Genomic DNA, 144,179 nt, shown 5'->3' on the forward strand with positions numbered 1-144,179 from the left:
TGGGAAGAGGGCACTTTGAGGCTATTATTAGTTTCCTGCTCTCCCTCCTACAATGTGCATTTCACAGAGTGCTCTGGTTTGCTGTAAAGAAAGGGGAGGGGTTTGCCACCATAATAGAATTGGAAGGTGGATGTGGGAGAAAATAGAGAGAATCTGGGTTGCCTATTGGTAAGAAGATACCAGGAATCCTACTGGAAGGGGATGTAATTTGTATAAAAAATAACATTAGCTGTACCAGATGTGGGCAAAATAACAGTGGAGAAGGTTCATCCATCTTATATAGACAAATACCCAGGCAGGGAATAGCACGCATGATAGCTCCCATTCAGGTTTGAATTCAATTTCATTATATAACCAATCAGTGGCTAATAGAAATGAAGTGGATTCACATGTGTGCATTTGCTTCATAGCTTGTGGCTCTGTGCCCATAAGATAGCATGGATATTGATTTGATTATCCTGTTTGCCCACCTAAATTTGATAGTTCCAGCTGCTTTCCCCTGATCAGATGAAATATTTTCTACTGATTAATTAATTTTAATTTGTTTTCTCTCCAAGTGGAAGATTTGTTTTTATTGATAAAGTATCATATTTATGATCTGGTACAATTAACAGCCTCTCTGGCCACTAAAAGCGAAAGCTCTCCTGCTTTAATAAAAATATACCCATGGACTGCAATCTCTGTTTCCTTATTAAACTGCTTACACAGCTTCAGAAATGAAAAAGACCAAACTGCTATAAACTACTGCTGCTGTCTTTGTAGAATTCAGTATGCTGTGGTGCTTCTAGTCTCCCTTAAGGACTCCCTTGCTACATACTTACTTTCAACCCCTCCAAGAGCCCTTTCTAAATAAAACCTCCCACGCTTCCACTGCTTTGCTCCTATAAAGATAAAGAGATGTGTAACACAAAGCTCATTCCCCAGAGTCCCACAGCTACGAATCATTGGTTCCTACTTATGGAGAACCACTTTGTTCTGTTACACCCAAATGGAGATATATCTCTCTGCAGCAAAAGACAATAGAGTGGATCTAATTTGGAAAGCAGACGGTATGTAGAGTGCCAAAGGTTTCGTTCCTCTTCAATAGTAGATACTGGGTTTATTTTGATTAGTATCACAAAAGTATTCATTGTCAGCCTGAATCATTTTCAAAGCTGCATCCAATCCATGATTCAGACCAGAGAAATATGAGTAGTAAAATACCAGACTAACCATATCTAATCTAATGCTTCTCAAAATATGCATTGACACAATTAATACTAATGCCAGTCTATCAAGGCCACATGTACTGGGAAAGAATTTACAGTGTCAGCAACTGACCTTTGTTTCATACTGGTGCTTCACAAGGGAAACTTTAGGATGAGAGGAAACCTGGTGCTCATCTCTGCCTGTCCCTGAGTCAGCAATTGTACCCCATCATGGTCATTTCCCACCTCATCTTGCTAGTTTTTCTTTATAAAACCTAGGAAGAGAATAGTAACAATACTTAGCTCTTACACAGTGCTTTTTATCTGTATACCTCAAAGTGTTTTTCAAAGGAATGTCAGTATTATTATGCCCAGTTTACAGATGGAGAAACTGAGGCACAGAGAGGGGAAGTGACTTGCCTAGCATCATACAGCAGGCCAGGAGCAATGCCAGGAGCAGAACACAGACCTTGTGATTCACAATCCAGTGCTCTAGCCACTAGACCACACTACCTTACAGATCTTTCTTAGGATGCTGATTGCAAACAAGGCACCACCCAGCAGGATAAAGTTGCAAGAAATATCACTTCTCCCACCCCCGACATACACACAAATCTTCTGATTTATCCATCTCCCAGTTCACCCAGATCTTTGCAGAACCGCCTGTAACTTCCTTAAGGAAATGGGAAATCTTTGGTTGAGGTGCTGTATAAACCCACTCTCATTTCCACAGCAATTTCCCACCAGGGGCTGTGCTTTCAATCCCGTTTCACTGAAATGCTGAATTGGGGGAAGGCATAGGCAGATGCAGCACCAGAATAGAATTTGGTTGGATGTAGTGCTTTTCAGGCTTAGGGGCGCTCCCAAAATGCTTTATGTGGCCATGATGACTTAGACACTGGCACGGCACTGGAGGTAAATACAGCTGCTCTAAATAACTTACACACAGCCCTGGATATTATTAGACCCTCTTTCACTGAAATAGAGAATGCTGGCCAGAGTACTGAGCTTCTCTCTTTACCTGCAACTTTTAAATTGCCCCTGGACATCCATCACAACTCATGTGCAGAAGGGACCTCAGCTAGATGTCTCCTCTGAAGGAAAGCACTTCAAGTAGCAACCTCCCATGCTATTGTGTCATCACTGGACTCGGCCAAAGGGCCGGTGTGGTCAACTCCCCTACCAGCTCCAGACTACTAGCACCACCCCTCGCCTTCAGGAAGTACTACTGCGGCACTCATGGGTGCGGGAGAGTCGTAGAATGAATAAGTATGTTAGAGGGAGGGGTGAACAGCGGGGCAGAGAAAGAGACAGGGAGATTAATGACAGGGACACAATCAAAAACAAAAGTTAAAATGGAAATGTTAATCATTTCAAAGAGGGTCTCAGTAGAATTACTTGCTTTATGGCTCAGTATAAAAAATAGAAGAAGGGAAAGAAGGCGAAGTCTCAATAAGAATAATTTAGTGCCCTGTGTAATGAGCTTCCTTTCTTTGCAGTGCCTTATCACTTACCCTGTGATTGACTGAGTCCTCTCTTTTCCTGCTCCTGCTAAACGGTGATTCGCCATCTGGCAGTCATAATTTCTTTTTTATCCTATATTCTTTTGTAATTAGAAAATAAATTACTTTTTTTTTTAAGAAGAAAGAAACATGTCTAGCATATTACTTACAGATGACAGGCCGTGTGGGCTTGCTGCCTGTGAGACGGAAGGGATGCTCCACCCTTCAACCTTAATTGACACGTCAAGGAACGTGAGCCGCCTTTCTCAGCCATGTGGGGAAATTGGGAGATATGAAAAACGGGAGTTGTATGTAGAAGGGCAACAGGGAAGAGTGAGGGAGGGGGTGTATAAGACAGAGACATGGGGATGTGGAGAAGTTTGTGAGAGAAGTGGATGTGGGGGGGGGGGGAGAGCAGTGTGAGAGATGTCTGACTGGGGAGGGTCATGACGGATGGATAATGACAGAGAAAGTGACACGGGGAAGGATGTGAACAACAAAATATGCCATTGGCTGCTACTGGTTCATTTCAGACTTGATGCAAGCAGGAGCAACCTTATTGACACTTCACTGGCTTCCCTTTCCTCTTCCACCTATTGTCTGCCCTGTGAAGCAGAGACAGTTTGTACAGAGCCTTGCATGATGGGTCCTCACTTTGGTTGTCTCCTTGAGGTGCTCTTTTAATTCAAATAATAAGTAAAAATAGTAACACTGCAGTCGGTTGAATTGAGCTTGATTACACGATGGCTGAGGCTGGCTTCCATTGATAGGAAGGAGCACCTAATCCATCATTGTTATCCTTACATGTTTCTTCAGCACCTATTTGGGCTTGGTACCCTCAAAATGTTCATGGCTTGAGCCTGCAGTTGAAATGCACCCTGTGTAAGCCCCAGAAGGAATTGCTCCGAGATATTGTTAGAGTTTATAGTTTTGGCATGTTGTATAATGAGAGGCAAGGAAACTAGAAGAAAATAAAATTAAAAACATTTCCGTTTTTAAACGTTCAGGATGGATCAATACATTTTAATTGTCACAACAGTTTTCCCACTTGCTACTGGGAAAACAGAATCAGCTTTTTGCTGCCAAAAGATGAACTTCTTGGGATAAATTCGCAGTTTTGATCAGATGAGCCAGGGGCATTTCACAAATGTTGTATTTTTGCCTCAAAAGGCCAAATTTGCCAGAGAAAAGACCAAATGTTCTTCTGGGCTCCAACTCACACATATGCATGGGAATGACTTTTTCTATGCACAATGCTACAAGAAAATATGAATAATTTCTATGTGGTTTGTAATATGTGCAGAGCTGTATAATGTTAGGTCGTTTCAGATTAGACCTAACCTGCTGCACTGTTACAGAGTTTAATTATATAGATTATGGAAGAATCCATTTTCTTCAATGGAAGTTTTAAGAATGAAAAATGTTTATTTTTAAAAATGCACCTTATTGGAACATCATATTTTGGGGGATGAAGGGGGGAGGAATGTAATCTGTCGTGTGGTCCTTCCCAGTTGAGCTGAGACTGTGCTGTTTATGGGCCAGAAAACATTCTTCAGTAAAAGAATCAGAGCTGAGCTTAGGCAATTAACCATAACATTTGAGCTTCTGGTGGTGCCTGATGCAGAAAGGAAAGATGTACTCAGGTGCATCTAGCTACTGACTAGAATACAGTGCGCGATTCAACTGTGTAAAAAATACACAGTGGTTCCCTACGTGTGTAGCTGATGATTCCAGCGGCCTAACTTCTCCTACTTTCTGGAGAGTTTCTTGCTGTGTTTCCTTTCCCTCAGGGTCCAAAGTCACAACAAATTATCGCTACAGAAACAATCACAATAACCAACCTGTCATCGGATACTAACCATTCCAACCTCCCTCTTCATTGCCCTCAGTATTGTGTGTGGTAGGGGTCAGAAAGGACTGACAGGTCATTCTGCTTTTGGTTCTCAGTTTGCACCAATCAGCTTTGAGCACGAACTTCCAAAAACAGAAGCAGGAACTTGACAACAAAGTAGAAATAAGTCTATATAGTGTGTGCATGGCCTGAAGCTATGGAGGGTAGGGAGCTTGCTACTATCATCTGTTGCTGAACTGGGGAAAGAGCAGATAGAAATTGGGAAGGAGCTCTTTGTCAACACATATTTGGTGAACAGGGGAATGTACAGAGAGTTCATTTGCACAAGCTTTCTACCCAGAATTCCTCCAAGTGATGCGCCGGAGAGTCACCAGAACTACATACAGACTCCAAATCGGAGGGGTAGTAGGAATGAAGTGAAATAGATATGGGGGTAAGGAGTCTGTATCTTATGGTATGGAGTGCATTCTCAGCAAGGGACTCTGCCCCAGTGGCAAGAGTACAATATTCCGCTGATCTCTGCTGATGTGATGGAGGTGGCTATGTGGTGAGAGGCAGTGCAGAGGTCAGTAATAGAACTGAGGGAGCTCTGGTGAGGGCCTCTGTACCCAGCACCAACTATAGCTGGGTAAGATGGTGGAGCTGACTGGACCAGGCAGTGTTTTCTGTAGGGAGAACAAGCCTGCCCGAGTGCACCTCAGGGCTCTGGGCCTATGCTACACGCTGACCTGCACCTGAGTGGGGTGTAGCAGAGGGAGAGGCAGGGAAGTGATGAGTTAAAGGGACATTAGCTGATCAGACATTCAAACTGTTGGGTGGGGAACTGAGTTAATAAGGCTGCTGCCAAAGATACCATGGGGATATATTTTTCATCGATAGATATATTTTTGCTGTGTTTTTCCAAATTGATGCTGCATCCTCATGTCCCCTAACAAAGTCTTTCCTTATTTCATATACCAACTCAAATCTCCCACCAGTCCACTCTGACCGCCAAAAGCCCTGTCCTGGTTGAAGTGGCTCCTGTCCTGAGGGCTGGCTGGGCGTGGCTTCCCGCTCTGGGCACTGTGACCTGGCACCTGGTGCCGAGGGTTTGGCCTGCCCCCTGGCAAAGAGGAGAGGATGGCTGGGAAAAATTTGTGTGTGGCGTTGTGATTTGGTGCATGGCATTGCAGGGCTACTCACTCAGCTTTGGCCTGACTGTCCATCCCTCCCCCACAGGAGCCTTAGACCACAGTTTTGCTCATGTACGCGTCCCTATTACTATCTTTGTCTTGTATTTGTAAGGGGGATGTGTACATAAGGTATCTATGTGTGTATTTGTGAGTCTGTGTTCATAACATCTCTGTGTGTTCACTTGACAGGTTGTGTCCATATATGATACTATATATCAAGACAAGGGTAGGGGTGTGTGCATGTGAAGGAGACATATTCTGTAAGCCCTTGGATCAGGTCAGCCAAGGATCAAGAATGAGAGAGCAGTGAGAGGCAGAGGCTGTACTTTTCACTGGTCTAATAAGGATGGAATTAGAGAGAATCAGTCCTCACTTTTACCCATTCTCTAAATAGTAGCCACTGTATTGCTGTAGCCAGAAGCATCTGAAAGAGACAGAAGGAATTTGAGTAACTGGAAAACACCTAATTATAGTGACCACCCTTTTTAGAGAAAACAATATGCCTGCAAAATGAGTAAACCTTCTTGGGACTAGTTTTATCAATGAAGCATGACCATGAAATACCAGTGAAGAAGTGCAACAAGGCAGACATCAAGGTACTCACACCAACTCATGTAACACTCCCTGCTCTGCTTCCTTCCTCTTCTCAGGTGTGCAAGATAATCAAGGGAAAATGCTAGACAGTGAGGGAAAGTGGGGGCATAACTTGCTAATAATACTCCCTCCCATTCTTACACTTCATTACAATCTTGGCCAGACATGCTTATTTGGTGTGCACATAGTGTGCACAACACACCTCCCCAACCCTCCCGCATCCTTCTTGCACGTGAGAAAGAACCTTACACTAGTTACTCAGGTCCCTTCTGATGATAATAATGCTTCTAGGAGTGTTTGGGAGACACCATAATACTCCTTCAGATTCACTACTCCTTTCAAGGATACTACAGAAAATTGGTTCAGTCTTTTGTTGACAACAACTGGGGTGGGGTGGAACACAACACAAGCCACATCACTTAGTCCCATCCTCAATCGTGGCTTTTTCAGGACTGCAGTCCTGACTCTGTTGCTGAGCCTGGGTTTTATGAGCATCTGCACCCTAAAGTATTGGTGTTAATAGTAGCATAATAATGCTTTTTACTCATGAAGTACTCTACATCCAAATATCTCAAAACTAGGTAAGTATCATGATAACTTTTTTGCAGATGGAGAAATTGAGGCACAGGGCGATGACATGACTTATCCAAAGTTACAATGAATTCTTATGACTTAGTATTATCGTGATTCTTTGTCTTGTGGTAGCATAGAAATCATAGGGACTGGAAGGGACCTCAAGAGATTATCTAATCCAGCCCCCTCCTCTGAGGCAGAATTAAATATCCCTAGAGTCTAGACCATCCCTGTCAGATGTTTGTCTAGTTCTTAAAAACTTCCAATGATGGGGATTCCACAGCCTACCGAGGCAACCTGTTCCCGTGCATAACTACCCTTATAGTTAGAAAGTTTTTCCCAATTTCTAACCTAAATCTCCCTTGCTGCAGACTAAATCAATTATTTCTTTTTCTTCCATTAGTGATCACAGAGAACAGTCATCATCATCCTATTTATAACAACCTTCTCCATATCATGTTTCCTCTTTCAGCCTTCTCTTCTGAAGTCATGGACCACAGTCCCATTACGCTAGGTGCTGTACAAACAGAGACAGAACTGGGGACAGAACCCAGAAGTTCTGCTTCTTCATTTTTTAAGAACTTTAATTTATTTATATTAGAAAAAACTTTTTAAAGGCATTTGATTGACAACCCTGAAGTTTGAAGTCCTCTGAGTAGTCTCTCAACAAACAGAACTGTTCAAGTTTCCCATATAGTTTATGTCTACACTGCAAAAACAGACCCACAGCAGTGAGTCTCAGAGCTTGGTCAACTGACTTAGGCCTGCATTATGGGGTTAAAAACAGCAGTGTGGATGTTTAGTCTTGGGCTGGGGCCTGAGCTCTGAAACCCAGGAAGGGGTGTAGATTTCAAAGCCCTGGATCCGGCCTATAAGCCTGCGTCAGCTGCCTTGGGTTCTGAGACTCGCTGGCAAAGGTCTTTTTTTGCTGTGTAGATGTACTGATACTGACCCAATAGTGTATCTGAACCCTGACTTCTAGGGATGAAAGATGAAAGCACAGTTCAGTGTTCATGCCCATTCAGTCCTTGGTTTCTGAGCTGACACTGTCAACAAAAGAGTGTCCATTACAGACACTTGTGATGGCAGGTTTTGTGATGTTTACACTTGTCCTTTAGGAACTGTCCTGAAACCCCAACTCATTTAAAATAAGCCACCCTACAGTAATGGCTCTCAGCACTTTCATAACATCCTGATTAACACAGCTGATCCAGGGTCCATGTCTAATTAGTAATAACCTGAGCCATTTCTCCTGACTGGAGCTAGGCAAATAATTCACAATTAATAATGTATTGGATGAATGTTGCCTCTTTTTCTGTTTGTGAATTGTTAATGGGCAGATTGTGATTCTTCTCAAAATAATTGGTTATTTGAAATCATTTGCTGATGCAAGTAATAGTTCTGGGTCTGTAATTTTTTTTCAGGAGCATTCAGAATTCAAGGTGTTTTGGCTGGTTTTTATTGAACACATCAGTCAGAGACATGATTCTTTCCTCCTGGTAGGATGAGTATAATTTTTAGTGCAATTATTTTATCTTTTCAGCGCAATTACTGAATTTATTCATTCAAAATTTCTTTTCCACACATTTCATATGTGATGTTTCCACAGACATTCTTCCTGGTGAATATGCTCAGTAGGATATTCATGGAAAACAGACTCAAAATGGGTTCAAAGTCAATGAAAACAAATCCATTTAAAAATTCAAATGAACGTGGAGTAATTTGTGCGTGTGTGAAAAATTTGACCAATTCTGCTCCTGTCCTCATGTTATTTGAAAAGGAATGAAAATATTACATTATGTAAGGAGGAGCCTCACATGGTGTAAACAGGTGCAGCTGTGCCAAAATCCATGGAGTTGTGCCCATTTCCAGCAGGTGACAATCTGGCACAGCGAGGTTCATTTAGGTCCATATTGTGAGCCCATGTCTCACATGGGTGAGCACTTTCTCACACGAGCAGTCCCATCAACTTAAATGTAAAGCTGTAACATGATGATCCCAGTTGAAAACAAAGAAGCAAATCACACTCTGAGGCAAACATATCCCCATTGTAACTCTACTTGTCTCAGTGACTCTAGCTACTGTATCAAATTACAGGATATGTGTATGTGTGTGTGTGATGGCTATCATCTTGGCTAACATACTGGAGAAGGAACCAGGGACCCGCAGAGCTTCAAGCCCGAGTCGCAACACCATTAGCTAAAGCTCTGTAACAGAGTCAGTTCCTCTGTAGACAGGGTGCAGAGGGGATCTGTAACACACTCACCAGGGGGTTACATATGCATGTGTGTGCCAATCCACATAGTATGGTTTATGGGTCTAAGGACTTCAGTGGAACTGCAGCAGGAATAAATTCAAGTTAGCCCATACTTTCCTTTGGTAGCAGGATCTCAAAGCCATAGGTTACTTATACAGTAGCAACCACAATAGATAGGAAGCAACCAAGAAGATACACAGGAAAAAGCCTGATAATGAAAAACAAGAATCTGGCCTGGGTGTGGAGTCATGTAATTACCAACCCAGAGTGCTGGGGGAAGGGGGAAATCTAAGCTAAATTAAAAGATTAAAAAGATATTTTTTCATCAAGTGGCAAAATAAAAGGAATGGATGAGTCTGCTCAGGAGAAAATGAGCAGAAAAGAACTGTGAATGTTGTGAAAATATATCCATTAGGCCTGCCTTATTGAAACGTGCCTTTGCCAATGCATCCAGCCCTGTATTTCCATGGCAACAGGGCCTTGTCAACAGAGAATAAAGTGTTTTTATCAGGGATGGGCCCAAACACGTAAAAGCCATTTCGATTTGGGGGCAGCGTGATCTTCTCTAATCAATACTGCACAAATAATAATTACACTCGCCACTTTTTTCATAAATCTTCACTTTTTTCTTTCATTTCCTGCAGCTTGACATCACTGTGAACTGTAGCCAGGTTTAATTTCCCTGCTGTTTTTATTCCCCCCTTGTCCCTATCTGTAATACACAGGTGCTTCATGCAGTGGTATTACTATTTGTAACTCATTCAGTTCATAATGTCCTGACAGGTGGGATTAGCCCGAGTTGAGACACCTGCTGGATTTCGAGGAATCATCCAGTAAACCGGATCCACAAAGATACCATCCCAAATGCTGGTCATGGCAAGGGCTGCAGGTATGAACCAAATGGAGGATCTCTTTTGGCTATATCTTCTATGAGATGTAAGACCAAGCATCTGACAACTCTTGGCTCTGAAATAACATATGGCCCTTTTTGTGAGAGTTAGGATGTTACCGTAACTCTGCTGTCCTGGCCATATCAGGTGAAACGTTCTGCTTCCCTAAACTCCTTCTGCAGTTCCAGTTAGATCTCTCTTTCATGATTTCCTGTCCTACACTGTGTGGCATTGCAGTGCATTGATAAACAACTGCTGAGTTCCATCTGAGAAGCTGCTGCAGTTCAGTGGTCATTGAAAGGGTGTGTATGTGTATGAGTAGATATAGGAGATGTAGACATCTTGATCTTCCATTAAAAGTAAAGGAGACTAGATTTCTAAATCCCCTACATTGCTTTGAAAATCTCAACAATAAACCATAATATGCTTTGAAATGAAAGTTGCTGGGAAAATGTAGAATATCTTTATATTCTATCATTATGAAAACTAGGCTTAAACTAATGTACTCTTTGCTGCTTTGAGATCATAATGTTTTACTTTGCCATTTGTAGAAAGCTTTAAAAGCATATTTAATCTCTAAATTCCCATGGAAAAGTATGGTTTTATGAGCATAAGCAAAATCAGTTCTGCATTTGCCCTTTTTAGAGACTATAAATAGAAGAGGCAGAAGGACATTATTTTTCCTCACTGCATGTATTGTGTTTAAAAGGCACATGAGGGTCAGAGGATGCAGAACTTGGGTGCTCACTGGGGTGTTGTTATATATTCAGTCAAGTGTTTGGCACCCAAATTAATTTCCTGCAATTGTGACTGAATGAGGGGCTTGGATCACTTGTTAGCTTTTCAGCATTCAGCATCATAGTCATGGCCCAGAGGGAGGGAGCTAGAGGCGATATGTTAAAATGATATTAATGTTAATAAGTTAATGCCTTACATTTAGACAGTGCCTTTTATTAAGAAAAATCAAAAAGGTATTTACAACCTGATTTACCAACTCTGGGCCTGATTCACCCCCTCTTACACTAGTTTTGTTTCAGTGTAAGTTGATTGACTTCAGTATAGTTACTCTTGATCTACTTAAATGAAAGACTAGAACCAGGCTCTGTGCATACATACAGTACTCACTTCATCCACCTAGGATGGAATGCAGCAAACCTTTAAGAGTGAATGATGATATTATGCAACAATTTAGGACAGGGTGTAAATGAGATCCCATCTGTGGCATCTGTCTGTATCATCTGTCTGTATGTAGGTCTAATCTACCGGCCTGTCTGCCTAATCACTTGTCGTGGGTAGTTCCCTTTGGTATAAGTTATGCAGACATACTATCCTGATTGTGTCTGATCTTGCGAGCGTTTGGGATTGTGTTGATTCCCTGCTTGGATGGGAGACTTTCAATAAATGCAAAGTGTTACTGCTATTGAGTCTTCCGTTCCTAGGAAGGGCAGAGATAGGTTCAGTTTGAGTGCTGGGAGAAGGAAGGTTTAGGTCATTCCTTTTTTTATCAGAATTCAGTTGTTCTCAGTGCCTCGAGTGCTCTTTCTGAATCACTGTCTGGTACAGTGAAGCCCAAGCTAAGAGATTTGACGTTCTCCTGAGCATTTTGAGAACACCTGTCATTCTCTAGCCAAGCGCAAAATAATTAAGAAAGTGGGTCATTGGCTAGGAAGAAGGATGCTACCAGTATTTCTGGAGTGGATTCCACAGGAGTTACTCTCTTGAGTTGAACAGACTCCTTCCCCTACAAAATGAGCTGAGCCTACTGGAAACTGTTCAGGTGCCATCATTGCCTGTGCATGATCATATGACGGAGGTGACTATTTTCTGATTGGCTTCTCATTTATTTGAATGGGAAAGGTGGGTGGAGTGTTAGCATTCACCAGAGCACCTTTCCTCCTTGATGTGTCCCACTCTCTTTTTCCTGGTTTCTCTTTCCATCCTGTCTCTTTCTGTCCTCCTTTCTACTAGAATACCACCTTAAGTGTATCTGGGGTTCAGTGACATGGAATGCAGAGACAGAAGTAACTAACCTAACAAGACCCTCTCTTGCAGGTAGTCGTAACAGTTGGAGTAATGAAATGAGTGAAGAAGAGGTATTATGGAGGTTATCTCATGTATTTGTCTGCCTCCCTGCCTCTCCTCGGTTAAACTGTGCATTCAGAAGCTGTGCTAGGACTTAGCCTTCAAACTGAGGGAGTCTGGCTGAGGTTGTCAATTTCAGCCCAACTACCAGGTAAAGGTCTCAGGACTCAGCGCTGACACACGGACCTCCTGCCTTGTTGAAGTAGGCCCAACACAAATTCTGTTCCCAGCTCTGACTTCCCCTTCAGGAGCATCATTTGCTATGAGGCACGGGGGCCAGTTACCCCATCTCAGAGCTTGGTTTGCTCCTCCCCGCAGATTTTTCATAGGTCTGTATGTTCCGTTATGTCTTCCACTTTTTGCCACCCTTCCCCACCTCCTACTTTTGCAGGTTATAATATAATCACATATAATGTTCTATATGCTGACACAACTTTGCCCCACCAACCTACATTTTTCTGAAATGATGCTCCTGTTCTCCCACTTCATGATTTTTATCAGTAGCTCTAGCCCAGATTCACCCCTCCCCATTTACAGTAATTATGAGAAGAGTCTTCATGACAAGCACGGAAAATGGTTTCCTATGCAGCAGTGTGAATTGGTCATTCTGTTCCCTGAAAAAAGGTGCTGTGTTTTTAAAGGAGATGGAGCTCTGTTACTCAGCTGAGTGGGAGGGGCTAACCCCTCAGCAGCTTTGCTGTCCGGCACTTTTGCACTTTTCAGACCTTTAAAGCACTGGAAAATCCTGCAACTGTCTCTATATTTGGGTAACTCCTGGGTTTCCTCTTGCTGGGGTGAAAACAGCTGTGTGTTAGCTGCTTGCCCCCTCATCAACTGCATCTTGTTCCCCCTCACTCCATCTTGTGTCAGAGTGTTCTGGGATTTCATTGGGAAACATATTCAGCTGTATCATTATGGCTTTGGAATTTGAAGCCATTGAAGCACAGACCCCTGACTGGAATCCTCCTAAACACAGGTTTCACAGAGTAAAAAAAAATCTCCACAATTCACTGGAGTCAAGGGAGGTTTTTGTCTGCCTGTGGGTTTTTCAGTCAAGCAGGGATATTAATTAGCCGCTATGCATATGCTTGGTTCATTGGCACAAAGGTTAAAGGCAACCTGGCCCACTAAACTACTGATTACAAAGAGCAGATGCTGATCCTGGGTATGAGAGAAATAGGTGGGAGTGCAGCAAGTCTTCTGGTTGGAGCAGTGAACTGGGAACCAGGACTCCTGGGTTCTGTTTCCGCCATAGACTCCCAGTGCAACTTGGAAAAAGTCACTTAACCTGTCTGCGTCTTGGTCCTAAGGATGAGAACCACCTAGGAGTTTTTATGGGAATTAATTCATGTCTGAAAAGCACTTTGGGATCCCTGAATGAAAGGAGCTAAATAAATGCAAAATATTTTATTGTTTTATTATCTCACGTATAGGCTGGAATGAGGGTGCCTTACTACTTACACCATTATGTTTCTACAGCTGCAGCCTCTTAAGCAGTTAATATATGCTGCATCTTCACATCTAGGTATGGAGAGAGATCCTGGCCCTCCCACCCATCATTTACTTCTCTCCCCAACCCCTCACTCTCTCTTGCATTAATAGCAACGATGGCATTAAAGTAACTTTATCTCTTTGGTGCACACATATAAAAACTCAATGGCGGGTAGTATTATGAGGCTTATTGCTGAGTGCGTAATGACTGCATCTTTTTTGGATGAATGAATTCAGTGGGTGACAGGTATGTAATTCATGGCTTTGTAAAAAGCTTTGAGAGGAAGTGTATGAAATGTACTATATAAATGCCAATACACTGCACACTTTAAAGTCTGTGGGTTGAGTCATAGTCAGGGTAGGTTTGGGAGGAGGAGATCATAAATAGCAGAAGAACGGCAGGTTTCTTGGGGGTAATGATGACTGGAGATTTATGCAGTGGTAGCTTAAATGTACCCACTCTATCTAGGTACTATATGGCCCTCATTACTGGAGTATCTGAGTGCCTCACAAACGTTAATGAATTTATCCTCACAACACCCCATAAGCCAGGGAAATACATTTTCTCACTTCTATAGATGAGGAACTGAGGCAGAGAGTTTAAATGACTTCTCTTTTGTATGCACAGGAAGTGTGTAGCGAAGCTATGGCTTGAACCCAGAGTTCCTGAGTTATGTCCCAGTGCCTTCACTGCAAAACTGTCCTTCCTGTCTGCACCCATGTAGATGGAGAGAGTGGGGTAACATGGAGGCACAGGGTCTTAGCGGGTGCAACTCCTTTGGACTTCAGTGAAGTTGCACTTCTGTATACTAGTGGTTAATCTGAACCTTGGAAACGGAGGACTGAATGGACTAGCTTCAGTGAATTTGTAGGGCTGTGTTTGGCCAGTAAGGACTAATACATCACAGGGATAATGGGAGGATATTTTCTGAATCTGTGAATGTTCATGAGCGGCTGGCACTGCCATTAGTTATTTCTCTGTGGTATTTTGGAACTGCAATAACATTTATTAAGACTGGGATTTTCAAAGGTTCGAAGGGAATTAAGCACCGTTGGGATTTGGATTCCTGATTCCCTTAGGCAATTTAGAAAATGCCACCCGAAATGTTCAGCACCAAACTAGCACCAATGTTATTAAGAGGACTCAATAGTCACAAAGTGCCTTTCAGAGAGAAATGCAGAATGTTGGTACATTGTTGCATTGAAATGAGACTGAGCCAGGAAATTTGGAACCTGAGATAAACTTTCCCACAGGCCTTACTGTGTGGGGATAGGGTTAGGGACTTAGAAGTTGGTTTGGCTCATTTTAGAGATAAAATTCTCCTGTCAAACTGGTTTTAGGCTAGTGTGACTCCATTGGCTTGCTGTATGTTTGCACAGTGCCTAGCACAATGGAACAGCCAGCTAGACTGTCATATGGACCTAGCTGGAGCTGTACCTGGGTACTGCTTCGTCTGCAAGGAATCTACATCCTTTTGGATTTGCCTTGCTGCTGAAGATAGCACAATGGAGGGCCAGTACTGTAATACAAATAATAATTATAATACTTAAGCACTTGAGAAGGGATTCAATGGTGAGATCATGGCATGCAAATGACTGTAATGAAATCTTGAGAAACCATGTCCTGTCTTTTATAAACAACTCAGCGTGCAAGAAGGATGCCTCCCTGTCTCGGCAGTGTGAGTGATGGGATGGAATGGGAAGGAGCAGGATTTATTTAGTTTGTTTGAGAACTGGAGTACATTAGACGTTCGAACTTTTTAAGGCACATTGAAATAATGGCTATAAACAATGTACAATCTAGAAACTAATTAAACAAAGAGTCTAAATCACAGCAGAGTGTGCGAGAGTTTGGGGGCATTTATTTGTGAGTGCTCTTCTTCTTTACTATAAAAGGGACAAAGAAACGAGCTGTTCTGCTTTAACCCCCCCACCCCATTTTACCTGCAAAAACTGTGATGACCTCTGCTGCACAGGGGACACTAATGGCATCAGAAGGTGCAATGTACAATACTGATATGCCCCTATTACTTTAAAATGGAGCTCCTCACAATCTTTAATGTGTTTATTCTCACCAGACCCCTGTGAGGGAGGGCAGTGCTATTATCCCATTTTACAGATGGAACTGAGGTCCTGAGTGACTGGGCCATCCTTTTTCTCCTAGCTATCTAGGCAACTAATCAACTGCAAATTTCAAGCAGTTTCCCAAGAGCTCTCCTCCCCCGGGAAGCGCAATACAGAGAGCTGAGATGCAGTGAGAGATAGAAGGCAATGTGGGCTAGTGGCTAAGGCAGGGAAAGAGCATTTGCACACTTGAGTTCTATTTCTTGTTCTGTCGTCATCTCTCTGTGGCCCAGACTCAGCAGAGTGCTTAAGCACTTGCCTGCTTTTAAGCATATGCTTAAAATTAGGCACATGCTTATATACCTAGCTTCATCAGTGCCTATGTGACCTCAGACACATCACTTAATCTCTCTGTGCCTCAGTTTCCTCAATCTGTAAAGTAGGGGTAATGATACTGACCTACCTCATTCTAAGGTTGTTCTCAGATGACAGGCACTTTATTATAGGCAGGGCTGTTATTAAGGATACTCAACAAGTCCCATTATAAACCCTGTTATCAGTTGCTTATAACTTTGCCAAACTCTGGGGCCTGGGATTTTCCATGCCAGGTGTCAGCCTCAGCCTTCTTCTTTTTTCTTTTTTTTTTATCAATTCATTTATTATTATTAGAAAATTTCAGCCCAAAGTGTTTGCCTGTTTCTGAGAACAAAGCTAGGAAATAATACTTTATTTTGCCCAGGTTAAAAAATTCTTTTCTTTGAGAAGCTCTAGCACCCCCCACGCTTTGGAGCAGGAACTTAAAATTTGGCAGGTTGCCTTTGTGTCAGAGATGTGCCTTTTGCCACCCCAGTGAAGTTATAAATCTTTGAAAAATAACAGTTGGTACATGCTCAGTAAAGACTTGCTAGAGATTAACAATTAAAATCTTCAAAGATTGCAACCTCACTGAACCCATTCCATCCCCTCACAACTCCTAGTCCCAACCACATTGTGCATGCTACATCTTCACAGAAATATTCAGCTTGCAACATCCCTCACAGCTCCTGTGTGTGACTAGACTGCACATGTGCCATCCCCACAGACCGAGTAAACCTGCTCCAGGCCAGGGCTACAGGTGGGAAGCTGGATTTTCCCTGCTGCTTCTAGACACTCTGGGCTGGGATGAGGCCAAGCACCAGAACTGAAAACAGGGAACTATCTCTCCTGTGCTCTCAGTGACATCCCTGCTGATGAATCCTGTGGGTGTCAGTCTGATGCCTCATGATGAAATCCTGTTTTTTCAATCTTCTTTTTTTAAAAACCTAGGAAATTACACACAAAAACCTCCATTAAAAGAACATTATTTAGGCTGCAAAGTCAAGCACTTAAAAGTTATAAATGTCAGAATTGGAAATACCTGTGCAATCTTAATTCAGCCTCCTTTTGTGTTTGCATTATGATATAGCCTTTTAGTACATGATTTTAAACCATCTTTTACACGGGACCCCAGCTTCATTCAGTACACAGGATGGACAGAGCTCACTTAGTGAGAAGCTAATAAATATTTTCTTTTCTCCTCGTTTCTTAGTATGTGTGGTCCCTGGCCTTATTTACTGCACACAGTTCAAATCCTGCTCTGAAGACAGAATTATTAATTTCATCATGGGCTTTTCTATGATGCTCATCATTAGAGTGCCTGAGTGCTTCACAAACATTAATCTTATCTTATCACACAAACTGGGGAGAGGGGCAGTATGGGCTCCACCCAGTGAGGTGCTGAGCACCTTCTTCTCCCATTGACTTCAGAGGACATGGGTGTACATGCTCAGTAACTCTCAGGACCAGGCTGTATGAGAACAACTGCATTATCTGCTCTCCCTGCACAGTCTAGGCCTATGAATGAGCATATCCTTTAGGGGACAAATGACTGAAATCTATTTTAACTTGGGCATGAATCTTTATTCTGCCTTTTCCCCTCCCCCTTTCTTTTTGTAATTCCATTTCCTTTTTCTCCTTCTCTTCCTCTTTTTCTACTTCTTTTGTCTTTATCTTTCTTTTCTTTTTCTGCCCTCCCAGATTTTCATTAATGTCATCTTTTTTTCCAGCCACTGAACCCTTGATGTTGCTCTAATTGACAGACAGGGTTTAAAAGCACATTTGAAGGAGCCTGTCTTTTTACATAGACTCCTGTCTCGTCAAAAGATGTACAGCAACATTCCATTAGAGCACATCATTTGAAAATAGATTGGGCTTTTAGCAACTGCAGTTGCATTTTTATAGTTAAGTTGTTCTATTGCCCCTACCCCTTCTCCCTTCACCCCCCTTTTGTTTTTGTTTGTTTTTTTTAAAGAAATATTAAGGATAATTTTTGTGTGTTTGGGTTTTTCTTCTTTAAACCTCTCAGATGCTTATTCATTCAGTTCAGTTTTCACGGATAAGGCATGGCAGTTTTGAAATGAACATGATGATGCAAAATACACAAGCACTGAAAACAATGAGGTAATGACTAGAAAAAAAAATTGGACTTCCTCCATGTCCCCTTTGCTGGTTGGAAGGAACGTCCTCATGGACTTATTTCATGTTATTTATTTAGTACTAAATTGTGGCTTTGGCACAGGCCTATGTATAGGGCAAGCCCTTGCTGCACTGCCCCAGGAGTGGGCCAGGAAGGAGACAGTGACTCAGAGTTTCCCTCTCCTCCACATGGAACGAACCTTGCACCAGCCCTATACCTGGTGCAGTGTACTTCTCCCAGTAGCACTTCCTTAAGCATATGGAGTCAGAGTCAAGGATCCACCCATTCTCTGCTCCTTCTCTGCCCACATGTGTAGTGGGGAGACAGAGGCCCTGTGCTGTCTGCTCTGTCCCCCAAATTGCGACTCATGTTTAAGATAGCTGGCCCAGGGGATTCAGTGTGCACCTTAACCTCCCTTACTCCCTTGTGCAGGCACCTAGGACAGCCATGATCTGGTCCTTCTTTATTAATCAGTGCAATTACTTAATCTCTGTATCCACGCCACGAGCAGGGCACAGCTGCTGGCATTGCCAAAGTATAAAGGAGGTTCTGTTGATATTTTCTTTCCAGCAGCTGGAATGATGGAGATTCTGGGTCAGAAGGGACGAGCTGGTTTCTGGCAACTGGTCGGGGGTTGGGTAGGTGTTTTGGTCAGGGAGATGAGATTCTCAGTTGTTGGGAGAGTAAGTGTTTTCAGTCAAGGGAACTAGGCCAGTTTCTGGCAGCTGGAAGAGCAGTGGGCATTCTGACTGGGTGAGTTTCTGGCAGTGGGGCAGAGGGATCCAGCAGGTGTCTGTGTCAGGAAGGATTAACGAGGAAGATTTCTAGCAGGTGTCAGGTTGAGATGGCATTTTGGTTAGGAAGACTGGGAGGGTTTCCAGCAGTTGGAGAGGAGCTGGAGCCATCAGCTCAGCCCGTCCTAGGGTGAGGCAAACCTTGCAATCACCGTGGACGCTCTTTTGCCTGTGGAATATTCTCAGCAGCGACATTGGGGGCTTACGGCAGGGCGTGGCAGCAGTAGACTTGTAGTTTTTCGACAGGAGATATCGAAGGGAGGGAGCATCAGTGGGAGTCTCTTGGTTGGGGAGAACTGAGGAGAGTCATTAAAGAACCCAAAGCTCCCTTCAGTAATACCTCCTCCCATCTTCTCCTTGGCAACTCTTAAATTTCCTCTGAAATGTACATATTAACCATTATACATCTATAAATACTTATTGAGTATTTGCATACCATCATGGCATTTTGGCAATCTGAACTTAATGCAAGTTAGGGATGGAAAATCCAAATTAGGATATCCCAGCCCTTCCATTCCAAACTTTCCTCAAAGAATTCAAAGGTGCTCAGAGCTGAGGTTTTTGTCTGGGCCCCATTACAGAGAAGTGGTCAGATGCAAAGTTGGGATTCAGATCTGAATTTTCCCCAAGTTGAGGGGTATTTACAGCAGACTTCTGGTGTGCACTTATCTCTACAAACAGGGCCCTCAGCCCTTCCTCTAGATGCTGGAAATCACTTGAAACCCTCCACCAAGACTCCTCGCCCTGGTGCCAAAAACCACCCAGTTCCCCTCTGATTAGTTCACTTTGCAGAATGGGTGGGCCTTCCAGGATAATCCCTTATTTGTCCTTCCTCCTTCAATGCCCCAAACACCCACATTACAATAATCCCTTCTTCTGACTGTGGACATGGTTCCTCCAAGATCTGTTTACTGCTCCTCAGAGCTTCAGCCAGAGGGGTAAGTAGAGAGTGGCACGGGTACTCCCTCCAGCCTGGGGGTTGAGCAAGCTTCCTCTGAAGCTCTTCTATTCCCCTCTATTTTATGGGGCTAAAGAAATCATTCCCTTTCTATATCCACCATTGATCAGTAGCTGGAACTTAATCATACACCTCCATTCTGCTATTCACCGTAGCTGCTATTTTTAAGTCCAAGAAAGAGGCACATTCCAGCCCTTGCTTGGGAAGAACTCGATGCTCCTTCCTGGCGATCCAACTTCAGGTTTCTTGAGTAATAGCGATAATCTCTGTCGCTTTGTTGCATACTCACCATAAATGACTTCTGAGATTGATTAAAACCCCTCAGCTCGGCTCTGGCTCTGCATCGATTTTTAGCTGCTGCTTCTTGCTTTGTGTACAACACATCAGAGAAATCAGAGATGGAAAAGACCTATTAGCTCCCATCTAGTTCACACCCCAGTAGAGGATTGTTCCCTGCACTACATTCTCCATTGATCTCTCAGGTCCAGTTTTAAATGGCTCAGGAGATACTGCTGCTAACACTTCCCTTGAGAGACCCCTCCATAGCCAACTAAAGATCTCAGCGTTAAAAAGGGGACTGGCTTCCCAAAACTCAGCCTTTGCTCTTTACCCTTAGCTGCCATATAACAACTTTAAATTCACACTCTCCCTTATTCCAGATTAACTTTCACGTGCAGGCAAGATCTAATACTCAGACACTTCAGTATGAGGGAGCCTTAACAGAAGACAAGGGAATCTTGAAAAGGAGAAATCTGGACATATGCATCAGCACTGAACCTGGTGTATTATACATTCCCAGGACCTGAATCTCTACTCCCTCGCACCTTGTTTCATCGCTAATACTTGGGCAAAGTGTGTGTAAAACACTACCCAATCAGAATATGTTATTCAGATAGTGGAAGCATTTTACATCTTTTTTACACCCATTTGCCCTCACCACCCTCCCTGTGGTGCAGCTTTTTATCATTACTCTAGCCCGGCAAATAGCCAGAAAGATGTCTTAGCCCTCCCCCCAGTCCCCCACCACTCAGGGAATCCATGTCTATAAGAGGAATCCACAGATGTCGTAAAGTTGGCATAACAGTTCTATCACATCCTCTCTCTCAACCGCTGGAGTAGGGGGCATGATCCAACAATCCCCCTGAGGCCATGGAGAACAAGGAGTAATTTATAGCAGCCCTGAGGTGTCTCTAAATTGCTCCGGGGAATGAATCAGAGGCAGGGAGAAGACATAATGGTGGTTTACAATCACCTTTTCACCCCGCTACTCCAAGCTATGCCAAACATAGCTGTGGCATAGCCCAGGAACTAGGCCGTTTTGCACAGATGTAAATAACTACACAAGGTGCAGGGCAGTGCAGAATCAGGCCTTTAGTTTCTGCATCCCTTTCAAGGACTAAGGCAGTTCTTTGGACTTAGACACATTGTAGGACCTGTCCCTCTTCTTCTAGACTGTAAAATGAGAGCTGACTTTGTCTCCCACCACACCCATCTCGCTTTCCTGGGGCTGGAGAAAGGTGGGGTGGGGAAGCTCATATGGTGGAAAGAGACAGAATCCATGTATGAAGGGGTAAGTGGGTCTCAGGTGAGCAATCAGTATTTGCATGGACTGGCATCATCACAGGGGAAAGGGCTGTGGCTGGGGAGAGAGCAGACAAGTCCTATCCCAAGGCTATTTATTTATCTCTTTTCTAGACTAATACTCAGACTTCCACGCTTGCTGTGCTTGCTCCCTTTCCAGAGCTGATCTATTAAAATCAGCTCCTGTGTGTGCTGAAATAGAAGAGGGGAAAGTTAAAAAGGACATGTTCCCAACATGTTAATCCTTCCTGTGATGGGTGTGATTTATGTTTCATCTGCACCCACTAACCCCACAGTTACAACAGTCCCTTCCCCTCAGATCTGCCCACACTGAATTGCTCCATGCACCATAGCAATTCCTTTGAACAGCAACTGCAGACGAGCACCAGCTTGCTCAAAGGCAGCAAATTCTTACCTTAATGAAGGAATTAATTTATGCCGTTCTTCACTTTTATAGGGACATCTGCTTAGCTGACTCCAGCCATTTTACAAGCCTGTTCACAGATGCCAGAGGTAGGGATCACTCAGGATGCAGGGTGTTTATTTAAAGGCTTCCCCCTTCCAGTTGCTTTGACTCTGTGAGGCTATCTACAAAGGCAGAGAGGACTCAGTGGAAATGCACACACCTTGACACTGATTCTGCTGTTCCACAGCTGCATCATCTGCAATCAGTTCAGTAGTGTTACTCTTGATTTACACCGCTACCACCATGAAAGCAGAAACATGCCCTGTGTAATTGTGTGTGTGTGTGTGTGTGTGTGTGTGCGCAAACCAGGACAGTTAAATTGATTTCAGTGACCCAGAAAAGGTTGTTTTAAGCAGGTTTGTGTTTTTGTCTCAACCACACAGTTCATCTGCGTATGGCTCAGTGGTTAGAACACAACTGGAAGTTAGGAGACCTGGGTTCTACTTTTGACTCTTCCAGCGGCTTGTTGTGTGACCTTAAGCAAGTCACTCAACCATACCATGACAACAGTAGCAGGTTGTAATCCTCTATTTGGAGCAGCACTAGAGAGAGATGGGACACACACTTTATTTTCACTGACATTTGTTGACAGAATAGGAATGATGAGACTGAGGAACCTTGGGGTCCATTCCAGTTTCTGGAGGAGTGTGTTCTCTAGTGGTCACAAGCGTTTCTGTCTGTTCCTCTCAAGCTTGATCCCTTTGGCCCCAGCCTCTCCCTGTCCTATCTCTTCTCCACTCCTAGCTGCTTGGCCCAGTCCCCTCCCCCTAGCCTACCCAGTCCCAGTCTCCACTTCTCAGTCCTAGTCTCCTTGTCCATTCAGTCCTAATCTCTCTCTCTGGGCTCCCTGTCCAAGTTCCAGCCTCCCCCACACTCCCAGTTTCAGTATCCTTGCTCAGTCCAGCCCAGTTCTCTTCCCTTATCCCAACTCATTGTCCCAATCTCTTTGCCCAATCAGATGAAGAACCAGGAAGGGAGAACTGGGACTGGCTGGGCAAAGAGATTGCGGATGGGGGGGTTCACCTAGAGCACAGGAGAGAAAGACTCCCTGCTCTCAGTTCCATTGCATGGCCCCACTGCAGCCCAGAGAAGCCAGGAGCAGCAATTCGAAAGGAAGAGTTCAGCTCACTCTGTGGGGATGGCATGTGTCAGTCTAATCAGAGCTCGGAGCTGTGAAAGGCTGGAGCATGCTCAGAGCCTATTGAATCTCCCAAGACTTTAGCAGCTAAATTCTAAGAACTTTCTACTCAGCGTTTGAGAACGTAGATTTTTTAAAGGCTTAAAACTCTGCCAAATTTGGGTATATTTTCACAAGACCAGCAAAAGGCACATCCATGACACAAAGGCCGCCTCCCTGCCAACTTTCAAGTCCCTTCCCGAAATCAATGGGGGTGCTAGAGCTTCTCAAAGAAAAGGTTGCCAGTTTTTTTTTTTTTTTTTTTTTAAATGGTAAAAACAACATGTTTTCCCAAGGTTCATCTTGGAAATGGCTGAACTCTTTTGGCCGAAAGTTTCCAAAAAATTCAGCCAGAGGCATGTAAAATTTCATCCCAAATGCTTGAAGTTTGGCAAAGTTAAAAGCTCCTGAAAAAATGTGGACGTGTTGGGCAACTTTTACAAGAGGTGGTGCTACTAGCCCCTCTTGCAATGATCATGGTGTCCAGAGATGCTAAAGATTTGTTAGATCATCAGATCTGTCCTCTGCAATGCTAAAATGCAGTCCGCAGAGAGACGAGGTGATTGCTCCTAGCTAGGACTACTGGAATGTTCATGGAATTCATGGGATTACAGTTTAGCTATGAACACACATTGGAGGCTCATGCTTTGCACACAATGTCTTAGCCTGACAGTAACACATTTACTATACATTTAAACAAAAGGGAAAGCCATTGCTGCTGTTTTTAGGTGTTTTTACTAGTATGAAAAATAATAATTTTGTGGGTTTGGATGAAGAATTTTCCCTCTTATTCCCATGACTCTAAATCACCTACAGTTTAAGAAATTAAATTTGACAGGTGATTAGTCCATAATGTGGTACAATCTCTTTGGGTATTGGAAAGAAAAATTGAACCTGGATGAGATATTTAACTTTGAAATGTTTGTTTCGCATGTAATGGAAAGGAGTTTTGGTGTCTTGTCATCAGGTGCTATGTAATACACAGGGCAGACTTATCTCAGTCCCCAGATAGGTATGTAACAAAACACATTCTGGAGTGGGTACAGTGAGAAATGGACTGAATGAGGAAGGTCAAATCTGGAAGCTGATCTGCATCTCATGGGCTCACATACATGGTCCATGATTGTTCCATTATAAAAATGGGCTGGAGCCATAAAGTTTGAATCTGAACTTCCCTGGCTGATCTCTAGTTTCAGATTTAAAAAGGGAAGTGACCCTGGGGGTGTATGTTGCAATATAACTGTTGCAATCTTGCTTTCTATATACATTTCAGGGGGTTGGGGTTGTGTTTGCTGTCTGCAGAGGAAACCACCCAGGGTCAATACAGCAAACCACAGGAGACACACACACTGTGCTCTCTCTTTCTCTCATGGAGACTTTTCTTGTGCACACTTTTTGGTTTATTGTTTCTCTTGATCTACGATAAAAGTCATTCAGACTGACCGTTGCTCCTTGTGTGGGGAGAAACACAAAATCCAAATATGGCATAGGGTCCATTTTGTGGTTTAGTTGAAGTAGACTAGGTCGGGCAGTGGCGTACTGTTGCTCTCTGGCGCCAGGCAGCTAATGCTGGCATTTGTGCCCTTCCTCCTTGCCGGGGCTGGGGGGTGGGGCTTCTGCTACTGAGGGGCTGGTCACGGAGCCTCCAGTGGTGCTCGGCCATGCAGGGGCAAAGCGCAGTGGCCCCTAGCGCCAGGGTGTCCCAGCCATTCTACCCCCCTGCTCCCTCGGACACACTCACAACAGCAGGCCAGGACTCGGAACTGCTCCAGTGCCGGCCCCGCCCTCAAGCAGCATGGCGGCCACTCCCCCTCCCGGCTCCGCCCCGTCCCCCCGCCCCTCTCCCATGTGTGCCCGGCACCCTGGCCCAGAGCTGCTCCTGCCCCAAGCCGCGTGGGGGCCACCCCCATCTCCCAGCCACGCCCCTCTCCCAAGTGGGCCCAGCCGGCGCTCCCTCCACAGGCCAGTGTCCATAGGCCTGGCCCCCTCCCAAGCCCCCATGGTACTCCGCTGAGGTCAAGCCTGAAGAAGAGCTCTGTGTAAGCTTGAAAGTCTGTCTCCCTCACCAGCAGAAGTTGGTCCCAGAAAAGATATTACCTCCCCCACCTTGTCTCTTTAATATCCTGGAACCAATACAGCTACAACAACACCGCACACAAAAATAAGAGAGTCTGAGAGTATTTTGCTTTTGGTATAACTATTAATGTATTGATATATCTGGGTATTCATGTTTTGTGAGCTCTCCCACATGCCACTTTCGAATCCTTAACTCCACGCAGTTGGCTGACAAGACACAAATCAAGAAAAAAGAAAATGGGCTTTGTTTACCATTAAGCTAAATTCCCTCTCCTACCTATTCTCCAAAAATCCCCTCTCAGAATTCTCCTGCTTTTATAAAGTCTCTTTTGGTATAAAAACACACAAGAAGCCATACTGTAGGGTAAGGAAAAGCTGCCTGAGCTGAGGACTTATAGCTGCCATATTCCAGAAAGACTCCAAACGGGACAGAGCAACTGCCCTGATCAGTCACCTGTAATGGGATGAGACACTCTAAGCCTTATTACCACTGGGCTTGACAATCTGAGCAGGTGTTCACTTTGCATACTGTACATTCATGGGCAGCACTGTTAGCCTGAATAACAAACAAAAGCAAAGCTGTTGCTGAAAGCCTTTGAATGACTTGGGAGAGGGGAAAAGAAATTCAGGCAGTGTTTTAACCTGCCACAAGTGTAAAATATTAGGTCTTAACATAGCTTGTGCTTCAGAGTGAGCTACAGAGGTGCCTATTTCATCTGGTAGCTTATGTTTTTCACCTGTAGATCACAAGGTACCTACTCAAATGCCCATCCACCTAAGGAGAGCAAAGGTATAAACTGGGGTCACTGAGGCAATGGTTTTCTAGGTGGTTCTTGGAATGGGTACGGTCTCTTAAGTAGGTTAATGCTCAGATTAAACAGATAGGAAGTGGAGGGATAATCTCTCATAATCTCCTGAATTTTTACTGGACCCTAACACCTCTTTCTCTACCATTACAAGTCCCCTTTCAAGACAATAAAGGAAGAACTTTATGCCTCAAAATATCCCAGGGAAGTGATTGAAATGCTATCTTTGTGTCCCCAGTGACTGTAGAGTGTAGTGGCTAGTTTAATAGTACTCTACTTGTTTTTGCCTTTTTCTCCTCTAGCAAAACAGATGGTTCCGAGTATTTTGCTATGCCTAGACATTCTTGGCTTGATTCCTCACATGAGTAATATGGTGGTAACTTAGCATCACTTGCTTGCCACTCCAGTGCTAGACTAGAAGGGAAAATCACAGGGAGCTACTAAAGAGGAGAGGAGAGGAAAACACACTCCAGAGAACTACAAGGTGGGGGGAAACATTAATAGTAGGAAAATCTAGGTAGGGTAGGGTGTTTCCTCAGGCAACCCCAACTGGTTTCATTGTAGTGGGGTGTGTGTGTGTTAAAATAACAATAAATAAACCTCACGTGCACGATTTTTTTTTCTTTTTACAAATGCCATTTAAAAAAAGATGGGAGTGCAAAGCAGCTTAGAGCTGACATTTCAAGGAGCGGGTGGAGGGTAAAAATAATGCAAGGTAAACAGGATAGTTTCTACCTTCTCCCTACCTCCAGCCTGTGTGCAGGGATAGATAATGGCAGAAGAGAAAGCAAAGTCTGCTGTGGAATTTATCTTTTTTTCTTTTCTTTCTTTTTTTTTAAAGACAGAGAACAAGCAACTGCATGTGCTTCTGAGGCATCTCTGTCTGCTTTGAACCTTATCAACAGGGACTATGCAATGTGGTTCTCTCTCTTTCTCCCTCTGTCTCCTAACTTTTGAAGCAAAACACTTACGTGCAAGGAATGTTGGAGCATCTGACAGCCGCGAAGATAGTGGAGCAAGTCAAAGAGTAGGGAGGGAGGGGGCTGCTTGCTTTTCTTTAATCAAAAAAAGAAGAAAGTGGAGGAAGAAAACAGTGGTGGGATTTTTTTCCCCTTCCCTAACAAGCCTCAAGAGCATGGCCTGTGTTGAGTCAAGTGGATAGTTAGAGGAGAAGGGCTGTCAATAGGATCTTGCTGCTGCTCTTCTTTATATATATATATATATATATATATTAAAAAAAAAAAAAAAAAAAAAGAATAAGCAAGCAGAAGAGAAGGACTGTTGTGATGGTTGCTCTCCAATCACAGAATCCTTTGCCTGAACACTCCCTGCCAGAAGACTGTATTTTGCAGGCAGTGTGTTTCAGATACCTGTATCTTCTAAAGAGGGTAGTTGTAAGGCATTGCTGTTGGGGATGGATAGTATGTGAATTTCTTGCTACCCCTGTGCCTGGTTTTACACATAAATCCTAGTAACAGGGACTCTCTTGGGTACCATGGGGTAGCGAACTTGGCAGGGGGTAGGAGTTAGGTATTCATGCAGAGATCAGAATTTCCAGAATTGTGTTAGGTGCTCATTGGGTGCTGAGCACTTTTGAAAACCAGGTGTCTAAAGCGGAGTGCTCTTGAAAATCTGGCCCCCAGCTCCTATTAACAGGAAAGGAGGCTGTGCGTTTGATTTCACACACCACATCTAACATGTGCCTTAGCAAGAGTTATGTGAGTTAGAGATGAGCCCAAAGGAAATGCTCAGCTTTGACTGTGCCTGAACTTTGAGGAAGTTTGGAAGCAGTTGGTCCCCATTTATATAATGGGTAAACCAAAAATGTGACCTAACTATCCTTAAACTTTGCAGGAGTATGGATTTGAACTCAATGGTGCAGGATCCTCTGTACTGTGTATAGGTCTCTGGCAACCCCTTTTCACTTTCTCCATACTCTTGTATGGTGCCCAGCTCCATTGCTGTGGCTGTAGTTGTGTATCTCCTTTGGAATGCATCTCAGATAGAAACATAGAATAAAAGGAGCCTCTCCAAAGACACTGATTGTTCCTCTAAAAGATTTCCTACCTGCCCTTATTAGGGGGATGGGGAAAATAAGTAATGGATGCCTTCCCGAGTAACTCATATTTTGGAGGGGAACAGGGGCCATGTCCTTTGATAACATTCCCCTTTATAAATGCCTGGTTTACTCTTTATGCTAGATTTGCCAGATTACCAAACTGCTCCCTGGAGCAGAAATTAGACAGGCAAGTGGGTATGTGTCCTTCTTGTATCCATCCCACGCTTTAAGTTCATGCAAACTCTCAGACTTTCAACTTCTTTTCTTCAACAACTCAAAAACTAGTCCACTGCAGAAACTGCTGCGTGCTGACTACAATGAGATGTGAAACACCGGAATGCTGGCCAAAAATTACTTTTCATTCCTGACCCCAGTCATCTGCATGAGTGTTCCAAAAGGTCATCTGTCACATGGCAGGGGTCACTATCCAATTTATTGTTCAATAGCCAACGTACTATCCCACCAGCCAGCTACCATAGATGAGTGAATCAGCTACTGGACTCCTACCACTATTATCAGAGAGCAATATGTGTGTAGAGTAGATAAAACAAGGTCGAAAGACACTGGCAGGGACAAACAAAGCAGCTGATGCTAAGACAATAGAACCAGCCTCTAGAAGATTCCACTCTATACTCTACTTCAGATACATGGCAGAGACATGAAATGCACGATGATGTGGTCCATAAGGAGGTCACTGTAAGAGCCTTGGAAAAAGAACAGAGAGATCTGAGGGAGCAGAGAGAAGATATTTGGAACAATGAGAGGTGGAAGGCTGCTGTTGTGATGAGGCCTCCTCATCAAGCTGTGCTTGCTATCAGCTCACAAAAGCAGGTTTTGCTCAGAAAGGAGTGAGGACATTTTTTTTCAGTCCTTTAGTGAGTAACCAGCTCCGGAGGCCTGTTGTGTCATTTGGAGTCTGTTTCTGGTATCACTTATGCAGGCAGATAACTTCGTTTTGGATCCCAGCTTTCAGTCAACCTGTATTCCCAAAATGACGTTAATGACAATAGGAATACAAGAGTGGAGGGTATACAGCGTAAAGGACAGTAAGGGCATGGCTTGTGTGTTGCACTCAATCATCATAAATGTAAAAGCAGACGGAGGAAATTAAGGAGACAAACCAGGAAATAAACCGACCCAATAAAAGAAGAGTGCTAGTAGAGTGTCTGCCCAGCATGGATGTCAGACTGAGTCCTGTTCGGAAACTCATCCTGACTCTCATCTCAATGGGTCCTGTTTTTCTGTTCTGCTTTTTCACTGGGCTCAGCCACTCTGTGAAGATGTCAAATGGTTGCTGTTGTATTCAGACTTCCAGACAAATGCCCCTGGACTTGGCCTTTATTGGTAATGATTTGCACAGCACAGATGGCTCCTGCATGAACTGGTACTAATTGAGCTTGTGTCTCATCCAGCTGCTATCCTAGCATTTCCCTACCCTGTGCTGAGTGCCTTAAGGTGTAGAATGTCTCCACTATGTCCAAAACCTAAAAACCCAGAACAATAGCTGAAATGAGAGAATTCAGCCATAACTTACATGCTCACTTGGTCAGCCCTAGATCACTTACTTCTCCAGCCAATTGGGCAAAAACGTATACTTCTTCCAGACCAAATGTTGTTGCTGCTTACATCACTCCAGCACAGATATGCCCAAATCAGATCCCAGCCTGCTGTTTTGCAGCTGACTGTAGGTTTAACTCCTTCACTGCCAGATGTTTACCACAACTGCTGTGCCACTGACATTTTATTAACATTGCTTTACATCAATGGACTGTTAGAAGGTACCTAACATCTGGCAGCACAATAGTATATGGAATGCTTGGCAGCACCCCAGGTATGCTCTACCTGTATGTACTGTGCTTTAATGGCAAGCCAATCCCCTTCCACTTGGGTGCACCTGGCTTGTTCACTAGCACAGCAGGTACATTCTACCGTACTTGTATCTAAAATAGTAAGTGTTTTCTATCTGGACATACCATGCATGGAAAATTCAGCAGTACAGCAGGTGCATTCTGCCTAGATGCACCTGGAAAGTCTGGCTAAGTGATTAAAAGAATCATTAAGATTCTGCTTGTTATAAAATTGCATGTTCTGTCACATTTTATTTTCCCAGTAAATAAAGTCTAAATAGAAATAATAATTTGCAGCTGCTAATTTTGTAACAAACAATTCTGTGTGCAATAGCAATATCCTTGACTTATTTTGTCAGTAAATGGAGGGGGAAGAGCAAGGTCACCCTTGAAATGACTTGTCTCTAGATAAGGATTTCAACACTAAATTAACATGAGCCCATGCTCTTCAGAATGGCTGTGTATCTAGTATAAATTCACCATATTAACCTGCCTGTAGGACTAGTTCAGACCAAATGTGCAAGAACTCTTATCACCCACCAGAATTGTGCGTGACACAACTAATATTTGCTTCACCACGACATGTGTAAAATCAAAGATTTTCATAAGTACTTCTGAATTTGGTCCCAGGTCAGATGGTGAAAATGATTGTTCATGCAGAGAAATATCACTATATCTGCAACAAGAAGATAGTTTTCTGTCTGCAGAAAGTGTTGAAACTAGATATGGAAGCAAACACCAGGGACATTACTCCTTGCATAAATAAACTCCCCTTCTAACACCTTTAAAATATGTAGGAGAATTAACATATAGCAAAGTGTGAATATTCTTAATGATCATATTTACCACTTACTATAGAGCTTTGCCTTTTTTTTTTTAAGGATCTTAAACGCATTTATTAATCTGTTTACACCAAATCACCTGCACATCTTGGGTGTGTTGCAATGGGAGCCAAAAGCCCCAAAGCTGCATTTGACCTCACAAAACGTGGTCAAAAGTCATCAGCTATAAATGGAAGTATCTGTTGCTTTTATGAAAAGGGTTTGGATTAGATTTGTGTTACAACTGACTGACTGGGATTCCAATCCACGGGGGTCACAGGAGATTCCTGTTTAATCCAAACCTTTGCTATGCACTTTTTCTTCATAGTGCCTGTCTCACAATCTCTGAACCTAGTTGTCTACTGCCTTGCACCATGTGTAGTCATTTATTTCTGCGTACATTGAGTGTAAAATGCCACCATTGCACCAACTTTTCACCCCTCAATATCTACATCTGTAGGGTTTTATTTTTCTGCTATCTTGTCCCTTATTAGCATGTGCATATACATACATATAGGAGGTTGAACTGGACAGGTCAAATATTTAATCAGACTAATACCTTAAAGTGATTTGAATAAAGTATTCCGCAAATACTTTTTGCACTATTTGTCCGGCTCTCTACATATCCCAATGAGGAGAAAAATGCAGGAGTTTTTTCATTGTCACCTCTTGATTTCAATGAGTGTTCATCTGATTGCTAGACAGTCAAATACTCCAGTGAGTTATAGAGACTGTCACATGCAAATAGAGCTGTGTCCTAAGCTCCTTGATATTCCTGCTCCTTCCAAAACAGACAATGCTCAGGAGGCTTCTGAGTCTAGGCACTTAACAACTAATTGAATTGCCATTGAGCGAGAGGTTGAGGCAACCAGGGTGCTTGAGTTACTTAGCGGCTAGTTGAATTAATGAAACAGCAAAAGGAAACAAATGCATTGTTTTGCATACTGTAGTTTTTTTATCAATCCTATTTATCTCAAATCATAGCATGGGTCGTGCAGGGGCAGAGAGGGGTGCTCTAATGCTTGACTCATTGGATCTGTTTATCAGCGGGATGGTAAATCCATCGTCTTCTCCATATTTTAAGTCAGCAGGACACTGGATCTCCAAGAATACCTGCACGGACACCTCTCCAGTGCAGACTTCCTTTTCAGTCTCATGTCACCTTGCATAACAAATTAGCAGGCTTCACCCATGGTTCAGTTCACCTGGTTGACCTCAGCACAGAAGATCCTAGAAACCATGCCCAAGAGTGCAAATGTACCCTCAAGATTAATGGTCTGTCTTCACTGCAAAGCTAACCTGAGCTCTTACCTAGGTGTAGCCCCTCGCCCCCCCCCCCCTCCTGTCTACACACAAAACTCTCTCACCTGAGTTTTGTAGTGCTTTCAACTAGGCTAACTGGCCCTAATGGGGGGGTGAGTTAGAGCTCAGGTGCTACTTCCCTTGGGCTGCTATCCATCCATTTAGCGGTGAAACACCGACTAAACAACTGGAGTCCTCCAGTGCCTTCCCACAATTCCCCCCATATGCCCCAAAAGACAGAAAAGTTCTCCCACAATTCATTGGGGATCATCAGCTCAACTTACAGCTGCACAAGCAAGCAATGGGATATATCCTAGCAACACTCATGGGTGTGAGTGCAGCATCAGTGAGAACATGATAACTCGAGGGTGGCTTTGCAGTGTGGCTGCTCAGACCCGGATTAACACTACACTGGGTGCTCAGACCCAGGTGTCAATCACCCAAGTCAACTCTGCAGTGAATACATACCCTAAAAAGCCCTTCGCCATCACTGCCATGCACTCCTGACAGAGTACAAGCTGTAGGGGGATAGTTTTACATTCTGAGCTATCTTACATGGCCACACTCTTCTGAGACAGAGTTTATTTTGGGCTTGATTCTGCAAAGTACTGAGTGCAATCAAACTCCCATTAAAGTCAGTGGATCAGGTCATAAATGCATGAGGAAAGATGAGCATTCAGGACATGCCAACATCCATCAGAAGAACATCCAGAATAGGCAGGATATCTGTAGATACACCACCCATCCTCCTAGCTTAGCTATCAGAGTCACAAAACAGCAACAGCCCCCATGGAAAAGTTTTGACTAGAAACAGCAGGAATATGTTCTCAGCAGTCAGAACAACTGGACAGTTAAATAGACTCCCAGAGGATGTGGCTGACAGACAGTCACCGCATAGATTCAAGAACAGGTTGCAAATAGCTTTAGTTGAGAATAACATGGTGAGCAGTTTTGCAAAAAAAATGACCGGGTCTTACTCTCCTGAATGGCCCAACTAGCCTTTTGAGGTCCTGCTGTCTCTGAATCTATGAACCTGCCATGTTGGTAATTGGCCTGCCATTCTCATTCTGGCAGCACTGCCTTTGAAAGGATGCTCTATTGGCATATGAACAGAAGCACATATTCAGAGAGGCCATTTACTTTGCATTGGTGCGCCCTCCCTCTCTACACCCCTATTCACCCGTTTCTTTTCTATTCTTCTTTTAGTTTTAAATGACTCCCTCTTCAAGAACAGATTGACTCCGGCAGTAATTTGTCATGTCACCTTCAATAAAATTTCAAACAAAAACTCGGAAGATTAATGGGGAAGCAAAAGCGCCACATCTTTTATGCATTTCAGATGGCAAAATATAAATCAAAACTGCGACCTGTTTGTAGGGTGATGCTGAAAAAATACAAAACCATGGTAATAAAGTTAGACATGTGTCCCTGTCAGATCCAGCAGTGATGTGCACCGTCCTTAACTTTTAATTGTACAGTGATGCATCTCGTTTATATCTACCAGGTAGATTAAAGGGCTTTGAGAAAGAGGCTCAGTCAGCCTGCTGTATGGAAATATCCATTCTTGCAATGTAATGGATTCAACTTCCTGCTTGTCATTATTCCGCTCACCATGGCAATGCAAGGCTTCTTAAATGGAAATGGACCTCAAGTGCTTCTGGGCTGAAAGGAACCACAGGCTTCTGTGTCTAGAACTGATAGAAATCAGCACCGGATCCTATGACTGGCTCCAAACAGGTGGATGGATCCCCATTGATTTCAAAGTAAATGGCCTCTCTCAATATGGCTTCAATGGTCTTATGCTTATGGAGCTGGACTGGGTCTTAGGTTCATGACTCAGCTCTGCCACAGACTCTCTCTCTGACCTTGACCAGCTCGCTTAATGTGGGATTTTCAAAGCTGTCTAAGAGATTTAGATGCCTAACTCCTATTAGAAATACCTTAGCCCACTTTGAAAATCTCTCCTTTAACTTGTCTGGGGCTCCGCTTGCCATCTGTAAAATTGGGATAATAATACCCGCTTTCCCCCATCCTTTCTCTTGTCTATTTAAATGGTAAACTCTTTGGGACAGGGACTCTCTCTTCCTGTGTGTATGTACAGCACTTAGCTCAATGAGGCCCTGGTCTTTGCTGGGATCTCACAGTACTAATGCAATAACAATAATGCCCAGATCTGTTAAAGGAAGACATTGTCTGTACGCCAAGTAACCCAAAAATATATTACAGGCCAGCAGAGCCCTCTCTTCACTCCTGCAAAATCAACCCGTATTACAGTAACAATATGTTTGGGGCCTTAAACGTGCAGTCAATAATTTGAAATGTGTGCACAACTATATTATCAGAGAGATTAAACAGCAGCATGGAAAAGAACTCCTAAGGGAATTTATGATTATACCCTTCTAGGTGTGCTTTTCTTGTCGAGCATCTGCCTGCATGTTCCCACACTGTACTTGAAGGTCAGCCATTGTCTTATGCTGCTTTCTATAACAAAATTGAGAGGAGTTTGATGAGATCTCCCAGTCACAAGAGAGCTCATTTGTTCAGCAAATCCAGCCGTGACCCCTTTCTAATGCTTTTTTCTGTCTTCCGCTGGCTTGTTTTTATCTGAATGCTTCAACTAAAACTCTCCTATCAATATTCAAGGCTGACTGCTGGAGTTTGGACAGCGTCTGTCAAATCCATCAGAGACCGGGAGTTGTGCATATTTGCAAACTCTAAGTGGATATAATGCTGTATAAGTACAAAGCAGTTGCTATTTGGCTTACTCTGCCTTTTCCTTTGTGACCGTGGAGATGGCCTTGTGGCTGAAGCATTGTTGCTAACTTTTTTACTTTTTCATTTGTATTTGAATGGGATATTGACTCAAGAGGCAAAGTTCAGATCTGAGTACAGATCCCAAACTTCCCACAAACTTTGGAGCTGTATTTGTTCCTGGGATTTTGCGCCAGCCCCTTACAAAGAAATACGCCAGCTGTGAATTTAAGTCCACTTTGGGCAGGGATATATACTTCTCCAGAGTTTGGAGGTGTTCAGATGGAGATGGGAGGATATTGGGTTCATACTCATCTCTATTTTGATTGTGGTGTCATTGTAGGCTTGCTTACGAGTACCTCCCTTATGTGAGAAGGAGAAATGAAGTATTTATTTAAATGAAAAATAAAAAATAAAATAAAATAAAACACAGATGGATAATAAGGAAATCACAAATAGCAGAAACAATGAGAGCCCTGTAGCACTTTAAAGACTAACAGAAATTAAATTTGTTAGTCTTTAAAGTGCTACATGATTCTCGTTTGTGCTATATACAGACTAACACGGCTACCCGTCTGGAACTTTTCACAAATAACAGGAGTGTGGGGAGGGTTGGGATAAAATGTTCCTAGTAATTACAATGAAATAATTTTAAAAAAATCTAAATCCCTCCCCTCTCTCCCCCGAATCCCCCCAAACTTGATTTGCTTCTTTTCAAAAAAGCATCAGGGAGATTATTTACCTTTGATCTTTTGGTGATCAATCCACAAATGTAGGAACGCACTTAAAATCAGCATTTGCCAACTGTTACACTCCACATGATACACCATATTCTACAAGAGCCTCAGGAAAATGCAAAAGAGAGACTAAGAGGAGATGGATGACTCTAGCTAGGAATTTAAGGAGATGTTTGAAGAGAGTATCTGCCCCTCATCCTGATTAGCTGTGTAGCTCTCTGTCAACTTGATTTCAAAGCAGGTAATAGCTGTGAGAAAAAGAACCAGGCACACAAGCGAGACCGACAGACACTAATAGCAATGCCGACACTTTGTGCCCTATTTATTCAGATAGATTGTTAAGGATTTTGTCACTGTTTCACAAGACTTTTTTTTTTTATAGCACTTTCTAATTCTACAGGTTGGGGGTGGATGTTTTCCTCCAACAGCTAATGCCTTCAAAGCTGATAATCTGGGGATTCACTGTATTTGTTATACTTACCACAACGCTGCTCAATTCACATGTTGTGCCTCAAATATTGACTTAAAAAAAAAAAAAAGAAAATTTGTTTTCTCCACAGATTTTAATTCCAAGGATTTTGACTTCACTCTTCCTGGGGAATTTCTGGGGTTATGATCATCTTTATTCATGCAGCTTCAGTCATGGTTTTGAAAGAAGGGGTGAAAGGCATTTTAGAAATTAACAAATGCACAACACAGATATGTATAGACATACATGAACATAGGCCCTTCTTGTTCTAAACTGTTGTGTGCAATGTTGTTATGTAGCTTCTGTGTTACACCCCAGAGATGGCTGTATTTTAATGGTGGAGGAAGTAACAGGTTGCATTTTGTTCGCAAGCAGATTTTCATGTCACACATCTTTCAGAGCATGTTCCCCTCCACCCCCCTGCCTTTAGAAAGGCTTTCCCTGAATAAAGGATTTAATCAAGATTTTCATAATGGCCAAGAAGATTTTTCCTTTCTCTTAGCTTTCATTGGTATGATATAACTTAGTGGGCAGAGCGGAAGAATGTGGTCAATATTTGGACTGCAATGATATATCTTTATTAATTGCTGAAAGCTCACCCCGAGACATTCTGAGCACATGCAGGTCCCTGGATTTGGTCTGTTGTTCGTTCCTTAGATAACGTTCTACAATAGGGTGCAATAAACATTAGATAGGCATGGGGAAGTGTGCCATGTCCTCTCTCTCTGGTGGTTAGTCCATACAGAGGATTGTTGGGATCCATTGAGATCCTCTTCTACTTGCTTCCCAAAAACTCAGTTTGACTTCAGAATTCGCCATTCAGGTACCTTTATTTGACACACAGCAACACTATGCCCAAACTGGCCAGGCTCAGGCACAGGGTGGATGGGGGATAGCACAAATCCACAGTTACACAGCAAAACTTTTCTTTATCTACATCTTTACTAACTCCTGCATTCCTGACTATATGGTTGCATCACGTGCTTCATGATTGGCTCAGTTACTTTTCAGGAACCAGTCCCTGTACAGCATGCTCTGTCCATGTGCTGTTCATGTATAATTTGATCTCTACTACAGTTCCTTGATCTTGTCCATTGTCCCTTTATCTTAGCTAGACTGACTCCTGCCTAATGCTTGTTATGCTCTTATTTACGACTTAATCTTCCATTCACTTACCCAATCATGGCCACTGAGAAATGAGGTCTTACTCATATCAACTTACTCATGTCAAGTTAGGCCTATATGGATAAGAGCCTACTAGTGCTACCAGCTAATGGAGTTAACTCAAGTGGGAGAAGGCTGTGTTGAAGTTCCCAGGTTCAAGCCCTGCTGATCACCCTACGATGGCTATTGTTAGACAGATACTATTTCATCTAAGTGTTCTCACTTAAATCAGGATCAACAACTTTGAAATGAGATTCAAGCTTCAAGTCTGTAAAATGCTTTTGGACCCTTCAGAAAGAAAAGCTTCTATGTTTATATAGATATTATTATTTATTATCATACTCATATACCAGGGTCACCATTAAAAAGTGAACATCTGCCAGGAGTTACATTGTAGTATCTGAGACACTGTTTCCCCTATGCTTAGAACAGGAGCCAATATCTCAGTTTACCACTTTTTGGACAGATATTGACTTTGCAGTGGTGACCATCATGCAAATATACATAAGACTCACATACACCCCCCTCAGAGACAGGCGCACAAGAATAGGATAGGGTCTGATTCTCCTCTCACATGGGTGTAAATCAGGAGTTACTCCACTGAAGGAACACAGGAGTCAAGCTAGTGTGCTGCATGAGAGGAAAATCTCAGCCTCTAGGTGTAAGAGAAAACATTTTCTCCAAGCTATAGAAGAACATCAGGACTTGTGCCAGCAGATTTTCAGTTGATCACTGTACCCTTGTTTCGGTGTTATTTCTCTCCCTCCCCATCGCCTCATTTCACTGGCACTTTTAACAACATTTCCTGCGATTTTCAAGATGTGATAGGCAGGCTCTCTGATGACCAATTGCAAGACAAAGGTGGCCTGCTTATCAGTGAAAGGTGCCTCGTCTGCTGAGAATGGAGTAGCAACACATTTAGGATGAAGCGGGAGAAAAGCACTGGGGAATACAAACTAGCACAACAATGATATTAAAACCGAAGCTCTTGTGTGAAGGGGGAGGAGGACTGGAGGTGGAGTGGGTTAACTATAGGCTTGGTCTATTTATTCTGCCTAAGACACTTCATGAAATATCCTAACAATATTCCGGGACCCATGGTAGCAGAGATATTATCACTTGGGGAGACGGCAGAAATGGCCTTATCATTCTGACAATGGTTTTTTCTCTTATTATCACTAAGTAACAATATCTCTATTTCACTGCAAACACTGAGCCATTATTTTCTTTGACAAATAGGATTCCTTTTTTTGTGTGTGTGTTTTTTTTTCTTCTCTTCATTTCTTCCTCATTTTGGGAGGTTTAAAAAAAAAAGGAGTGTTATGCACAGAGAGGCGGCATTAAAGAACGTGCGTGTTCAAAGCAAGCAGAGCAGTCAGAGAGAGGAGGTTTGCATGACTGTCTGACCCACTTGTGCTATTAAGGCACTTGTGGTGCAGCGTGGCTCATAATACACTCCGAATTAGTTGATGTTCCACATCATGACTATGGCAAGCTCAGGATCAATATACACACTTTAAGAGTCATCATCGCTGGGACTCAACAGCAGCCTGTTTGTACAAGGATCAGTCATCGCTGACAGCAGTAACTAGTCTCTGTTTCTGGAATAGATCTACCCATATTTACTCACGAAACAGCAGAAATCTAGGGAAATATTGACACCCAAGCTGTGGAAAATGACCCGTTTCATGCATAGTAGCGCGAAAACAATGAGGATTTAAGATGATTTGAGAGGGAAGCATGGTTCAGATGTCTGGACATGGGGCAGGGAGTCAGGAACTCCTGTATGTTAATCCTGGCTCTCTGACACTGGCTCTCTCAGTGGCTTTGGGCAAGTCACTTAATCTCTCTGTCGCAGTTCCCCCATCTATACAATGAGGGTAGTATTTACTTACCTATCACATAGGGTTGTTGGATTGGTTAATGTTGGTAAAGTGCTAGGTATTCTTTCTAATCATTATTTTCTTGTACTGAATGTGTTAAGGGTAAAGGGTTGGGAGAATTCTGACCTAGGGTGCACAGGGAATTTCCCTACATGTCATGGCAGTGTGTTAAGTCCAAATTGCTTGCTCAGTATGATCCACACCTAGAACTGAAGAGTGCCAACCAGGATGCCAGTTACTTCTGTCAAGTTATCTATAATGTGCACCTCTACCACTCCACACATGGAACGTAGCACAGAATAGTGCCAGTGCTGGGCGCCAGCTCTTTGGGAGAGTCTGGGTTGTCCTATTACTATCAGATGGTTGTCATATTGCTATCGTACAGAGAATATGTGTATGATGGAATAAGTATGCTTTGGAAGATGGATCGTGTGGTGTGTCATTGGCTGTGGGGGCACCGTCTCCATTACTGATCCATCTCAGAATCTGCCAGGTCTCTGTTATAAAGATGATTCCTGTTCAGCTTACTGCACTGCTGAAACTCCTTGATTGAATGTAACCACAATCTGATTTTCCAGCAACCCCGTTCCAGAGAAAGACATGTTGGGACTGAGCAGAAAGAAGATTGCATGTACAGCTCTATTAGAAATGATATGTAAAGATGTCTCAGTCACATTTGAGTTGGCTGAACATTTATTCTTGTACACCTGTGATTTCTGTTCTACTCAGGCTCTTCTATCGTGCCCATTTCCATGGTATCTGAGTTCTGCTGAGTTTACCTGGATTGTTTTGGATTGGATTGTTTTGGATTACCTGGATTGTTTTGGATTTGGATTGTTTTGGATTTTCATCTTCCTGGGATTTGGGACTGCAGTCTCATTTTCCATTCATCATCCACTGTTGTACTGTCTGAATACTTCTTTTGGCCGATACCATAAGCTGCTGCTGTCCATTCTACACACCACAGAGACCCTTCCATGCCTATTGCTATGGTTACAGGTATTCTGCTGGGTGTGGGATCAACAGAAGCCACAAAGGAAAATGTTTTTGCAGCATCTGCATAAAGAGTCCCTATTTCTTTTATGGAAAGTCCATCTTCTCTGAAACCACACTACAAGCTGCTGCTCTCATTGCAAATTTGCATGGCCTGGTTGGGACATGAGGTCACAGTTTCTTTGTTTGCATTAATACTTAGAACACTTTTTCTCTTATGTATATTTTTACTCTGAAAGGGATTATTGTAGTCACCTGGTCTCATTATTTTTAAAAAATTAAAGAAGGAGGGAGGAAGGGTTACATTTCAGCCATCCCTCAGCTCTTTACAAAGAGTGCTCCCAAAACATTTGAGCCAGTGCATCATAAGATACATCTGTTAGCTCTGGATACCCAGACAACAGGAAAGGGGACTATCTATCATATGCCTGCTCCATCACTTCCACTGCAGCAGTAAATGATGCACTCAAAAGCTGCCAGTAAGTGGAGTGAATATGTGACTTACCTAACTGCCCTCAGGAAGTTAAATGCTTAAAATGATGCCACCCGAGGATCAAAGAGGAGAGAACAGGAGGTAAAGTGGGCCATTTTCCCCTTGTTTAAGATGCTTTTTTTATTTTATTTTATTTTTTTCCTACAAACAGAAGAGATGAATAGTGAAATTTACCTCTATCATTTTTTAGAGTCTCTTCCTCTATGTCTCTCTCTCCTCCCACTCTCTTTCATTAAATTGCTAAGATAATATGATTTGGTGCTGGAGGATTTTTCATTAGTGATAGCAGTAGGACAATAGGATCTCAGTATAAAACATCTCAACAGTAGCCACTTCTCCACCTTCACTAAGCTACTGAATAAAACTATTTAATTCCCAAGCTGAACTCTGTCTCTGTTAGGGCGCGCAAGATTCTTGTAATGCGGGGTCAGCAACTAGGCCCTAGACAACAGCAGCAGGCTTTTTAGCAAGAGTTAGTCCTCTCAAGGACCAGACTTGTCTGGAAAGCCCCTAAGATAAGAGGAACCAGCCCCAAGTCTGGAAATACCCTGGAGATGAATATAGAAATCAGCTGACCCTAGTGTCAGCAAGAAATTAGTTGCTTCAGCAATAAAATAAGTAATCTCAGCAAGATAAGTGGTAGGCTTTAGTGATAAACAACTAACATCACCTTATTGCAAAAAGCCCCTCGTTTTTAACCAATAGACTAATGAAAAATAAGATTAAGGCCCAATCCCGTTGTGGATTGTGATACACGTCACCTTTAAGAAAAGGTATATAATGACCTCACAGCCCCTCCCTGCGTGAGACTTTCCGTGGAGCCGTCAAGGAGCTAGCGGATGTCTCAGGCAGGTTGGTTTCCTGGTCGCCACTCGCTTCATAAGGCAAAGAATGGGTCTCCTTGCCTTCGTATTGGTAAGCGCTTTCTTCCCTGCATGAATAGGCCGGGGCGTAAGTGTAAGACCCCCCGGTCTGCTTCCCAAGTATTAATGGGCCCCCAGGTAATTATCGTAGTAAGGGTCCTCCTGGTGGCTGTGCTCTTTGCTCTTTTAATTGCCAAGTGCTGCTGCTGTTCGGGATCTAAGAATACCAATAATTGTGGGCACTTCCCTCTACTCTAAAAATGGACTGTCCTGTCTTTCTCATAGCGGGAAGTGTGCTTTTTGGAGTGTTTGCTGCTTGGGTGATAGTGCATTGGCTCTCATGTGATATTTGTGTAGATTTGTAACCCTTTATTATTCTTAAATCAATTTTTGCTTGGGTATTGCTTTGTCCGGTTGTTTCTCTCCGCTATCAAGATCTAAATATACGAACCCCACCGCCTTCACGGTATACAGTCTCTCTTCTTTAAGGAACAACTACGGGCTGTTGTGCATTCTCCTCACTTTTTGGCTACTCGCTGCTCCATCTCGCAAGCAAGCTCTCCTGCTGTTGACCGACAGTTTCTCGCACCCAGTAATCTCTGCACTGCATTAATTGCTCATTACTCTGCATAGGATTTATGAGTCTAAAATGACTGGAAACTTTTAGTGAAATGCTTTTTATTTTGCCAGGATTTATCCTCTCCCTCACCACCACATATCCACAAAAGCAAATGTCTTTTTTCCCCCCATGCTGCCTTTTCACAGAGTAGGGTCTCCACTAATGGTCGGCATTGAAAGAAGTATTTAAGTTTGATGCTTTCTTGCTGCTATTCCTTTAACATTTCTTTGAGTCTCAAATAATATAGGAAGAAGAAAAACTGCCTTTCCCTCCTGCAAATCCTTAGTAGCTGGCCTGGTTCCAACTAGAAAGTTTGGCTTCACTTCAAGGTCTCTGATCTTATTATGGCACTGACTGCTATTGAAGTTGGCAGCATCAGTCGATATAGCAGTGCAGGAAGGTTCTTACCGATGTCTTCTTAGAGTTTACTGAGACTTTAGTAAGAGAACTTTCCACAGGCCTCCTGAGGTTAATTCTATTAGAGAAAGGAATAGTAGGCCCCTGACTAGGGTGATCAGAGAAGGAGTGTGAAAAATTGGGACGGGGGTGGGAGGTAATCGGTGTCGATATAAGACAAAGCCCCGAATATTGGGAATGTCCCTATAAAATTGGGACATCTGATCACCCTACCCCTGACCGTGGAGAGAACTGAACCTTCCGGCTATGGGTGATGGGCCATTGAATAGTTCCGGGCCATATTTAACAAGACTGTTTTATTTTTTGCAGGGACGTGAAGAGAGGAGGAGTCAATCTATAGACTTTCTTTACTTTAGTTCAGTGGTTCCCAGCCTATGGCCCGGGGGCCAAAAGTGGCGTACGGGGGCTTTCAATGTGGCCGGCCACTCCCCTCACACAGGCTACAGAAGGGAGCCGCTGCCCAAGGACCCAGGCGGAGCGTATTGTCGCGGGGCTAAAAGACCAGCACAGGTGCCTTGTTGCAGCCAAGGGGACGGGAGATTAGCACCCCCCTCCCCCTGGCTGTAGCAGGGAGCATGGCAAAGCACTCCTCCTGGGTCCATAGGTGCTGGGGTCACTGCTGGAGCCAGAGAGCGGGGAGCACTGATCTCCCATCCCCCTGGCTGCAGAAGGGAGCCACTGCCTAGGGACCCAGGTGGAGCATACAGTGCTACAGGATGCATGTGGTTTACCTGCAGCAGCCAGGGGGATGGGAGAGCCTCCTCGTTGAACTCCTTCCGTCTGGCTGTGGGGGTGCGGGGAGGGGAACTGCTGGTGGAGACGGGTGGCCCTTCAGGGTAGTAAAAATGATATCTGTGGCTCTCGAGCCAAAAAGGTTGGGAACCATTACTCTATTTCATGAGACTGTGTTAGAAATCCATCTCAAAATATTCCTTTCTGCATCTTGTAAAGAATGTGTTAGGCAAACTTCAGAATGCTGGGAAGTCACTCAGTTTTAATAAGTGACCAGCTTTTTGGAGGTTGCTCTGTACTGTCCAAATCTCTTGAGTTTGCACAATTTGGGGCTGTAAAGAACGGGTTTTGTCCTGCACTCCCTGCTACCTTTCAGTATGGCCTATTGGCTAGTGCAGCGGACTGTGAGACAGTAGAATTAGGTTCTATTTCAGGTTCTGCTGGGTGACCTTGGACAAGTCACTTCCTTATTCAATGCCTCGGTTTCCCTTCTGTAAAATGGAGATAATCATACTGATCTCCTTTGTAAAGTGCTTTGAAATGTACTACTACTAGTAGTGGTATTTTCACCACTTCTTGCCTTCATTTAGCACATCTGTTCTTGTAGAGAAACAAGGAGGTGACAAATATTTTGTACCAACTTATGCTTGTTGTACTTTATGTCAACAGAATGGGTCATTCATGAGTAAATGCCGTAATAACTGAACACGAGAGGGAGATTTAACAAGGGAATTGGGAGACAGGGAAGAAGAAGGTGAGCGTAGCTGTGAGATGGCTTAATAGAGAATCCAATTTATTCCTGCTTGTCTTCTTGCTTAGGGCCTGATCCAATGCTCACTGAAATCAATGCAAAGACTCCCACTGACTTCAGTAGTCTAGGGACTGGGCTTTACTACTATCAAAATAGTGACTTCAGACACCATAGCGGTAGGAACCATAAAAGACCATGATAGATAGCTAGAAAGATGAAAAAGTTACCTGCGCTTTTTCACATCACAGAAATAGGTTCCATTCCGGTTTGGTTTGAGCTTGGGAAGGAGGGTTCAAGCTGGGTCTTATTTTTCTCGTTTTACAATTATTCATCTCAACTTGGGACATGAGCAAATTGGCTCTAGCCAACCTCCCATACACCAAGCTCACCTTGCTCTTGCCTGCAAATTGCTGGGCTTGCAATGAGGAGCTTTACAGAAGCAATGGCAAGCTTGGTGAGCAATACAGCTGAGTCCCTAATGCATGAATGTGCAAATAAGAGGGGAACACAGAGCGACAGGAAAAGGCCATTTATTTGGGGGCCGAAAACAAAAGGGGGAAAACATCCATTTAGAACAAGGCCAGAGAAGCTCATTAATTTCAGTGCAATTGGGTAAAGGGGAAAAAGAAAAAGGACTTGAATAAACATCTTGGCTTTACTTTGTTAATCTCTTTTATATTTTTTGAAGTCTGGCTGTATCTCAAAAGGGAAACCAGATATCGTCTCTATGTAAATAGAGCTTTTATACATACAAAAGCTTAAGGGGGATGTAAAAAATATTTTAGTAGGTAACCTTTTATCCTGCAAAATATGTATTACTTTCTATTATGATAAACAGTTGGCATATTTGAGAAGAAAATGGCTATACATATACATTACAATTACATATTCATTTGACTTTATATTACATACACAACTCAATTTGGATAAATGTCTGAAGCCAAAGGAATAAATTAGGTTTGGTGCCGAGCGCTTTCTTTGCCCTGCCTCATTGTGTTTGCAAGATTTGCATTTTATAGTTGCACATTAACAAATATGCATATTTCATTATGGTTTTGGATTAAAAGGTTATCATCTTCGTTACCCATTAGTAATAAACAACCACAAGCTTTCCATGTGAATTTATCCCCGGCTCAGCTGTTTGTTGATTAGCTTGTTGTCACTGGGTTTCCTTGTTTTCTCCTTGCAGAGAATCCCTAAAGCTGTTTTGAAGTGCTGCCATCCTGGGGGAGCGGGGAATGAGAAAAGGATGCAAGAGGCATCACAGAGCAAAGAAAGAACCGAAGGGACGGAAGGCAGGGATGGGCCAACCTCAGATTGATTCAGAGTGGGTTTAGGAGCCTCAAATGTTTGGGCGCTGAGCTGAAAAGCAGCCATAAGAGAGGGGAGCAGTGGGGGCAAGAAACCAAGCTGGCTTCAAAACTGTGCTTGATAAGTTTATGGAGGGGGTGGCATGAGGGGACAGCCTCATTTGGCAATTGGCTGATCTTTGACTACCAGTGAGCGGTAAATATGCCCAGTGGCCTGTGATGGACTGTTAGATGGAGTGGGTTCTGAGTTACTACAGAGAATTCTTTCTGGGTGTCTGGCTGGTGAGTCTTGCCCATATGCTCAGGGTTTAGCTGATCTCCATATTTGGGGTCGGGAAGGAATTTTCCCCCAGGACAGATTGGCAAAGGTGCTGGGGGATTTTCTCCTTCCTCTGCAGCATGGGGCACGGCTCACTTGCTGGTTGATTCTCTGTACCTTGAAATCTTTAAATCATTATTTGAGAACTTCAATAACTCAGTCTGAGGTTAGGGGTCTATTACAGGAGTGGGTGGGTGAAGTTCTGTGAAGGTCAGACTAGATGAACATAATGCTCCCTTCTGACTTTATAGTCTATGAGTTTATGAATTGAGCTAGACATTGCACAGGCTGAGACTTCCTCAGAACATTTTTGAACCACAAGAGGCAGTGACAGGCCCAACCCAAAATCCCAGATCTGGACGTCAGTCTAGATCCCAGCTTCAGGATTGGCCCCTTTCTTTACTGTGGACCAAACCAAAACCCTGGATGTGATCTTTGGGAAAGCCTGGATCCAGAGCTGAGTTGGAACTCTGTACCTGGGGCCCATCTATAACAGAGAGGTTTGTTCTGAGAAGGTTAGGCGGGGAGTGTGGTTTGGGGGATTGTGCCTTTAAGGGCTGAACTTCCCAGACACAGTCTGGGTGGGATGTTGTGAAGTTCTTGCTGTTATGTACCACCAATTGGAACCAAACACAGAATAAAGTTGAGCTCTTGGAAGCACCTTGGGCACTGAGTAATCACTCAAGGCCACCAGGTTATTTCCACTGGTTCCCCAATCCCTAGGCAACAGGCAAACAGATATAGGAATGGGTTCGGCTGTACCTTGCAGGTGGGTGTCATGCAGCTTAAAATCTCAGCCTTTTGCTCTCTCTTTGACAGACCCACTTGAGTGCTGCTGCAGGACTCCAGGAAATGCTCGTCTTGTTTTGCAACAGAGAATCCTATTGATTTAAGTGACTGTTGCTTGCATGATTTCATTTGGGGCAGACCGGATTCCGGGTTGAAGGAGGATCCATAAGACTCAACAGGCCTCTTTCAACGCTTTGCTGCCATAGGGATGCGTGTGTGTGTTTTGACGGTGCTTTAAATATTGACTGTCCAAAGGACCAATACCAGGATGGTGCCAGGCCAGAAAGCTGTTGATTTATCTGGTGTATTGATTTGCCTTTAACTACAGGAATGCTTAAAATTCAGCAGAAAATGGCACCTTCATTTCTTTCACAGATAAAAATGCCTACACCGTGTATCAATACAAGTGAAGGGGGCCTCCTTGCTTGTGTGTAGCAGGCGTTCGGAAACAATCTGAAGCCCCAGCCGCTGCTCCAACTGAATGTCTGTAGAATCCCTCTAGGAATTGCCATGAGCAAGGGACATGGGGGGGAAGGACCATGCCTGTGTGAGACAGAAGGACATTTGTTATTTCTGTCAAGCTTAGACCCTAAGTAGGCTCTTAAGTAAATGAACACAGCAGCTGTGGGTCCCCAATTAGTCTGTTCTTTGTTACCGTTCTCTAGAGAGACAGGCTTAAGATGGCTGCTGACATCCCATAATTTTTAAGGTGGCTTGCTAGTGACATGAAGAGAAAGAGAGGTGTCTTGGATGAACACAGCTAAGAGGCATCCATCAGACCTCCACCTACTATTATGAAATAGGGCCTGATCCTGTAAGTGCTGCATGAGCCAGCTCCTGGATCCTCCTAGGACCTCTCTGCATCACTTCAATGGCCCCAAGCGGCTGTAAGTCTGTCTTAACCAGTCAGCTAAGGATCCCTCTGCTGTGGGGAAATCCCTGTTAGCATAAATCTGGCTATTTTATCACAGCAAGCCCCAGTGATGCTGGGAACATGGCTGGGGGAAAGGGCATAGCCAGAGCCCTGCTGTTCCTCTGCAATCCCTAGCTGGCTTAATGGCCCTGCTTAAGATGATCTAACTTGAGCTAGGTCCCAAACCATCTCTTGTCTAGCCCCAGGATCAAGGTGGGAGGCAGGGGCATAGAGATGTCAGAAAGCAACTTTTTCTCCTTTATCCTCCCAGATCCTGCCCCAAATCAATTTAATTTATTAGTTTCTCCCCATGCTATATAATACAATAAAAAGTGCATTATAGTATAATAAAAATGGTAGAAAGGGGAAGTTGATAGTAGTGAATAGAAATCAAAAGCTAGGAACTGTAGAAAATTGATAAGGGAAGCAAAAGGACCAAGGCGAAATCTATGGCCAGCAGACTTAAGGACAATGTAACAGGGTGGCTTGCCTTTGGGTGCTGCAGCCTGGGTCTAAACCAGCCCTGATTACAAAATGAGCCTCTCCTAAGAGGAATCAGGTGATTCCAGCTTAAAAGGCAGGAGGAAGCTGCAGTGAAGGGGGGTGACTGAGAGAAAGAGTCACTGAGACTGGCAGAGGCAGGAAGGCTGGCAGTAAGTTGCGGGATGTTAAGGAAACAGATGACTGAGAAGCTGTAGCTGGCTTGAAGAGACTGCTTCAGGGAGCAAGACTGGCTCCTACAGAGACATTCAACTGTGACCCAGCTCTGGGAAAGAGGGCTGGGAACCCCACAACTATGGGGAGAGCAACACTGAACTGGGGTTGCACTCTGAAGGGCCAGTGTGTTACCTGAGGACTGAACAAATTGGGCCCCATGTGGGGAATGTTCTGATTTTCCTTTGGCTTTGTGGAGTTTGCTAAGGAGCCCTGTGTGAGGGCACTCAGGAGGCAGCGAATGGCCACGGTGCTACAGATGATAAGAAGGACCTTTTAAAATATACAGTATTAGGAACAAAGAGAATCTTGACAATAGTATCGATCCATTACAGGATAGAAGTGGTAGAATTATCAATGCAGCATTAATGCAGAAAAGGCAGACGTGTTCAATAAATATTTCGGTTGTGTGTCTGGGGAAAAAATTCAGATGACGTGGGCTCATCAGATGAAGATGACACTGGAGGATGTTAAACAGCATATACTAAAGCTCCACATTTTAAAATCAGCATATTTAGATAATGTGCATCTCAGAATTTTTTAAAAAGCTGCAGAGGAGCTTCCTGGATCCTTAATGTTGATTTTAAATAAGTCTTGGAACACTGTGGAAGTTCCAGAAGATTAGAAGAAAGGTAGTGTTGTGCCAATATTTACAAAGGGTAAATGGAATGAACGGGGTGTTTATAGGCCTGTCAGTCTGACATCGATCCCAGGCAAGATAGTGGAGCTGCTGATACAGGACTCTATTAATAAAGAATTAAAGAGGGAGAATATAATTACTGGCAATTCACATGGGTTTATGGAAAATAGATCTTGGAATACTGTGCCCAGTTCTGGTGTCCACAATTCAAAAAGGCTAAGAGTTCAGAGAAGAGCCATGAGAGTGATTAAAGGATTAGAAACATGCCTTATCGTGATAGGAGGCTCAAACAATTTAGCTTACCAGAGATGGTTACGGGTTGACTTGATTACATTCTATAAGTACCTACATTTTAATAAGGGGCTTTTCAATCTAGTAGAGAAAGGTATAACATGATTCAATGTCTGGAATTTGAAGATAGACAATTTTAGACTGGAAATATGCCATACATTTTTAGCAGTGAAAGTAATTAACAGCTGGAATAATTTACCATGCGTCATGGTGGATTCTCCATCACTGACCATTTTTAAAGCAAGATTGGATGTTTCTGTAAAAGATCTGCTCTAGGAATTATTTTGCGGATGCTCTGTGGCCTGTGTTCTACAGGATGTCAAACTAGATGGTCACAGTGTCCCTTCCAGCTTTGGAATTTACGAATCTCTGGGTATTCCACAGTTCTGTGGGTTTAAGGTTTTTCTTGAGCACCCATCACATATACTTTGGCTCTAAATACTCAACTGTCACAAGCGCTCAGTCTGGAAGTAAATGGGATCTTTTCTTTAATTTTTACACAACTTCAGTAAAGTCAGCTGGTATGAATTTAAAAAAGAAGCTGTTTGCTTTTTCTGCAGGTGTCAGGAAAGAGAAATGAGCCTGTTCAATGGCTCTCCAGAAAAGGAAAGGGAAACCATGATTCCCATTGGGGCTACCCACATAGCTCCTGTAATACACCTCAGCCATGATTTGAAGCACCCCTGCTGTTCCAGTCCCGGACCATCTGTGTCTCACAGTTTTTCTAATGAACCCCAATTCCGATGTGCAACACATTTTGCTATTCCTGTCCAGGATTGTAAGCGGTCATTGGATAAGAGAGAAGGTCCTCTCCTGGATCAGTAACTGGTTAAGAGATAAAAACAAAGGGTAGGAATAAATAGTTTTCAGAATGGAGAGAGGTAAATAGTGGTGTCCCCCAAGCATCTGTACTGGGATACTGTTCAACATATTCATAAATGATGTGGAAAAAAGGGTAAACAGTGAGGTGGCAAAATTTGCAGATGACACAAAGCTACTCAAGATAGTTAAGTCCAGAGCAAACTGTGAGGAGTTACAAAGGGATCTCACAAAACTGGGCAACAAAATGGCAGATGAAATTCACTGTTGATAAATGCAAAGTAATGTACATTGGAAAACATAATCCAAGCTATACATATAAAATGATGGGGTCTAAATTAGCTGTTACCACTCAAGAAAGAGATCTTGGAGTCACTGTGGATAGTTCTCTGAAAATATCCACTCCATATGCAGCAACAGTCAAGAAAGCTAACAGAATGTTGGGAATCATTAGGAAAGGGATAGATAATAAGACAGAAAATATCATATTGCCTCTTTATATGCCACGTATGCCCCCATCTTGAATACTGAGTGCAGATCTGGTTGCCACATCTCAAAAAAAGATATATTGGAATTGGAAAAGGTACAGAAAAGGGCAACTAAAATGATTAGGGGTATGGAAAAGCTTCCATATGAAGAGAGAGCAATAAGACTGGGACTTTTCAGCTTGGAAAAGAGATGACTAAAGGGGGACATGATAGGGATCTATAAAATCATGATCAGTATGGAGAAAGTAAATAAAGAAGTGTTATTTACTTCTTCTCATAACACAAAAACTAGGGGTCACCAAATTAAATTAATAGGAAGCAGGTTTAAAACAAAGAAAGGGAAGTATTTCTTCACACAACACACAGGCAACCCATGGAACTCTTTGCCAGAGGATGTTGTGAAGGCCAAGACTACAACGGGGTTCAAAAAAGAACTAGAAAAGTTCATGGAGTATAGGTCCATTTATGGCTATTAGCCAGGATAGGCAGGAATTGCTGTTTGCCAGAGGCTGGGAATGGCCGACGGGATGGATCACTTGATGATGACCTGTTCTATTCATTCCCTGTGAAGCACCTGGCATTGGCCACTGTGGGAAGACAGGATACTGGGCTAGGTGGGCCATTGGTCTGACCCAGTGTGGCCATTTTTATGATTCCCTACACAGCTTTGCCAATGCATCTCAGTCCTGATTTATACAATCCCCTGTTATGTTAGTCTTCAGCCCTTCAACACATCCGATGCACCTGGCCAGCTGCAGCCCCTTCTATTCCTCTCCTGGCTGTTCTCATATCTCTACCAACATAGCTTAATCCTGACCCAGAATGGACCTTTTTAGTATTCTTCACTCTGACTTGCTGACTGCTCTTCCTATTCCATATTCTCATCTTCTCCTGGGCGTGAAGGTCAAAGCAGTAGGAGAGCATGCTAACCAAATTCTCCCAGGCAAAGACAGTCTTATAGTAATTCTGATGCTCAGCACAAAGACTGCAAGAAACACTGGAAGTACCACAGCAGAAGACAAGATTGCTCAGACAATTGGAAAGAGATACAGAGCCTTTCCGGTCCCTAAATCAAGGCTCAAACTGACAATGACCAATATTCGTTAACATCCATTGGTTGCTTGGTGTGGTCTATGTGAAATGAGTTGGTGGGTCTCAGTCCAGTTTCTAATGAGGGGTCCACAGCACAACTAGTCTTCACATTTGCTGTCTCAGCAGAGAGGTCAGTACCTAAATAGGCCATGGAGGCTGAGCTTTCCTGTTTCCCCTGCTACAACTACAAATAACAGAGCCAGTCGTGGTGGCAGGGTGTTTTGAGTGTGTGACATGGATGTCTGTGTCCTAGGACATGGTCTGAAGCTAGTAACTTATTTCTGATAGGCCATCAAACAGCCCATCAGTCACAAATGTAGGGGTATCATTAAATAAAATACCTAGAGATGAAAGGCTCCATTCCCAGATGCTAATCCCTTTAGACAATTGAGTCTCCCTCTCAGCTATTCTTTAAGTGTTTTGGATCAGATCTTCAGCTGGTGTAAATTGATGTATTTCCACTGACTTCAGTGATAATCTAACCGGGTATGATTACATAAACAACATAACTAACATTTTAGCATGTCCTGGGAATGTATGTATGTGACATTGCATAAAAATAATTTCTGATGTTACAAAACTGGCCAGTTTTCATGTTATTCAAAATCTATAGTATGTGCAAGTCAAAGGTGGGGTTTTTTTGGTAGGTGTCGTTCAAAAGTGCCATCTATCCACCAGACTAACCATTCAAAGCATCTCTGAGCTAAAGAGATGGAATATCCTCTAGAGACATTTTCCACTGGAGCAGATCATTGTTAAAGCATTTTCCATTGAATGGGTAAGAGCTGTGTCCATAAATGTCTTCTGAATAGAGCTGATCAAGTTATCCATCGCAAATAATTTACCCAACTAATTTATCCCCATTTTATTTTTCTGTTCACCAAATTATCTGCAAATGGGTCATGACTTTTATTAATTTATTCATGCCTTACAATTTTGCAGTTGTTCACAGCACTTTGTACAAACAGTGGTTGATGGTCCATTTGCAAACTACTTGCAGTGAGTATTTGCTATTTTATTCATTCCATATATTTGGTCATCTAAATCGATGTGGTATTTTTTCTTTTCGCTGATTTGTTGACCTAAGTTTTGTAAAAGGGAAGAATCCCTTTCCCATTCACATAATATCTGCATACAAGCATAATTGTTCAACTAATTCATTGTGTGAGTAATAAACAGAACTGTTCAAAATGTCCTTGAGTGCACTTCCAGCAGGAATGCTCTCACAGCTGTTTAAATTCACTAGTGTTTGTGATGCTTTTTCTTTCCATGAATATTCTTGAAATAAAAACTCACTCACCCAAATGTTCATGAATAAACATGTCCTTTCAGGACCACATCTGAGTCTAGTCGGGGCTATCAGTCCCTCGCTTTGAGTCCCGTAATTCATTCTAATTTATAAAAAGAGGAAAAAATGGACAGCAGAGTAGCAAAAATTAGTGGAAAATAGGTGTGTCAATAGGTTGCGAGCCTTTCTTGTTGCTGACCCACTAGGATGGCGGTGAGGGGACTCTGCCACTCTGGATCATTGGGGTGTTTCAAGCTCCTGGAATCTGAACAGAGTCCAGCCACTGCCCAATCTCAGGGTTCCTCGGCACACTCTCAGGGTGCTTCTATCTGGCACCCCCCCTTCCGAGTGTTGGAACCCTCTGTCCAGTTACCTAGCCCCTCTGGACTCAGCACTGATCCTTCAAGATATGTCTGCACTTCAGCTAGCTGCGAGCCTCCCAGCCAAGGTAGATAGACGCACACTAGTGGGGCGCAAGCCAGTGTGCTAAAAATAGCAGTGTGGATGTTGTAGAATGTAGATATTCAGGCCTGCCTGTAAAGGCCCATGTTCTGTAAGTATATCCTTATCATTTAGCTGGTTATAGGGGTATAAAACAAAGAATCAAAACCACAGGCCTTCTCTCACTGTGACAGTCTGAGGTCTTGTACTTTGGCTCAGATGCAGGAGTGGCGGCCATGAGCTGGGAAGCATGAAGGCACGTAGGCACATTCCAACATAACATCTGACACCAGGCTGTTAACACGGTGATCCAGTCTAACACCTCCAGATAAAGAAAAGATCCTAGAATGTTTAAAGGAAACTTGGTTTGATAGCATTCTGTCTGGCAAAAGAATTACTTGTCAACCGTTGTGGTTGTAAAATCTACACTCCTCATTGTTTTGTCTTTATGGTCCCCAATTCTTTATTATCTATTTGAATGATTTCTGTCTGGTTCTTTGATTGTTTCTGTCTGTTGCATAACTAAGTGTGATCAGTTGAGGTGGTGAGATATGATTGGTTAAGGAATTATGTTACAATATGTTAGGATTGGTTAAAGAATCATCTTGTAATATTGTTAAAGAAATGACTGGTTGAGATACATTATAAAAATTGAAATAAAACAGGAAGTGGGGGGGGGGATTTATTGGTGTAAACGACTGGGGGGTCCTAATGGATGCTTGCTTGAAAAGATCCCAATAAAGCTGTTGTATTGCCTGCTGCTGGACTCTGGACTTCTGCTTCCGTCAGCGAACTAAGAACTGAAAGGACTGGGGGGTGTCCTAACAAGACTCAGAATAACAGCAGGCTAGAATCACACCTCATGAGAAAGATTTGGCTGTGGATGAAACAACACTGATGACCAAGCATGTCATCGTGTGGGTCAAGTAGGGGGTCACCTGAACTGCAGTCTGGATCTATACTTTCCCCAGCTTTGGAGATGTTCAAAGGTGGGAATCTGGTTTGCTACCTTATAGAAATAGGAACTGGTTGTGAAGTTCATATCCCAATCTGCTAAATGTCAGGGCTGTTTGGATCCAGGATTGTAGTTCAGATCTGTACCTAGTGATGTAACAATACCAGACTGGCATATGCACCTCAGTACAAGTTCTCGTTACTGAGAGACACTCTTGGTGCCAGGGGACAGGATGTAATATGGTCCACCTTCCAACATGGCACATTTTGGGGATTGCAGGCAAAAGTTAGGTCTGCAAATAACTTGGTGTCTCCTCCCTATAAAACTTATCCACAAAGAGCTCTTCTTTTGTCTGTCATGTTGTGAGGAAGTTGGACAGAGGCGGCCAGCCAGATTTTCTGAAGAGCTCAGTGCCTGTTTAGGCATCAAAATCAGAGGGCATATTTGCAAAACAGCTCAGTATGTTGGATGCTGATTTCTTTTGGAAATCTAGCCCTTAATTAGATGCTTAAGCAGGAGATGCGCTCCTTTGCAAGCGTGGTGCTATGTACAAGGAGATTACAGACAGGGAACTCCCTGCCCTCCAGAAACCAGCAACCAAAAGATACTAGATATTTGTTGAAGACAGAAATAAGTACTTCATACCAACAAACACCATCCTGCATGATAGGAAATGCAGCCAGAGTAGGTAAGCAACAAGTATTCTCAGATAATAGAAAGAGAGGTTGGCAAACAGTGAAAGAATGGGCCATAGAGTTAATCCAAGGTGCAGCATGTGACACTGTCTGGATTGGGGTAACTATTTATAATATTATTGATACCAATATTGCAAAATTACAACAAATCTTGCAAAATATGCCATGTAAGGTATCACTGGAAAAGCTATGATTTACTGACTATGATAAGATCATCTGTATGTGTGTATCGTCTTTGTATTGTAAGCTATGAACATGTGTGAGATATTTCTGTATCTAAAACTTGTGCTGTGCTACTGGGTGACACCCCCAACAGATTAGCCTCAGCACTGGCCAGCATGATTGAAGGCCAGTCAAGGGTCAGCAACTATACAATGAGCCCAGGAAAAGAACCCAGGGGTTACACCTTATGAGTCACCAGTACATGTAGGAACATGCCTATGGACATGGGATTCTGAGGCTTTTCCATGCCATGTGCTGTGGGGCTGTGTTTGGGAAAAGGAAGTACAAGCCTCATGGCAGAAACTATAAAATGCAGCTTCACCATCTCCATCTTGTCTTCATTCCTGCTTCTTACCTACCTCTGGATCAACTGCTCTATATCTGAAGCTCTGAAACAAAGGACTGAGACCCACCTAGGTAGTGGATGTACACCAGAGGAACTGTACAAGCCTGTAAACTTCACAGTACTGCTAAGAACCTGATATATACGGACTTTGAAGTCATTTGTATGTATCTGATTGCTTTGATCATTTAACATCTCTCATCTTTGTTTCTTTCCTTTTATAATAAACCTTTAGTTTTAGCTAAAGGATTGGCTGGCAGCATGCTATTTTAGGTAAGAATCAAACCTATATTGATCTGGTAATGTGGCTGGTCTGTGGGGATCAGGAGAACATTTAGGTAAAGGGAATAGAGTTTTAAATAACTTATCTCTTTACTGATAAAGATTGGAGCCAGAGACTGAAATGCATTAAAGGGGGCTATATTTCTTTTTTGGGACTTCCTGATAACCAGTGTGGGGAATCAGGAGCACTGTTTGTGATTGGTTGGGAAATCTACTTCAGTGTTAGCCACCAGTTTCAGAGAATCAGCTCTCCTTTTTGCAGCCTGCCCGGACCTTGGCATTTTCAGGTGGGCTACCCTAGGCACATATGGGTCACATAGCAACATAGATGATTTGTCAGAAAAACTCTGAAGCCAAGAGTTCATTCCTGAGCCACATAATATCAACTGAGCAAATTGTGATTGGTTGTTACTCCCTTGACTTCAGCAGGAGTTGCACCTGTTCACCACAGTTCTGAATTTGACTCCCCAAAAATCAAACTTAAAACAAGAAAGGAATTAAAATCATGCAACCCTCTGCTATATCCATCTCTCCGTTCTTAACCCTTTAGCCACTGAATCAGTTGGACTGGTGTTGGCCATTGAACTCATTGGAATGCCTGGTAGTATCCCAGCAGCATTCTATCGGGCTGTACCTTGTAGAGTAAGCAGTACAGAGGGTGTGTTTTATCTAGATTTTACTGGGTATATTCAACAGCACAAGAAGGACATTCCACTTGGCAGTCCCTGGTACACACCGGATCTGACGTTTTCTTAAGTGCATGAGCCCTTGTGTGCATGCCTGACTTGTATGCACAAACACCAGTGCATAGGTACAAGTGCATCAAATCAGGGTGGGTATGTCAAAACACAGTTTGGAAATTCTGGTTCCCTATAAGCAAGCCGGTAAAATCTCTCTCTCTTAGGGTTTTATACTGCTGCCCATCACCATAGTATCTACGTGCCTTCTGTGTAAAATCAATAGCAATAGCAAGTTCCTCGGGAACCTCATGGAGTCTTTTCATTTCTTCATTTCAGGATCAAAGCTCTGTTTGAGGTAGGGTTTTTGTTGTTTAGATTTTATTAATTTTCTCTTTGTGCGGTTGGAGCGGGGTTCAGAGATAGAGGAGGTGTCAGTGTTTGTGTGTGTCATCCGACTGGTAGAAAAACTCTTTTGAGGAGGAATTATATTTCCTATCTATATATATATACACCCTCTGTATTGCCATTCCTTTCTGGTACATTACATGCTTTATATAAAAAAACATAGGGAGTGTTGGCTTGTAATATAAGCCACAAAATGACTTGAATGTGCCATGATGTAGCATTAGTGCTATCCCAGACTCCCCCATGTGGAACGAGATGGGAACTCTGCAACCACAACCTATAAATGTCAAACGTGTGGGGCGTGTACCTGGCTGTTCAACATGAAAAATGCTGGGAAAAAAAAAGAAAAAGCAGCAGCTGTAGACGGGCTCAGATCCCATTTTTTCTGCATTTCATTTTGGAATGTGTTGGAGAAGTCTTCCATGTTTTCTCTGTTGACACATGTTCGCTGCCCGGGTTAGCTGTAATAGGCCCCCGTGGGAGGTGTGTAATTGAGATATACAGGGATTCTGCATATTAATGGCAGGCACTTGTCCTGTCTTGAAAAACTATCCCCCTTCTCCCTCCCCTTCTCTACTGCTGACTTAGGCCTCTGGTCCTCTTTATTGATTCCTCTGCTGTAGGGAGGGTGGATGTTACAGAGTTGGCTGGTCGGCTGAAAGGAGAAAGTGTTACAGGAAAGGTTTGGAAGAGTTGTAAAGGGATGTCGTTGCTTATATGGTAATTAAATGCTGCTTGCCTATTAAAGACATATTTATGGGAGATTCAACAACTTAGTTAACAACTTAGTTAACAACTACTCCATGACAGCAGGAGCTCCCAAGGCATGAGTCCTTAGGCTGCTTTCCAGAAGGAGGTCAAGAGAAGGAGCTGTTTCCCCTTGTCTCTCTTCCTCTAGCCCCATCTTTTCTCCACTGGCCCCACAGGTCACATCTCTCTTCTTTTACCAGCACCAGTTCACCCAGTTTTTAATCAAATGACAGTCACTGCTTCCTGCCCTATACTCAGTTCTGTTCTATTTAAGTTCTTATCCTGTCCCCATCCCCACAGTATCTGAGATTCTCCACTGCTTCCTCAGGCACCAGATGAGCAATTCAAAAAGGAATGCCCAATGTAGCTGCAGCATGGAAATCACGATGAAGTCCAGCACCAAAGTGGTTAGGTCAAGAGTTATGTCAGTCAGACAGAGCTTTTCTGGGTCCCTCCACTTTTGCACATCAAATCCAAGCTCCTTGTCTCACCTGGAAGGCACTGTATGTTTTTCTCTCTCTCTCTCTCTCTCTGACCTTGCTCCTCACCCAGCCCTGAATGCCCTTTCTCCACCCCATGCTCTCTTTTTGAAGTCTTCCACTTCCTGTACACCAAGTCTCTTTCATCTCCACTTTGAGATCTCTCCCTAGTGCCAGCCTCTCCCACCTAGCCCTTCACTTCTGACTGATTACAACTCCACCTGCTTCTTCCCTCAAACCCTCTCTATAATTGTCTGTGTTATTTCCATCGAGTTTAGACTGTCAGCTCCTCAGGACATAAGCCTGGGCATATGTCCTGGACCAAATTCAGCTGGTGGAGTTACACTAGGGACGAATTTGTTCCTGTGTGTTTTGTAAAGGACTATATCTCGTGATGGGCGCAAACCAAAACCCTTGATCCAAACACTCCTCCACTTTGAAATTTGAACCGTCCGATCCAATTCTAGATTTGTTTCCAAATGGCCCCAACTTTTTTAACAGCACTGTGGATCCAATCATCCCTGAACTTTGGGATTTGGGGAATCCAGATCTGAATATTTCAGCTTGAACCCCTCTCTAGCAATACACATGCTTTCTTATACAAACTCCTGTACCTTCCAGGTATTCTAAACCTATTTTTCTCTGCAATGCTTCTCTCTGCAGCCTTTCATTTCATATCGCAGCCACCACCCTCCCTCCCACACCAGCCTGATTCATAGTTCTAATCATCTGTGAAAACATGGCCTGTGCTTTTGTGACCACGTTGTGCTTTCCAAGATCTGCCCAGGGTGTTTAAAAATAGCTCTGGCTCCCCTCATCTTCCCCAGCCCTGCGCCGAGAAAGAATGAGCACACAAACAGCAGCTGTGAAGGATACTGCACCGTGCTGGATTCCTCCTGAGAGCTGGACATTCTGGCCTGGCCTCGTAAAGCAATCTGGCTTGGCAGCGCTCTCCCTGGGATGTGATCACTTGAGGCGGGGGAGAGCAGCTCAGCATGGTCGCTTTTGCCTGGGTGCTGCCTGCTGCTATCACAGCGGCTACTGCTGCTGCTGCCAACCCAGATTCCTTTGCCTGCTCTGCTCCTGTTTCCACAGTCTGCAGAACGGAACGATGGAGGTGTGGTCATTTTCACAGTGAGCAGAGGGAGTTTGGGGCAGACCCGGAGACGCAGCTCACAAAAACCATCAAAGCACGCTGAGCACTGATCCCTGAAGACTGGCCTCCTCACGCTGGGTTCCCTACACTGGGCACGGTGGCAGTTTTGTGGGGTTGACGATGGTCCAGGGAGATGTTTGGTACCTACTACATGGGGCTGCACGAGAAGGGGGTTTTACTGATGCCCCTGCATACACACACAGCTCCTGTGCATTGGGGAAGCAGCTGGGTCATTACATACAGACAGTGCCATCTCCTTTATTGGGAAGGGGAAAGGATGCTCCAGGGCCTATTGTTTTCTCCTCCTTATGGGGCTTCTTTCTACTATTTACTCCTCCTTCTATGGCCCCCTGTAACTTATTTTCTCCCCCATTTTAGGGCCTCTCTCTTGAAATTTAAACACTGCCCCCATTTTCTGTGGTTCACACAGCCCCTGTAAAGCAGTGGGTTTTTTTGAGCAGAGCTGGATGTGGCTACCTGAGGAGACCAGCCATTCCCTCAGGAGGTGAGGAGGGGCTGCCAGAGAGTAAAACAAGGCACTCTCCAGGTGCGGAATGATTGCCTCCACAATAATCCCATTTCAGGAAGAGGAGAACCTCTCCTGGCCCCTGCATTTGCATCCTGGGTGCTGCAGCATGCTTTGCTCCCCCCAGAGAGAACGTGTGTTTGTTGCAACATGCCCTCTTGTTGGGCAGAGACTGCTTATGGCTTGGACCGGCACTACACCTTCGCAAGGCACATCTTTGACTGCAATAGCTTCCATACTAATGCCAATGGGCTTTGGGAGAGCTCAGCTTTCCCCGTCTCTGCATTCTCTACAGCCCACCGGATATCCTTCCTAGAGCCTCCCTAGGGTAGCTTCGTGACAATGCCCTGCCTTCTCTCATCCGCACCTGGAACAGGACTCATTGACCTTGATATGGAATGAGCTCACATCTTAGCGAGACCCCAAGCCCTCCCGCCTCAGTCCTTGCTCTTTGCCTCGCCTAAGTCCCCTCAGTGTCTCGCCTTTAGCTTGTATATGAGCCCATCGCTCCCCGCCCCAGGACTCTTGGTGCTAGCTTAGCCACCCTCCAGTTTACTTGGACTTCACTGGTTCGCATCCTGGTCTGAGATGAGCAAATGCCCCTGCAGATCTCTGCTGTTTTTTGATGCCACCCGATGAGCTGTCAGTGCAGGTATCCCCTTTAGGAGCGTCTCACCTTCCCTTCCAACTCAACCTTACCAGAGTACTAGGTTCCCCCTGCGTGGACTATTATTATTTGCTTTCAATCTTTCCTGCCTTAAAATGCCTGCCAATGTCTTCAGACAGCTCCTCGCATCTCCAGCCGCTCTGGCTCTGGGCCACGCTGCAGTCTGAGCCTGGCAGAACATGCTGCAAAGGGGCTTTTTATCCACCCGTGTGGATTACAATTGATAACATTGTTGCAAATAGAGCTGCTACTGGCAGGAAATACCGTGTGTGTTGAGCTGAGGCAGTGTAGTAACCTGTGCTTTGTGCTACCACAGCTTCAGCTACTTTCCTCTGCTCCTGTTCTCCTTCCCTATTTTCCTGTCATCCTGTTCTCTTGGGACCCACCTTCCACCTCCCATGGCTTCCTTCCTATTCTTGGTCACTATTGCACCTTATGCCGCACCGAATATTACATTAAAATCATGTCGCCCCCCAGTCAAGTGGTAGTGGATGTTGAAGTCTTGTAAGCCAGCTTCCCATTGGAGGAGAAATCAGTGACATGGAGTCTGGATATATTCTTAGTGTAACCGGTTTTATTTACAATCTATGCACAAGTCCTGGCACACAGGTGGTCACCCACAGCATGCAGACAATTCCTTCTTTCAGAGACATTAGCCCAAATGCTAATACACAGCTTCCAGGGAGCAGCTCTGCCTCAAGAATTGACTCCAGCTAGTGAGGTGAAGGAAGAGACTGAACTTCCATGCTGCTTGTCACAGCTCCTCCAGAGAAACAACAGCAACAAAATCTAACATCACCACGTTTCTCCCATGATTAAAAACTTTCTCATGTGCTGAGAAAGAGAACTTGCAAGAATAAGTGTAACAGTGGCATCGGCTGGCCCGTGCCATATCAATAATTTACACCTAAAAAGTGAGGACAATTGCCCATGGTGTCCTCTTTTCACAGTCCCTAGCTGTAGCACATACAGAGTATATATCGCCTAGGGCTACATCGACACTGGGAGCTGGGGGTGGGATTCCATCACGTAAAGGAACCCGCCCTTGCTCTCTTCCAGCTACTGAGAGTTGTGTAGCTGGGGCAGCGCGAGCAGCAGCAGCACAGGCTGGCTGCCCCACGTACACACCCATGGGGGCTGGCTGAGTCAAGGCTCCACGAACTCTGTGACAGGCTGGATGTAAAAGGTCCGATCTTCAGGTGGCTCTGCTTAGCGCCAACGACAGTACCGATTTACACGAGCTGCGGATCCTCTGCCAGAATATTCTGCAGCAAGGTGGCTAGATTTCTGCAGCACTCTGGTGCAGCTGACTGGAATCGCAGTGACAGCTTCATTTACATTCTAAAAACACAGGAAGGGCTTAATGAATTAGTTATAACCTTGGATAATGCAACCCAGACAGTGTTCCGTGTGCTATTCAGCATCATGTTAAATTCCATTTGTTTGACTTTGCTCCCTGTTTTTGATATGCCCCAGATTTCTGTATGGATGGTGCAGATGTGTGGGGGAGATGTTTGGGGGAGGCTGCCAGATTCATGAGGTGAGCAGAGGACAGCAGGAGCTCTTGGCACCTAGGGTAATGTGGGAGGCCATTTGGCATTGTGGGATAAGCACATTTGCTGGAGGCTTCTACTAAAGTGATCAGCAGTGAAATGGTTAATAGCACTGATAACTCCATTATCATCTTTTGGTTTCAGGATTAGCACCTCATCAAGATGAGCAGGGCAGTTGACATCTCAATGTCAGAGCTATTGTTTCACGCTGTCTGCAGATGCAGGGGACAACAATGCTATTTGGGTTATATTCAGTGGTCCTTGCAACCATGCGGCCTACCAACAGAGGCCCCGCAGAAGACCAAGGCCCCCACTGACGTTAAGAAGAGTCGCATATCCTGTGATAATTCTGCTGCAGGGGGAAGGGAGAGGATTCACAGCAAATTCCACGGCTGAAGATCCCTGACTACATGGAGTCTTGCTCCCGCTGTGATGATGAAGCTTATGTTGCTCCCTTGGCTTTTCTCAAGATTCTTTCTCCCTCTGCTCTGATTTTGACTGCTGCACTGTTCTGAGCTGCCACCTGCTCCAGTATGATCACATCCAGTTCATTTTCTTCTAGATCTCACCTCAGTGAGTGAAGATTTAGGCCAGTTCCATGAACATGAGAGTGACCCAGCCTGGTTAGCACTGAACACTTTGTGACATAGAACCAGCAGGCTGGATAAATGGAGGAGTGGAGAGTTTTTCTCTTTCTTGCTTGTGTTTCCGTGCTATGCTCATCAGTGTAGGTACTAGAGAAATACGAGCTGAAGGAAGGCAGGAGTAGATTGTGCTACGTATTGATGCCCATCATACACAATCTTGTGTAATGAATCATTCATAGGCTGCCATTGTACTACCTTATGGGCTACCACACAGAAGCTCTTGCTGAGTGTGAGCCCTTTTATAGAGCAGGAAAAGGAGCTGCTGCTAGAAGAGGTCTGCAATGGATACCTTTACAAAGTAAGTCTTCAGTGGTTCAATCCCAGGAATCTCCCAACTGAGCCCGTGGTTCTGGGCGGGCACACTCCTGTTGCTTCCTATCTTGGGCAGAGATGGTGACGGATACATGGATGTATAAGTCACATCTCTTGCTGCAGTTACTTCTGTATTAATGCAAATGTGCTTCAGAGAGCTTGGTGTTCTGCATCCCTGAATGGCTAAAGCCAACTGAATACCTTCCCTGCAGCCTCTGAGCACTGTGCTAGCACTGAGGTAGCTGCGTAGCAGAATTTCCATCCTGTGGAGAATTTAGAGATTTCAAAATTTGGTTTTGTCCTGAATCAGGATGAAAAATTGAACTCAGCATTTTTTGCAGAATAAAATATTCTGGAAATATTATCTTGTGATCTTATTGAAACAATTTTGACATTAACATTATATTATATTAATTTAAAAGAGAGAAAGTTGAAAAAAAACCCACATTTTGATAATTTCCCATTAAAACTTTGATGAAATCAGTATGTTCTTGCGAAAACTTTTGAATTACTCAAATTAGCATTTTCCAACCAAAGACTGTTTTGTCGGAAGAGTTTTGTCCAGCTCTATGTAAGAGCCTGTTACAAATTAGCAAGGAACTGCCCTCGGTAGATATCATGAACAATACCCTTCCCTGCCCTAAGCCCACCCAACCATAATAACTACCCCACTGAGGTTCCCTTGTGCAGTAGGATTGCATTTCAGTAGCTGTGAGAGGGGATAAAGGCTTGTAACACTACAAGGAAGACTGCCCAAGCAAAGGTGGCCCACAACTTGCTAGCTAACCACAGAAGGAAAACAGTGGCACGAGCCACTTCTGCTACCGGAGCATCTAATGGAAGGCAGGGTTCCAGGAGGAATTCCCTTTGGCAAGAAGCAGGCAGATCCCAGTGGTGGATGGAGCCCGCACAAACCCTGTGTCTTTCAGCCATAATTAATGCTGCACAAACTTTAATGTTATTTTGATCAAAGGCCTTTATACGTTTGCTGCTGGAATTGTCATCCTTCTGCCTGGGAAGCCATAAAGGCTCTGTCAGAGAGGTTGCTTTGATTTTCATTGCCTGCCTGGTTCATTACCGACAGGGTAATGACTGGCAGTGGACCAATCAGATCTCCAGTATCACTATGTCAGTTTCATAATTAATACCACTGCAAACTAAGCTTATTGTGATTTAATTAGCAAATGCTGTAATAATGCTACCGCCTGGGCTTAGGGTTACTAATTTATATAAATAGCTACATTAATGTTTTCAAGCACCATGTATTAATTGTATCAATCTCAGCACTAGACTCTGGTTGGCTAATAGCAACTGCAGAACTTGACAACACTGGGCGTATGAAAAAAAAATTGTTTTTGATTTCCTGCCTGTTGTTTTTAAATAGGCAAGAAGCAGCCACAGACGGGGCTGGAGGGCTTTTGATAATATGGGCCAGGGAGTGGTATTTGAGATTCAAATCCCTTTTTGCTTGGATCTGATTTTTTTTTCCACCCTCCTTCTGAAATATATAAATAAATCCAAGCTGTTTGCATCGACAGTTTCAATTTGCCACAATGGGAAGTTGCACACATGAGAGATCACCATGCAGCCAACTCGCATTTTATTTTCAAATCTGGAATTAAAAGGAGAGAAGAAAAAATAGAAAAGATCCACGGAAGCAGAGGAGGGATTTGCATACATCAGGACTCTGCACAAGCCAGGGCCTAAGCTCTTTCTCTGGGTTCGGATAAACTACAATAGGGAAAAAAATCCTTGCCCTTTTCTGCACCAATGGAGTCCAACGTCCCTGTTTGCCTGTGACAAAGAAGCTGGGAGTACATACCCCAGTTGGAAAAATTAGGAGAAATGCAGTGAGATTGAGCAAAGGGCAATTTTACATTGACACCCAGGGCAATTGGTCTTCCTCATACTGACGTCCACTGGACTGTGTAGCAAATGACAAATTCATAGAAGTTAGAGAAGGAGAAAGCCCTGTAACCAAATGAATATGTGAATCCAAATAAGTCTAGAAGGCATCTAAATTGTTCTACTTACCCCTTCTTCCAATCCTCGCAAACACTCCCTTTGACTTAGACTTTAATTACACTCACTTACCAAACACTCAGCCTTGACATGTTGCTTCTGAATTTGGCTCACTGAGCCTAGATGAGTCTAAATTGCTCTGACTTGGATGAAAGGCGAGTAGTATGAAAAACAACTAAGAGGCAAATGTACATTAAAGTAGGCCACCCTCTACGTTAATCAGAATCTTCTTCCGGCTTCTCTGGTGTGGGGCAATGGAGTAACTGTTCTCATGTATTCTTTCCATTTCTAGTCTCCATGACACTAAATGGTGTATGGTGCCAAAAATCTCACAAAATTCTATTCTCAGACAGGACCGATTTTTGTAAAGACCAAGCAGAATTCCACAGGCTATATTATAGTAACATATCCGCTGAGCTCCTTCAGTAGTTAGTGACTCAGATCCTTTGTGCAATAACCAGCAAGCAATGCATGCTAGTCCAGTGGAAATAATGTTAACAATACAGCAAAAACATGCCTTAACCCAGTTTAATTGTCCTCTAATGACTGGGTGGATTTAGCCTCCAGATTTTTTTTTTTCTAATGGAGGAAAGAGTCTTCTAAGCTATACTTCAAACCACCAAAATCTATCCCCCACCCTCCACTTCTTCTACTTCAAAATCCCCATGACACAGCAATTGTCCTTCCATTGGAGGACAGCTGGACTCTACTCAGTCTGGAACCCATCGATGCTCTTTCATGCATATGCTGGGTGGGGTGTCTCCTGAATGTGATGCAGGAGACTGAACACATGGTATCTCCTATCTCATATTGGCCTGAGAGTTTGGGATGGAGCTAGAGATGAAAAGCTAAATCCCTGAATTGTCAGGTGACCAGTGGAGCTAGACCTGGACCAACAAAACAAAACAAACCAATGGGGCCAAATGAGAAATGTCCAGTTTATTTGGGAGGACATTCTACATGAAACACGACACAATTGCACTTACACAAGGTGGACATCTTCTCTATACCATCCTGTTTCATAGGACAGCAAATGGAGTCTCATTGAAGTTAATAGTTGGTTAATGTAGAACATGTAAAAGGAAATGCCAGTCTGGGACTCCCTTCTGTAGGAGGTGAGACAGACGTGTGCTGTATCTGATTTTTTAAAAAGAGCTGGATAAATTTTATAACCAGTAATATTTGTATGTATGTAGTAAGGATAATCAAATCAACTTCATTTTCTTTGGGGCATTAGCTGATCACCTGAGGCATCAGGAATAAATTCATTGCACATGCTGCATTGCGCAATTGGCAAAGTACATTGTGCGTGTGTGTGTGTGGAGGGGGGTGGGAGGGGTTCCACCTTCCTAGATATTGGATCACCAAGCTATTCCAGGGGCTTTCATAGCTGTGTGTTCCTAAGATCCCTAGAAAATGTTAAGGCAACAAGGTCTTTGGCATACAATGGCTGAACATGGCTTACAGAATGAGCCACCTAAATCATACAGTGCTCCCTATCAGTGTCATGGATGTGTACCATGACTGAAATGAAGTCCCTCGCACGTTATCTGAGAAGGCTGTCAGTCCACCTTTCCCATGGTGGTGTAGAGAGGGGAGCAGCGTAATCCCTCCTAAGTAGATATTTTAAAAGTATTATCTTCCTATGCTGTTTCCTTTATATATATATATATATATAAAACCCCAAAATGAAGCATTTCATCCATTCATCTATTCTGCCACTCAACAACCCTCCCACCAACAAGAAAATTAGCTGTATGAAGATTTATGGTGGGGGAGGACTTTATACACCAGGCAGCATTTCAGGCTGGAGTGTTTATCACCAAGGATCATTACACCCCACTCCCTTTTTATAGAAAGAGACAGTGACTCCATTAAATCTGGAAATGGGCAGGCAAGTAGAAACTACAGCAAACAGCTGCTATGTAGTCTGAATCACTGAACTGACCACCGAACTGCTGAATGCATATATCTAGATATACAGATATCTAGATCTTAAGGTGGATATCTGCCCCATTACATCCACAGCTACACAGCTTTCTCTCTGTGTAACGGGGTTGTCTTCTCACCACTCGGCAGCACTTCTTTGTGGCTCATCTGGGGATTTAGCTTGCCACTGGCCATCCCCTGGCAATTGTTCAGCCCGTTGCCCTAGGCACTTGTTCTGCAGCCAGTCTCCTGCTAATCTGGAGTTGTAGTGCCTTTCGTTCATGGCTTAGCCCTCTGGCCAAGTCGCCATCGTCCTCCCCTTCCAAGGTCTCATCAGCGTCTCCTTCCCCAAAATCACAGGCAGTCTCCCTCTCCACTGTGCTGACTGCACCACTCCCGCAGGGGCTGGTGGGGGAACTCAGGCCTGCCCTCTGCACCGGCTTCCAATCCAGGGACCCTCAAACCTGCGGTTCAGGTCTATCCCTCTCCTACCCTGCCTTTCTCAGGCTCCTACGCTCCCCCTTGTATCAGGGAATGTGAGTGCAGGCTCACCTCAATGCAGCCTCCTTCCCTCCTCCACTCCTAGGCTTTACAGAAGCCCGGCCTGCTCCTGCCCATGTGAGCTTCATTCTCAGTCAGTCTCATTGCCCCTTAGCTCCCCAGCAGGTGTGGCCTGAGGCAACTTGACCTCTCTTGCCACCTTAACCCCATCAGTGCTGGTGTGGGGCGAACACCCCATCACACTCTCCCTCTCCATATCCAGAACTTCAACATGTACCCATGGGATCTATATACATACACACTTAATAATTTCACTTACACTATGACTTAATTAAATCTCATGCGCATTCTCCCCCATGAAGTAGGTCCAGTATCATTATCTCCACTTTACAGATTGTATAAACTGAGGCATAAAAACATATCATAAGGTAAGTCAGTAGTTCCCCATGTCTGGATGTCCATTTAATTAATGTCATCAACTGTAGGATTTTTTTAATTCCTTCATTTTTTGCCACTCATTTCTTGCAGAATTAGGTCCAGCTGGTAGGGCTGATAGAAATGAACTCCCAATGAGCTGGACTCTGATCAGCTTAGTTCAAGTGGAATGGAGCTAAGGTCTTTCTGAAACCTCAGTCACTGCAATCCTACAAGAGGATTGATCTTTCCAGTTAGTTACAGAGATGTCTGTGAAATCCACCCGATGAGCTAAATTAATAGCTCCATCTAGTGTGGCCTGAAGAAATCTCATGTTGTTGCCACTCAGTCATGACTTCCATCTTTATTGTTCCAAAATCCTGGACAAAATGACAAAGAAAAGGCATACTCTAACCAACTCTCTCTTGCCATTTGATCTTGGTCATGGTTTTGGGATCCCCATAATCCTGCGTCTATAGGTCATCCAGAGTCTTGGACAACATCACTGAAGTACACTAAATCATCAGGTTGCTGCTGATCTTCATTACACAGATCGGAAGGGAAAATGGCATGCTATATGCCAGATATAAAGATCTCAAGCAATTCCCTTTTAAACGTTACGTTTCTATGTTTGGATTCCAGCCAGACTGTGCTCATTAAACTTATAAATTGCCTTCATCTCCTGGGCAAGGTAAAATAAAATTGGTATAAGGGATATTGCATTGTTGATGAAAAACACAAGGCAGAGTTAACTTCAACAGAGTGGACTTAGCACAAGATATGAGGAATATCTTAATAGATGCAGCAGCTTCTGTGGGTGGCCTTGAGGAAACCACTGTTCCTGAAAGCTTCTGTAACATTAAAGGAGAAAAGGGTCTTTATTCACTCTTCTGTGCATCTGAATTGTGCAGCTTTTCCTAACAGGCCCATGAACAGTGAGGTGTGAATTGGGGTTGTGATTTATAGAGGGTGGTACTGCAATGAGATATGGCCGTATCTTGAAGTCCTTTCCTTTTGAAATATTTATGGCCTCTAATTTCTCTCTGCCCAAGCTCTATTTCAATCCACTGTCCATCCAAGCCTCATTTTATCAAGTTTTCTTTTCTTTGGCTGTACTAATAATTGATTGTTATAGGATCGAGAGACAAGATGGGTGAGGTAATATAGAATCATAGAACTGGAAGGGACCTCAAGAGGTTATCTAGTCCAGTCCCCTGCACTTACAGCAGGACCAAGCATTATCTACACCATCCCTGACAGGTGTTTGTCTAACCTGCTCTTAAAAATCTCCTGTGATGGAGATTCCACAACCTCCCTAGGCAATTTATTCCATTGCCTAAGTACCCTGGTAGTTAGGAAATTTTTCCTAATGTCCAACCTAAACTGCCCTTGCTGCAATTTAAACACATTGCTTCTTGTCCTATCCTCAGAGGTTAAGGAGAATAATTTTTCTCCTTTCTCCTTGTAACAAACTTTTATGTACTTGAAAACTGTTATCATGTCCCCACTCAGTCTTCTCTTCTCCAGGCTAAACAAGTCCAATTTTTTCAATCTTCCCCCATAGGTCATGTTTTCCAGAACATTTTTGTTGCTCTTCTCTGGACTTTCTCCAGTTTGTCCACATCTTTCCTGAAATGTGGCGCCCAGAACTGGACGCAATACTCCAGCTGAGGCCTGATCAGTGTGGAGTAGAGCAAAAGAATTTCTTCTCGTGTCTTGCTTACAACACTCCTGCTAATACATCTCACAATGATGTTTGCTTTTTATTGCAACAGTGTTACACTGATGACTCATATTTAACTTGTGATCCACTATGACCCCCAGATCCCTCTCTGCAGTACTCTTCCCTAAGGAGTTATTTCCCATTTTGTATGTGTGCAACTGATTGTTCCTTCCTAAGTGGAGTTCTTTGCATTTGTCCTTATTGAATTTCATCCTGTTTACTTCAGACCATTTCTCCAGGTCATTTTGAATTTTAATCCTATCCTCCAAAGTGCTTGTAATCCCTCCCAGCTTGGTATCATGCACAAACTTTATAAATGTACTCTCTATGCCATGATCTAAATCATTCAGGAAGATATTAAAGAGAACCAGACCCAGAACTGATCCCTGTGGGACCCCACTCGTTATGCCTTCCAACTTGACTGTGAAGCACTGATAACTCTTCTCTGGGAACGGTTTTCCAACCAGTTGTACACCCACCTTATAGTAGTTCCATCTAGGTTGTATTTCCCATTTGTTTATGAGAAGGTTATGCAAGATAGTATCAAAAGTACTTTTCCTAGTCCTGAAGAAGAACTCTGTGTAGCTTGAAAGTGTCTTTTCCTAGTCCTGAAGAAGAACTCTGTGTAGCTTGAAATATTGTCTCTTTCATCAACAGAAGTTGGTCCAATAAAAGATATTACCTCACCCACCTTGTGTCTGTAATATCCTGGGATTAACATGGCTACAACAGCACAGATATAAATCTGTCAGTTCTTAATTCAGCCCCTGAATTGAGCTGTTCCTTACACAGAGACAAGGTTGGGTCATTTGGGAGCAGTTGGGTTTGCTTTGCTCATTACACTGTTACCATATTGAATTATCTTCTCTGTTTCTAGTTTCTATGATTCTACATGGCTCTACACCCTCTTCTCCACTTTTGAAACTGACTTCTGCCCTTCCTGGAACACCCGCAATTGGTCCCTCATAGATCTTCATTCCCCTTGCATTCAAATATATCTGCTCCATCACTGCACCCACTATCCCTCTCCTCCGCATCCACATTCATCTTTTCCTCCTCCCCCTATGCCTTCTGTATCATGATTCGTGGGTTTCTATGTATATATGCCCCTGTAAACCTTTCTGTTCATTTGTACAGTGCTTAGGACAATGGTGGCTCTGGGTACTAGATAATAATGATGATAATAACAACTTTTTGCAACATCAACCTTCTTGTCTTATTCTTCATGGATCATCAGAATGGCCATCAGTTCACTGTTCAGTACAATGGTCTTCCTCTCTGCCCATTGAGTTAGAACTCTGCTTCTCTCTTTTCTTCCCTTACATTGGCCTCTGTAGAGAGGCTCTTTTAAACCTTGTGCCTCTCCCCTTTGCTCTTTGTTCATCCCCAGAAATCCAGGAGGCTTCACAAATGGCCAGTAGCTGAACAGAAGGAAAGATCTGCATTTTGTGTTTCAAAGAGAGAGTGGGAGAGGGCAGATGGGGGAAGGCGGATTGACCAGATGACTCCAGTTGGTTATCATATTGCTGACAGCTCTGGTGTGCCCACCCCGTTTACTCCCCACATAGCATGGAAAAAAGGCAGTGCACACCAAAGTGAATAGGCTTTCAGGATTTCAGGGATCACAACGCAGTGTCCTCCTCAGTGTTGTGCTGCTACACAAAGGCAAGGAGCACCTACGGAAAAGTGGGTCTGATTAATGGCCAAGACAAATGAGTCTATGCTGCATGTTCCCCTCTGCTGGGCTCTGTTGATCTGAGCTTCACCAACGTGGAAGGAAAAAAGCCAAAGCTTGCATTGACCTTTAACCTTGGGTCGGGGTGAAAGTGGATCCAACAAGGGCCATTGGTGCAATGGTGGGGTGATATCTATTGGCCAAATCAGGGCAACAGGTGTCCAGTGCTGTGACAAAGATTAGTCTGCCAAAGGTAGAGAGCCCTGTTTCATACAACCGCCAGAGGAGAAATGAGAGAAGCTGCAATGGACACCCCGTAACAGCTGGCTCAAAAGCACAGCCTGTATAGCCAGCTTGTGCCATAAAAGAGCAGCCCACACTGAGTGTCCCAGTGGAGAGGTGAGAATCAAAACACGCCTGTTGTGCAGGGAATGTAGTCAATGAGAGTCATTAGCCTGCGGGCAGCCAGCACAGGACAAAACCATGGTATGACAGCACCAGATGGCAGCAGTGCAGATTTGGCTCCCCATGTCCATTACAGCACAACTCAACCTATCTGGATTGCAATGCACAGTGAGAGCATCCGCGGACAGCGACTACAGGCTGCAGCATGGTGACATTGTCACTTTTCAAGGGAGCAGCAGCCTTGACCTTCCCCCTCCTGTGGCTCTCTGCTGGCTCCCTATTGGTACCTCCGTTTTAGCAGCCAGGGTAGCCATCCCATGCCATCTGTGCCTCTGCTACTGCCTCACTTTCCTCATCAAAATGAATGTCTTGCTGTGGGCAAGAGGCATCCAGGTGTTCTTTCCCCACTGGCTGCTGGGAACAGTATTGAGGAGAATCACGTGGGTTGCCTAGCCCACTTAAAAGTACTGTTTGCAGCACATTTTCTCCCCCCGCATCATCTTCTGGATGAAGGAAGATAACCAAGCCCTATAGTTCAGTGAAAGGCAGAGACGGGGAGCGGGAGGAGTACAGTGGTAGGAAGAATAAGATAGTGTGAGTGAGGGAGAGAGAAATCAGGTACAGCGAAAGGAACACTTTAAAAGCAGTACGTTCCTCTTCATATTGGCACAGCAATGTTTGCAGCATGGCTTAGCATTCCTCATCCTGTTAAATAAATATTGTGACAGTTCTAATCCTAGCGAGCGGGGACGTAACCAGAACTTGGATTTTCACTGAGGGCAAACAGTAATGGCTACACTTTAAGTATTTCAAATAAGTCTCTACTTTAGATCTACAAAGACAGCGCTATTTGTTAAATAAATAGCAAACTCATCTGGTACCAGACCAGTTGCTGTGGTTAAGTGAGATATATCTAGCTAATGGATATTTAACTCAGTGGTGGGTGAGCGAGCCCACACAGTCTGTAAAATGCTTTTTAATTAAAAAACAAAACAAAACTACAAACTCTATACCTTTTGGATAAGGCCTCTTTAGGAATTTTGAATGGTATGAAAGGAGACAGCTCCATCACGGCAAGGGAATTAGGTATCATTTAATTTCTAAAAAGAAAATGACACATGCCGGTTCGTAACTAACACGCTACAGCCAGTTTATGAAACGTTAATTGGAATACCTTGCACTCCCCTCACTCCTTTAATGAATGAATGGTGGTGCCAGTCTCTATTTATGGGCCAGTTAAATTCCAAAGCCACTCAATTTACCTCTTGTATATATTATTAAACCTCATATGTCTGTTACTTAATCAATAAACTATCCTCTCATAAATCTAAATGAAGGGCTTCCTGGAGGTCCTTATGTGAAGGCATAGCCCATCTCATGAAGGGCTTGTTACCTTCTGCCTTGCAAAACTGCTGTTTCCCTCAAGGCCTTTACAGTGCATAATAATAATGCTGGGGGGGGGGGGGGAGGGGAAGTACACTAGGAAACAAGTGCTAATATAGGGAAATGTTTGTCAGCATCTTAAAAAAAAAACATTTCCAGATGGCTGGACTGATGTAGAAACATGTAGCTTTATTGCCTGCCGTGCTCCAGATCTGGTTCCATGCAGCTTTCTTATTGCTGGTGCCCCTGGAATCAATCTCACAGTAGATATTTGGAGGAGCAAGTTAGGAGCCCTTCAGAGGGTAAAAAATCTGTGCTGCAACCTCTGCTATTGAGTGGTGTTAAGCATTAAAGGGGAGGGGTGTGAAAGAAAGATTGTATTTAAGGGAAAAGGCAGGGCTGGATGGCTGAAGAGCCTTTCACCTCTCGGTCAACAGTTAGGGCCAGAATAAGTCAGTAATGACCAAGGAACAAATTCTGCCCGGGTGTAAGTGGGCACAACTCCCTTTGCCACTGTTGATTGGCCTACGGGAAACAAAGTCCTAGTGGGAAGTTGCCCACATCGCAGTCACCACAAACGTGCTGACTGGCAGCCTACTTGGCATCGAAGTTAAGGACTGATCAGGACGTGGAGGCTGAGCTGCCCTCTGTGCTAGAGATGGTAGCTCCAGGGCAGGCTTGAGCGAGGTACAACACTGGGCAGTGAGTGGAGGAGCTGTGCACTGTCTCTGCCTCTTCTCTTCCTAGAGGGCTTCACTCTCCAGGGCTGCCAATCCTGCACCATTTGCTATACCTCGAGTGGGTCCTACAGGAGTGTGCGCTCCACCCGCCCCTACCCCTGCTTCCAGGCTAATTGCACACGTAAGTGGCAAACTGGACACACAACTGACATTTGCAAGCACCATTACTCGATTTACATCCACCGTCATGTTTTGGCAGGCAATTGCACGGGCGCATGTCCAACCTTTTAAAATATTATATATACTTCCTAATGGCCCTGAAAACCAGGACCCTCCCTAATCCGTTCAGCTCAGGTCAGAGTGAACAGCCCACCTTTTCTCGGCTCCCTGACTTACTTGCATGACTTTTAGCACACCCAGGTTGGGTGTATCCCCGTGACTCCTCGACATGCTTTGCTGTGGCTAATGGCTCAGGTTGCAGATCAGAATGGAGGGTCATGAGCAGTTACAGCACAGCCAGGGCGGAGGACTGAGAAGAGCAGAGACTGCTATATGCCAGGACTGAGGTGCACAGGCAGAGCTGTGGTTGGGACGCTTGCGTAGCGCCTGTCTTTACAATACATGGTTCAATACTCTGAGTCTTTTCACTTTAATGAGCTTACAGAGCTGATACAAAACCAGAAGTTGCTCCCTACCCGACAGAAATCCCATCCTACGTGGTACAGGTTTTTTAGGCACCCAGAGCCTTGTAGTGCACATCCATCGCCAGATCATCTCCTGATTCGAGTCCTGAATCGTATGGCCTGGCTGCAGGGTGCCCTTTTGAAAAGGCAAAGAAAATTCACCCTCCCAAACAACCCCCTTCCAAGCCTGCTGTTCTCTTGGCTACAGTGTCTGCCATCGCTTGGCTGTGGTTTACAGGTTCAGCAGCATGCTAAACAGCCAACATTATGTTCCTGCCAAGGAACAAGGCTCTCAACTACTGAAAACTCCCAGGGGCCCACCAGAGCTGTTGCTAAGCACAAGGGAAACCTGGTTAGCAAAGTCAACCCTATGCTTCTTTGACTGTGCCTCGGATTTTCTGCTCCACCAGTCCCTCTGCCCTTGGACAGCACTGTCCTGATACCAAAGGCACTTTCTAACAGGTATGCAGAAGCCAGGCCAAGTCTGTCTCCACAAACAATGGCTTTTATGAAGCTGCTGCTGCTTCCAATGAGGCAGTTGGAGTGAATCTCTAGCTGATTTAAACAATTAGGTCAGAGGTGCTCCTTCTACAGATATTAGCTATTTCAAAATCTGCTTGCGTGCTGGCAGATCCTGTTGCACTAGTGGGACACTGGTAGCCTGCCTGAATTATCTTTCTGGTTTTCAAACTTGGTATAGATTATGCATATTACCTGGTACATTGCTGCAAGGGACCTGGGGCAAAATGCACTTCCCGTGATGCCCTTCACACAGCCCCAAGTGATATTCACTTCGAAGTCCCAACGTTCAACTGGAATGCGACAGGATTGCAAAGAACTTTTGTGCACTCTGCCCCAATGCAGAAGGTACCGCACGGACCGACGGCCAAGGAGTTCAATCAAAACAAAATCAATGCTATTAAAACAATGGGATTTAGTGAAGAAATCTGATAGCATTTTGGGGGTTGCTCTCCAGTGAATGTTCTGTGTTTCTTTAATCACAGGTAGCTGAGGGCTGATGTGACTCTATAAGCAAGGAAGAGGGCTTTCCTTCTTTATCATTACTGATCGCCAATAAAAAAGCAGCACATAAAACACTTGTAGGGTGAGAGCCAACGCTATAATGGCCCTCTGTCAGAAAGCCTTAAGCAATGAGATACACCCTCTCTCAGCTGCCTTTGAGTAAATCTCTGGAAGCTGAGAAATCTACATGAAACAGCAGAGCCTAACTATCTTGATCACAGCTAATTAAAGCTCATAGGAAGGAAGATTTGATTTTCTAGAAGAGAGTCTTGAAAATTTTCCAGGTGAATGTGACCAGGAGTAGTTCCGACTTGATTCTCATGCAAACTCAACTGGAAATGATTACAGCCCAATAATAGCATTAGAGTGGAAGGAAATAACTGCATTGATTGCTTGACCTGAAGAACAATAATGGCTCTCGTCTATTACGACTGATTTTCTGTAACATTAGTGCTACACAGAAGAGTTCATTTAGATCCAGGAAGCCAGAAGTACGAACGAGAAGCAGCAGCCTCCAGAGGTGAGGTGAGGTGAGGTGAGGTGAGGTTTCCAGTCCCTCTGCACAAGAGGAATTAGACTGAGGAATGTAGTCTGGTTCTCTGCAGGAGGCTGAAATGTTAAGCACATGCCAAAAACTGTCATGTTCACAGGGGAGGCTTTTAGCCACGTTTCCTGGGCAGGAGATGGGGAAAGGTTGGGTATGCTGCAGTCATCATAGAGCTTTGATATCAATCCTTGTTGCAGAAAACAAGATACCAGGTTCAGAGAGGGAGGAACAAGCCACTGGCATCTAGAAATTTTAGGGGAAACTGCTCCACCCACTGTTGCACATTAAATTGGTTGCAATTTTGTCATGGTCTTGGCAAACTTCGAACAGAGAGAAAGCTTTCTGCAGCATCTGTCACTGATCCCCTGACCATGGCATTATTCACTGAAAACAACACTAGAGAGATGTAATATACCGTGAATGAGAGGCAGGAAATGCAAGAGAATAAATTCAGAGTGAAAGACCTGGGTTTGTTAGCTACTTTCTCTCCAGACCTTTCAGGAGATAATGGATTGTAACATTTTGTGTCTCTGCAACCAGCAGAGAGCGTTGCAAGAACTCTATGAGCCAAACAAGTTCTTTCCACAAGTGATGGCAGTGCTGTTAGCGTCCATCTCCTTCCCAGTCAGAGTGAACAGTTGGCCAGGGCAGTTCCCTTTCATTGCCAGTCACGTTCCCTCTTCCCGGCAAGCAAATTATTGTCATTGCATCTGGTACAATTTTCAGCAGTGAAATGAAAAGGTCCAATTTGAATTTGGCAGCTGATTAGAAATCACTCATGAGAAACATTGAGCAACCCAGCATAGAATATTGTACGAGAGAGGAATAGAAGGGAGTGTTGACCATATAGCAGGGGATCTAGGAAGCCCTGTTTGTTGGCTTGTGAGAAGTGAATTGCTGAATGAAGCCCAGTTCCCAGTCCACAGGTGTCTATAGCACAAGACCCATAGACGTGATAATTGGATCGTCTCCTGGGTTGGCAAGGACTCAAGGACTGAATGGCCAGAGAGATCAAACTATCCATTTATCCCTAGAAAGGATTCCTCCAGCTCATGGGAACGGCAAATTGATGGTGTGTGATGGGTATAGGAAGCTTGCACTGATGATACCTGTTATGTACCTGCTCTAGGGAGAAATGCTTGATTCAGTGTCCAAGACCAGCAGTCCAGGACCCTTACCCAGCGCTACCTGAAATCCATGTAGCTGCTTTTTTGTTTCTTTCCTGTTGCATGTGCCTCTGTGTGGAGCTGGATTTGCGCCTTTATGACTTTAGGTGTGTTCTTCGTGTTGGCCTAGCAGAGAGGGAGGATGGTCCAGCCATTAGGGAGTTAGCTGGGGTCCTGGAGACCTGGGGTCAATTTCCTACTTTGCCATGGATTTCCTGTGTGACTTTGGAATTGTGAGGATAAATATTTTAAAGATACTACAGCAAAGGGGGATATATAAATACCTAAAATAGATTATGGGCAGTCTCTGAAAAAAGTGGGAGGGGAGAGAGCCAGTATCTATCCCATTTGCACCCACAATCATAGGGTTGGCCACAAGTGCAGTTTTTGTGCTCACCTCTCTTGGCTAGCACTGGTATACACCCTGTGGATTAGTGCTTTACTAGGCACTCTGGCTGCGGTATATAGAGACAAGGTGCTCAATGCCGTGCCGGTTCCCAGCAGATTCTCACTCACACTCTCTTTTTGGAAGCCTGGCATTGAAAGGACTTGCTTGTTGCACTGAGGGGCGTGCGCTTGCAGCTGGCATGCTCTGCAGTCCGTCGCGGGCAGTGAAGATAGGGTGGGTGTCAGTAATTGCGCTGGCAGTCAGATCTGCACAAACACCATTAATAACAGGTTTTGCAACTTCGGAGAAATACAGAAAGACAGACAGAAAGAAAGAAGTCTGCTGCAGCGCCAACCGTGCCAACAGATTGTGGAGGTGGCTCCCGACAGCTGGCGTGCTTCAGATCTGATGTGGCGCCTGCACGCACCAAATCCCAGAGTGCCACACAGCCTCCCTTCCTTCCCTGTCTATCTCTTGTTCAGGTTGTTATTTGTATCCTCTATACACAGCTGGCTGATTTCAGACAGGGGTGGGAGGAAAGGATGTGAGGGGCAGTTTAGCAGCTGAACTGACGGTCTGTCACTGCTACAGGACATGGACCCCTATTGAAAAATAACAAACAAACAAACAAACTTTTAGTGTCTAGGCACCATTTGTTAGCAGAAGTATCTTCTCAGCCTCCAGGGGAGAGTTCCTTGGGCCACTAGCACAAAGCCTGCAGCCATGTGACTTTGTACCATGCTCCCCATCAGATCTCACAAACCTCAGACAGGATCAGTACCTGGATAGGAGATCTCCCAGGAGAGCTTGCACTGCTGCAGGAAATGGGGTGGGGTCTAGTGCTGGACAAATACTGCAGAACAGTTTATGTGAATGTTTGAATTCTCAACAGGGGGTGGAGATAACCGCATTCCTCTCTGGTTTTGTTCACTTTCTTGAGAACATTTACATTAAGGGAACCAAACTTAGATAATTGTGCATAAATACGGGTATTCCCTATTTTCTCCTTGCATCTGAAGTGTCCAACCCCTGTCAATAAAGTTTCTGTCATCCAGCCAGAAAAAATACCATGTGATTTTAGATGACCAATTGCACACCATGAATAATGAATTACAGACAATGCCTGCATGAATAGTATGTGAAGAACTGATAGGCTGAAATATGCTGATATAAAATGTTCATCAGACAATTACAATTAATGCATGGATTTGTAAAAGTCAAAGCTGGTTTATAAATAATTTTCAGACACACACACAAAAAGGGTTAATTCATCATGTAAATTGCTTGCTGCAAGAGCCAGTCCAAACAAAGAAAAAAAGAAAAAAAAAGAAAGAAAAAAAATCATGGAATTCTTTTGCCTTTTTGGGGGGGGAGTGTCAAAATATTGGTGTTTTCCAGCCAAAACTATTTATTCCTAATGGTTTTACCCAGCCATGACAGAGATTCACTGGGGGGATTCCTCCCTCTGAGTTGGCACTAAACCAATTCCTCAGCATGGAGAAGCTGCAAAGTTGTCATCAGGAGCTCCACTTTGCGTTTATTAAATGTCCCATGATATTGTTCACAAGAGTGAATCTCAGTGATGAGAATTTCTTCACTTCCTGTCCTAAACTATATGGAGATGAAAGGCAGCTGCATTCCACCCAGAGAGTGTAAATAGCTATTCACCAATCAACAAGGAAGTACTCCATACTCATATGAGCCTGAAGTGCCTTCTACAAAATGCCTATGGAGTGGGAGAGGTTCAAAAGCTGGATGGAGCAGCGTGGGGCAGTGATCCAAGGAACTGAAAGGCAGAAGTTTCATTTCCCCACCTGCAGTGCGAGGCTAAGCATCAGTAAAGAAAGAGACGGGGAGGGAAGATAAAAAGGAAGGAAGAGAAAAAGAAAAGGCTAATGGGTAGAAGTAATATGTGGAAGCAAAGCAGCCTAGAAAAACAAGCGAGTTAATGGGATAATAATAGGATCTGTGGCTATGGTAGGTCACTAGTTCAAATCTGGTTCAAGCTCTGACTGACAGACCTTATCATCTGACAGCTGTGTGTGGTGGTCCTTTTGAAAGCTGGTGGCATCAGTCTGCATGTCCGCTGTCCACATCACAAATGCCACTGCCGCAGCTGGCCCCGAATCTCAGCAGAGATGCCAAAGACTGATGGGGCCATAGTGACTGAACCTCACTCCGAGACAGTGTTTACCCTAGAACAGTGGTTTTCAACCTTTTTTTCATTTGCGGACCCCTAAACAATTTCAAATGGAGGTGCGGACCCTTTGGGAATCTTAGACATAGTTTGCGACCCCTGGGGTCCACGGACCACAGGTTGAAAACCATTGCACTAGAAAACTGCATCTGTTTCCCAGCACTGGTGCAGCTGCATTGGTTCAAGCCATAGCGCAGGTGCTGGCATAGAAACTGGGCTCATCTGTTCTGACTGTCATGTCATCTCTTGCATATGGCAGACTGCAGACTGGCATACTATAGATGCAGTTGTAGGTCCATGTGATTCGGTGTTCACCCCACACTCACCCTGAAGGGGTTAATGGAGGTCAGATGGGGCAATTAACCTGTTAGGCAGCAGGTTGGGAGAATTAAGGCTGAGAGGAAAGCCCTAATTAGGGGAAACTCAGCTGTGTGGAAACAGGTGGGGCTCCTATAAAGCCAGGGAGCTGATGTGGTGTGGGGCCTGCAGGGGAGTAGTCTGCAGTTGCTCCCTGAGTGAAGGGAGGTGTGTTTGGGGCTACAGCAGGTAGTCCATGTTACTCCCTGGCAGAGGGAGTTTGGTCTGGCAAACCTGAGGGGAGCCAGAAAGGTAGGAAAGGCTCAGGGGAAAAGCAGCAAGGAATGGGATAATGCAGATTAGAAGGGCCCTGGCTGGAAGCTGGACTAGAAGGCGGGCCTGGGTTCCCCCACCAGCTGCTGAGGAAGTGGCAGCGGCTGGGCAGTGAGCGAGAAGACTGCCTGAGTGCATTTGTCAGGAGGGACTTTAGTACCCCGGAAGGGGGAAACATGGATAGTGACCTGGACAGAGGCTGTGTCACAAAGAGGAGGCTGCAGTGCTGGATGTGAGAGAGAGGCCACAAAGAGAGGGGGAGAGAGAAAGCAGCAGTAGGGCATGCAGTGAAAAACAGAAGAGGGTCTCAGACCTGGAAGGAGCTAATCCTCACCGCAGCCAGTAGGAGGCGCCACCTGCAGTGAGTGGACCCTGTGACAGTCCATAACCCAGTTCAGGGCTTCCTCTGTGACGTGGTGGATATCATCTCATTCACCTTTGCATCCACATCTGGGGCACTACGTTATGATGAGTTTGGTGGTTTGGATGTTCTCACCACAGTCACACACAGGCCCCTTGTGTCACAAAAGCCTCCTGGTGAAGACGGAGGCCTGGAAGTGGAGCCTGCAGGGAATAGGGGGTAGCAGCTAAGGCAGTTTGCATAGCAGCCGCTTGTGCTGAGTGCCCATATAGGCACTGTGTGCAAAGACTCATAACTAAGAGCGGACCGCTCTCTCCTCCCCCAGGGCAGGCCCAGCTGGCAGGCAGATTGATGGCCATGTTTAGTTTACAGTTCCTTCCTCACTTCCACACACACTGCAGTAACACTCCTTATCTTTAGACTAAAAGGTTGGCAAATGCATAAATATCTCGAGTCACCAGCAAGCCATTTTGGTTTGGCCCTGCCTACAAATGTTGCTCCAGCCTGATGGCCTTGTGCAGTGTAATATTTTCATGAGTCCTAGGAGATGGGCAGGCAGTTCACACATCATAACTCCCTGTCATGTCATGCTAACATATTCACATCATTCAAAAGCTAAGTCTACTTACTCTGAAGAAATATGGGCTGTAATAGTAAAAGGAGTCCGTGGGTAAAACAATGTAAAGACCTGTAAATGTAGTGAAATTCGGGCTGGGGGTGGGCGGTCATCAGCCCCATATCAGCACCCAAAGAAGGCAATTCAGTGAGGTTTTGTGCACATGAAAAGAACACCACTCTGGAGGCCTTGGGTTCCTGAAAGCTAAAAATGTTTGCTGAGAGTGAGTACAGACAATGCATCAACCCCCGATGAGCGTGGTGGAAGCTTAATGTGCAGGATTCAGTAGTAAGTGAGGAACAAGATTTACAGCATGAGGGACAATATCCCTTTGCAGAAGGTGCATGTTATTCTTTTCTTGGAGAAGGGCCAAGATTACTGGATGTTTTCCATGGCACCCAGTTCTGTGTGTGCTTTCTAGGTTGGTTCAGGGGACCTGCTTAAATTGTTTAGTGATAAAAAAGAATAGGGTAACTGGCAAAGTCACAGAATGTAGTATCTATTCCCATTGGTTCGGCTGTGTCACAATCTGCAGAAACTGCTCAGATCTTTACCAGGGACTTTTCCTGCATCACATGCCCCTGAGAGTCCCTGTTCACCTCTCCATACTTCTCCATCCCATTCCTGTCAGACAAAATGACATTTGCATTAATAATATGCCTGATATCTCCCAGAGTCCTGAGCAGTGGAGCTGCACACGGCAGATTTGACTGGGTTCTTTGCATCCATGGTGACATCTCTGCGCAAAGGTGAACAGAGTTCAAAGGAGACCCCAGTTATTCAGAGAAGGAGCAGGGATAACAGCTATTTGGCAAACTCCTGAGGAAAATAAGGTGGACCTTGGGGTTCAGTCATTGCTAGCAATGAGAGACCGGGGCATTAGAAGTGTCACTCGGGTCTACTCATTTTCACAACTGGGAATAAATGTTCCACAGGGCAGGCTGAGCATTTCTGTGAAGCCTTTGATGCGGGTTGTGATCCTATCTCATCCTCTTCCCCCTCTCCCTCCTTTCTCTATCACTGCAGTGAGAAGAGGTCATCATGGCCATAAAATCAAATGGTATGAAGTAACTTCTGAATGTAGCCAAAAGCAATGAGTGAGCAGCTTCCTGGTGTTCAGAGGAAAGTCTCCCATATAGAATCGCCCCTTTAATTCCTTCCTCATTATGAGCCATCCTCTTCCTTGACTTTCTGAGCAGCACATACATCCACACAGTCATCATCCTGAGGCACCAATCAATGCGGGCTCACGTCTGCAGAGTGCTGAACACACAGAGGGATAGGTGAAGGGAGGGGCAAACCCCAGTCTCAGACTGCGCCAGTTCATCGCATTTTCCACAGAAGGTGTCAGGGCACCAACCTCCAGCAGAGGAAGTGTTCATGGGAAAATGCATTTGACGTAACTCCATCTCCTCAGCAGTTCCCCTTTCTCATGCTTTGACTCTGGGAGGCTGCGGACCGTGAAAAGCTGCAGCTGTCGTGGCTGTAATTTGTACTGCCTGAGTGCCTGCCTGGGGAGTCGGGGCCCCATTGTGCTAGGGGCCGTACAGACAGAATGAAAAAGACAGCTCCTGTCCCAAAGAGCTCACCTAAGCGCAAACAGTCAGAGTGGGGCGACGCAGGCAGCCAAATTGTCCTGGTGCTGTTACTATGCGGATAGTGTCTCCTCCTTCCTTCTCCCCTCACCCAAGTACTGGAGGATGATAGCATTTTAGTGGGATTAATATAAACCCAGCCTCACACATCACTTAAGCGCAGTGAACAGCGTGTCTGTCCTCACACGGCCTGCCTGTGTTCATCCACAGAACAGCAAAGTTGGGCATGACGTGCTCTCGCCTCCTCCTGTCCTCAGGAATTTCATTGCCGCTCATCACCATGCATTTTTTGAGCGGGCTCAGCTTGGACTGGCCACGTGGCACTGGCTCTAGTGATAGGCAGATAGATTGTCCCGGTGACAACGATGCATGCTCGCCCCATAAAACCAGAGGTGGTGGAAGCTCACTTTGAATGGGGGAGCAAAGGGACTGACTGAAACCTACACGTACTGAGCACCATCCTAGGCATGGGAAGCTGGGAGAGTCGGGGGCAGAGGGGGAAGTCGGGGTGGGTGCCCTGCATGGGGAGCTACTGAGACTCGGTGAGGAGTGGGTTTGGCAGCTGGTTCCAGGCTGGGAAGGGGGGTCCCAGTGGGTAAGAACATAAGAATTGCCATGGGCCAAAGCCTATCACTTCACACCAATGGTCCATCTACCCCGTATCCTGTCTTTTGACAGTGGCCAATGCCAAACGCTTCAGAGGGAATGAACAGAACAGGGCAATTTATCGAGTGATCCATCCCCTGTCGTCCAGTCCCAGTTTCTGGAAATCAGAGGTTTAGGGATGCCCAGAGCATGGGGTTTGTCCCTGAGCATCTTGGCTAATAGCCATCGAGGTACCTATCCTCCATGAACGTATCTAATTCTTTTTTTAACTCAGCTATACTTTTGGCTTTGACAATATCTCCTGGCAATGAGTTTCACAGGTTGACTGTGCATTGCGTGAAGACTTCATGTTAATTTTAAACCTGCTGCCTATGAATTTCATTGGGTTCTGGTGCTATGTAAATGACACTTCCTTATTCACTTTCTTCACACCATTCATGATTTTATAGCCCTCTTTCACACGGCCTTCTTAGTTACCTCTTCTGTAGGCTGAACAGTCCCCGTCTTTTTCACCTCTGCTAGTATGGAAGCTGTTCCATACCCATAATCATTTTTGTTGCTCTCCTCTTTACCTTTTCCAATTCTAAAACAACTCTTTTGAGAAGGGGTCACCAGAACTGGACAGAGTATTCAAGGAGTGGGCAGGCGTACCAGCGAGTTTGCATCTCTCTTGCCCAAGGTAGCTGCTCCTGGCCCTATCACCCCAGTTCCTATCTCCTCCCCAGCCTGATCCTGGGCTCTGTGGCAGCCGCTCCATCCCTTCTGGTTCCCACTCTCACCTCTGCCATCAGCAGCAGCCCCAAAGCCCTGCCTGGCCTGAGCAGCCAAGCACACATGGTATGTGGAAGATTGCTGCATGTGCCTGCAGTTTACAGAGAACATTGGTTCCCAGAATATGCAGCAAAACAGCTTACTTAAGAACGACGCGCGGGGGCAGAAATGTAGATCAGTCCCCACAATATTTCCATTGCAGCCCAGTTCTGCTGCCCTGCATAAAGCCCATCCCAGCTGATCCAGCCCAAGCTGCCATCCCTGTAGTCGCACAGGAACAATCACCGCCTGGTGTATCTCGTCACATGCTAAGACTGCCAGGTCTTTGGGGACGAGTTTCTCTTTTTTATTGCATGTGTGAACTAGTACAATGGGCATTGAGAGATGAGCACTGAAACCAAGTTTCTTGAGGCTTCATATGAGCTGTTTCAATATTAGGTAAACTGAGTCAGAGAGCGGTTGCATTGACTTACCCAAGCTCCACATAATCAGTGGGAGAGGACTGGGAATAGAACCCAGGAATTGTGATGCACCAGTTTGTTTCTTGCTTTACCTACCAGAAACACATATTGTTTTGCAGTGGCCTTTAGACATGCAGAATCTCTCATAAACACTCCCATGGTGCAGTCAAGAGAACAGTCTCTTGTATGCAGAATCTCTGCCTTGGGGGCTGGGGGGGGCGCCTTGCAGTATTTCTGCTGAGGAGAGCTAGGGGTCTGTAATCTCATTGTTTCGTTTCTGCCAGGCAGTTTAGGGAGTATTGTATAGAAAACAACATCCTCCTCTTCAATGATAGGATTTGGTCATGCGGTGCTGGCTGTCCTTGTTTTCTAAATGTATATGGTGCCCTAAGGGAGTGTCTCTGTTTTGATTATATGGGGAGTTCTTAGTTCTGGGCCACAAGACTGTGAAAGTAAGGCTGGTGGGATCTTCCATGCCCCACAAACTGCGAACAAACGATGGCACTGCACAGCCAGAAAAGAAAGGCTCTCAGGCCAGCCAGTGTGGTAAATTTATTACAAAGCAATGAAATATGAAATAGCAAAGCTACTTTAGGAAATAGCTTGTTTTATTAAGACTCTTCTTCTACCTCCCACCTTAAAATGGAACAGTTTAAAATGGGACATGCCTAGGACAGTTATTTCCCCAGGAGGAAATGCCTTCTAGAGGCAAAATAGAATATGATGATTATTTTATGTATTGTATTGTATTTATTACCTCAGAGCCCCTATGGACCAGACCCTCATTGTGCTTGGTGCTGTACAGGGTTAGGGATTGTCAGCCTGTCTGGCCTTTCATCATTTCATACTAGAAGTGTTGTTGTCTTAAGACAGGCGACTTTGCAAATATCACCCTGTTGGATTCAATCTTTATTCTCTTTCATTAGCCTCCAGAGCAAATGTGCTCAGCATACAAGTCAGACTATGATCATTGTAAAATCAAACTGTGTTCCTTCTGCCTCTGACACCATCAATATAGATTCTGCAATCTGCAAGTTAATGACATGCGAGGCAGAAGAGAATCCAGCTCAGTTTCCCTTAGCTTTATGGCCTTGGCAGTACTACGATAATAATGAATAAACAGTTGGTTTTGCCAGGAACATGAGGAAATGTGGACTCAAAGATACGCAGGGCTGAGATATATTGAGTGAGAGACCACTTTTACAGAGTCATGTTTCTGATTACAATGGCATTTTAACTGTGTTTTTAACTATATGTTTGTTTGAGTGTATACGTTGTGTACATATATATACACACACACACACAATTTCAACATTATCCATATTTATTCATTGGGTTTTAGGTTCCTAAAGTAAGTGGGGGAGTCAGAGCTGATTCAGTGAAGAACAGAACGTTTCCCCCACCTTCTTTCTTTCCTCTGTGTGGGTTTTTGTGTCTGTGTGTGTTCCTGTCAGATGAATTCACCTTGAGAAGTCTGTGTGCAGAGCAGTGGTGACGTTCATTAGCTGGCTATGTGAATCATGGAGTTATACCTCTGGGCACATCCTGAGGGGAGGGTCTCCAATGTAAAGTTCTCCTGGTTTTGAAAATGTTAATCTAAAATGTGAAGAACTGGCTGACTCTCCTAAAGAATGATGAGCAGATACTGTAGCTGAAACATTATTAATTGACCAGAGAGGAAGACCCTAATTGCACTGCTCTGATGACTGTTATGACTATGCAAATACATTTTTCCCTACCCACATTCAGTGCACTTTGATTGTCCCTAAGGGTTGTTTTTTTTGTTTTTTTTAAGTTCTATTTCTCTTCTTTTGCGGGAGTCATGACACAAGGATTCAAAAGAGCAGAGCCTGCAATGCAAAGGATGGGACCTCACTCCACTGAATTCCCACTAGTCGTTTTCAGAACCTCTCTGGAAAACTTTATAAACATTCTTGTTAGCTACAGCTCAGCTGAGCTATCATCCCCAGACAGATTGCCTTTGAACCTCTGTGAGGTTGTCTTAATTTGCACCAGAGCTAAATGGGATAAGGAAGAGAAGGCTCAGCTGGTGTAACAAGGTTTTCAAATGTTGTCACCCCATACTTTGCAGCCATCCTCTCAACCTAGCATAGGACACACAGAAAACTTTTGGTAGGGAGTAATGGAGAAAACATCACAATTCATGGGATATGAAGAAACATTCATGTCCTGGCTTAAAGCTCCATGTTTGGCTTCCTTCTTAACAGTCAGGGTGAATGGCCTAACTGAAAAATCTTTTTGAGTCCATAGAGGAGCCAGACAAGGATGCTCCTTATCTCTTTACCTGAGCAATCAAGCCCATAGTCAGCATCAAAGACTATAGTAAGGCACAAAATAATACAAGTAATAACTAGTGGGGGAATCCAGAACAAAATAGGTCTGCGCTAAATATATCTGGTTGTATATCACAAACCTGCTCACTTCAGAACCAACAAACTTCGATTTAACACAAACATCCGGCCTTATTTCTATTGTGAGTGGCTGAATCCTACTTTGTGCTGAGTACCCTCAGTTCTCACTGGAGTCAGTGACAGGTAAGCATGCTCAGTACCTGAGAGAACTCTTCAGTACCTTACGGGACAGAGCCCCAAATGAACAAATCCACAAGCAAGGCTTTAATGCTAAGAGGACAATCTGCCTCAAGAAATCCAGGCTCTTAAGTATTGTGAATGGGCAGAGAGAGCTTCACAAGCACTCTGAGTCCTTATGTGATAAATATTACCTCAAATTAGTTGGTCAGATTAAAGACGACTTAGACAGATAGCTGGTATTACCTCTGAATGTAGCAGGCAGAGCTGGAATCATTAAAATGAATGGCCTTCCAAGATTCCACCTTTATTATTATTATCAGTATTATTATTCCAGTGCTGAAAAGTATGCTGGGCTCCAGGGTACCACAGAGAATGATACCTGGACAAACATTCTCCAGGATGTCCACACAGCCAGTTTCTAATAATGCAGGGGAGAGAATTCCAATGGGAAGCAATTGCAAGTTGATTCTACACCCTAATAATCACCAGTAAAACTTGCTCGTATATGGTCAACTGGAGATATATATCAGTCTTTGTGTACACACACCTTTGAGACCTGCCCACATTTTGTTCATAGGTACGCGAAAGCTTACAAAGAACCTTTAAGGTACTTCATGATACAGACTTGACCTCTGATGCCCTCAGGGGATGTTCCCGCCAACCGTCACAGCAGAAAAAAAGAGGGATTTGTTTTAAGTATCAAACAGCTCCAAGAAAATGTCCCTACGGCTCAGGAAAGAAAATGCTACATTTGTAGTGTGGCTGAAGAAAATAAAAGAAATTAGAGGTGGAACAAATCACAGCTCAGATTTGACAGTCCCAAGAGCTGTTCAAAGAGCTTGCTGACACTCTATTTACAACATTCAAGTAACCAGGACAAATGTCACTAACTCTGCATCCAGTAAGGGCATCAACCTGTCATCCATATGTTGATGATATCTTTCCTGAATGACTCTTCTCCAGCCAGCCCCACATCCAGTTACACAATTCTACAACATCATCTTCTGTCCCTCCTCACAGATAATGATGCCACAGCAAAGACCTGTGATAGATGCTTTGGCAAAAACATGCCTTTCTACTGGGATATAATAATGTTGCAGCAATCACCTATGTGCCAAGTTGTATATAGCAATTGCCACATCAAAGGAAATGTATCCAGGTAAATGTATACCTATATTTATCTGTTTATCTTCTTCTGAGTGTGTGTGTACATATTCACCTGCGTACCTAATTAACAATTGCTTCATGTGCATCTACCTGTAAATGACTTTAAAAAAAACATAGGTAAATTAGAAAGAAAATACAATAAAAATTACATTTGGACTTATAAACTAAGCCAATTTGACCTAGAAATCATGCAGTCTAAGAATAAACATGGAACCCATGATTTTATTTTTACACTCACTTTTTTAACTTAATTGCACTTTAAGATATAAATATCCCAAACAATAAAAACTAATGAGGATATATGACAGATAAGGCAGAATTGTTTCTAACCAGACTATTTTTCACTGCTTTCCAGGAATCACTAGCTAATATTAAAGAGCATCTGTTGCTGCCTGGAAAACTCTGCTAAGTCTTCTCTATGAACTCAATGCTGCTTCTAGAGCAGCTGTCTTGTGCAGTTATCCTTCTGAATTAATAAAGCTGTCACGATTGGAGGTCTATTTGCACCTCTGACCCCTCTCTCAGTACACTCCCTCAGGTTTCAGGCTCCATGCCTTTGTCTCTCTTTGGGATGGAACCATACAATTCTCTCACTCTTAGACTAGGCCCTGGTTTACCTCCCCCTGTGTATTGACTCTGCTGATCCAGCAGGTCTGACTGGATTCAGAACCTGTGGTTTGTCCTGTCGGCAGCCTGTGACCAGTGAATAACAGTGACCCAGAACAGCCTTCTTAAAATGAAGTATTGTTTATTTAAGCATAGGAACAAAGCATGACATAAGAGAAAAGATCTACATGCATGTTTTTCTCACCAAGAATCCTACCATCCCAAAATGGAGACCTAGGCAGGCCAAGCTTCCTAAACACACCCTTAACCTCTCAGGATTTGGGCATAGGTGCTGGAATTAGGGGTGCTAGAATTAGGGGGATTAGGGAATTAGGGGAGCTGAGGATTCTACCCCCTGACTTGAAGTGGTTTCCATCATATAAAAGGTTTACAGTTTGGTTCAAAGGCTCTCAGCACCCCCACTATACAAGGTGTTCCAGCACTCCTGGGTTTGGGTGTCAATCTGTCCCCCTTAACTATCTCCTCCCATCAAGAAAAAGTGAGTGTGCCTTTAAACTCTAAGCCTGGCTTTTGTTCTTCCACACCACAGGGAGCGTGGTGGGCACTGAGTCCCTCTGTGGAATCCTGTCTGGCAGAGCAGGGCATAAAAGTGAATGGCTCTTGCTTTGTCTCTTAAGTGTTTGTAGAGCAGTGGATGTATTGCCCCTTCCAGGGTGCATTTCCTGAGGACCTGCTATTGAGGTAACTCAATACATGCATGCAGTAAACGTTACAATAACCAGGCCAAGATACCACGTTCATAAACTATTGCCAGCAACTCCAAATCCATCCCAAAAGCTAAGCGAGGCACAGATCCCGCAGTTAGAAGCCACATGGTCCGAACCCCATTGACTCCCATGGGAATTAGCAGGAGTGTAAGGGTCCAGCCAGGTGGATTAGATTGTAGGTTTGAGGCCTTAAACTGCATGCAAGTAAGGCATCTGAGCCTTCTCCTATTGCAGACAGTGGTAGTCTTGCAAGTGATTTCAAAATGAGCAAGGCTAAACCCAAGAGTTGCTCTTGGCACCAAATCCTGATCCCATAGAAGTCAATAGTAAAACTCACATTCACTTCAATAAGGCCAGGGTTTGAAAAGCTTCCCATTGACTTCAGTAGACTTTTTTTTATCAATCCTTTAGTCCCTCTTCCCTACTCACCATTTATGGTCCCTGATAAATCAGTGGGAGTTTTGTCTGAGTGAGGAGGTCAGCATTAAACCCTTCAAGTCACCATCCTTTCTTTATGATGTAGACATTGGCTGTGCTACGGAGTTATTACTGTAATTCTATTATTTTCAGAACATTTTAAACATTAATTTTAATTTGTTTCAAGTGACTTGCAACAGTGTTAAAAGTTAATGTTCCTGCCATGTATTCCACTGCTGAGTAGCAGTTCCTGTGTCCCAAATTATGTCACCAGATATTCAAGGAGGTTGCTGCCTGTGAAATTATTAATTATTCATTTTTCTGATATTTAAGACAATTTTTAAATGATCTTAGGGCTTGATCCAAAACCTAGTGAAGACAATGAGTTTTGAATCAAGCCCCTCGTGATTAAGGTGCCTTTGACTTAAATGGGACTATTCATGTGCTTAAAGTTAAGCATGTGCTTAAGTGTTTTGTTAAATCAGGCCTTACTCTTCTTTGTAATTAGATGCAGTAATTAGGAAATCTTTTATACCACACACTATCTTCTTTGGTTTCCTGTACACAACTGTAAGCCACAGAAAACCAAAGCGGGGGGAATAGCTAAATAAGAGCCCTTTTTAATTATATTTTTATCTCAATTTGTCTTAGTATTTATGAGTTCCACAAGTGCTTTTATTAAAGTCAGGAGGTTAATGAACAAAGTCTGAGTGGATCAATTAACCCAATGCCAAGCAGGTCTTTAAAAACAATGGAGACCTGCACATGCAGCTGCACATGGTAAGCAGGGAAACTAGCCCACTGACTCAGACGAAGCAATTTAGCATTTTAAAACCAATATCGTTTTCTTGATTTGCTTTTCTCCAACTGATAGCAAAATTGCTTTGAAAACAAGTGTTAGTCCCAGCTCTGGATTTATATTAAAATAAATAGTAATAATAATCTTACCTTCCCTAACTTGTATTTAGTGCATTTTAATCGTCTATGCAAAAAAAGTGTCAGAATACAGCACCATGCAATGGTAGGGGTAAGATTCTGTCCTGTGTCTCTAAGGGCTAGTCTACATGTAAAATTTAATGTGGCACAGCTGTGAGAGTGCTTGTGTATCTGCATTATGTCGATGGGAGAGAGCTCTATGATCTCTGGTTGACTAGGAGACTCGGTCTTATCCTGGCAGACAATGATCTAGCCTCAGTGTTGTTGTCACCTCCTGTATACCTGGCATGAAGACACGAGCTGGAAACACCAGCTGGTATAGAACACTGCAGTGTCTCTCTTCAGCAACACAGGTTACTATATCAAACCTGTTCTTTGCTCTCTGTGCCGACCTCCCATAGAATAACGACTTCCCCCAGTTCCCTGGAGAAACTCACCCACAGCTTCATAGACCTCCCCGTTAGGAAATGTTTCCTGATATTGGGACTAAGGCAGCTTCCCTTTGCTCTGTTTCATCCCATTGCTGTTAAATTATTATCCTCTTGGATTGCACTATACAATTCCTGTTTGCAGCCATGTTGATCCCAGGAGATGGGAAAGACAAGGTGTGACCTGAAGAACAGCTCTGTGGAGCTCCAAAAGCTTCTCTCTCTCACCAATAGAAGTTGGTCCAATAAAAAACATTACTTCATCCACCTTGTTTTTTATTTTTAAGATGTTCAATAGCCTGTGTTTAAATTATTATATAAAAGATCACCTAAAGCCCCCAATGGCACAATGGGACTTTCTGTGCAGAACACAGCTTTTTTGGGGAGGGGATAACGGGGGGAGGGGGAGGGGGGGCAGGAAGGCAGCCCGTGAATGTGGAATGAACTCCCCGAGGCACTAAAGGACCATCACCAACCTCACGACCTTTTGCTCCATGTGCAAGGCGCGCTTCTTCCACCTTCTTTCTCTAACATAAACACCTAGCTGCATGTCCATTAAAAAACAAAACAAAACCCTACCAAAACCCCACTGCGCACATTCTCCTTTTGGGGGAGAATGAGAGAAAGAAGGAACCACGCATGGCAGATGTTAGTGACGTTGCTTAATGCACCACTGGAATGCACTCAGATACTATAGAGACAAGGTGGGGGAGGTAATATCTTTTATTGGGCCAATTTCTGTTGGTGAGAGAAAAATGTTTAGGTCTTACATCGAGCTCTTCTTCAGCTCTGTGTAAACCTAAAAGCTGGTCTCTCTCATCACCAGAAGTTGGCCCAATAAAAGATATTACCTCACCCATCTCGTCTTTCTAATATCCTGGGACCAACACGGCTACACAACTCAAATACTATGGTGAGGAAGGCAGTGATAAGAACTCATATAGAATAGAATTGAACAACTGAAATTTTGGGGTGCATTTTAAGTGATTCTTTTAAATCTCCCCATCATAGATTAAAACTGAAAAAACTGTGAGAACAGGAGTCTGTCAAGGACATATATACTATGCTCTGTGTTTGTCATATTTGCTGCCCTGTTTTGATGTTTGAAAACAAATGGATTGTTTTTCTAAATGAATTAAGCTATCTGGGGATGGAGGATGGATTTGGGAGATACATGGTAGGTTTTGAGCATGCATCACTGCCTGCTGGAAGGAGAACATGTATTTATGAATCTGCAGACATTGACCTAATTACTGAGGAAACACCTGGATTCTATCTCCTTGTGGACATGCATCCAGCTTGCTGTACTCACTGTATTTTTCCATTTTGGTACTTCTATGCTAAGGAGATGTGTGTAAGTGAACTCCATTTTCCCAGTGATTCTCTTCATCCTTTGAGAAGTCCTTGTTTTTCCCTTTATTGTTTCAAGTAGTTCACCCTCTTCCCCATCCTCCACCCCCCAACTCCCAGGCTGGCCTGCTAATTTAAATGGAAAGAAATGGCAGCAAACATCCTCTTTGTCACTGTAAATTCAGGGATGCCTTCTCCATTTCATATAAATTAGGGATGAAAAAGACCTATTTGTGCATCCTTTGCATCCCTCGCTCCTCCTGCTACCAGGGTCAGGGCAGGATTATTTCCCTCTGTATGTTCTCTGGTGCTCTGTTTAGTCTAGTTCCAAATGATCCACACAACTGGGTTTCCCCCTTTTCCCTGGAGAAACTCACCCACACTTTTACAGATCTCCCTGTTAGGAAATGTTTTCTGATATTTGGATTGATCTTTCCTTTGCTCTGTTTCATCCCATTGCTGTTAAATTATTATCCTCTTGGATTCTCCTATACAATTCCTGTTTGCAGTTGTGTTGTAGCTGTGTTGATCTCAGGATATGAGAGAGACGAGGTGTGACCTGAAGAAGAGCTCTTTGGAGCTCCAAAACTTGTTTCTCTTACCAACAGAAGATGGTCCAATAAAAGATATTACCTCATCTACCTTGTCTCCCCTACACAATTCCTCTCATTCCTGGGTGTCTATGTAATTGACCCCACTTGGGCTGATATTAGGATTTGAATATGGGACCTTCGGAACTGAAAAGCATGAGTCTTTACCATTTGAAGAAAGCGACTTTGGAGTCACTGTGGATAGTTCTCCAAAAACTCCTGCTCAGGGCACAGCAGTGATCAAAAAGGCTATTAGGAAAGGGATTGAAAATACGACAGAAAATATCATAATGCCACTAGATACATCCATGGTGTGCCCACACCTTGAAAACTGAGTTCGGTTCTGGTCACTCCATCTCATAAAAAGATACAGTGGAACTGAGAAAGGTTCAGAGAAGGGCAACAAGGATGATCAAGGATATGGAATGGCTTCCATATGAGGAGAGTCTAAAAAGGTTATGGATGTTCATGTTAGAAAACAGCTGATAAAGAGGGAATATAATGCAAGTCTATAAAATCATGGATGGTGTGGAAAAAACAAATAGAGAAGTGTTATTTCCCCTTTCACATAACACAAAAAAATAGGGGGTACCTGGTGAAATTGATAAGCAGCTGGTTTAGTATCAATAAGAGGAAGTACTTAATAACAAAATGCACAATTAACCTTTGATCTCATTACCATGGGATATTGTGATGACTAACAGTATAACTGGCTTCAAAAAAGAACTGGATAAGTTCATGGAGGATAGATTCATCAATGGCTATTAACCCAGATGGTCAGGGATGCAACCTGATGCTCAGGATGACCCTAAGCCTCTGACTATCAGAAGCCAGGAGTGGAAGACATGGTTGATCACTCCATAATTGCCCTGTTCTGTACACTCCCCCTGAAGCTCTGGCACATTGCTGTTGGAGATAGGATACCGGGCAAGATGTGCCATGGTCTGACACAGTATGGCAGATCTTATGTTCTTATGGGCTTAAAAATGACTAACTGCCTTTCCTGGCAGCTGTAGTGGACTCAATAACACCTTATATGGACAAACCACTAGAGGGGGACAAAGACCCACACTGTCCTAGTGTGTGTAACATGTACACTCTTCAGATTCTTGGGGGCAGTTATGTCCTTCATTAAACCTTTTGTATCTATTTGGGTTCTGGGATGTGGGTGGGTGTATGCCTGCCCATGGCTAAAACCCCTTCCCCCAGCCTAAGGGGAGCAGCTACTGAGCCCAGGACTCAACTAAATTTGGGGGACAACAAATGAGAAAAACAGGAACAGGTGTGAATGTCAAAAGGGTTAAAAGGAGGGAACCTGAAAGAGACACCGAGCAAAGAACCCCGGACAGCACCCACTGCTCCTCAGAAAGGTGTCTAAGGAGACAGTGGACGCGGCCCAGAAGAACTCTGCCTGGATGTGTGATTGGACAGAAGAATGGAAATAGGCCCCACAGTCACAGAGTACCTCCTCAGCCAACTTCCTCTCCCTGATGTTATATCCGGCCACCTTGGCCAAGGCGAGGAGGAAGTTGACAAGGAGGTCCCTTGACTTTATGGGGCCATGGATGGGTTGTTCAAAGATCAGAAAGTGCGTGGAGAAGTGCAGCCAGAACCTCAGAAGAAAGTTGTGGAGGAGCCAGAATAGGGGCTGCAACCTGGTGCGCTCCAGATATATGTGGGCCAGGGTCTCTCTCATACTGCAAAAGGGACGGGTATCAGGACGAGGGGTGAGCCATGCCAGGTACACGCCCATGCTCACGGCTCCGTGAAGGAGCCACCAGCTAATATCCCCAGCGGGCCATGGAACCAAGGTGGAATAGAGGCTGGCCCACCGGGATCCCTCATCCTCGACAGGAGGCAAAAGGCCCCTCCCCTTGGTATCAAGGCGGGATATGAGGGCAAGGAAATGGAGAATGTGGAGCATGAGCGTGTACAGATGTTCTCGTGGAATGGTCCAGAAGCAGTTACATGCAATAGGGCTGAGAACCTTTTGTGGCAAGCATAAGACCCTCAGCTTCCATTAGGAGTTCTGCACTTCAGAGCTCTGAGCCAGTCTCTTCTTTCCCCTCCTAGAAAAGTCCCGCTGTAGATTAAATCTGTTCAAAAAATGTCTGATGGAACAGTTCTCCATAGGAAAATGCTGATTCAACCAAATTGAAACATTTTGCTGGAATATATAAATTTTGTCAAAAATTTGAACTAAAAATTGTTGAGGTGCTTTGTTTCATCATTATCACTTTACATATATAATAATACAATATGTCCGAACAATGAAGTCAGAATGAAGGCTTTTGACCTTATTGAAATTAAACACTTTCTGAGATTTCCAAAATGACATTTTTCATTTCATGGGAAATTTCAAAAAATTGACTTTTCCTTCCAATTCTGGACTAAAGGAAATTTGTGAAATGGTGGAATTTCTCATGGAGCAGACATTCTGAATTTTGACCAGGTCTACTGCTGATCTAGAAATGGCACTGATGGGCTCAGGAACTCAGACTGCCATGGCTGAAGGAGGGTTGCTGTTATATGTAGTCTTGGCAGAAGGGATCAGGAAAATAGGCAGGGGGTGGGGTGACCCTTTCTACATAGATATGAGATCCACAAATTTTCCAAGCACAGTGGGAAGGGATCAGAGTTTCTCCAGGAATCAAAACATTCATTAATATGGGATATGGGGGGCAAAAGGTCTTTACCAAAGAAAAAAAAAGTGTGCAAATCGAGCTACGTGTTTTATGTTATGTTCAGAAATAGGCTTGTAAAATTGGCACCCCTGATCAAGATAAATATCCCCCGTGTGCATTCCAGACATATCTTGTTTGCTAACACAACAGATTTTTACTCCTGCACTCCCGTAGGAGCTCACATATTATGACATAGTGAGCTGGATTCTCTTCTGACTTGTGCATCATCAGTATCAAATCTGTTGGCTAATTTCCATTTGAAGAATCTTCATTGCCAGTGAGCAGGTTAGAGGCAGACAGAATTTTCAGCCGATCCCTGGTTGAGCTGGAGAAGTTGGCATTTAGAAAGATCATCTTTTTTACTTGTGAGCAGAGAGCCATAGAAAGAGAATAACTTATTGGAACCCCTGGAGGTCATCTATAGAAAGTCACTTCCCTGACTATAACTCCATATTAATCATATGAACAGGGGCTGCCTGAGCCTTTCTTTCATGCTGGTTCACTTCCACCTTGGAGTCAGCAAACACGGAAACCATCTAGCGAGTGTAGCATTCAGCTCTGGATACTAGCCAGGGGATTGTTTTTTTGGCAGGACCTCTGCTTGCATAAATAAATAAAGGAACACGGGACTATTCTTTCTCTTCTTGATTTTCCCCTGGGCTTGCTTAAGAACTCCCTGGAAGAAGCTCTGGTCTCACTGGAGCTGCCAGCCAGCCTCACTGTTTGAGGCTGCTGCCATGGGGGTCCCTGGAAAGTGAACAGAGTAACAAATGATGAGCTGCTCGGCATATCTTCCCTTGCAGTGAGAACACAGTTGCCTCCAAGCCTGAGAGGCAAACACAAATCGTTAAGCTAAAAATCTTCTTTCTTTTTTGTAGTCTCCTCTTTTTCATTTTTGGCCAAGAGATATTTCCTCTCTCTGCCTCCCTAGCTTCTCTGGCAAGAGCCCTCCTCCTCCACCAGCCTTTAAATCCTCCAAAGAGGAATGAGCTTTTTAAGACAAGGTCACTTCGAGCGAAGGCTTTTAAGTCACTTTGTCTTTCAAGGAGAGCCACAATACTAGTTTTTAAGACTCATGAAAATTAGGTTGTTTATAAGACTCCCCATTCTGCTGCCATTTTCTGCCTCTCATTGTGGTGCCCATAATGACAGTAAAACAGTTACAGATTGTTAATGCCTGGAAGATTAAAAGAGCTACTGAAACTCTGCTTTCCACTGCACTTTTCATTGGCCCACTCTGATCTTACCCACCTCTGTCTTTGTTAATAACCTCATTAAAAGGGTCAGTGAGAGGGGCTGAGAGCATCTGCAGCTCTTGTTGGCTCCAGTGGGAGCTGTGGGTGCTCAGTACCATTCAGGATCAGGCCCTATCCTGGGGTGGGTGAGATAGAATGGCAGAAAACCAATCAAAATAACGAATACTGAAATTATTCTGCTAAGTTCGAGTGTAGTATCAGTTTAATAGAGGATACATCCTCTCCCAGGAGGACTGTATCCTACCTTGGCAGGGAGGAAGCTCCTTATCATCGATTAGGTCATTTTCATTCTGGTGTTCCTGCAAGTGTGTTTGACAAGTCTGGTCAAATTATGAAGCTTTTTCTTTGTGAGAAGGATTACACCAACCGCAGATAATGAGGAGCATGCACACACAAATCCCTTCTTATAATAAAGGGTTGCCCCAGGAATGGAAAGTGTCTGACCCACTTTCATTACCGTCTTCAAGATGCACTGCTCTGCCTCCTGCAGCAGGTAACCGCAATGCCAATAACGGGCCGTTTGTGCACGGGGAGTGTAAGTAAACAGAGTGACATTTCATCTGCTGTGTGTGCACTCCAATGAAACTGCCTTGCCAAGTGCTCCTTGGATTCAGCCAGTTGTTCTGTGAAGGCACCAAGTTACACAGATGGTAAAGCCCCCGGCTGGAGTCATGTCCTGTTATGGATAACCTGGTAAGATTGTCAAGGGACCAGCAATTCCCGATGCACCAGCACTGGATTGTTCTCTAAGGGGAAAAACGAATTTAGCAACACACAGCAGCAATAAACCTAGATTCAGGCGGTGACATTAATTGAATGTAATGGACCAAAGGTACATCTCACCAGGAATAGCCTCTGTAAGATTTTGGGTAAGATCCTCAACTGCTGTAAATATGATGCAACTCCATTGACAGCATTAAAGATAAACTGATTTCCACTAGCTGAGGATCCGGTGCTTTGTTTTAGACTATTTCTGTTAACTCTGCAACTCTGGTAATGAGGGGGTTGTTTGGATTAACATAGGAATTGCCAAACTGGATCAGAAAAATGGCCCTGCTAATTGGTGAACTATCTTTCAGAGTGGCCGGTGCAAGATGATGGAAGGGAAGGTGTAAAGCCAGATAACAGACAATTAAGGATAACTTCATCTGAAAAATTATGTTATAGGCAACTTAAGCTCTGATCCAATAATCGCGAATAAAGGTGTAAGTGAGTACAACTCTCATTGCTTGCCCAGTCACCCCAGTCAATAAAGGTAGCACTGGACCATACAGTCTCTACCTACTCAAAAAGAACAAAGGCATCAGTGAAGTCACCCCCCTCACCAAAACACCCACAGCCACAAATTAAATGCAGATGTGGATTCAAACTCTGCACAGCCTGAACCAAAGGAGCATCAGCAACCTATACTCCCAGTGCCATTAGTGAAGGCTGCTGTGTATCAGTCACATCCCCTGAGCAAAAAACCATCAGGGATTGCAGGACCCATGCATCTGCCCCCCTAAATAAAGGAATCAGTGGATGCACCTATTTCTGCCACCATGCGCAAAGGCAGAGGTAGTTTCTCCCCAGTCACTATTGTGCACAAAGTGAGCAGTGGAATTGCCTGCAGCTGCTGATAGAATGTTTTCTCCACATCCCCATGTTAAAGTCTCCTCCTCCCCAAACCTGTTGGCAGCTGACAATACCTCCAGAGATTCCTTCTGACCCCTCACTAATGCTTTTAGTACCTTTTCCTACCAGATGGCAGAAGGCTGCCATTTGTCTGGCTGAGCCAATGCTGGGAACAGCATCACTAGCTGATTGTTTGGGGTCGTTATCACTATTATTATTATTGCATTGCCATTTGGAGTACTGCCTAAGGGAGACTTTCCACTACAGCTAAGTACCTTTGCCACATTCAGCCTTGTGTGGGCTTGATCATTCATTAAGACAAAGGGCGGGAACAAGAAGCGGGTAGATGCAAGCTTGTTTCTGTTTGTTTGTGAGTTTTTGTTTTAAACCCTTGCAGGCAGTGGCAAAATCTCCCATGCACTTGTCCACTGGCTGTGACCAAGGCACCCTGAATCAAAGAGCAACCAACCGACAGCGAAGCAATGGCACTTGCAGCGTTTGTACCTTCCAGTTTGTTAGGTGCGTTCTCCTTGGTCTGCCCTATGAGAGTCTTCAGGAATGCAAGTAGAAGAGTCAGGCTGCAGATTATTACCGTGATCATGGGATAGATACAAAGTAAGGGGGGAAAATAAATGATAACTTAATATCCGAGAGGTAAGTGTTAGTAATTAGTCTGCAACACTTTGATCATTAATGCATGCAATCAAATTATCATCAAGCACATTTTACCACCAGCCCCCCTCCACTTCCCCTTTCTCTCTTTCTCGCTCTTTATTTAAACTAGCTGGCAGACTGCAAAGACTGGTAGCAGCAGCAGCAGCCACTGTGCTAGGGAGGAGGTTTTCAAAGGAAGTTGCTGCTCCCTAGTGTTTGAAGGATTCAAAGCTGGAGCCCAAACACAGGCAGAAAGTGAGAGAGATCCGTAAAGAAAAGCTGAGCAATAAACTAATGGGCCCAGGCAGGAGTACCCCCTGAGTGCCAGCTCTTTGTTATATGCTCTGATATTGATTACAATCCCAATAGATATAGCTCAGGTTTTCCTCCTTTGAGTTCTTAAGTGAAATTAAAAGCATGCAGTTCATTATGCACCCTCTCTCCTTCCCTCCATTTCTCTCTTCCTCTGATCTTTTGGCTGGATGCCAGTCACTGCTGGCCAATTACACCCTGGGGGTTAACAAGCGTTTTCTTTCCTTTCACGTTCTCATGTACTCAGTGTCCTAAGGATGAATATACCACATCATGCACTCTGGAAACTGTACATGTCAACCGCAAACTAAATGAGACCTGACTAGCTCTCTCTCGGTCTCTCTCCACTGCTGAAAGAAAACACCAGAATCGTAAGAAATATGTAGATATACCCACACTGTAGCTGGGTGCGAGGTATCTGAGAAGGAAGTAACGTGCATGCACACACACACACACAGAATTGAGTGGGCTTGGCAGTGCAATATATCTTGGCTACAGCTAAGGATTAGAACGAAAAGCAGTTGCCACTCAGACTGAAAAAAACCAACGACCGAGGGTTATAACAATGGCCACTGGAGTTCAATTTTTAAACCCAATGGATAGTTGTTTTGCTGTAAACATAAAGCTGCAAGCGCTCTCTAGCCTGTTTCAACCAAAAAATTGGAAAGGACAGAAATACAACCTTAACCCATCTTCCACCCCTCCTCCAACATCCCCTGCCCACCCAACGCCAGCTTCTCATCCACATTCCTTGTCCTACTGCCTATCCTTTTGCTCCCTCTTTAGTTTTTTTGTTATCTTTATCTCGTGAACCTCCCAATCTGGTTTCCTATCAACTTGCCTTCTCCTTAAAGACAAATCTTCTCTTCCTTTCCGAGTCCAGTGGCTGGCACATGACTTTGGAGGCTCAGACACTTCTTAGGATCTTCCGTGTGGCATCTCTGTCTCCTCTAAAGTTTCCGTGTGGGAGTGGATGAACTGTGCCTCCCAGTGCATTTTGACACCAGTTCTTAGCAGTAGAGAAGAAACAACCCATTCCTATGGAAAGTGGCTTCACCTTGAAAGCAAAGTATCTCTTCCTTTCTGGATGATAGCACTGGGTTCCTTCTTTGAGTCTGGGAGAATCCCATGGTCCACTTGGGCAGCTGGAGCATCATGGGTAGTTCTAAACCTCGACAGCTGGTGTAATTGATGACATCAGCTCCTTGGGCAGTCTCTTCTAAGGGAAAAGCAATTAATTAGAAGAATAAGGCAAAGTGAAGGTTGGTTGTCTGTCTATCCTCCAATAATTAGCTGGTCTGCAATTTTTAATATCCAAAACAGGTGGCCAATTGGGAAGTCAGAAATGCTAAATTATTTTTACTCACATGACTAGAAATCAAATTCTCTCTTTTACGCCAACATACCTCCATCATCATACCATTTATTGCAGATGTGCATGCTTGGAACTCTGAAAATGAGGCCACTTATTTAGGCATCTAAGTATGGATTTAAGTGTCTAGCTTCTGGCAGCTAAATTTAACCATTTTGGCTTAGACTGATTGAGACAAATTCTGCTCGTAGTTACGAAATTGGTAATTCTGAGATATTAGAACCCCAGTTAAATTAATGGAGTTATTCCAGATTTATACTAATATAACTGATAGCAAAATTTGGCTCCATTTGTGTAATACAAAGTTTTCCATATATTCAGTGTTGATATTTGGTTACCATTCCATGCTAACCTCCCTTTTTCTCAAACAGAAAGAAAAAACACTCCCCGCTTTCTCAAATGAATTCCTTTGTGTGATATTTTGTTGTTGTTATTGAGAGTTTGAGCCAAATCAGCTCTGCTGTTTGAGTTAGATGAGCATGAATAAAAATACACTTATCCCATATGTTTCAATGGCACTGTTATGAGTGCATTGTTCCAAAAATAGCTAAACCTAGAAACTCACAACTTGGCTTGCTTTACAGTCCTTCATTGAGGAAGGAAAAACCAACTCAAGTTTGAAGAGCACTGGTTAAGTAATTTTAAAGTTGTGAATGTTTAAAAGTGGCCATTTTCAAGCATGATTCTGGGAATTTTTTATTTTAACATTGCATTTAATGCTGTTTTTGGCAGTGTGTGTACACATGCTATATTGTCTGAATGTATGTGTTCTTCTATATAAAGAAAGAGAGAAAACTCTGTGTGGAATGAAAATCCATTTAGCAGAAAAATTAGATCTCCTGAGTATTTGTATTTTCTACAAGAACTAGAAAACACTAGTACTATAAAAATAAGACACAGAATGATTTAAACCAATAAGATATGATTTTATGCCAAGATTTCAGGAAGGATCTATATCTTTATCAGGTTTCTCTCACTCAAGAGATGAAAATCACATGGAAGCTTGTTAGAAATTCACCCTATACAGTATATCTTTCAGAAATACATTGCAAAGATGTTTGCCAGCTTCCAAAGTGAATTACAGACTCTAGGCAGTTCCTGCCCAGTTCCCTGTATAAACACAAACATGATAGCACACTCCTACACACACAGAGAGATTGTAGGAGGCAGAATCTATAGCATTCAAATGTTGCCCCAATCAAGGCTGCACTGGCAACTTGCTAGAAGCCTAAGGTTTGGCATAGTACTGCATAACTTTGCATATTACTGATCAGATTTCAACAACCTATATTTTTAATTTGGGCTTGAAACCCAGGCAGTCAGCATAATTCAAGGTTCCATCCTGATGTGTCTTCTCTCTGCTCCCAGCCATGGCTACAATACTCAATGGAAAGCTCATGGCCCAGGTTTCAACTTGTTCAGGTCTAGTGCAAGGTGCATAATTATGAAACTTTCCTGGGTGGGACAACAGGCTGAGCCCCACTCTCACTGCTAGAGCGTGCACTGCCAAACTAGCTTTTCCCCACAAACAACAAAACACCCAGCTCAGGAAAAAAAGACCACCACACCCGAAACAACCCATCAATCCAGTTAGCAGGAGGAAAGAGGGAGTTCTTGCTTCTAAAGGGTGCATTATATGATGAATCTTTAATCTTTTAGGTTTCTCAGATGTTACAGTGATCAGTCTTGTACTAATAAATCCTAGTCCAAGTGGCATGCAGAATATCGCTCAGAAAGAGATGGAGCACCGCATGCTGTGACCTATAGACTCTATTGGGGATATCTCGTTATTCAAAAGGAAGGTGACTGTATATGGGTATGAGTGGTTTCTGGAACACTTTAGACATCCTTCCTCCACATGCTATCAAAATCAATGAGTTGGAATCCCATCCTGTACTCTTTCTGGAGAAGGTATTATGGGCTCCCACCTTTTGGTCTCTGGTTATAATGTTTGTCACCTGGCACACAATACAATGGATGACATGTAGTCTGTCTGTCTGTCTGTCTGTCTGTCTCTCTCTCTCTGTCTCAGAAGGATGTGTTTGCTATTGTAAAATCTATGGAAACATAAACATATACCTTTAAAATAGCATTTCACTCTGACAATACTCCTGGAGAGAGCTGAGAATTTCATGGGGGAGATAATGCACTCCAGACAATAAGAGAAGACAGCAGCGAGAGGCTTATCTGCCAGAACTCCTATTGCCTATTTAAACAATAATCCCCTTCAAAATGATGTTTTTCAATGTACATTTAAACTGCATGTTATTCAGTGTGTTCATGTGGCTTTTAATTTTCCATACAGCTAATTCCATAAATATATTCTGTTTTGCTTCTGCAATTTGTAACATGGTCCCTAAAATGAAGCCTGGCGCCACAAGTTCACCCTTACCCAGGAACATTCTGTTAAACAAGCCATTTGACAAGCAACAGACACATTAAGGTAGGAATGAACCTCTCACCTGCTGGGATGTTTTGTGGGGGGTGGGAGAGGTGAATCATTGTGGAGGTCCCTGGTGAAACTAGTGGTTCTCTTACCAGAACAAATCTGAGATCCTTATTCTGATGTTGATCATTCAAACTCCCATTCACCCAGAGAGGTAGGATGAAGCAACCTAGAGGAGTTTTGCCTGAGAAAGTGTGGAGTCACATCTGAGTTAGAACCAAGGGAGAGAGTCTCTCCACCACTGTGACCACCACATGCTGCTCCAGTGGTTTACAGAAGCCAGCTAAGGGAGAATTCTTCTGGTGTAGAACCACTATAACCAGCCCTACACTGCCTCTCTCACAAGCCCTAGTATAAGAGGTTTGCTGGGGATAGGAGGAGGAGAAGAAGGGGGCTTGCCAAGGATGGGAAGATGTGTCACCTTGGTACACACTATGGGGATTCTGGACCGCAACACAGTCCAGAGGCAGCCCTTGGGAGACTGCTGTAAAATAAGGCTGCTTTCATTTCCTGTGGGGGTCACATCACGCCTCTGCCTCCAGCTGGCCCAGAACCCAGAAGATGCAAAAATGGCTTAATGCTCCCTTTGTCCATCTTCAAATGGGCTGCGTAATCAGAAGAAGCAGTGCCCAGAATCACATCCCACATGACAGCTTGTAGGTCTGACATTCCATCGGTGTAAATGAGCATCTGTCCATCCATATGGAGCAATGCCAGACTGCACCAGCTAAGGATCTAGTCGGGGGTTGGCATACAGTTTGCAACAGAGTTGTCATTAGAGTTTGTTCGTCATTTTGGATCTCATCCGGCACCACTGAAATCAATGGGTAATTTTGTTATAGATTTTAATGGGGACAAGATCAGGGACTTTCAGCAGAGCTTTGGGCCATTACTCGCTAAAGCTGCGACTGAGAGACATAGACAACTGTCTGGCAAAAGCAGCTCACTCTTTAAAAGGAAAATGGTAGCCAAGGGTGGGAGGGTTGAAAAAGAAATTTAACTGTGAAGAAAGGATCCCGAGAGATGCTGCAGTTTTGTTGCTGCCCTGTACTCAAACTCTCCCCCTTTCTCTTCCCTGTGTAGCTGGGTACAGACTGGGGGCTGAGGTGGAAGTAGTACGACAGGAAACTGAAAAGAGATTGTTATTCTGTTTTCTATATATTGTGCCTTTAAATGTAGTGAAATCCCCTTCTCGCTGCTGCGGAAGCAGCTGCCAATGTGTGTTTCAATTCAGGTGCAGAATGCGACTGAGTGAGTAACACACTGTGCTCCTTCTCATGGAAACTTACATTTGTTCTTTGTTGAAAAAAGTGTCCTCCAGACTGAAAGAACATGTAAAGACAGCATAACAGGAGTTTCTCTGCAGGGCATGATGGATTCAGATTGATCTCCCTAGTTCTGGAACAATATACCTACCTGGCACTGACCCGAGCTCTCAAAGTCCGGTCCCAGAATATATTGAGCTCGGCATAAAATTTGGGATGGATCATTTGGAGGGAGTGCTCTTTTTTGGGTGTATCAAAATCCTGGATAGGAATATGAGAGGCTGTCCCCAGGTCCCCTAGACTAACTCCCAGCTAGTGTCAACCATGATGGTTACACTCATCCATTAAAAACTGGATGGAGATCCAACAAGCTCCTTGCATTGCACAGGGCCATTAAACAGATGGGCAAAGACTTTCGGTAATGACTTTCAACCAGTGAGTGAACTAACCAGAATGGAGAGTTCCCAGTGGTTACAGCAATGGGCTAGGAGTCACCTGGGTTGTATTTCTGTGTCTGTTACTGAATCATTGTGTGACCTTATGTCTTCCCTTTGCCTCAGTTTTCTCATCTGTAATATGGTGATAATACTATGAAGAGGCTATTATGAGGCTTTGAGATCTTCAGATAAAAAGTGGCTACATGGTAAATTCTGCCCTCAGTTACACACCCATACAGTCCCACTAAAGTGAACAGAGATTGTATAAATGTAACAGGTGGCAGAATTTGGCCCTACAATGTATTAACAGTTTTGGGGTTTTTTACGAATGATTCTCTAGTCCATTTCCAATATCCTGAGCCATCCTCCTTCTCTAGTAGAACAAGAAGTCGGGCAGTGTTCCAGCTGCAGCAGTAACATCTCAGGCATATCAGCAAAGAAGACGTGCATTTATGAATTGTCTCCTGGATATGCTCTCAAGTTGTGTCCTTTTCTATCACACTGTTGATTAATAAGCAAAATAACATCTATGATCACTGCAGTAAGCATACCGTGAAAGAAAACCACTGAAGACATCTAATTGTTTCCTTTTTTTTGGCAGTGCTTTAAAATAATGGCCCTAATCATTATTAGTTTCTTTGGTGTTCACTGGAATACCATCAGTCACAACTAACTCATTTGGTATTAATGCAGATGTCAGGCATATTTCTGTAGGGTTTCTTTCCACTAGAATTCAGTGTTCATTGGCTGGAACTTTATGTTCAAATATTACTGGAGGGTTTTGCAGGGAAGAATTTGATGGTGGAGGGAATGCACGCTGACTTCTAACTTTTCCTGTGGCAAATTACAGGCATGCTTTAAAATATAATGCTACTAATAATAAGCACTGGGTTTCTTTACTGGCACGTGGTTGCCTCCTTTCTTTCAGCAGCTCATTTTAAACTGCAACAGTCATCAAAGATTAAATCCAAACTCCCACATTCTCTGAGACTGTAGCTAGAACCTGGTTTTCTTCACACTCTGTCAAACCTTGCATATATATATACGTTTTTTTTCTTTTTAAAGTTAATTTTTAATTTGCTGCAGTGTCAATAACTGACAAGCCCAGGACTTTGAGATTAATTCCTATATTTATAATGATACTAATTAGAGAAATCTCTGAAGCAAATTTATTATTATAATAACGAATAACAATAACTCCCCAACTTTCCTCCCACAGAGGCATTATAAAAGGGACCCAGCCTTTGGCTGAGTTTGAAGAACCCAAAGCACAGCTCAGTAGGGGCACAAAGTTGGCTTTATGCCACCTTGGAGCCTGATCTGACTTTGGCCCAGCTATGTCCCAGCCAGCCATCCAAGGCGATCATTATGACAGCCGGGGCACTATGGTGGCACCAAGGAAGTCTCAGCCTTGCCCTCTACACCAGCCATGGAGAGGGCTGGTGTTGTAGCAGTCGCCATGGTGACTATGTGCCACTAAAGGATCCCTCTGTGCTTAGGTGAACCCTTCCATGACTGGCTACGCTGGCTTTAGGGCCAGTTAGTGCTGGTGGAGCAGCCTTAGCATTCCTTAGCCTTAGCATTCCTGCTAACTAAAGGGAAATCTCTGTTAGCTAGTGAAAGAGGCCTGTGTACATGGAGCTGACAGATTACAATTCTGGTCCCAGCTCTGTGTATGTGACAGATGGAATAGTTGTGCCGCTGTCTCTAGCACATGGATTTGTTATAATAGGCTTAACATTTCACCTGCCCTTTACAAAAAAAATTCTACATGAGTTTTCCCCTCCCTTAACACAAACAAATTCAATATTCCTTTTCCCTCACTTGAATGAAATACATACTGGTGGCCCAGTCCTCTTGAGCAACCTTACAATAATAATGCGCTTGTGTGTGTGTGTGTGTGTGTGTGTACACGCATGCAATCCAAGTTCAAGCTTCTGAGGATAATGTTGTGAAAGCAATGGGAAGAAGGGAATGATTTTAAAACACAATTTTGAACTATTTTAATATTTCCTGAATGTCTTTTCTATGTTCATTGCTGGTGGCAATTTCCACAGCAGTTGTAAATCACAATTATTTTGTCATAGCTCAGAGTAACATTGACTTTCAACTACAAAGGTAACCCTGCTGTTGTAATAGATGCTAAGAGTGACTTCCAGCTGAGAAAAGTTTTAACTCAGCTCCTACTAGCTCATCTGGAGTAGGCTGCCTTTTGGCTCATTGGTAGAGGGTCCCTGTTCATATCTTGCTTGCAGTAACATGCTGGATGCACACATTCACCAAACCTACCCAGTAACTTCCCAGTGATGAAGATTAGAGACTTCCCAGTGATGACAGACATGGCTCCATTTCTTAAAGACTTTTGTGACTAGCAAAAATCAGATGCTGGCTCACAGCTTCCTATGGTTAATACAGGAATTGGAGCTGAGATCACGGTGCCCAAAAGGGAAACTTAAATCTAATGAAGTATTCCTCCCCAGTGGATATTGCAATCCACCAACACAGGCCAGGTCTACACTATAGATGTATATCAGTATAACTATGTCACTCGGGGTGTGAAAAATCCACATCCCAGAGCAACATAGTTATACCAACCTAATACCCCATGTAGACAGTGTTATGTCTATGGGACAGCTTCTCCTATACGCATAGCTTCCGCCTCTCAGGGAGGTGGATTAACTACGCTGATGTGACTGTTGGCATAGTAGCATCTTCACTAAAGCGCTATAGTGGTGCAGCTGTGCCGTTGTAGCCCTGTACGTGAAGAGAAGCCCATAGACGTTTCCAGTGACTCAGCACAGATATCACTTAAATCTTGGATCTCCCTGTGATTCTACCCCAGAATTTGTACCTATTCATTTCCAGATCTGGGTGCTGCAGATGTCTGTTCACCACCCCCACACCATTCCACTCCTGCCCTCTACCCTCATCAATCATCCTGTATAGCTGAGAATGTTTCCAAAATTAAGCTTCATGTGATGCAGAGATTTTGATCCAGGCCTCTGAGTCCTTCCAAGTCGATTATTGCACTGCTTTGCTTATTGCTATTCTGACTCATTTGATTAGCAGGCTGTGACTGGTGACAAAGTACGCCAGCCAGGATTCTGACTGGCACCAGGCAATTGAGCCATGCAATCTCAAAATTGTCCCAAATTAAAGTGGTTAGCAGCCATAATTTGCCAGTGACAGGCAAACCTCAGAGTGTTCAGAGGTTGAGTTCAGATTTGTTCAAAGATTTATCCAAACGTATAATAGTTAGAAAAGCTATCTCATGAGACTAAGCCTTCCTGTAAGGTTTCCGGTACATCCAAGTTATGGCTTAGTTGAAAATATTTCAGGAAAAAGTCTATTCCCAAGTGAAATCAGGAAGTGCAGAGGCTTTGTGGAAATGAAAAACAAAAAACAAAGCAAACATAAAGTCCCCAGCCATGCAAAGTACAAAAGGAAGAGGTTAACTGTACGTTCCAACTGCCATAAAAGCTTCAGGGACCTGGTTGAAAGCTCAGTCTCTTTCTTATTTTATCCAACCCAAGTTGCCTATCCCTAATTATTAGGCATTTATGCTGGTTAGGGATTGAGTTGTGGTGGGAGCCCCAAAATGGGCATTCAGATAGCGTGGTGATGAACCCATACAAGTAGGTAGGGAGATGATTTCCAGTTGCAGTTCTGACACTGATTCCCATCAGGGTATGTCTACACTGCAGTTTGACACCCAAAGCTGTCCCGTGCCAGCTGACACAGGCTCATGGGGCTCAGGCTGTGGGACTGTTTATTTGCAATGTAGACTGTCTGCGAGGTGGGAAGGTCCCAGAGCTCAGGCTGCAGCCCAAGCCTAAATGTCTACATTGCAATTAAACAGCCTCTTAGTCCGAGTCCTGTGAGCCCGCGTCAGCTGACACAGGACAGTTGCGGGTGTCTAGCTGCAGTGAAGACAGACTCTCAGTGGCCTTGGGAAAGGCATTTCACCTCTCTATGAACTCTCTTCAGTAAAACAGATCAAACGATACTCACCTATTCACAGGAGGAATTACGGCACAATCCATTAATGTTTTTGAAATGGGCTGACGGTGAAGAGTTTTCTTTAGAGGAAATTCTGGTTGAAATCCTTCCTTTGGTTCATTCTGTCTCCAGCTGGCCAACAAGACTTTGGAGCAAAGCAACATTTCCTATTGGTCTGGAGTTCCTTGGGTGATTGGCTCCTAGTTTTCTAAATGAAGCCAAAAGAGACCAGTACTAACCAATAGTGACTAGCAACTACGTTAACCCCTCAAATCAGACTGAATGTCTTTCTCAAAGATAGGTTCTAGTTCAGCTAGAGGTTAGGGGTCTGATACAAGAATGGCTGGTGCTATGCAGGAGGCCAGAATGGAAGATTATAATGGTTCCTTCTGGCCTTTAAATCTATGAAAACCAATAGACACCAATTGAAGGATTCTAGGCATTTCCAGTAGGTCTATAGACATTGTAAGTGTTATGTTGACTAATGGGGACCAGGCTACTCCTGGGGCCAGTGATTCTGGCCACAAAGCTATAGATCCTTATACACAATAGCTGCAAGAAGGAATCAAGGGCAGAATAGTATTACTGTTACTGTAAAGATGCCTCAACAAGATAGAAGTGATGTAAATGGTCAAAGATGCTGCTGCAATTATGATGAACTTCTTCAGCCTGAAGAAACTGGCATGGAAAATAGACCAGACATGAATGGCAGGTGTCCTGTGAATCTCCTGTGAATGACTGTGGTGAGGCAGATCTGGGATTAGGGAGATTTCTACCACTAAACCCTGGCAGGCCCCCTGGCCCTTAATCTCCCTGGTTCATCCAAGTCAGGGTTGGTGCTGAATAGCTTGTCAGCATGGAAAGTCTTGGCGTGAATACTCTCACCCTTGATCTGATTTGTGAGCCAGTAGCCACTTCTTTCTGTCTATCTCCTACCATTTGCATGCATTAAAATTAATCACTTTTTATTTTCAAGGACAGTGATTAATCCACTGTGCCCTTCTGCTATTGCTAAAAATGTATTAACTACTTAGCCTGGAAAAGAAGAAGAATCCCCATTTTAACAGCAAACAATAGGGTTTAAATACATCCCAACTCCTTTAACATTTCTCAGTAATTAGCGACAACGGCCCTCCTGTTCAAGTACAGGCAAATATTTAATACCCACCCCCATTATCATGAAATTCACTTACCAGCTTCGCCTGTCTGTCTGCCAGGCACATGAGTTATTATGAGAGCCACTGCTCTTTTTCTTCCCCCTCTGTTCCCTAATCCCTCAAACACAACAGAATGCAACATCTGTCAGTGCGGACCATCATTGCTCACTGAAGGCATTAGCAAAGGAAAGGTCTTGCTTAGGGAAAGGACTACAGAGCATCTCCTGAATTTAATCATTTCCCTAAACTTCCACTGCACTGGGAAAGTGGAGCTTCCTAGAGATCAACCACCCTACCCCCCATTCCTCCCACACACACTTTGATTGCTGCTAGTGATTGAAAGTGATGGGGTTGCATTTCATAGAACTCCCAACCCTTTATCACTCCAATTCTAAGATGAGGGAGAAAACCCACCCAAGCAACCAAACCCATAAGTCATGCTCAGCGGCCTCCGTGATGCATTGAAAGCACAATCTTCTTGAGTAGGGCAAGCGATGGGACCATTAGCAAAACAGATGACTATGCAGCAAACGAGAGCCGTGTTCTGCCTTCCTCCCATGGCCTGCTCCTTTCAGAGCATTTATCTGGAACATGGCAGACACAGATTCCAGCTGATAGAGCACTTTAACACCTACACTAAAGGGTTGTTTTTTATTTCAAATGAATTAGTTGCTGGATTTGACAGATCCGTAGACCAAAGTCTTTTTTATTCACAAAACAAGTGCAGTCCAGGCAGTGACAGAGCAAGCATCCCCCCCTGCCCTTTGCCAATGTGCATCTCTCTCTCTATCTTTCTACTGCAGTAGATGAGTGCTCACCACAATGTCTGCCTCTGTACAACCCCATCTAACGTGTTCTGTGTCCATGGCTCATTTAGCCCCTGGCCCCTCCGTTGATGATGAGGGTGCCAGTTAGTACCAGTTATGGTTGGGTGTTTTTTTATGTGAATACCTTTCAGATAGGAATTAGGATCAGATCCTCTCAACCCAACCGCTTTTCTTTAAAAGCCATTTCCTACTAAGAGCTGTGCACGTCTTCAGCTGTTTACCCCTCCCCTCCCATCCCTGACCTCCCATATTAAGTAAGATAAATCTAGAGGTTCAGATTGGAAAGTCCCCTGGGCCCTTTAATGTCCATGCAAAGAAAACAGGGGCACAGGTTTTAAGGTCTTATCTGAAAGATCCATGCAAAGTAAACAGAATGGAACTCAATTTATTTATTGGATCTTGATCCAACCCTTCTGGAATGTGAGCCTATCACTTCAAGGTGTTTAGGTGCTTTATTTCAGATGCTTAAATCACTAAGCCACTTGTGTCCCTTTCCAAAGATGCACAGTAGCTAGCACTTTTCCTTTAACCAGCATTCCAACCATTTTCCATGTAGAAATAAGCTTGAGCTGTCCTGATAATTATTGCTCTGTCGGGGGTGGCACATGAAGTGGGGTCTCAGCCTTCATTGCTCAGCAACCTCCCTGGTTTTTCTTATTAACCATGATAATGATGGGGGGGGAATAAAAGGCTCCAGAGCTGTATCAGTCACTTTATCGCCTCTGGTCTGAGATTCGAGTCACTTGAGCATCAGGAGAGCTTTTTAATTTCCAACATCACGTCTGCCAGAAATTAAAAATAAACGGGGAGCAAAACCATCAGATTATCCAATCACACTTGAATTGTCTTTTTTTTATTATTATTGTTTGATCTGCACTGGGAGCACTAAGCTATTCTGCAAATCAAAAAATGTCTTGGATTTGAATGGATTTTTATTAACCATTCTCTAGTCCACATTAGTGACTGGCTAATAGCCCGAAACATTGTGGCATGCTCTGCTGGAATTGAGTTTAAATTAAAGCTACCAGTTCATAAAAATTGCTTCTGTCTATATAACTTTGATCATCGCATCTTAAAACATTTAATTTGCTAACGCTTCTGAGGGAAAAGCTTTAGACCCAGCTGAGCCAGTTTCTCAACAGTGGTAGAGAATTAGGGAATTAATTCGAAGCTTGGAAATGTCACCTGACCCCCCAGAAGCCAGGGCTTTATCTGGTAAGGGAAGAAACAACAGCCTTCTCTTGGTGGCCAGATATAGGCGCTTGGGTGGAGGAATCACAGGGTCTCACTCATAAAGTGGTCCTCAATCAAGCCTGAAGCCCGTTAACATTCAGATGTATACAGAGTTAATTAAGTCTGGGGGGGAGCATGCATGTGTACACTTTATTATCTGTTGGGGAATCAAGGAAACTGAACCAATCAGAACAAATGAACTCAAAAGGCACATACATGCGCACTTGTTAGCCCCATGTGTCATTTCATATACTAGGGACAGGATGAAAAACACATTGGAAACCTTTCACAGGAACTCACCCCGTGCATTGCTGAGATACCCTCAGCACCCACTATTGGCAATGACACTCAGCACTTCACATAATAGGGCCCATTTTTTTCCATTTTTTCACTCCGATCTGAAGGTCTCTGTGAGTGAACAGCATTTGCACATCATGATGCACTGCATCATTCTGCAGCTTTCATTGTGCTTCTTTCCAGAGAGGCTGAGAAGTCTGTGGTTTGCTTTTGTGGAATTTCATCAGTCACATTTTGGGTTTGTAAAACAAAACAAGGTGTGGTTTGGATTTCAGCTTCCATTTTATCAAGAGAGGCCAAAGTTTGTGTTTGTGTCTTTGTGGGTGTTGGGGGACATGGGCACTATACTGGTTTGGGCCAATTTCTAGTATAAATTGAGTTTTCACTATGTCCAAGTGCACTATAACTCTAATATTAAGGTTGACAGTATATGTAGTCTCCAAAGATTTCATTTTTATTCCCAAGTTTATGAAATGTGTACAGATAATATTGATTTTATTTCTTTTTATCCAGTTAAGTTTTTGCACTTGCAAAAAATTTAAACCAATCCAAAAAAAAAATCCAGGTGCTGAGTTATTGATTCAGAACTGAGCAACTGTGGAAGTCAGGATTCATAACAGTTTCTCCAGTGGATTTACAACAGCGATGAACTTGGCTCTGCAGCTGGTCAGAAAATGGGGATGAGGGATGGGATCCATGGAAAATTTAAACTGTGCAGTGAAAAAATCAAAACCCGAAATATTTTAATTTGGAAATGCCACTGCAGTGCCTCTTGGGAGTTCCTGTTTGGGTGCCTCATGCTCCCATTCTCCTGTATAGGTTTGTCTCCCTGATTAGATTGAAGAATGTTGATGGAAACTTTTCAACCAGTCCTGCTTTAGTCTGCAGTTTTCTTATCAGTTGATTACCATATAGAATTGTCTGAAGATGTGGCTGCCAATGGTCTTTGGGTGCAAAATATCTGATCACTTCAGCATTCCCTCCATACATTTCTGGCATGGATATTTGTTTTGGCTGTTTTTTTGGGATCAGAGTGGGAAATCCACACTCACCAGTATCCACTGCTTAGGGCCCTGATCCAGTGAATCACTTCAGTATGTATGTAGTGCCATTGAAGTCAATTGGACAACTCATGTCTTTGCTAGACTCAGGTCTAGGATCTGATTTTTCTAAACCTAAGAACAGACTTTTAAGATTTTATTTGTGAAACTTGGGGATGACCCTGGTGCATAGGGGAGTGGACTTTGTAACCAAACATTTAACTACGTTAGTTATAAATACTACAATTGGCATGTCTTTAACAATATAGTCACACACTTGCACATTTGCACAGTGGCAGAGGCCTCCTAGGTTGTGCAAATCCTCAAAAACTCTCACCTAGTGGCTGGGGATCGCTAAAGCCTGCGTGCCCTCAGGCCAAAGTCAGTTCAGATAGAGATATTTCAATTTCACTTTCAAATAAGGTCTTTTAGTTCAGTGAGAAAAAGAAAAAAAGAAAGAAAAGACACGGGGAAAAGAAAGACAGCAATGTATTTTAGAGCAGCTGCTCCAATCTTTCTCCCCTCCCACAGCTTTGGATTTGCAATCTTTTGGAAATGGAAGTAGCAGGCAACTACAAATAGGACATATTGGGATGGGAGCATGGGGACGAGAAGAAACTACATACTTCCAGTGCCTAAAACTCCACACATTCGGGATGGAGTGTGTGGACCTGATCCAAAGCCCATTGAAGTCAATGGAAAGGCTGCCATGACTCTGCATGAGGGGTTATATTTTCACCACACCATGGTGTTTCATGGAACAAATCTTATCCTTAAGAGGAAGATGCCTGAGAAGAACTAGGCCAATGCACTTCACATATGCTGCTGACCAGGCCCCCCACATGGGGGAGAAAGGATACACTTTACCGGGCCTGGAGGCCGTGGGGGCCCTATCCTAGGCTGCAACCCCCATGGAACCAATCAGAAGCAATGTCACAGCAGTCTCAAGCAGTCTGAAGCAACATTCTGAACAGTGAGTTTCTAGGCCTGCCTAGGCCCTTCCCTAGAACAGAGCGTGGGTGCTTGTGCAGTTCAACTAGGACTTGTAGTTTGAGACTAAGAGACACAGAGAGATTTCTGCTCCTCTCTGTGACATGGTCTATCACATCAAGATCAAGCACTACCAGTCCCAGAGTTCCTTGTGCCTAGGGAGGAGGGAGGGACAGCTGGTGGGAGGGGCAAAGCAAAGCACCTTAAGACAGTGGGAGCCAGGGCTGCTGCTGCTTCTGGTAGGATTTGCAGACCCAAAATATATGTGAGTAAGTGTCTACGTCACGCACAGTCACACACACACACCCCATATTGCCATGTCTGTGGTGGCTGTAAATACAAATCAGGCAGCCAGAAACAAGGAAGTAGAAGAAAGGGAACCAAAAGAAGCTAAAGGACACCAATCTGTCCTCCAGTTTTTCAAGTCAGACAAGGCCTGTCTGCAGTCAGGCAATATACTAACTAGGGAAGCAGATGAACAAAAACGGAAAAGATTTCATGAGACATCTGAGCCTGAGGAATCATGTTCTACCATCTCTGAAAAGGAACCAGAGTCTTTATTCAGAAGGAATATTTTCGATGCAACTTTGGACAATGTCATCTGCGAATTAGCGCACAGATTCAAAGCAACCAATAACATTTGTTTGACATTCCGTTCAGTCCTAAAATATGTGACACTAGAGCCTGGGGAACTAGAAGAAGCTTCTAAATGTCTACTTCACAGTATCCTACAGATATTTCTGAGAATTTTCCTTGTGAAATGTTGCACCTGAAAAAAATCTTCAAGTTTACTTTTGGAAAAGAATATGAACTACCCCCACTTACCTTATTAAATGAGATTTACAAAAAACAACTGCAACTAATTTTCAGTGACATATGCATAGCCCTATGGATTTTTTGCACACTGCCAGTGACTGGCAGAAGTTGAAAGAAGTTTCAGCAAACTAGCACTCATCAAAAACTGCAGGCGTTCTACAATGGGACAAGAATGGTTAAGCCACCTAGCTATCTTGAATGTGAACTTGCAAGAGAAATTGACTTTGGGGGGGCTAATTCATGATTTTGCAATGAAAAAGTCCAGAAAAATAAAGCTTTAAAGTTAATTGGCCTAATTATAAAATGATTAGAATAAAAAAATCAAGACATTGACAGGATAAAATACCTTTATAATGATCAAACAGTTACAAAATAGTCAGCAAACTTGTAGGACTTCAGGCTAGGTGTTATGTTAAACAAAAATAGCAAAGTGGGAGGGGTGAGGGGGAATGCATTTTTCAGAAATGTAGAATATGTAACAGTAATTTCAGAATTCAAACTTTTTTCATGGTTTATGAGATTGTATGTATGGGATGAGGGATTGTGGAATGTGTGTGGGAGGGGCCCATGTTATAAGTTTGTACTGGGCCCAAAAAAAATTATGCTTGGGCCCTGCTGCTGACAAAGACCGTTTGGCAACAGCATGCTATACTGATTGACTGTAATGAAGCTAGTTCCAGTTGCACAAAAACCAATGCTGAACCATTCCTGATATTCACTGAGAAATAGATTACCATTTGCAATCTTCCTATCTGTCCAGTTAGCAGATTGTATAAGCACCAATACAGAGTACTCCAGGGCGGAATCAATTAAAATAGATCCAGTTGCCTAGCAACATAAATATATACAAACTAAGATTTAAAAGACCCACATTTTCATAATGATCTTTTTCACAGTATCAACAGACAGGCTCAGAACCGAGAAGAAAGGCCAGAGAGACTGATCACTCCTTGCAAATTTAGATCATTGAGCTGGTCCATGTGGGATAGGATTGAGCAAGATTGGCAGCAGGCGAAGAGACAATGCAGGCACAGTTATCCCTGCTGCTGCTCTCTATATAGACAGTGGGCTTCAGTCTCCAAAGCTGTCACACCAGCATTTAATTCACTTCAGAAACTTCATATTAATTTGCTTAACACTCACTTATGGTCATTTCGGTGTGTTAATTAAATACATTAAAAAATTCAATGACACAAATGTATTTTCGTCATATAAATGGCCTGACCTCAATGAATGCCATCAAGGAAAAGCAGATTTAGTGTAATGTGCAGAATCTGGTTGTCTCCTCTGGCCTTTAATCATACCGCTGAGATTTTTTTTTTTTTTTAATGTAGGTGAAGAATATAGTTCAACAAACTTTGGGTTCAGGAACCAGAAACTCCCTGGGTCTATTCCTTGCTCTGCCACTGACTCTCTATGTAGAGAGTTGGGTAAGACACTTCTTTCTGTGAATTTCCCCATGTGTAAAACAAGGATAACACTTGCTAGAACTGAGTCAGCCACAGGCCTTTTTACTTGACACACGTAGCCATTCAATTTTAAAGGGAAACTTCAGACCACGTTCCTGCTCCTTTTGTGTTCATCCCCCAGGTGTATTCAAGTGCTCAAGCTTTGTCAGCATGAATCCACAGGAGAAGCAAATGTCAAGTTAGAATTGCCACTGAAAACAAATTTCAAATGATATAGTCAGTTGTAAAATAATACCTAGCTCTTATGTAGTACTTATCATCAGTACATTTCAAAGCACTTTACAAAGGAGGTCAGTGTCATTATCCTCATTTTACAGATGGGGAGATGAAGACATGGGGAGGTGAAGTGATGTGCCTAAGGCAAGTCAGGAACAGAACCCAGATTTCTTGTGTCCCAGTCCAGTGCTCTGTCCCCTAGATAACTGTTATGGTTAATTATTTAAATCATCCAATCAGGGATGAGCAACAAGACTACATAACTCCTAACTCATCAACACAACATGAATAGCAAATATTTGCAGTTTGTTAACAATCTGCACACCAAGTAAATTGACCAAATAAATTTGTGCGTAATTTTGAATAATGAATAAATTTCATAATTTGGCAATCAATTCATGGTCACTTCACAAACAGTAAAAAAGGAGAGATTCATTTCATAAATGGCTTGCTATTAATTATTCACTTAGTAGTAACATATGCCTCTCTCCCAAGGGAGTTCTGAGAATTATTTAGTTAATGTTTGGTACAGCACTCTGAAAACGTAAAGCACTAGCCAAATGCTAAGACTTGCTAGTATTTCTACTGGGATTTTCAGCTTTCTCTCTGAATTTTCTGGCTTGCGTGGATTTTGTCAAATCCTTAAGGTCATATTTTCAGAAATGGCACTACATTTGCACCTAAAATTATCTGCATATGCAAATCCCCAAGGATTTTATGCCAGTCATTTGCACCTGCTAGTCAGGTAGATATTTCATTCTCTGATTTTTTGTGTGCAAGTTTGGGCTTGCAGTTGACGCCTTGAGGGCCTCCATGCACATATTACTGAGGGTGCAAATTTGGTGTTTGAGTTCATAATTTCATAGTTTCTGAGGCCAGAAGGGGTCACTGTAATCAATTAGTCTGACCTCCTGTGTAAAACAGGCCATATCATTTCTTCCCATAATTCCTGTAGTGGAGGGAATGAATTTTTTCAGCTATATAAGTGAATACTATCCAGCCCAATCACTTGTGGGTGAATTAGAGCATATCTTTTAGAAGACACCCAGTCTTGATGTAAAGACACTAAGTGATGATGAATTTACCATTTCCCTTGACAAGCTGTTCCAGCAGGCTGTTCACGCTCACTGTTTAAAAGTGAGGGTACGGATCCCATTGAAACTGTGGTCTTCAATATCATTGCTATGACACTCTTGTCATCGCCAAAAATGAAAAACTCCTCTCTCCTCTATGGGACACTTCACAGTTTCCACAGCAGATGGTCTAGTGAGTAAATACAGAATAACAGACTTTGCTAACCACACTATTTACTTGGTTCTTTGCAATGGCTCTGAATGAGCCATTAAGGACTATTCTGTAAATATCGGATTATGGACTCTTTAAACACATGCTATTCACTTGCTATGCCTTCATGGGGATCTCGTGCTAGCAATCTCCTACTGACAGACTATTTGTTAATCCATCTTTCATTTGAAAGATAGCCATGACTCTCAGATCATTGTTTTGCAGCCCATCCAGACAACATGGATGCTATTAACCCACTTGGTTCTTCACATACAGTATCTGTGGTTGGAATGATCACATCATGATGTTGGGAATTTTGCATTTTTGCCTCATATTGATGCAATTTAGTGAGGGTGAGAAAACTGGTATAAATGTGGGAGTCTTTAGCTGCTCTGCACAATTGTTGTCATAAAACCTGAGATGAATTCTTCCTCTACTTTCAAAGTCCTAATCAACACACAGTTGGTATCTTTCCAGGGCATTACACCAGGTGCCGGTTCATCTTATATCCCAATGCTTTTCTGTGGGCTGGTTCTTCAATCGTGTTGATAATTAATGCAGCTCAGCATCCTGAAGCAAAGTCCTGGGAATCCAATTCATAATCTCCCACCACTTAGTCTTCCTTATTAAACGTGCTAGTATTTAAAGAGAGGGATGCAAACCTGGGCTCTGAAACCTGGTTGGGGGCAGGGAGGGTCTCACAGCCCGGGCTCCAGTCTGAGCAGAAAGGTCTACAATACAATTTTTAGCCCTGTAGCCTGAGCCCCGTGAGCCCAAGTCAATTGACCCGGGCTCTGGGACACAGTACTGCGGGTTTTTCTTTGCAGTTTAGACATACATGTATCCAAAGAGGCCAGCTTCATTTATGGCTGTCATTTACTTCTCAGCCACAAGGGGAACCAAGGTTCTAGACAACTTTGCTGGATGGAAGCAATTAATTATCCCACTTCTTTTCAAATTTTCTCTTTAATTTAATTTTTTTTTTTTTAGGTCCCTCATTCTGTATCCTTAGCAGATATTGTAAGGCTGCTGTCCTACATTTGTGCTTGGCTTATTTTCTTGATGGCCTGAGATCTCTGTGGGACTGAATCATACCTGTGAATGGGCTCAGTAATTATTATTAATATGCTTTCTAGAGAAGTAGGCCTTGTCTGCTCATGACTCTGTAATCCATGTTGGTGGAGTGCAGTCTTTGTCCCACTGTAGTGGCTGGAGCATCTATGGATATTTGGGTGGGCCTCTGAGCTAATGGCTCTGGTCATTTACCTCAAACAGTAGAAACTCAAGATTTTAAGTCCAAATGTCCTGGCTTCATTCCCCACGATGACCTGTCCAGAGGGATGTGACAAGTGGCAGCCCATCCATGGTTGGTTCCAGGATTGAACCCAAGACTTCTAAAAGCATGCGCTTCTACTAATTGAGTTAAGGACCAGGTCCGTTAGTTCAAAGGCAGTACCAGACTCATAAACCTCTTTTGTGGTTCAGCCACTAGAGAGGGGCAAAGAGCTGCACTGAATTAGCATGCGACACAGTAGCAACTCTCCATATAGCTCAACTACACCAAGCCACAGAGGGAGCAATAATGTAGACAAGATGCCATGGATATTTTAACAACCGGGATATTTAGAACTGCTGTGAATAGGATTAGAAAACATGATGGTGAAGAGGCAGGGGTCTGGACTATGCTTTGGCTCCTGTCATTAGACCTGCATGGCCAGCAACACTTGGAAATTTTAAGAAACAAAAAGTCTAGTATAGACACAGCCCATGCAGGAAGTGCTTCATTTTCTCCACCACCAAAATGCAATCATCTCTGAGAAAGAATGCCGAGGTCGCTGTAACAGCACAGCAACTCTACAGAGCAGGTTGCTCAAAGACAGGAAGTGAAGAGCAGCTGCTCTAATTAAAGTGACAGGGAGAGAAAGAAAAGCAAAACGTAATGCTCATACTTGAAATTTGGCCAGGACACCAGAGTTGGCACTCCTTACAAGCACCCGACAATCACTACTGATAACATGTGGTCAGGACCTTAGTTTTACACTAACATGAAAGACAGCCCAAGCAGTAGCATAGCAGGCCATAACAACGGGCAACTGGTTCAGCATGGATGCATAGGGAAGATTCCACCTATTGACTCACCAGCGCACTTCCTGCCAAACTGCTATCCTGCTACCGGCTCAGCCTGACCCTGGCTTAGCAAAGGAAAACTGGTGGAATTGCCACCCCAGGTGGCAGTGCTTTGTTCAGAGCTCTTTGAAGCTTAAAAGCAAACAAAAAACCCTCTATAGAATTCTTTTTTCTATTGCACTTGTTTATTTAAAAGTATTTCAGCAGGCTTTGTTTGTTTGTGTTCCCAGCAAGTATTTGCAGCTGCTCAGAAGTCAGGATTGACTTTTTTCTTTAGCTCAGTGACCTGGCAGGCTGGCATCTCAGGCATTGCACTGTCTAATCAACCAACTAACAGCATGCTTTGTGTCACAGGGAAACCCGACAACAGGGCAACAATTAAAAATATCTTAGTGGCTACACTTAAGTTCCATCACAAGATCTATTCAAGCTGTTGAAAACAGCTCATAAATTTTACAAGAGAGGAACAGCTGGAGTTGGCATCAGGGAGAGCTGTTGTTTTGGCTCGCAGATACAATAATTCTATGGTAATAATAAAAAAAAAATCTACTAGACACATGCCAATTTCATGAATGCCTTTCTAGCTCCTTTTTTTCCTCTCTCATTTTCCTGTGAGCCTTTTGAGTCTGTGTGATAAATTGGGGACTGGAAATGTTTTTGGTGGTTTCATTAAAATAAAAAAGCTACAGCAAAGAAAACTGACTAGTATTTTTTTTTAAATAAACCTTTCTTTAAGCACTTTGCTGACCAGAAAATAATATCTTCCATAAACCCTAGTGAGTCTCAGGAAGGTATAGATACATAGCCCCTGAACCTGCAGTGCCCTGTACCCATGTAGAAGTCAACAAATCTCTGTCCAATTGCAGGGATCTGCCCACATATAATTGGGCCCACAGCTCGTGCTGATCCCATCAGAGTTTGGGAGGTGGCGCTGTACTTTGAGGTGTAGACTCCAAGAAACACTGAAGAGCTGCAGGAAGTAGTACTAGTGATTCAGTAGGTGGCGCTTTTCCCTCCAAATTACCATTGAACCCAATGCCCCAGCATTGCACTTGCTAGCAGGCACTGCTGATGGAGGTATCTTAACCATACAAGGTCATTGAAGATCAGATAGAGCCTAGGTGTGGTGTCTTGGCTAAACTGCTACTGTTTCCCAGCTCTGGGAGTCCTCCATACATTCTACAGGCATGTGAAATGGCATGATCCCTGACCCAAAGCGCTTACAGGCTAATGCAGACACAGATAAGCAGTTTGGACACATATGATGCTCAAGGGAGAGATAAAATCTTGAGCTGTGAAAGGAATGCTGGGGCTCAGGTTTTGTGCATGAACCACATTTTAAGGAAAGATTTGAGAGAAAGAGGATGGTTGTTTGGCACACAAGACGAGGGAGGTGTTTATTACCTATCATACAAGGGGAGGAACTGTGTTAGTCCATGAGGGGCAGTATTACCTAATGGAGAGGACACTAGATTAGAACTCAGAAGACCTAGGTTCTATTCTTGACACTGCCACTGGCTTGCTAAATAACCTTGGTAAAGTCACTTCACTTCTCTGGGCCTCTGTTTCCACAGTTGTAGAACAGAGGTAAAGCTGTTAATCCACCTTTGTAAAATGCTTTGAGATTTGTAGATGAAAAGCGCTGTACAAGAGCAAGATACTATTAATATTTCTAAAGCCGTTGGGCACCTCAGATGGAAGGTGCTAAAGAAGCACAAAGTGCTATTGTATTATTATTATTAAAAATGTTATATCCCAGTATTCTCTCTTCTTCCAGTGAATGGGTCCAGCTTCCTCTCTCACTGATGGAAACTGAATTACCTTCAGTATTTTGTATTGAAACTTTTTATTGCATTTTTAAAAAATATAATAATAATATAGATCCAGTAATTAAATTGCCACCAGAAGATGATAAGTCATGAATGGTGAACTGCATCAAATGAACAAATAACGAGAATAAAAGGGGACAGGAATACAAAGAAATGTATTATATGACCAGTATATGGAATATTAAAAGAAATAAAGAAAACATAACCCCCTTGATATTAAAGTTAGAGTGATGCCTTTGGTGGTTGATGTTCAAACTACCTGTACATAATCTGTATAAAGAAATCTGTATAAATAAAGAACTCTCTATAAAGAAATTTTCTCTGAATTGCTGATATTACTAGTCTGCTCCTGAACTTCAGTGCAGAACTCTTGTCTCCAATCTGCATTTTCAGATGCTCCCATTGAATACTAACAATATTTAGGGCTGTGATGGGATGTATAACTTACCTGTGTCCCATGAGGCAGCCCGAGATTTGGCCTGGTTCCACAATGGTTTCTCTGGCCCAATCTCGTTTTCCTGCTGGCCATGCAGGAGTGTAGAAGCAGACAGAGAAGATTTAAAGGTTGGTAGGTCCATGCAGCTGGGCTCAGTAACTTATCAAGAGCCATATCTAGCTGTTGGGCACAAAAGTGGAAGGAAGGAAGCAAGCAGTGGTGGTGGGGTAGGGAAAGAACTAACTCAGGCAGGCCACTCTCCTGCTTGAACCTTGGAAAGGGAGACATTTTATTTTATAACTCTGCACCTCTATTATGCCTTGGGAAAGGAAAGCACCTTTTTTCTCTTGTACTCCACACCGGCTCCTCAGGCCTGGCCAAGTTACAGGCCCTGGGAATGGAGAAAGTTGGCTCTAAACCAGCTTGACACTGCTTACAATCCTGGTGCAACCCGGGGGTTGGTTCAGCCCATGGTATAAATTATAGGAGCCTCTGGATGGCTCTAAGTTTCCATGTCTGGGTTGCCCCCCGTGGTGCTGTTTTGCCTGTCCATGATCATGGGATCCTAAGGTACTCCAGCCATGCTCTCGCCCATCCCTCATGCACCCTGGAATGCCCCTTTATGGCATGGGATCCAGATGCAAGTGTCACAGAGACAAATGTGCCAGCTTCACATGACCCAGGGATGCCTCAACACAAGAGGAATCCTTAGCCACCCACGGAGAGCAGTGTTCTGACTGCTTTGTGCTCTGGATAGGGAATGCATTCATCAGAGGATCCAAGGCCTGGGCCAGCACCTCGTGCCATTGATAGGCTTCATCAACACAACTGGTTCCCTCAGAATGGAAACGAGCATGCTGTTGTCTAAGGGGCCCTGATTCTAGAGAGCGACTGAGTGTGCACCTGCCAAGGTGGGTAGCTCCTGGCTCACCTTGGCAGATCATGTTACTGGTAAATGCGGCACAAACATCCATGACCATACAGGTCGGGGGGAATGTTCCATGCTGTGAGGGAATTCCTCAACCAGAGCCTGTGATGACTCCTCCCTTAGCCTGTGATGACACATTCTTCTGGTGTGCTGCAGCTGCCAATCCACAAGCCAGAAGCAGGTCAGATGACCCCCAGGGGCAGCTTTTTATTGCCTCAGAAAGGGCAGCAAGCCATTCTGTGCAATGTCATCACTCGGCTGGGAACCCTTCCTGCCTCGGAGTGTTACAGACTGCCCGGGCTTTCAGCCTGCCCCCATTCCTGTCTGGGGCCTCCAGCCTGCTCTCACCAGCTGGTCCCACACCAGTGTCCTCATGCACCTGCACCTGCTTGAACTGGCTCTGACCCTGCCTCGGTAAGTCTCCCAGCAACCCCTGATACACACTCAGCCAATGGTGATGTTGACTTTGTGGGGTGTGAGAGGGGAGCTCTGTCACCCCCGCTGCTCTCTCTCATATGCTGATGGCGAAGTCTGATGTCCAGGTTCTGTAATGAGAAGGTGGCCTGTGTATTGAGGGAAGCGAGGCATTATTGACCGCCCTCCAGATGTCGACTTGGGCACTCTTTCACCACATGAGTTACTGTACGCGGCGCTGCCCCGCAGTCACAGAGAGGGGAGGAAACCAGTCCAAACCAGTGCATGGTTATGGCAACCCTGAGCCAGAGACTAGCTTGATGAGCCTGGACAGGACCTATGATCAAATGGATGAGGAGGCAGGTGCAGCAATGGATTCCTAAGGCTTGGTCTACACTGCCGGCGAAATTTGGTGGCAGTTGACGGGAGATACGAAAGCTACATAGAGTAACTTGCGTATCTCCCGTCGACTTCCTAACTTCTATGTAGTGCGGCGTCCCCACTATGCTGCACCGACGGGAAATGCACTCCTGTCGATACAGCGTTAATCTTTTTGTGGGGGTGTATTAACGCCGTCAACGTCCGGATCGATTGAGCGGGTCTCCACTGCCGCTCAATCAATCCCACAGAATCGATCCGGCGGCACCAACAGTGCCGCAGTCAGTATAGACATACCCTTGGTATGTTAAACTCTCTCCCACTGATGCTTCCACTCTGTTAGGATATAATTTGAGGCTCCCTGGCAGCGCTAATCATCTGTGCCCGGTAAAGGCCAGTCATGCTCTTGTCCAAGGTTGTGTGAGCTGCCATAGCAAAGAAGCCTGGAGACATCAGGGGTGGTGTCACAGGAGTGGGATCCCTCCCCTGAATACGAGCAGACCTTTGATTTGGCGCAGCGGGTTGTTCCCTCTCTGAGGCTGGGAGGTCAGTCAAACAGAGCTATAGTAAGTTCGTTTCATCTGTCACCAATCTCCAAGCAGACTTAACATCTGGTCAAAGGTCTGGTGGAGCTCTGTGCACTAACGCATACAGACTGGAGGTTGGCATATAATTCAAGCAGCCACTTGTGATTCGAGTGGCTGAATTCAGCTCTGTGTCGACAAACTGAGGTGGTGGCTGAGCCCCTAGGCCTCAGAGCAGTACTCAGGTGGAGCGAACACCAGGGACAGTACTGATGGACAAAGGACCAAAGGGTCTGCTCAGGAAGTTCCCATCAGTTTTTATATCAAGGGAAGAGATCTTCGTTGTCAGATGTACCGGATATGTCAGGCTATGTATGTTGATGACATCTGTATTGCTGACACTGGAAACAACTTCCACATCTTAGCCACTTACCACTTACTTCCAGCAATGGAGACTAATGCTCAATGAAAAACGAAGACAGTGGCAACTACGTGCCGTCTAAACAAATCGTCTTGCCAATCAACCCTTTCAGTCTGTGTCCAAGGATGACCACTGCCATGCCATCCAGTTGTCTCATACTTGGGAGTAAAACTTGACTGTAGCCTGCTATACGGGCCTACCTGGAACACCTGTACTGCCTTGATACCCACACTACTCAATGGATCTTTTCCCACGGGACCAGCAGCAAGATACTCATGGCCTAATTTCTATTTTTACGTTGTATGCCATTTTCCCTTCTGAGAGCACAGCTGTTCAGTCTTCCTCCAGCATCTGCACATTCTGGTCTTGGATGCAGGCAGTAATAGTCTCCTTTGGTGAAACAGGACTTAGGTAAGGAATTATCCTGCCATACATAGCACAATCCACAAGTTCTTGGGTTCTGTTGAACGGCAGTTCCTCTTGGTTTTTAATGGTGGCTTCTTTTACAGATGGGACTGACTCGAACCCCTGAATCTGAACTTCACATCCCCACAGACAGCAGAACACAAATTCTAGATCCAAACATGCTGGCATATGGAAATGCAAATTTCTCATCTGGATGTGAATGTCCCTAAAGTTTGGTTTGTTCATGTTTGGCCTATTATAGGATATACTGTAGGTTCAAACTGCAGACTTGGATCCAAAGCCAGATCCAGGATTTCTTCAAGCCTATCCCTACCCTATCGACTGGGCAAGAAAGATGAGGGGGAAGCTGTATGTTAGTGGTGTACGATAATATGGTCATTTATCTTATAGTTTCAGCCAGCATTGGTGCAGTGATATTGTTACAAAGGGAGTATTTTTGAAGACCACCTCAGTGGCTTTGAATTGGATCAGCCACTACAGTGTTGATAGCATGCTTCTCTAAATTAAAGACTAGCTGATCAACTTGCCTGGATATGTAAAACCCCAAGAGTTCTGACTGAAGCCATTATTTTTCTGCTACAAGTTTCTTTTGTTTGAGACCTATGGAAGAAGGCTGGAAATGTGAGACTTCACTGAGATATAAACCACACAGATACACATGAGAAATTGCAATGACAGGGTCACTGTAGGTGAATTAGGCTGCTGAGACAGCTTTAACTCAGTTACTAGGAGAACTGAGGTAACTTGCTCAGATGCTGTAGATGCTAAATGCCGCACATGCCTGTTCTGGCCAGATAAAAGTTTTTTGGGGAAAAAAATTTCCCAGTAATTCTCCTTCTCCCACTTTCACTTTGTGTTAAGCTCTTGGTTTGCCAGGATACAATAAAGTAATAAAACATTCTGAATAGAAAACTCAAATGCCGCAGTTTCTTTTGGGTTTCACCCTGACCTGACAAAGCAGAAGCCGCTAGAGCACTAGAAAGGAGATGAGGAGAAAGAATGGCAATGGAGCCTGCAACAGCAGCCTGCAAAATATACATCTGAGAGATCCAATCCTTCGAAATGTGTCCAGCCAAAGAGGCTATAAACGTGAGCTATGGGGGCCTGATTCTCCTCCTGCTTACACCTGTGTAAATTCAATGGCTGCTGTGAAAGGAAAATCAATCCCTTTATATTAATTAATGATTTTCAGGCCATAAAATGCAAAGTCTACTACTTAGTGGGGGGCTTTTGAGGAGTGGGAGAGTGGGCTAGGAAGGTTTTTTATAGCGATTCATTCCCCAGTTTACATAATGTCTTCTTAGAGGACCCTCGTCAACCAAGGACAGCTGCATGGAGCCCAGCTATAGAAACCTAAACAGAATAGAACAGAGCTCCCTTTGCAGTTTGTCTATGCAATGCCTAGATCTTTCAGAAGGTGTGCTGCAGAAGGACTCCAACATCCTATCCTCCCAGGGAGGCTTAGTATGCTGTCTTCACAGCATGCCCAGCTCTAGCTGGCTGTAGGAAGCAAGAGACAACTGTTCTATTAAGTCACAATAGACAGGGCTTTTGATTGCATTCTGAATGATTTCCCTTTAAACGAATTCCCTTTTAAAAGAATAATAACTTATTTTTCAGACCCAAACGTCGGCGGAAGAAGCTGGGCCTGTTTTCACGTGTTAGCTGTGAAACTGTATCAGGTGGCACCATCTGATTCCTTTTCTTACCATTCTTTTGTGCCTTTCCTTTGTAAGCAAAAATGAGCATATTCAGGCGTGAGAGAAAGAGGTGAAATCAGATTGTATTGCTTTTCTTTGGGATAGACGGCGCGAGGTTTCTTTCTGAACTCCTGAAATTTCAGCTAGCCTGAGAAAAAAATAAGCACAGACAAGACTACAAGCACAGACAAAAGTGGGGCATATGCCTTCCAGCAAAATGCTATTTTAAAAAGCCCACCAATGTAAATGGGCCTTTTTATACAGTTATTTTTTTATCATTCTTCTGGCAAGTTTTAAAGTCTTTTTCTTTATGCTTTTGAGTGAGTTTGCTTCTTGTGAAAGTGATGGACTGTTAATAGTGGCCCCAGGCAGTTACAGCAGGAGCAGGTGTTGTGCAAACATTTCCTGCCCCCAAAACACCTCTGCCAATACGACTCAGTCCTCACCTGCAGCACTCCCTGCTATTCCAGCCCTGGCTCACATACACAGCTCTGCCAGTAAACCCCTATACTGACCTGCAACACTGCCTGCTATTCCGTTCCTAGGCACCAAGAGAGCTCTGCCAATGCAGCTCAGTCCTAACCCCATTATTCCTTTCCTCAGATCTCAGTAGAGCTTTACCAATGTACCTCATTCTTGATTTGTAATCCCTCTGGTATTCCAGTCCTGTCCCTTGAAACAAACACTGCCAATGCACTTCAATCCTCACCTACGTCCCACTCCCCCCTGCTGTTCCAGTACTAAATCCCATACAGCAATTATCCTGGGTAATGATCTCTCTGTTAATTTGGCTGAATTTTGGCATATTAAGAATTCCCACCACTGTAGCTGCTTCCTGCTGCTATGTCCCCACCCTGCCATTGCACTGTCATTGTCCTTTCTCCTCCAAAGTCCTATGGCTGGTATTCTCTTCAATGCCAGACAAAACACAGGCACATTTCTGTCTCTAGAGTCACCATGATAGCTGCCAGTCTTGCCACAAAGACCTAAAGGAGGAAACAACGGTCTTAGGGCATGGCTTTTGAGCACTCAACATTCTTTATTTGGACACAACTCCACTAGCATTAATCCCAGCTAGAATCCATTGTTAGCAGAGTGAGGAGCTTCTGCATGTGTGACATAAATCACCCTACCAGTGGGAGGTAGCTATACTCATGCTGACGGCTCCATACCAATATTTTGCCCATCTCTAATTAGAAGTCAAAGTCTAGCTTTTTTTAAATGTATGTATCCCCGTGATGGATAATGTATTTGATCTCCCTTCCCACCAGGTTTAGCGTGGATGGATATCTGATATTTAGCCCTCTCCGTCTCAGAAGAGTATGGGGACTTCACAGCAATTCTGCAGCAGTTTTATGAAGTTGTAGAAATTTTGCAGACACTTACAATTTTTTTTTAAAGTAGAAAAAAACATTATTGTTTTCAAAGGTAAGAGAAAGTTTCTCCTCAACCCAGGAGGTAACTTCTTAAGACCTTTGTTCCAGGTTTTCTCCTCTCCCTGATTATAGAGTGTGGACATGAATCAGAGACACAGAGCTTCTTCAAGCACAGCCCTGCCCGAGGTGCAAAGGGCATTACTTTAGCTTCAGCAGAGACAGAAGTCAAAGGAAACATTTTAAGCTAGGGCATTAACAAGTTGATAGCAGTAATAATCTGACACAGCCAACATTTCCAAACCTGGGGGGGAGATTTTTAAAAGCCCCTAACAGACTCAGGAGCAGAAGTCCCATTGAAAGTCATTTCATGCATTGTTAGCCAGTGCTTCATTTGTAATGAAAGAGGTGCCGGACTCAAGCAATTAAGTGCTGGGGTTCAAGCAATTTTTTTACTTTCATAACTGATGCAGCAAGCCCATAGGTTCTGGGGCTATGAACTGCCAAGCCTAACGGTGCCGGGGCTCTGCCCTGGCAAACCCAGGCACTTTTGGCATCTAAATAAAAGTAGCTTCATTTTCCAAGGTGCTGCACACCTGCAATTCCCATTGAGTTCACTGGAATGTTTCACTAAAGTGAATGGGAGCTGTTGGGGGCTCAGCATACTTGAAAACAGCTGCTTAAGGGTTGGTCTGCACTTAAAAGTTAGGTTGGCATAGCTACATCTGTCAAAGGTGAGAAAAAACCAACTCTGACCAACATGGCTATGCCAACCTAACCCCCCAGTGCAGACACAGCTATGCTGAAGGGAGGTTGTGTTCTTACACCAATCGAAAAAACCCTTCCTTTGCTATTGGGTGCATCTCCGCTACAGAGTTATGCCAGCATAGCTACGGTGTCTTAGCTATGCTGGTATAGTGTCTATAGTGGTCAAATACCCTAAGGGCTGGTCTGCACTAGAAACTTACATTGGCATAGCTATGTTGCTCTGAGTTGTGAAAAATCCACACCCCCTGAGAGACATAATGAACCTGACCTATTTCCTGGTGTAGACAGCACTAGTCAATGGAAGAATTCTTCCGTCAACCTAGCTACCGGCTCTTGGGAAGGTGGATTAACACTGATGCGGAAACACCTCCCATTGGCACAGGTAGTGTCTACACTGAAGCACGACAGAGGTGCAACTGCAGCTCTGCCGCTGTAGTGTTTTACGTGTAGACATATCCTAAGTGCCTAAAAATTGACTTAGGAGCGAAATTTAAGGTTTTCAGGTGTGAAAATTTTGGCCATGGTATTTAAATATTCATTATCCAAAACATTTGGTTGCAGTCAGAAAAGGGACTCTAAAAGTAGCATTCAGGGGTCCATGTTTCATTTGATTCCATTGGCTGGTAAACTAAATTTGCCCAGTTTGCAAGTCAAAAGAAAAGTTTTCTTATTGCTAAGTGCTGTAAAGTTAAACTCAGCCGGGGATCTGAAAATCAAGCTGGACACTTTCTACTTCTGACAGCATCAGTAGCATGCAATATTGATTCTGAAGCTGAAACCTAGCTGGCGATTTTTGTGGAGAATACATGAAGCAGAAGAGATGAGATCTTGCTCTCTTGTAGCTATATTGGTCATGGCAGGGTAACAGGAGTAAAATCTTGTTTTTACCAGTTGTACTATGTCTTAAAGATACATAGGGAATTGTAATGTACCCTACGGAAGCCTTGTGGATAGAGCTCTCAGAACTCAGGAAGCATGGGTTCCATTCCCAGCTCCGCCGCTGGCCTGCTGGGTGACCTTAGAAAAGTCAGATCATGTGCCTCAGTTTCCACACCTGTAAAATGAGGATAATGGTACTTACCTATTTTGTAAGTGCTTTGAGGTCTACCGATGAAAAGCATGATAGAAGAGTTAGGTACAGTTATTAAGCATAAAGGACATTCATCTTGTTGCTGAGGGTCCATTGCAAAGCTTATCACTTATTTATCAGGCCTTGTATTGACTCTCAGCTCTGCAAGAATTTCAGGCAATCAAATTGTTTTCTTCCTCACAAAGCTATGCCAGTTTCAGCAGCTTCAGTCAGAGAGGCGAAATAAACCAGTGACTTATATCCAGAGGCTTTCTTATTCCAGAGAAGCTGAATTCAAATCCGTGAAACTGAACCTGCCCATTCACTTTGGATTCTGACTCATACTCAGAACTGAAAGGGCTCCATTTTCTGGTTCTCATTTGGATGCAGCTGAAATCTCAGGAGAAGAGCTGCTGGTGAGATTCCAACCCTAGGTTGAAGACCCTCACAGAAATAAATTGATCTTGGGAGATTTCTGCCATTCAGGGCCAAAAAGCACAGATATTCTATTACATGATGCATCAGAGCTCAGTTCCTCATCTAAATTTGTCCTCAAACTGTAAACTAATCAGCATCTGAACACTGCCTTGCTGGCCCATCTCTAAACCCAGAGTAGTTCCACTTGATATCTCCAGGAATTGGTTACCATGCTGTTATCATGAAGAAGCAAAGATGTAAGTAGAAGAATATAGTTAGCGGTTAAATATTATGTGTGTTTTTAATTAATATTGGAGATCCATCAAGATATTGCTGTGTTTAAACCTTCAGTAAGGAAAATTTTCTTCTGTTTAAGGATGTTGCCAGGAAGGAACTGAATATGAAGAGTCCTTCTCAGACTTCCCCATGCCTCATCATAGTTAGGTGGTAAAATAAAGCCCCTCCGTTGCTTTAAATGTGTTCCCTCCTTTTTCCTGAGGAAACAGGTCCCATTTGTCCAGTCACCCCTGAGTTCTTTGCTAGACCAGTTGAAAGGAAGACCAGCTAAAGGAGAGCAATGCTGACTCCCCGCAAACACTGCCTTCTTATTGCTCATTCAGGACTCGGTGTCCAAAATATCAACGGAGCTGGCAGGGGCTGCTTCAGGCAACCTCTGCATGGAACTAAAAGGCAGCAGAGCATGAAGAAATAGCAGCCCAGCACTCTGGGTCAGCCAGGCATAAAGCTCTGGCACACCCCTGACAGTACAGTCAGTTCCATTATTATCACATGAGGGGAGAAAGGTTTTTTATCAGATATTCTGAAGGGAATATAAGGGCTGCATCTGTGTTCTATCTTCTGTGTCTTTTTGGTAGGGACTGGGGGGTGGCAGGGAGATATTTACTGATTGCAAAGGGGATTGATGACTGCTGCTGATCTGGGAACATTCTTTATTGATTTTTTCATGTACCTGGAGATATACTGTGTAAGTAATGGTTTAATTGTATACGTATATATACTCAGTCATTTATTTGCCCTCCTGGAGCACTGCTGATGAACAATATGTTCAGATAGATAGACTATTTTTATGTGTATGGTTTTTACATTATAGCACCAGGTGCCTTATAGAAGTGTAAATTCTGTAGGCAAGGCCAGATTTTTCAGGCAGTTTAGGCTTGCAAACATGCACCAAATATGACTGTAATTGCATGCCTTATTTAGCCATGAAACAACTGCAATTGAATGCCCAAATACAACTAATTAGCCAGTTGTACATGCAATTACCTAATTAATGTTTGTGTATCAATTAAGAATACAATTGTGCATTACATTTTGTGCATGGATTTGCATGCCTATAGTCTAGTGAAAATCTGACCAAGTATGTATGCATTTATATAATACATATATAATAATACATGTGTATGTGTCTACATGTGAACTTCCTGTGCTTTCCTTTTTGTCTAACTCCATAAGTTTTGTGCACTGAAAAACAGAGCAAAATCCCCCTCCCCTATATATATACATACACATATATAAAAACTACACACACACAGGTATGGATCTTTTCATTCGCCACTCAAATGCAGCTATCTCTGAGTTTACATAAAATACTGCAGTTGTTTTCAGTGCACCACAACACTACACAAAAGTTTAGGATAGCAAGTGAAGAATACTCCTTCCAGTTTATCAACACCCCATATTTCAAGAATTGATACAAACTCTAGAGATGGGCAAATGGCTTAGGTACAATAAGACGTGATCCAAACCTTTCTTCAAAATTCAAACTTAAACCAAATCTCCTCATTATTTTTCATGTTCACAGTTTATTCATGTACAGTCTGTTCACTCCGGGGTTTTCTCAACCACAAGAAAGAGGTGCCAATGGGCATTGCTGCCAGAAGTCTATTCTTTCCAGATTCCTGACCAAGATTCTGGAAAAACCAAGGAAGAAACTGACCCCGGAGAATCCTTTCCAGAGTCAACACTGAGCCCAGTGCATGCTGGGACAGGACTCTTTGGGCATTGAGTAAATGCCATATGGACACCTATGAAGTGCAAAAATGAACAGAGCTGACGAGTTTCATAGTGGCCCACCAGCAAACTTCAATGGTTTGATGAAGTAGCTCCCAGTAACCAAAGATATAGCAATGGATGTGAGTGGAGCTTTTTTATTGTATTTCAATGGTGCCACATATAGGATGTAAATTTTCATAGAGAGGTGCAGAACTTTAGCTGCATTGACTTTAACAGTCAACAGAGGTGAAGCTAAAGTTTACATGATGTGTCACTGAAAATTTCTGAGTTAATTTAAAGTGAGACCAAATCCCTCTTAATATTGCTCTGCTATGGCACAGAATGTAGATACCGTCTAGGTTGCTGGGCATAGTTAGTGATGGATGGCTTCACTCACCAGATGGGAGATGGTGATTAATGGCCAGTCTAGTGTCCGAGCCAATAGCTACTGAGTGACGTACTGGAGAGAAATAAATGAATTCCGTTTCAGTCCTCTTGGAAGGTGCTGGCTGAAGCATTTCATTAAGTTAGCTTCTTGGATGTGGGCTGTCAAAATATTTTAACATCTGCTTCTGACCTGCAAGTGTTTTCCTTTCCCTTCACTGACTGATGCAGCCCCAGACCTCCCTCACAGTCACAAATGACAGCATTAGCCATTAGAATCACTCTTTGAATTAATTACCCAGAAATATGCTTTCAAATCTTCTCCTCCATGTACCAGCAAATTAAAGGGCAGCCTGGGTGGGGTTTTACACATCCTGTTTTGATTGCCCCTTTACAGCTAATGCAGCCATTAACACTCCATCCGCACCCTCTCTGGTGCTGTTCTCACTTTCTCTTTTCACAATCACTGAGAACATAATGGGGAAATGATCCTTTTTCAAACCTTGTGTGTGTGTGTGTGTGTGTGAGCACAGTGCAGTGTGGATGAAAGGTACCAGATGGAGAGCACAGGAGACTGGAGGCCTCTGTGGAAGCAGTGAGCAGTGGCAATAGAACATTCCCTCCTGCTGCCAAGGTGCCTCTGTACTGACCTGAGAATTCGGTTTCCCCGGCCTGCTCATCAGTTCACTTCAAACCTGGTGCTACTTACAAAAGCCACTCTGGAGTCTTGATGCACAGGGAGGATAGAAGGAATCAACTGAAGAGCATGAGTCCTCTGGACAATACTAAGAGAAGTGTACCTCATTCTGTGGGCACCAAGGTGCATGTTTCCACCATAGACACACAATGCCTTCTACATCCCACCACTCCACAGAATCTGCCACACCTCAGGTAGGTCCCGATGACCATCCATTAGGATCCCTTCTTGTAACCAAGGAGGATTTTATTCCTCCAGAGAACTGAAGTGGCAACTGCCATTAGAGGTCAATGATGAGCACTGCTTCCTGATTGAACAGCTGCTGCCTCTGGAGTGCTCCAAATTCCTGTCAGTCCAAGGAACTGGAAACCAAGTCTGGGGACACACAACTGAGGTACTTGTTCTCTCTCACACATGGATAATTCACAGCTCAACACCTGGGCCGACACCGATACTTTTTCTGTTCACCTACTGAAATTCTGCACCTTGCCCTACAATAAGAATTAAACAGTGAAAACTGCTGGATAATTTCAGACCCAGGATTCAGGTTCAGGCCCTTCAATAAAATGTATTGAGTCTGATTTCTTTTTTTGAAAGCAAGTATCTAACATGTGCCATGCAATTGCATGTCTAACTTGCATACAGAATTTCCATTATTACGGGTTAATGTGTAACCAGATCCATAACTCCATCTATAACATGGTCCAAACAACCTGAGTAACTTGGAATTGATTGACAAGTTTCCCAGTCTCTGTGCATGCATGCATCTCTAGCATGTGCAACATTCTGCTAGTGGCTTGGATCCAGACATCTCCACCTTGTCTAAAATTTGGAGACCATCTCTTTCCTACGTGGGGCCCCTCTATCCTCCCATCTCCCTGAATGCTCTGTTGGATAGTTCCTTTACTTAAGCGGACCCTCTGAAACCCAAAGTCTTTTTTTCAAGCCCAGCAAATGGGCTGTAGGCTGCTGTGCCTCGCAGAGGTGAATAACAGTCATCTGCCTGTAGCTAAAAGAACTCCTGAAGGGCATTTTGGAGGCTATACGAAATGAGTCTTTTATCTGAAACGTTAAAATAAATAAATAACAGCCTCATTTCAGGTGTATTGAGTTGCAACGTGGATCTAAGGGCTGTCAGATTCCCTAGATCACTGACAGCAGTTTGGACTCTCTCCTGCCAGTCCTGCTGGGAGATAGAGTGAGGAAGGGAGGGGGTTAGAGTCACTCTCCTTCCCCTCCCCGTTGTCTCTGTTTGAGCTGCCCTCTTCCTCCACTCCTATTGCAGAGTTTACTGACTGGAACAAGGTTCCCTGAAGCAGAAGAAGTTAAATCAAATGAATTTGCAAAAACGGGTTTGTTTATCTTTTTATTAAGAGCCGAATAGTATTCCCAAAGGGATAGTCCAATCTTGTAGCTGGTGACTCTTATTCAACCAGGTAAATATACCCCCTGGCTGTTTGTTTTTTCCCCTAGCTTTGTGGTTGGGAAAGAAAAACAATAGACTGGATTCTCCCCATGTTTCTCAGCTTCTCTCCCATGTGAACTGTATAACCTGAGTTTTACACTACAGATTAAAGGACTGAAGCCGAACTGTACTGAGTGTCTTGCATTCCCGTTGACTTCAGCAGAAGTTCAAGGTGCACAGCGTTCTACAGGGTTGGGCTTTTAATCCAAGTTTAAAGGTGAAAAGGAAAAGGCTGAGAGAAGAATGTCAAGAACAGAGGTGAAATGATTTGCTCAAGGTCACAGAATCCAGGTGTTCTGACCTAGGCCTTGTCTACACTAGAAAGTTTTGTCAACACAAGTTACAGCGATGATCAAAAAGCACTATCATTACAACACTTGTGCCTGACCACGCCGCACTCATTGTGTCGCCAAAGTGCATCCGTGGTTGGTGCTCTAGCATCGACAGTGAGAGCAGTGCACTGTGGGCAGCTATTCGACTGTGCAACTCACCATCTTGTGCCACTGGCAGTTGTGGGAAGAAGGAAAGGTTTGCAGTGCATCATGGGTGCGGGCGCAATGTCCCATGAGGCAGTGATTTGTGTCCCGCCATTCTATGGGTTTCTGACTACGTTTTGTGGCATTTTTCAATGGTCCCAGTTTCCTGAGCTCCCGCCATCTCTATCTGAAAGGATGGATCCTTCACTGCTCTCTATTGTCGTTGTCAGTGTTCTGAACACATCACAGTTGGTCATACAATATATCATAAGCTCCCAATCAGAACTGGAATCCGAGGCACCTGACCAGCTGTGCGCCATGCAAACAAACAACACCAGATTATTATTTGCATTCACAGAGCATCTCCACATGGGGCACTGCCACTTTTGGGTGCACTGAGTGGTGGGATCGCATCGTTATGCATGTCTAGGATGACGAACAGTGCCTGCAGAACTTTCAAATGTGCAAAGCCACTTTCATAGAACTCTATGCAGAGCTCGCCCTTGCCCTGCGGCGAAAGGACCCCAGAATGAGAACTGCCCTCTCGGTGGAGAAGCGCGTGGCGACCGCCATGTGGAAGCTGGCAACTCCAGACTGCTACGGGTCAGTAGCTAATCAGTTTGGAGTCAGGAAGTGCATCACTGGAGCTGTGTTATTGCAAGCGTGCAGGGCCATTAATCGCATTCTGCTACGAAGGACTGAGACTCTTGGAAATGTGCGCAAAATAGCGGATGGCTTTGCAGCAATGGGATTCCCTAACTGTGGCGGGGCGATAGATGGCACACATATCCCAATTTTGGCTCCAGACCATCTTCTGACAGAGTACATCAATAGAAAAAGGTATTTCTCTATGGTACTGGAGGCATCTGTGGATCACTGTGGGCGTTTCACTGACATCAATGCGGGTTGATCAGGGAAGGTACGTGACCCATACATCTTCAGGAACACTGGCCTGTACAGAAAGCTGCAAGCAGGGACTTTCTTTCCAGACCAAAAGATTCCAATGGGGGATGTTGAAATGGCCATAGGGATCCTGGGAGACCCAGCCTACCTTTTATTGCCATGGCTCATGAAGCCTTATATGGGCAACCTCAATAGTAGCAAGGAGCACTTCAGTAACAGGTTGAGCAGGTGCTGAGAGACCATGAATGTGCATTTGGCAGATTAAAAGCTTGCTGGCAATGCCTTTATGGCAGCTAAATGAGGAAATATTCCCATGGTTATAGCTGCCTGCTGTGTGCTCCATAATATTTGTGAAGCTAAGGGTGAAAAGTTTCCCCCTGGGTGGAGCGCAGAGATGGATTGCCTTGCAGCTGACTCTGAAAAACCAGATGTCAGGGCTATTAGAGGGGCAACATGGGGGGCCATTTGAATCATGGAGGCCTTGAGAAACTATTTTGATAATGAGCACCAATTTGTGTCCTTGTAAACAGCACCGTGCCATGCTATGACTGCTATCCAGCTTGCACTGTGTATCAATGTGAGCTGCAACCACTGTGTGCAAGGGACAAATAAAGATTGCTTATTCTGCACAGAGCATGTCTTTATTAAATAACAATTATTCACAACATAAACAAAAAGCTGGGCTGGAGGGAAGAAAGCAGTAATGGGCAGTGTGAGCTATGACAGCTGGGTACTTGTAAGTCCAGCTATTGTTCTGAAAGTTGTCTGAAGGGGTGGAGTGAATGGGGTACCAAGACACCTGGGAGTTTGGTCAGAATGTGTGGATGGAGTCTGCAGAGGGCATGGAAAGTAGTTCATTATTGACTGCAAGGAGGGGGCGAGCATGCATTAATTCAGTCTGCAGCATTATGAGCGATTTTAGCAGCTACGTTTGCTCCTCCATGGCTTTTATCATGCGCTTGTGACCTGCTATCACTCGCTCCTGGTTTTCCCTCCTCTTTTGCCTATCCATTTTCTGATTTCCAGACACAGTGTGTTTCCATGCCATTTTTTCTTTTTTTTCTGCTTCAGAGGACTGGAGCAGTTCTTGGAACATCTCTTCCTTGCTTCTCCGTGGTTGCTTTCTTATCAGTTTCAGTTGCTTAGTGGGTGTGGAGGAGTTTCCCCTAGGGCACATCCGTAGAAGCACAATAAACAATGAACAGAAGCATTATTGTGAGTGCAATAACAGCATTGATGCATTACTGTAAAATACACCTCCTTCTCACTGTCCCCTGGCAAGCGCACAGCTCGACGATCAACCAAGGCATGGTGAGTTGTGCCCAGGAGGCAGGGGTACTCAAGCTGGGAAAAAGATTCTAGATGGTTGTTTGGGATTTGATTTGATTTGATTTGCAGGATTCAAATTGTGCCACCATTTTCCACAGGTGGGAGCCATAGAAGCCAATATCTCAGTCCTGAGAGTAATCAGGGATGCTAGGGTGCATATCCTCCATGGGAGCAGCTTCTAACCGGGTCCCTATGCCACTCACCAGTGAGCTGCTTTGGTCCCTGCACAAGTGATTGCCAATTGGCGCGGGAAAGTTTCCTGCAATGGCGGAAGAAAGAAAACAGCTCTGCCGATCTCAAGCAGAGGATTGGCGAGTACATCCAGGAAAGTTTCCTAGAGATCTCTCTGGAGGATTCCCATGAAATCTCAATGTGGATTAACACACTTTTCCACCACACTGCCTAGCTGAACAGGAGAATGGGAAGCACATGCAAACACCACTACTCTTGTGCATTTCTATCCTTTCAATTACCTGTATAATGCAACAAAGCAAAGGACAGTTGTACCTCATGTAACCGACCAGCATTAGTTCAAAAAAATCTCTTACCAGAGCTCCCCTCTGTTGCAAAGTGCATGCCAGAGCTGGAGGGCTGGAACTGGCTCGAACCCTCCAGGGTCGAAAAGAGATCCTGGCTCCCCATGTCAGCAAATGACCCAGCCCCCTGGGCATTTTTCTCCAACTCAACCTCCTCATCCATTACTTTTTTGTTGGGGTTGAGTCTGGTGTCCGCTGCCTCCAGGCCCATGCAGGTATCCATGGGTCTCTCGGTGTTGGAGGTGGTGTTACTGCTGAGGATGGCTTCCAGTTCCTTACAGAAGCAGCAGATCTTTGACTCTGCACTACAGCGAGGTTTTACTCTCTAGCTTTTTGGTACCCCTGCTGCAGATCCTTGTTTTTCGCATGACCCTGCCCTGTGTCCTGTTCATAGCCCTTCTCCGCCATTAAACAAGAAATCTGACCATAGCTATCAAAGTTCCTTTGGCTGTAGAGCAGCTGGGACTGCACAGCCTCCTCTCCCCAAATGCTGATCAGGTCCAGAAGCTCCAGTGTGCTCTAAGCGGGAGAGCGTTTGGTGCGTGGAGCTACCATGGTCAGCTGGGAAGATGCGATGTGAGCTCTCCACACCAACCAAGCAGGAAGTGGGATTTCAAAAATTCCCAGGTCTTTAAAGGGGGATGGTTACAGGGCAGTGGAGTTCAAACTGATGGCCAGAACCATCAGGATAGGCATTGTGGGACACTTCCTAGAGGCCATTTACCATGACATAATCAAGCGTGGTGTCTACACTGACGCTTTGGCGCGAAAAGTTTGGCACAGAAAGCTCTATGCCTCTTGTCGAGATGGTTTTATTTTGTCGCAAAATCAGGGGAGTTGGGTTGATGTGGGGCCGGGAGGATTGCAATGTGTACGCCACCACTGTTTTGGCACAAAGAGCTGACTTTGGTGGACAAAAATCTCTAGTGTAGACCAGGCCTTAGAAGACACACTGTCTGTCTCTAATGACACTTTTGTTGCCCCATGGGCTGGCATCTCTGCCTTAACGAGATTATAATAAAAGCATAGTTACAAAAAAGGGCCATATGCCCTAAATCCTCCTCAGCATGAGGACAAAGATCAGTGATCAACTCTACTTATCGCTTAGGTGATAAGCTCAGGTCATTACCAAGAAGATTTTCAAAGGCAACTCCCATTGAAAGCCAAAGAGAGATGGGCACTTAACTGTCCCTTGTGAGACTGAAAATCTCTCCTCATGTCACTGACCTCACTTTGGCGATTGCAGTGTTCCCATGAACACTCGGCTGTAATGAATATAAAGGGAATTCAGTATTGAGGTTACTGGACACAGGCACTCCTGGGATTCCCCTTGGCTTTCAAGGTCTCTGAATGACTTGCTACATAGTGTCACCGCCTAAGATGTCTGTACGTCCTGGCTTGGACTATGCAGTCATGGAAGGCACAGCTGGCTGTACGCTACAGTGATGCTCAATGCTCGGAGACAAACCCAGCTTTGGGGTGAACAGGTGTAGCTAAACTGAATCAGCGAAGTTACACTTGCTTTTGCTTGGGCAGAATACGGGCCTTACAGCCTGATCCTATAACCCTTGCACATGTGACCAGTCCCACTAGAGTCAATGATTTCAGCATGAAGTCACTGGGACTATTCATGTGAGTTTTACAGGCTCGGGCCCTTAATATATAACAGACTGTACCCGGAATGGATGGACATTTCCAAGTATGTAAAGGGAAGCAAAATCCTTGAAAACTGCTGTGAGTGGGGAGGAAGGGTCACCTCTGAAGTGTTTTTAAAAGCACTTGATTAAGGGGGTTAGAGAGAAGGGATAAATGTGTATGTGAGGAGGGGGGAGAGGGAATCATGCCTTGGTGACTGGAATGTGGCATGTGTGTGAAACTGCTGAGAGGGATGTAATCGTCTCTGCAAATCAAGATGAGCTAGCTGGCCAATGAAGCATGCCTGGCATTTTATTTCTCATATTGTTTGGAGATAGGGATTCAGCTGAGTGCATTCAGCAAATAAAGATCAAATAACCTGCTGTGAATAATGTTTTAAACCCGGGTTCCTATCAGGATCTAGTTATAAGCCCATATACTCCGTTGGATAAAAAATAAGTTACACATGGCTGGAGGCAGTATTACTTTCTATGGAAGATGAAATCTGTTTTGAAATAGAAAATGTTTACAGCTTTTTTTTTTTTTTTGGAAGGGTAAACTGTATAAGGCTGCCTGCCTCACAGAGAGGGTCTTGGAGCTTTCAGTAATATTTCACTCACAGCACTTGCTTCCAGAGCTTAGGATTTGTGCTAAAAGAAGGGGTCAGCCCAAGAAGGAAGGATGATGGAGAGTCCATGTTGTCGGCCATGATTTGCTCGTTAGGGCTGGAATCAGCCTAGTCTCTGCTGCATTAAGCTTCTTTGTTGTGGAGTGTGAAACCCTGATGAGCTGATTCTCTGCCTTCCCTGTGATGATGAATGTCTGAGGGTATGTCTGTCTAGACTGCAATTAAAACCTGCGGCTAGCCCTGCCAGCTGCCTCAAGTTTGTGGGGCTCAGGTTAAGGGCCTGTTTAATCACAGTGTAGATGTTTGGGCTCAGGCTGGAGCCCAGGCTCTTGGACTCCATGAGGTGGGAGGTTCCCAGAGTTCCAGCTGTAGCCTGAACCTCAACCTCTTCATCACAATTAAACAGCCCCAGGAGCCTGAGTCAGGAGCCTGGGTGTCTAATTGCAATGTAGACACTCTCTGAAAGACCAGCCATAGAGCAAAGACACCACTTCTTGCTACTCTCACTCCCACACACCTGCCCCAATGTGTTGCTTCAAGGCTGGAGGGAATTGATATAGGACTGTACTGTTTGGTCCAGATTCAGATACCCTTATGCACTTTGAATAGCATCGTATGGCACAAGTGCTCCCATTTACTTCAACGGGCTATTGAGCGAGGAAGGTTCCACTCAACATAAGAGTATCAGGATGTATGTCTTTTTCTTTTGAAGGAACACAGGCAGTGGCACATTGAACCATACAGATAGGTTCACTAAGATGTCTCAGGGTGTCCCCAAGGCAGGGCTCTGTCCCCAGCTCTGTTATCTCATGATGGCAATGACTGGACATAGAAAAATGGCTACATGACTGACACTTTTCATGGTTATTTCAGAACCATTTCCCCCCCAACCCTGTCATTTCTTTAGCATTGCCATGACTTAAGTCCCTGCTTTATACCCATCACACTTAAAACACGTGACTCTAGGCCACCATTTTCATGGCGACAAAGGACTGAACAAGATAACGCCCTTCCCCCCCCCCCCCCCACCCACACACACACACACAATTTCATACTCCTTCAGTCAAACTGATGGGTCATAAATAGAGCTGGTCAAAAATATTAATCAAAACTGTTTTTTGAAGAAATTTTTTTTCATTAAAAGTGTCTGTTTTCCACAGAAAAAAATTATTTTTATTAAAAAATCAAATGCCCCCAAACCAAAATATTTTGGTTGAAAACCTAAATCTTTCAGCTCAAAACAGAAATATATATATTAGGAAATACTGTCATAGTGCCTCATGGGAGTTGTAGCTTGATTGCTTTGAGTGCCATTTTCATCTATACACTGGCCTCCCTAGCTAGACTACATCTCCTAGGATGCCCCATGATATGCATCTCCCCTCTTCAAGATATAGGCCGACCAAGGAGCTGGCCTATAGAAGAGAATAGGTGCACGAAAAACTCAAACTACAGCTTCCATGAGGCACCACAGCAACATTTCCAAATTAAAATATTTCTGGTTTTGACTAATTTTTCAGTATTTGAATTTCCATCAAAACCAGCTTTAGTCATAAGACCCTCTCACTACCTTCTGGGCTTTTCTGTGCTGTTTCTCTTGAACTTCTAGCCTCAGTCTAGATGCTTCTATTCCAGGAGATCAAGATTTACTCACTCATGGCCCAATCCAAAACCCACTGAAGTCAATGTGAGTCTTTCAACTGACTGCAATGGTTTTTGGATCTGGCTCTCATTCTCCCAAGCACAAAACTTCCAATTTCATCTACTTAATTGCTCTCTTTATTATTTATCTGGAAATATTGCCTAACTGCAATGACCCTTTCTGAGGGAATACATGGGGGAACAAAATTAATGTAACCTGGACTAGTTTCCCAAGAGAAGAGGAGGAAGCCCTATTATTTTGTCATTTAAAACTACTGTAGGTTAGAAAAAGGACTGAAGAGCACTGTAGGGAACAATCTTGCATTGGGGACTAAGCTGATGTGTTATATAGGACATCTTGGTTTTCTTGTCTCCAAATATAAAAAATAAAAAATGATATTTGTTTAGCAGGAAGTTAAAACTATTTTGCGAAGAAAAAGTGAAGAGATGGTTTCATGGACTCTTTTCAAAGCTCCTGGCAAGTTCTATGGTCATGTGAAGGACAATTACACACAAATTTATCCCTTCACTTTAGTGTAAAATCAAGATGAGGTGTGAAAAGGATAGCGGTATTAGAGGTGTGTTAATCAGCCATCTTTCACACCACACATCTGAACTTCCAGCCAACAAGGTTTTCACATGTCTGTCTGAGGGACAAACCAACTTTCCTTGTGTAAAACTGAAATGATCTTAGTGCTGAATCTCTAAAACATAATAGAACAGAGATCACCTGCAAACTTAACAGAGGTTGCAAATCTTTGCCTTAACATAACTCAGGTTTAGAATGCTCATGTTTGGTTACGTGGAAACACCATCCATCATTTTCAGCCTTTAACCTTAGAAAGCACCTCTAAATTCCTGTTAGATAGAAATGGCTAAGAGAGCTGCAGAAGTACAAGTATTTTTATTCCAGCTTTAGCCGCTGAGGAAGGTTATTCTAACTCAGTAAAAAGTCTGGAGACCAGATTGCAGGCAATACTTTAGTTCACAGTGAAAGGCATGACATAAAGAAAACCTCCCTGGAAAACAGAGATGGACACAGATTGAAACT

The sequence above is a fragment of the Emydura macquarii genome, unplaced genomic scaffold (genome assembly GCF_026122565.2).
Source record: "Emydura macquarii macquarii isolate MOO-44397 ecotype Brisbane River unplaced genomic scaffold, CSIRO-AGI_Emac_v2 contig_968, whole genome shotgun sequence".
NCBI lineage: Eukaryota > Metazoa > Chordata > Testudines > Chelidae > Emydura > Emydura macquarii.